This window comes from Lissotriton helveticus, chromosome 6 (assembly GCF_964261635.1).
Source record: "Lissotriton helveticus chromosome 6, aLisHel1.1, whole genome shotgun sequence".
Classification (NCBI taxonomy): Eukaryota; Metazoa; Chordata; class Amphibia; order Caudata; family Salamandridae; genus Lissotriton; species Lissotriton helveticus.
In genome coordinates this window covers 2,137,657,756-2,137,801,934 of record NC_136067.1, presented here as the reverse complement: position 1 = coordinate 2,137,801,934, position 144,179 = coordinate 2,137,657,756, and the positions used below count along the sequence as shown (strand labels likewise).

At 48.5% G+C, this 144,179-nt stretch overlaps 1 protein-coding gene across 2 annotated transcripts; it reads right to left on the bottom strand.

Moving 5' to 3' along the window:
* Nucleotides 1-55,096: 55,096 nt before the first annotated feature.
* Nucleotides 55,097-141,309, bottom strand: LOC144764113 (apoptosis-associated speck-like protein containing a CARD). 2 transcript variants are annotated; one of them, XM_078650282.1, is made up of 5 exons: nt 141,192-141,309; nt 140,916-140,992; nt 107,047-107,348; nt 73,067-73,111; nt 55,097-59,105 (listed from the first exon to the last, which is right to left on the bottom strand). In XM_078650282.1, exons 3-5 carry the CDS (start codon nt 107,327-107,329, stop codon nt 58,846-58,848), a joined length of 588 nt encoding a protein of 195 aa, XP_078506408.1. In that variant the 5' UTR covers nt 107,330-107,348; nt 140,916-140,992; nt 141,192-141,309; the 3' UTR covers nt 55,097-58,845. The 2 variants fall into 2 exon arrangements, with proteins under 2 accessions (XP_078506408.1, XP_078506409.1); XM_078650283.1 differs by having other exon boundaries at nt 58,697-59,102.
* Between the last annotated feature and the right edge of the window lie 2,870 nt (nt 141,310-144,179).

Genomic DNA, 144,179 nt, shown 5'->3' with positions numbered 1-144,179 from the left:
GAAAGGAGAAAGAAGAAGAGCCGATGGAGGTGGAATATGCTCCTCGTGCCATCCTCTATGCCCAGGAAACCGGACCGGCCTACTACGTAAGTGTTCTCCTTGATGATCGCCCTATTAGGGCCCTGTTAGATTCAGGTTGTCGCCACTCTGTAGTAAAAAATGTTCCCTGACCGGTTCTTCCTTCCTCTTGAACCGGAACGTCAGGATAAAGTGTGTACATGGTGACATGCGCACGTATCCCCTAGCCAGGGTAAACATCGTAACAGAGAGGGGCACTCACCTACAGTGTGAGGTCGGGGTTCTTCCAGAATTACCCGAAGCTTTGATCATAGGGACCGACAATACATGCTTCCCCACATTGATGGAAGAAGCCTTGTCTAAGAGTAAGTCCACCAAGGCGGTTCCCGGACTACTAACCACAGAAGCATGGGCCAATGACTCCAACTTCCGGGCTGCCCAATTGAACGATGCCTCTTTATCTTCGGCCTGGCAAAGTGCCCAAGAAGCGCTGGGGCAAGGTACTACATACCCCTGTTTTCTGAAACAGAACGGACTTTTGTACAGGGTAGGTAGCGATACAGCTGCTCCTCAGTTGCTTGTACCAGCAGAATTTCATGAGCAAGTTATGTTCTACGCTCATGCTCACCTATTAGCAGGTCACTTCGGGTCCGAAAAGACAACTGAGTCCATTGTGCAACACTTTTATTGGCCTGGGGTATACGCACAAATAAAGAAATACTGTCAGGAGTGTCAAATATGCCAGAAACGCAATCCTTACATTCCACCCAGGGTTCCGCTTGTTCCCCTCCCAATTATTGGGAAACCTTTTGAAAGAATAGGAGTAGACATCATAGGGCCCCTGCCCAAATCACATAGGGGATATCAGTACGTGATGGTAGTGGTGGATTATGCCACTCGCTATCCTGAGGCGTTTCCCTTACGCGCTGCCACCACTAGCGCCATTTCCCAGAAATTGGTAGAACTGTTCTCTAGAATGGGATTCCCTAAATACCTTATTACCGATCAGGGCACCCCTTTCGTCTCCCGACTTATGAAACAGGTCTGCGCTATATTACAGTTGAAACACCTGCGCACGTCCATTTACCACCCACAAACCGATGGGTTGGTTGAACGATATAACGGCCTGATTAAGACCACCTTAAAAAAACTTCTGCCAGGGGACGGAAAACAGTGGGATCAACTACTCCCCCTAGCCCTCTTCGTGTTACGGAGTCAACACCAGAGTAGCATGGGGGCCACCCCTTTTGAACTGTTGTTCGGGAGGAAACCCCGTACCCTACTGGAGATAACAAAAGACAGTTGGGAAAAAGAGGGAGCACAGGATGGGCAAGAGTTGATGGACTATGCCCAACAACTGAAAAACAGGCTGCACAAACTAAGGACCTTGTCCTATGACACCTTAGAAAAGGCACAGGCGAAACAGAAATTCTTCTACAATAAAGGAAAGAAATGGAGAGAACTAGATGTTGGGGATTGGGCTCTTGTTCTTCTTCCCACTTCCACCCACAAACTAAGCAAAGAGTGGCAAGGAGCTTACTCGATAGTAAGGAAGATAGGGAGAACCACATACGCACTACAGGTGACTCCATCTCGGACTCAAATCTATCATATTAACATCCTGAAGAAATGGTTAGGTCCACCTCCCAGACCCTTGGTAGCAGTGTCCCTCGCCGTGTCCGCTCCACATACCATAGACCAAGCCGTGATAAACCCTGATCTGTCGGAGGCACAAAAGAAGGAGGTTGTGGATGAGATGTCCAAACATTCTTCCATATTCTCTGATCAACCCGGCAGAACAACACTGGCAGTACATCACATACCCACCCAGGCTGGGGTCATTGTCAAACAAAGACCTTATCGGGTACCAGAGGCCCGAAGGCTCTTGCTACAATCGGAAGTAAAGAAAATGCTCGAAGCAGGGATAATAGTGCCTTCCAAAAGTAATTGGTCATCCCCAGTGGTGTTGGTGCCAAAACCCGACGAAAGCACTCGCTTTTGCTTTGACTTCCGCGGGGTCAACCGGGTGTCAAAACAAGATGGTTACCCACTGCCAAGGGTTGATGAGATGATCGAGCGCCTTGGTGAGGCCCAGTACATAACAACAATTGACCTCACCAAGGGTTACTGGCAAGTGCCTCTGTCCCCTCAAGACCAAGAAAAAACTGCTTTCATAACACCAGACGGGTGGTTCCACTTCACAGTGTTACCCTTTGGGTTACACGGAGCACCAGCACTGTTTCAACGTCTCATGGACACAGTACTGGCTCCATACACCCAGTTCGCCGCAGCATATTTGGATGACATAGTCATACACAGCCCAGACTGGGAGACCCATTTACAACACCTCAAACAGATACTAGGTGCCTTGGAGAAAGCAGGACTTCATATAAACTCAAAAAAATCAAGGTGTTAGACGGGGACCCTGAGGGTCGGCCGGATACCGAGGGAGAGATCCCCGAGGGGGACCGTCTCCGGCGATCGTACAGACAAGTTACCTCCCTCCCCACAAACAGGCACCACACCAAGTCGAGTTCAAGGCTTTATATAAGGTTCTTAAGGCAAGGATATCAGCGATACAGGAGATCTTGGACCCGGGGGTCCTCTCACTTCTAGTCTCTGTAGGGAAAGGGGGTAGCGGGACAGTCTTGGTACCGGATCGGTACAGGCAGTGGTAACAGGCGAGCTCACAATCCTCGAGCTGGAGGGTCTGTGGATCGGGCCGCGGCAGCGCCAGCAGGCCAAGGTGATAGTCTCTTAAAGCAGAGGGCCGCGGCAGCGCCAGCAGGCCAAGACGATGGTTTCACGAGGCAGGGGCCGCGGCAGCGCCAGCAGGCCAAGACGATGGTTTCACGAGGCAGGGGCCGCGGCAGCGCCAGCAGGCCAAGACGATGGTTTCACGAGGCAGAGGGCCGCGGCAGCGCCAGCAGGCCAAGACGATGGTTTCACGAGGCAGAGGGCCGCGGCAGCGCCAGCAGGCCAAGACGATGGTTTCACGAGGCAGAGGGCCGCGGCAGCGCCAGCAGGCCAAGACGATGGTTTCACGAGGCAGAGGGCCGCGGCAGCGCCAGCAGGCCAAGTCACGGATGAGTTCTTCTCGGGTCTCTCGACTCCAGGATACAACTGGTTTCCTGGTCTGGTCCTGCCCCAGTTATAGGTCTGGTCCCCTTTGATGTCCGGACCCTCGCGCCTGGGGGGCCGGGAGGTCCGGGATGAGGGAGTCCAGACACCCAGCATGGGGGTGGAGCCAGCGCCCAGGCGGCCGGGGGTGATCGACACCTGGCGGAGGAGAGCCGTTGACGATTCCTTTCTCCCATTGACTCGCCAAGTGGTCACTCTGCCTCCCGGGGGGAGGTTGGTGCCTCGATGTCGGGCCCGGCCGGGCCCAGGGTGAGGGTCGAGTTGAGGCCACGCGGCCTCGTGCTGTAGTGGCCCAAGATGGCGGCTGGGCCGAGGCCGTGGTGTGGATGGTGACCCGGGCCAGCTGGGTTCGGAGCTGGTGTCTTGTGGGTGAGGAATTGCAGTGTACTTCGGGTGGTCGTCGGGGACTCTGGCTGGGGGATGCAGGTGGAGCCAGGGTCCAGGTCCCATTGCGGGGAGGGGGCAGCCCGACCATGCGGCCTGTCCAACATGCGTCCCCCCCAGCTGAAGGCGGGGAGAGTCAGCCATCTTCCTGGGGACTCTCCTCGCTGAGGCGGAAAAAGCGTGACAGGCCGTCGGCGTTGGCGTGGTCCTGGCCTGGACGATGTTCCCCCGTGAAGTCCATCCCCTGCAGGGAGATGGACCAGCGCAGCAGCTTGGGGTTCTCCCCCCGCATTTGCATCAGCCATTGCAGGGGTCGGTGGTCTGTTTGCACCCGGAAGTGGGTGCCGAAGAGGTATGGCCGGAGCTTCTTGAGTGCCCAGACTACGGCGAAGGCTTCCCTCTCAATGGTGCTCCAGCGCTGTTCTCGGGGCAAGAGGCGTCTGCTGATGAAGACCACCGGATGGTCGACCCCTTCGGCGTTGAGTTGGGAGAGGACGGCCCCCACACCATGATCGGAGGCGTCCGTTTGCACAAGGAATTCCCGGCTGTAGTCGGGAGCCTGGAGCACGGGGGCCGTGCACATGGCGGTCTTTAGCTTCTCGAAGGCTGATTGGCAGTCCGGGGTCCAGTTGACGGTTTTGGGGCTCTTTTTGGAGGTGAGCTCTGTGAGGGGCCCCACGATGCTGCCATAGTCCTTCACGAACCGCCGGTAGTATCCGGTGAGCCCCAGGAAGGCCCGGACCTCCGTTTGGCTCGTCGGGGGTTGCCAGGCCTGGATGGCAGCAGTCTTGAGTTGGAGAGGGGCCACCAGCCCGCTTCCCACTTGGTGTCCCAGGTAGGTCACGGACCCTTGGCCAACTTGGCACTTGCTGGCCTTGATGGTGAGCCCTGCTTGCTGGAGGGCGTGTAGAACCTCCCGCAGGTGGCGGAGGTGGTCGGTCCACTGGTGGCTGTACACAGCAATGTCGTCCAGGTAGGCGGCGCTGAAGTCTTCCAGGCCCGCCAGTACCTGGTTTACCAGCCGTTGGAACGTTGCCGGGGCGTTTTTCATGCCGAAGGGCATGACTTTAAAGTGGTAGTGCCCGTCTGGGGTAGAGAAGGCGGATCGTTCTTGGGCCCTAGGGGTGAGGCCGATCTGCCAGTAGCCCGCTGTTAGGTCGAAGATGCTCAGGTAGCGGGCGGCCCCCATCCGGTCAATTAGCTCGTCTGCCCGGGGGATGGGATGAGCGTCGGTCCGGGTAACTGCATTCAGCCCTCGATAGTCCACGCAGAACCGGAGCTCAGGGGCAACGCCCGGGGCAGCTGCCTTGGGAACCAGGACGACTGGGCTCGCCCAGGGACTGTCTGAGGGTTCGATCACTCCTAGGGTCAGCATCTTGGACACCTCGGTCTGGATGCAGGCTCGTACCCGGTCTGGTACGCGGTATGCCCGGTGTCGAATAGGAGGGCTGTCCCCGGTGTCCACATCGTGGAGGCACCAGGGGGTGACTCCGGGGGTGAGGGAGAACAGGGAGGCGAACTGCCTCAGGAGCGTTTGGCAGTCTTGGCGTTGCTCCGGGGACAGGGCCTCGGAGAGCTGGACCCCTTCCACCGAGCCATCCTGCTCGAGGGCCCTCAGTAAGTCCGGAAGGGGTTCGGAGTCTTCTTCTGTCCCAGTATCGGTAGCCATCAGGAGGCTGAGTTCGGATCGCACAAAATGGGGTTTGAGCCTGTTGGCATGGATGACCCGTAGGGGGTTCCGGGCAGTCTCCATGTCGATTAAATAGGTGACGGGCCCCTTGCGTTCGATTACCTTGAAGGGCCCGGACCATCTGTCTTGGAGGGCACAGGGCTCAACCGGGGACATCACCCAGACCTGTTGTCCAGGTTCGAACTCAATGGAGGACGTGTGCTGATCGTACCACCTCTTCATGTCCTCCTGACTGGCCTCGAGGTTGGCTTTGGCGGTGTCTCGGAACCGCCGGGTCTGGTTGCGGAGAGCCAGGAGATATCGGTAGATGTCCGGGGGAGTTTTCTGGGGAGGCTGCTCCCAACCTTCCTTGACTAGGCTGAGGGGGCCCCGGACGGGGTGCCCGTACAGTAGTTCAAAGGGGCTGAAGCCGAGGGACTTCTGCGGGACCTCCCGATAGGCAAACAGGAGGCATGGAAGCAGCACGTCCCACTGGCGTCGAAGGGGTTCTCCTAGACCCATAATCATCCCCTTGAGGGTGCGGTTGAATCTCTCGACCAGTCCGTTTCCTTGCGGGTGATAGGGGGTCGTGAATTTGTAGGTGACCCCGCATTGCTGCCAGAGGGACTTCATATATCTGGAGATAAAGTTTGTGCCCCTGTCACTGACGACCTCCCGGGGGAACCCCACCCGGGAGAAGATCCCCATCAGGGCCCGGCCCACCACGGGGGCCGTCACAGTCCGAAGGGGGATGGCTTCGGGATAGCGGGTGGCGTGGTCTACCAGGACCAGGATGAACCGGTGTCCTTGGGCTGTTCGAGGGTCGAGGGGCCCCACAATGTCTATTCCCACTCGTTCAAACGGGGTGGTGACGACAGGAAAGGGTTGTAATGGTGCTTTGATTTTTCGGCCACTTTTTCCGCTGGCCTGGCAGGTGGGGCAGGCCTTGCAGTGGTTGGTGACCTCCTTCCGCATGTGGGGCCAGAAAAAATGGGTCACCAGGCGGTCGTAGGTTTTATCCTGCCCCAGGTGTCCGGCAAGGGGGACATCGTGGGCTAAGTTCAGGAGGAAGTCTCGGAAGCGAAGGGGCACCACCAGCACCCGACTGGCCCCTAGTTCTGCAACTTTCTGCTCGCTGTAGAGCAGGTCTTGGTCCCAGTAGATCCAGTGGGCCCCCGAGGTATCCCCGGCGCTCTGGGCCAGGGCTTGCTGCCGGAGTCCTTCGAGAGAGGGACAGGTTTTCTGTTCGGCCCGGAATTGTTCCTGCGTGGGGCCTCCCTCCTGCCGCCATTGTGCCAGGTCAGGGACGTCCCGAAGCTGGTCGGATCCTTCCTCGGTTTGGGTCAATGGACTGGCTTCTGGGGCGGCCTCCTCGGGGATGAGCGCGGGAGGAGGTTCTGGCCACTCGGGCTCTTCTGGGCTGGGGACCGCGCGGGCGGTCATGGACCGGGTCGTGACGCAGACCCATTCGGGGAGGCCAAGCATCCCCAGGTGCTCCCTCCGTTCGACAGCTGCCCAGGGAGAGCTTTCAAGGTCGTTTCCTAGGAGGCAGTCCACGGGGGCATCATCGCGGACAGTTACTTTTAACATCCCTGTTACTCCCCCCCACTCGAAGGGGACGCAGGCCATGTGGCATAGGCTTTCGGAATTGTCGGCTGATCGGACAGGGCAAAGAATGTTCGGCAAGATTTGGTCTGGAGTGACGAGGTGGCGTCGGACCGCCGTTACACTGGCCCCGGTGTCGCGGAGGGCTTCCGCCCGGCGGCCATTAATGTTGACCCATTGACCGTACTTCTGTGTGTTGGCGGGAAGGGGGCCCCGCGGAATCATGTCTCTCTCCCCTAAGCAGACCAGTGCCATGGCGGCGGGTGCCCATTCAGAGGGATCGGTCTCGTACTCTTCCTGGTCTTCCGGGATTAGTTCTTCCCCTAGGGCCGCCGCTGCAACTTGGCGGGGGGTAGTGTTCGGGTTCTTTGGGCAATTGGGATCACTGGCGTAGTGGCCGGGTCGCTGGCACCTGTGGCACGTAATGTTGGCCCGGAAACCGGCCCGGACGGCAGGGCTTCCTCGGCCAACCGGGGTCGAGGGGTTTCTGGGGGGTGACGAGGGGCCGGTGTCTCTCCCCCGACCCTGACTTCCTCCTCCCCCTCGGGGGCGATACGGTCTGGATAATTCGCTGGGTGCGTTCCTGCCAACTCGGGTGCTTTCCCACCGGTCGGCTTCGACGGCTAGTTGTCGAGGGTCGGTTAGCTTACTGTCCAGGAGGTGTTGCCGGAGCTCCACGAAGCAGTTGTTCGACAGGTGCTCCCATACGATAAGGTCAAAGAGTTGTTCGTAGGTGGTTACTTTGTTGCCCTTGATCCACCCCTCGAAGGCTCGGCTAAAAAAGTTCACGTACTCCACCCAAGTTGTACCCGGAATCCGTTTGCAGTCGCGGAACCGTTGGCGGTACATCTCCGGTGTGAGCCCGTATCGAGTGAGGAGGGCGGCCTTCATGTGGTCGTAGGAGGCCATCAGCTGGTCCGGGAGTTGTAGCAGGGCGTCCCGCCCTTCGTTGACAAACCTCCCCCATAAACCGGCCCCCCAATCGCTTCGGGGAATCCGGTGGGAGGTCATTGCCACCTCATAGGCTTTAAACCACTGCTGTATATCATCGTTCTTGTGGTATTCCCGGATGACATCTTTGGGGATGTGAACCTTGGGTTCGGTCGAGGCAGACGGGGTCGGTCGTTCGGGGAGCCCGAGGTCTTTATTCTGTTTCTGGACCTCCAGTGCTTTGAGATTGCGCTCATGTTCGTACTCTAGTCTCTTTTCCTCTAGCTCCCTCTGTCTTTGCTTGTCTTCCCGCTCTTCCCTGAGCCGTAAGTGTTCCAGGGTTATTTTTTGTTCTGCCAGCTTGAGTTCCCCATCCAAGCGAAGTCGGGCAAGTTCTAATTCGTGGAGTCTGGTTTTTTCTCTTTCTCGGATCTCTTCCAGGGAGAGATCCGCTCTTTCTTTAGTTGGTGCGGGGCTCGTCTCGGTTGTTTGTGTTCGGGGTACGGCCGTACCCGTTTCCGCCCAAGCTTCTAGGGCTCGTTTGAAGTCTTCCTTTGTGCTAAGACCTGTGGTTGGAAGTCCAAGTTCTATGCAATATTGCTTCAGTTCCCGGTGGTTGTAGTCTTCCAATTTTTCCATCTGAAATTTCTCCGTTGTTCCGCTCTCTATTGACATGGTTGTTGTGTGTGGTGGGGCGAGTGACTTTCTGTACGATTATGCGTAGGTTCGGATCCCGTCGCTGGCCACCAATGTTAGACGGGGACCCTGAGGGTCGGCCGGATACCGAGGGAGAGATCCCCGAGGGGGACCGTCTCCGGCGATCGTACAGACAAGTTACCTCCCTCCCCACAAACAGGCACCACACCAAGTCGAGTTCAAGGCTTTATATAAGGTTCTTAAGGCAAGGATATCAGCGATACAGGAGATCTTGGACCCGGGGGTCCTCTCACTTCTAGTCTCTGTAGGGAAAGGGGGTAGCGGGACAGTCTTGGTACCGGATCGGTACAGGCAGTGGTAACAGGCGAGCTCACAATCCTCGAGCTGGAGGGTCTGTGGATCGGGCCAAGGTGATAGTCTCTTAAAGCAGAGGGCCGCGGCAGCGCCAGCAGGCCAAGACGATGGTTTCACGAGGCAGGGGCCGCGGCAGCGCCAGCAGGCCAAGACGATGGTTTCACGAGGCAGGGGCCGCGGCAGCGCCAGCAGGCCAAGACGATGGTTTCACGAGGCAGAGGGCCGCGGCAGCGCCAGCAGGCCAAGACGATGGTTTCACGAGGCAGAGGGCCGCGGCAGCGCCAGCAGGCCAAGACGATGGTTTCACGAGGCAGAGGGCCGCGGCAGCGCCAGCAGGCCAAGTCACGGATGAGTTCTTCTCGGGTCTCTCGACTCCAGGATACAACTGGTTTCCTGGTCTGGTCCTGCCCCAGTTATAGGTCTGGTCCCCTTTGATGTCCGGACCCTCGCGCCTGGGGGGCCGGGAGGTCCGGGATGAGGGAGTCCAGACACCCAGCATGGGGGTGGAGCCAGCGCCCAGGCGGCCGGGGGTGATCGACACCTGGCGGAGGAGAGCCGTTGACGATTCCTTTCTCCCATTGACTCGCCAAGTGGTCACTCTGCCTCCCGGGGGGAGGTTGGTGCCTCGATGTCGGGCCCGGCCGGGCCCAGGGTGAGGGTCGAGTTGAGGCCACGCGGCCTCGTGCTGTAGTGGCCCAAGATGGCGGCTGGGCCGAGGCCGTGGTGTGGATGGTGACCCGGGCCAGCTGGGTTCGGAGCTGGTGTCTTGTGGGTGAGGAATTGCAGTGTACTTCGGGTGGTCGTCGGGGACTCTGGCTGGGGGATGCAGGTGGAGCCAGGGTCCAGGTCCCATTGCGGGGAGGGGGCAGCCCGACCATGCGGCCTGTCCAACACAAGGATAGCATTCACCCGTGTCAAATATCTTGGGTATGTCCTGGGAAGTGGTCAACTATACCCACAGGAAGAAAAGGTCAGAGCAATACAGGCACAAACATTTCCTACAACCCGGAGGGATCTAAGGGCATTTCTTGGATTGGTCGGTTATTACCGACGCTTCATTCCTCGCTTTGCTTCACTGTCAGACCCTCTAACGGATATGTTAAAGAAAACGGCCACTTCAGTGCAGTTCAAAAACCCCTCTCATCAAGCCACAACTGCTTTCCAACACTTAAAGGATGTTCTCTCTTCAGCCCCCGTATTGGCAACCCCAGACTTTGCCAAACCTTTCTGTTTACAAACGGACGCCTCAGGGGTTGGTTTAGGCGCTGTATTGTCCCTGCCCGATAAGGAGGGTTGGGAAAGACCCATCCTGTATCTGAGTCGGAAACTGCTCCCCCGAGAGACTGTATATCCAACGATAGAGAAGGAGTGCCTGGCCGTGAAATGGAGCATCGAGAAACTCCGTTATTATCTGGAGGGTCGTCACTTCACGTTGATCACTGACCATGCCCCCTTGACATGGCTCTACCAGAACAAAGGATGGAACGATCGTATAATGCGATGGTTCCTTTCCCTGCAGCCATACAATTTCGATGTGTGCCATAGAAAGGGTACCGAGCACTCAAATGCTGATTACTTCTCACGTTACCCTCTTTCCCCCAAACGGAAAAAGCTAGGGGGGGAGGTTTGTCAGAGGGTCGAGGACTGCAGTCCTGTAACGGACTTTTCCTCTTCCCTACAGGACTGGACTGGCCCCTTTAATTCCTGCTTTGCCTACGAGGCGGCCTGCCCCGCCTCTATGACGGGGAATCCTGTGCTCCAATCAGGGACGGCTTCAGGGAATAGAAGGGCGGATCAGGAAGACGCCGTCTCGCTGGTGTGGAGGGAGACTACCGCTACGGATGGAGGACGAAGAGCAGCAGAGGAGAACGCGGCGAAGGAGGCTTCCGTGAACGGTATCCACGGGGAGGATCTTGGAATTTCAGCGACTGCATTGAAAGAAGGTCCGGAGGTCCGGAGGAGCCACGACGAACTGGAGGAGCAGGAGGTCACCCCGAGCGAGGACAGCAGCGAGGAAGGGAGCCGGGGAAGCCAGGAGGCCAACGATATTGCCTATCGCCCAGCCACGCGCAGGAGGACGCGTGGCTACCACAGGTGCGTAACCGCTTGCGTAACCTGCTCAGCTTCAAGCGGGGAGGGACCGGGTAGGAGGGAGACGTAAGACTGTATGAGGCATCTGTCTACACGGCACTCTCTGGTCTTTTGAGCATTGGTGGTGGTGTCTATGCAATCACGAAACGTACTCCCTCACTTCCCCCCCCATATCGAGTGTTTACAAGCGCTGTGTAGTTACAGCCACGTTTGTTTTCTTTTTGTGCTTTTCGGTTGGTGAGCTGGAAAACGGAATCCCGGGAGGAGCCAAGGAGAGACCAAAGCCCCAGGACTATTCTCAGGAGAGACACTGTGTGCCCCTTCTTCTTGACTTAAATGGACTGTTGTACTGTGAATAAACAAGCATTGCCCATATAATCGTCTTGGCTCTGTCCGTCCTTGTACCAAAAGGTAACACTGAGGTGAGTAAAATTCACACTTTGCGAGATGGGAATGATGAGATTATGGGCAAACCCCGTCGACAGTCCCTTTCCAGCAAAGAGTGACCTTAAAGCAGCATATTGGAACTCGCTAGTCATAAAGCGGTTTGCTGCCTTAACTAGTCCCTCATTATCCAGAGACTTCCTTGAGATAAAGCTGAAGTGGAGAATGAAGAGTATTGGGATTTTAAAACATCCCCAAAGATAGGAAACTCTACCACCAGTTTAGGGCGTTTCTCTTCCCACCAATGTATTTACTAGTAAATGGCATACCGTGACCAGCAGTAAATGTTCATTTTGTCCCAACCACAATGAATCACTGGCACATATTTTGTTAGTTTGCCCAGCCTACAGAAATCCTAGGACCAGATGGTTGAAACCTCTATGTTCAAATGTGGACACTAGGTTGAGTAGTATAGCACTTAGAATTTTAAAAACATCTACCAAAGAGTCCATAGTGATCGCTGTCGCCAAGTACTTAGGCTGGGTGTAGGTGATTCGTTTTGAAGAGAGGAGCCTTAGTTAATTGCTTCATGCTACCTAGTTCTGGGGCAATGTACATTGCATTTTGCACATTGCAGTATTAATTTAGAACGAACCTAAACTGGTTTGTATGCAGAATAATGGAAACTTGTTCATCTCTAGGTGGCAGTTTTGCCAGAGTTTATCTTAGCAGTTTTTAGCTATTTATTATATAATTCAGAATTTTAATAATGAGGACTAACTATATTTATTGTATAAGCTTGTTTATATGTCCAAATATGTGTATATAAATATTTTTTATATATATTCTTCACGTCTATGCATTATAATATTGTCTTTTGTGATTTTAAATCGAAATAAAGACTTTGTGACTGACTAACTGAATACTTTGCTGCTCAGAGGATGACATTTGTACGTCAAAGACTGGAATACTGTGCTGCTCAGAGGATTACATTTGTACCTCAAAGACTGGGATACTGTGCTGGTCAGAGGATGTAATTTATACCTCAAAGACTGGAATACTGTGCTGGTCAGTGGATGACATTTGTACCTCAAAGACTGGAATACTGTGCTGGTCAGAGGATGACATTTGTACCTCAGAGGATGGAATACTGTGCTGCTCAGAGGATGACATTTGTACCTCAAAGACTGGAATACTGTGCTGCTCAGAGGATGACATTTGTACCTCAAAGACTGGAATACTGTGCTGCTCAGAGGATGACATTTGTACCTCAAAGACTGGAATACTGATTCTGCTCAGAGGATGACATTTGTACCTCAAAGACTGGAATACTGTGCTGCTCAGAGGATGACATTTGTACCTCAAAGACTGGAATACTGTGCTGGTCAGAGGATGACATTTGTACCTCAAAGACTGTTTAGGGATTTTAATAGATGATAAGTCCTCCTGGAAACAGTCTATCGAGGCTTGAAAATTGCTTTTTATATATATAATTCAGAATTTTAATAATGAGGACTAACTATATTTATTGTATAAGCTTGTTTATATGTCCAAATATGTGTATATAAATATTTTTTATATATATTCTTCACGTCTATGTATTATAATGCTGTCTTTTGTGATTTTAAATCGAAATAAAGACTTTGTGACTGACTAACTGAATACTTTGCTGCTCAGAGGATGACATTTGTACGTCAAAGACTGGAATACTGTGCTGCTCAGAGGATTACATTTGTACCTCAAAGACTGGAATACTGTGCTGCTCAGAGGATGACATTTGTACCTTAAAGACTGGAATACTGTGCTGCTCAGAGGATGACATTTGTACCTCCAAGACTGGAATACTGTGCTGGTCAGAGGATGACATTTGTACCTCAAAGACTGGAATACTGATGCTGCTCAGAGGATGACATTTGTACCTCAAAGACTGGAATACTGTGCTGGTCAGAGGACGACATTTGTACCTCAGAGGATGGAATACTGTGCTGCTCAGAGGATGACATTTGTACCTCAAAGACTGGAATACTGTGCTGGTCAGAGGATGACATTTGTACCTCAGAGGATGGAATACTGTGCTGCTCAGAGGATGACATTTGTACCTCAAAGACTGGAATACTGATGCTGCTCAGAGGATGACATTTGTACCTCAAAGACTGGAATACTTTGCTGGTCAGAGGATGTAATTTATACCTCAAAGACTGGAATACTGTGCTGGTCTGAGGATGACATTTGTACCTCAGAGGATGGAATACTGTGCTGCTCAGAGGATGACATTTGTACCTCAAAGACTGGAATACTGTGCTGCTCAGAGGATGACATTTGTACCTCAAAGACTGGAATACTGTGCTGGTCTGAGGATGACATTTGTACCTCAGAGGATGGAATACTGTGCTGGTCAGAGGATGTAATTTATACCTCAAAGACTGGAATACTGTGCTGGTCTGAGGATGACATTTGTACGTCAGAGGATGGAATACTGTGCGGCTCATAGGATGACATTTGTACCTCAAAGACTGGAATACTGTGCTGCTCAGAGGATGACATTTGTACCTCAAAGACTGGAATACTGTGCTGCTCAGAGGATGACATCTGTACCTCAGAGGATGGAATACTGTGCTGGTCAGAGGATGACATTTGTACGTCAAAGACTGTTTAGGGATTTTAATAGATGATAAGTCCTCCTGGAAACAGGCTATCGAGGCTTGAAAATTGCTTTTTCTGAGGGCGACTACTGCACTTGTAGCATTTGCACAGAGGCTAGGAAAAAGGCCACCAACTGAAATGATTAAAATTTATCAAGCGAAATGTATTAGCTTAGCTACTTATGGTGCTGGGGTCTGGGGACACAGAAAGGTGGACGCACATCAAAAAGTCGAGAATAGTTTTGCAAGATTTCTTCTTGCAGTTCCACAGAGTGCTTCGACTTATTCTTGCCACTTGGAATTGGGATTGGTGTATCTATCTGATATTGTTAAAACCCAACCAATTCTCTTGTGGCATCGTGTCAGGTCGTCCACAAAAACTGAACTATGTCGAAGCCTTTTGCGCGACTGCCTTTCGCTTGAAAATGGGCACAGGATTGGTTGGCTTGCTTATGTTAAAAAGTTTTTACATGACTTGGGCCTGGCAAAGTACTATCACTCCCCTTGAACAATTTCAGAATTATCGAGAAAGGAGTTGAAAAAGTTATGTTTGTCACAATTAGACCAACTACAATTAACCATTGAGGTTGGCAAACGTTCGGTTCGGCATTCGCTAACCATTCAGATTACTTTTGCTGTTCAACCTTGTCTAACATATAAACTGAGTGGTTCGGAAAGATTTTTATTGACTCGTTTTAGGTTCAATATCTTCTATCGTATGGTGACCTTTCCCCAAATAAATGATTGGTCTACAACCCTATTGCCTTGCCCCTGTGATGATGTATCTTCCCAATCCTCGATTCATACAGGCTTATTTTGTAAATTTTTTAAAGAACCCAGGAAATATTGGTTATTACGAATTTTAAAAACGTTGGGCCTTCGTAGATGTTGTCCAAGTTTTCTTGTCTTGCAATTTCTGGAGGCAGAATGTTACGCTAAAAATATTAAGCATAGATCAAACCTCGACTAAAGTTTAGCATTGTTAAAAATTGCACTAGCAAACCTTGCAAAATTTTTATACCGCACATTTTTGTTGACTGAAATTTTTTAATGTGCGTTCTTTTTAACCTTGTATTTTATCTGCTGGTTTGCTCGTCATTTCCTTTGTAAACATTTTGTAGTTTTAAATGAGACAAATTTTTATGTATTCTTTACATGTATTTTTACATGTACTTTTATGGTTTTCCACTAACTTATGAAAACCGAATAAAGGAATTTGACTTGACTTGACCTCAAAGACTGGAATACTGTGCTGCTCAGAGGATGACATTTGTACCTCAAAGACTGGAATACTGTGCTGCTCAGAGGATGACATTTGTACCTCAAAGACTGGAACACTTTGCTGCTCAGAGGATGACATTTGTACCTCAAAGACTGGAATACTGTGCTGCTGAGAGGATGACATTTGTACCTCAAAGACTGGAATACTGTGCTGCTCAGAGGATGACATTTGTACCTCAAAGACTGGAATACTGTGCTGCTCAGAGGATGACATTTGTACCTCCAAGACTGGAATACTGTGCTGGTCAGAGGATGACATTTGTACCTCAAAGACTGGAATACTGATGCTGCTCAGAGGATGACATTTGTACCTCAAAGACTGGAATACTCTGCTGGTCAGAGGACGACATTTGTACCTCAGAGGATGGAATACTGTGCTGCTCAGAGGATGACATTTGTACCTCAAAGACTGGAATACTGTGCTGGTCAGAGGATGACATTTGTACCTCAGAGGATGGAATACTGTGCTGCTCAGAGGATGACATTTGTACCTCAAAGACTGGAATACTGTGCTGCTCAGAGGATGACATTTGTACCTCAAAGACTGGAATACTGTGCTGGTCAGAGAATGTAATTTATACCTCAAAGACTGGAATACTGTGCTGGTCTGAGGATGACATTTGTACCTCAGAGGATGGAATACTGTGCTGCTCAGAGGATGACATTTGTACCTCAAAGACTGGAATACTGTGCTGCTCAGTGGATGACATTTGTACCTCAAAGACTGGAATACTGTGCTGGTCTGAGGATGACATTTGTACCTCAGAGGATGGAATACTGTGCTGGTCAGAGGATGTAATTTATACCTCAAAGACTGGAATACTGTGCTGGTCAGAGGATGACATTTGTACCTCAGAGGATGGAATATTGATGCTGCTCAGAGGATGACATTTGTACCTCAAAGACTGGAATACTGTGCTGCTCAGAGGATGACATTTGTACCTCAAAGACTGGAATACTGTGCTGCTCAGAGGATGACATTTGTACCTCAAAGACTGGAATACTGTGCTGCTCAGAGGATGACATTTGTACCTCAAAGACTGGGATACTGTACTGCTCAGAGGATGACATTTGTACCTCAAAGACTGGAATACTGTGCTGCTCAGAGGATGACATTTGTACCTCAGAGGATGGAATACTGTGCTGCTCAGAGGATGACATTTGTACCTCAGAGGATGGAATACTGTGCTGCTCAGAGGATGACTGCAATGAAGATGGGATTCAAGCAATCTAGGCTGTTTGGAGCTGAACTTGAAGATAAACCACATTAGATATTTAAGAAGAGGAAGCACTCGTGATCCTTTCAGCGTCAACCCGCAGAAGGCTGGAGACTTTGAAATCCAGATCTTCTTTGGTCGGTCTTCAGTGTGAAGCCAAGCCTTCCAAAGCTCAAGGAAGTCTTCTTTTGAGCCCCAAGAGAAGCAGAAGAGGACACTGGTCGCAAAGATCAGCGCTCCTGGCTCTGCCGAAGCAAGGGATTCTCCATTGAAGGCTGAGGTCGGATTCAGCAATTCGCTTCATAGTGGAAGGAATCACGATGGAGTGTTGGGCGGTGCAAGGGGTCATTCAACCAGGGAGGGTGGTATATTTTGAATGTTTACCTTGAAAACGCAACTCGTATGTCACACTTCATTTGTTGAAAACATGCTTTAATCACAAAGGACAAATGTCCACCTCCCACCCCAGCCTCAGGGAAGTTGTAATTTGAGGTTTATAAAATACCAGCCTCAAAGTGGTTCTAATCTGTGGTATTTAGGGCCAGATGTACCAAAGGATTGCAGTGCCCTTGGGTAACACACGGTGAAGCAAGGGCAACACGATCCACAAGCCGGATATACCGAGGCACGCAAAAACACCTTGGGGCATCTGTACAATGGAAGTGGCGGAGTGAGGTTGTCATATAGCTACTGTTATTCTGAATACTGTGTTAAGTTAGCGTAGGCTCATTAAATGTTTAAACGCCATTTTTTCCTTTTGCTGCTTCTGCACACGTTACATAATTGTTGATTTAGCTTTCAACCTAGTAGTTTACTTGAGAATAATATGTTATTGCTTTCAAATCAGCGTTGCTTAATAAATTATGTCTTTACAGTGAGTGCTGAAGCTACAAGGATAACACGACACAGATTGTTGTGAGAACTGATCTCCGCACCTCCATAGACATAACATAAGTGCAGCTCCTGCCAAATTCTGGCTTTAGGCGCGTTTTATATTGCAATGTTCAGAGCACATACACACACTTGATGCTGTTCGCATGCAGAGAGCTGGTGGAGACAGATGTGATCCCTTCATACTAGGATCTTGAGGTATGGGCCCGCCCTGCTAAAACCCAAAGAGACCTTCTTATATATTAATATAATATACCAATTAGGGAGGGTGAGAATTATGTGTGGTTAGCACTTATTAATTTCAGCATAATAGCATGCTGTCACCATTTGCTTTCGATGGACTAGTAACTATGCTGATAACTTTGCTTCTGATAATATGTTTCCTTGTATTATCTAAGATACTGCGTTTGAGACAACGGCATTAGTAAATAAATATTTCAAATGTACATGTGTCCTCATTACTCCACGTTCTGGGTTGAAAGGATTGTATAACGAAAGAGTGCTCATGTGTTCCACGTAACCTGAGGTATTGTAAGTTCATGTTCTGGTTTGTCTAAGCGTTGGGAGTTTTGTTATTACCAATGAGACACTGTAGCTAGCTCGGTAAGGGTTTTTTTGGGTACTGAGGTGAGTTTTGGGTCACCCTAATTCACCGAGGTTCCAATCCTCTGTGCACAGTTCTGTGGGAGAAAAGAAACCCTGCGACATGGCGCCCATACATTGGTGGTCTTATATCATGACACTTGAGTAGTATATCATTCAATCCTTAACCCCTTCACTGTCGTTTCCGGAAAACGGTGGTGTCGGAAAAAACCTACCTATTTTTAACATAGGTCTTTTCAAGCTTGAATCTTTCTAAAAACGGTTTCCTTGAATTACTGCCCAGTTGTGCTACAAAGCTTACTTTGTTTTTCTGTAGTTCTGGTGTAATCATGGCACAAGCTGTGGACATCCCGCAACATAGTCGCATCGTGGTGCGTAACCATTTACAGGCTTTCCAAGTCCCAGTGGATGGCTTGGCTGTGATTTTGGTGGTGTGTGCGGATCCGGCGTACCCTTTCGAACTGTTCTATTCGTGGGTAACGTTTCCGGCTATTGACGCAAATTCTGGTGTGTTCCACACTTACACCCCCTCGCCTGTACCGGCTGAATATACACAGTACAGGGCACTGGAAATACCTATTGATCATTGGCAGCATCGCGTTTGGTTTGGTGGCGCCCTGCCCCATTCTTTGTCCGCTGCGAGGTTAGGTCCATTGTCCATTCCAGGCACAAATTGGCCTGCGTTGGCTGGGTTTACTCCTCATCCTCAACACGGCAATTGTACCTTGGCGGAGATTCGTAGACTACATAGTGTTTCGATTGCCGTGATTCGTGCATTAGTGCAATACATAGGTAGTCATCTCCCGGGTGGTCCCCCGGGGGGCCCGGCTGTTCAAACGGAACATGGCGGTTTAAAGCTTAATCCGGTTATGGTCAATTCGGTTTTTGGTAAGCGCCCTGATGACAAGGATGAGTTCCCTTTCTGGCTTGCTGAAAAATTTGACCAACTGGAGGCTGTGTTTCCGAATTCTACTCCTGCTGATAAACATCGAATGTTGACGATTACTTTGCCTAAGGATTTAACTCCTGAACTCGTTGACTGTGAAAGTTGGGGGAAAACTTTTGCGGCTGTTTATGCGAGGTGTTTCGGCACCCCATCTATGTCTGTACTGCCTACGATCGTTAAACGTGTTCAAGATGATCATGGACCGGAAGCAGCGGTTGAATTGGGTATGCGCCTGTGTGGTTCTTTTGAGATTGTTAGCGATCTCATACTCTCCAATATAAAGGGGGATGCAGTGAACTTTCAGGTGTCGAATGCTTTGGCAGCTCTACCCGATGCCGAAAAACCCCGACAGTTGGCGAAGATTGTTGTGGCCGCATATAAAACTATTGGTCGCACAAGTAAGGGTCTGAAATATTTTGCAGTTAAGGAGAAGAAACAACCGCAAGGACAATCTGCTGACGCAGATGTCCAGCCCAAGTCCAAAAAACAAAATTGGCCTAAAAAACAGAAACAGGGGAAGCAACAACAGCAGACTCAGGATTCTTATCCTGCGCCACAAGTTTCTGCGCCGACAGAGAGAGTTTATGATTTGCGCGATCGCGCGATGATTAAATCACCTGATCGATTTCAGGTTTCTGATCAACGCTCTCCTCGTTCCTTTCAGGACTCATCGGCCCCGAAGACCGGTGGAGGAGGAGGCGGAAGAGGACGTGGTGGCCAACAGGGACGTGGCCAGCCCCGCCAGACAGACGGCACAGGGAAGCAGGAGGACTCTACGCCAAAAAGACCGCAGTTTGCGAAGAAGAAAGTCGCGGCTTTAACAGCGCATCGATATGCCACAGATAGTGAGAACGCGGCTTCGGAATCTGACATGGGCTCTGACCTTGCTGGACAGCGCGGCGGAGATTACCATAGTGAGAGAGGCCCTGCGTCCACTACTGAGGGTGACAGCGACTGGCGTTTATGTTGTGATAGAAACCGCTGACACGAGAGTAGCTCCCCCTCATAGACTTTTTGAAATTGTCCTGTTAATTGAAGGAGACATACAACGCACTATTAAAGGGGTGTTTTGGGAAAACCTTTCGTCTACATATGACATTTTGCTTTCGGAGGCTGACTGGCCCCCACCTTTTGTGCTCGCAGCGCCGCGAGGGGAGGAGGTGATCCTCCCCAGTTTCGCGAACACTGTGTTAAAACAAGCGATACTTACCCTTGGTAATATGCCCCAAGGTTCTTTCTTACATGGCATCGCATAATCTGCCGTCATGAAACCAGAAAGATGAACTGGCTGCCCCCGCCAGGACTCGAAGCCTCGCCTTATTAACTGCATAGGTACTGTGTGCAGTACGCATGAATTGCATGCATTTCTTTATTAATCACAGTCAAAGCACTTGCGGTGTTTGTAGTAAGCCTGTCAACTACCTTAAACAATGTTTTAATCTTTACCAGTGGCGGCTGCTACCTGGAAACAGCAGCAGGGTGGGGAGCTTAGGGGATGGAGTGGTGATGATGGGTTAAAAAAAATCGATTCGCTCCCGGCCGGCTGGCTGGCCGGCCGCCACCTATCCCAGGTCCCCTTCCTGGCTTCTTGGGAGAGATAGGAAGCAGGAAGCACTAGGGCTCCCAGGCTCCCTGCAGCCAATCACAACTCTAGAGTACAGTGTTGTGATTGGTCTGAGCGCCGTGACACGGTGCTCAGCCAGGGGCTGGATGGGTGGACATGTTCTCCATGCAGGCTGTAATGCTGCCTGCGTGGAGAACACGGTATGCTGCATGACTGTTTTGGGCGGCCCGAGAGGGTCGGCCAAGCACTCCTGCTCACATAGGGAGTGCAAAGCATTCCTCCCCCTGCTCTGAGAGCAGCTCGACCCACAAAGACGCCGCAATGGGAAAAACTAAAATGATAATAACCTCGAGTTAGCAGTGGGGCGACGCTCCTCCGCCTTAGCGAGGAGCCGCCACTGATCTTTGCATCATTCAGTTTTATTCCTATAGATGGTCGCAGCGCTCCTAGGATATCAATAAGGATCTGCTTCAAGCTTCTTCACTTCGCTTAATAAAAATCTCGAAAGGCAAAGCTAGCTTATTAGTATGATAAATCAGATGAAAAACTAATGCAGCAAAGCAACTGCATTCCCAACTCCATGCTAACTGGAAATAAACTGATTTACCATAAACATAGTACACACCTTTAATACCAGCTTCTACATCTGAAAGAGTCTTTCCTCTCACTACATAACCATGGTCACACTCACTCTCTCCACTGTCTCATTTCCCTTTGGTTGTCGCACCCTTCACAGTGCTCCTTTCTTATTAACTTCAAGTCTCAATTTAGGGGGGTCCTGGAGTGTCTCCTCATCTTTCCCAATAATATGAACAGTGTTGGAACTAGGGTCACCAGTTCCCCGAGGGTAGCATGGCACGAGCAGGCAGGCATCCGAAAGCTTACGTGTAAAGTGACCATACAGCACACGCATCCACTGAGACAGTAAAATGGGCACGCAATGACTGACACCACTCCAGTGAACTTGTATAAAAAGCAAGTAACTTTTATATAGAGCAGAATCAGGGAAATCAAGAATTCACAGTATTATTAGCTTATTCGTTTTTCTTCAAAATTCATATGTTTCAACACTTGGCAATGAAGACTAGATGAATAAATATTCAATATAAGATAAATATTAAATATTAGATAATATTAAGTAATAGATAACCCCAGGCCTGACCTCAGCCTTGCTCCTTGTCAGCACCTGTAAGGATTACATTACAAAGGCAACTAAATGACATTGCATCTCATTGGTTCTGTAGGCATTTTACCCACTTCTCACCAAGCAAGTTGAGCGTTTCACAGCAGTAAACATGTAAATAAATAACTATAGGCTTCCAATAAATGTGGCACTAAATGGGTGAAAACATGTCAGTGAGAATACACGTCCCCTTGTACAGGTACCACCATCTCCTTTATCGGGAATAACCATTTTAAGAATCACTCCCAGTAGGAATAAGCATTCCCTAGATTAAGGTTACCCATTTCATTAGGCATTCAAAAACAAGGCACCCAGCAAGGGTGAGCATCTCATTAGGGTAGTAACCACTTTTCTGAGCAGGAGTAAACATTTAATAACAGGTAAACCATACATAAGGCCTAGGCTGAACAGAACACTAGGCGAAATACGGATAATCCCTGGGTTTGGGCCTAGCACTCGCTAATACTCTTCATCATGGAACGGTAGGCTTTCCATTACAGCCCCTAATCAGGGGTTACCCTTTTAGGAATTGAGGCCTATAAACTATGGGCCTTGGGACCTCTAAAACAGCCCAATGCTAGGGTAAACATTTCCTTTAACCAGGGTAGCCTCTCTTCAGATAAAAATAAACAGTTCCTTAGGCAGAAGTTAGGACATTTCATCAAGGATCAGGCCAGCTGTATGGAAAACAGTAACAGACCCCTATGCAGGACTAAACATTTCAACAGGCAAGCCTGAGCTTAGAGGACTTGGCTTACACATGTAAAACCTTTCCTTATGTAAATAGAAACATCTCCTTTTGCAGCACGAATATCCCATTAGGCTAGAATAAAACATTCCACTGGGAATCAGGCAGGGATAAAAGCATTCCCTTACTCAGGAGCCAACAGGGCATTAAGCTGATTAATTCAGCAGAGGCAGTCATTCCCTTGACCACATTAACCATTTACCTCAGGGGATATCCGGGGGTTTTCATCAACAGGTCAGTAACTTGAATAAACATTCCCATTTCAGGTGTTAAACAAACATTCCATCAGGTAAGTACCCCATAAAAAGGCACAACCTTTCATTAGTCATAGAGTAACCAGGCAGTTAATTACCAGTTTCCCTATGGAGGAATAACCATTCCATTACCCAGCACCAAGTATTTCAATAAGCCCCAATAAGCCCTACATTAGGCTGAAAATGAACCTTTCATTAACCCCAACATTGGCCAGGCATGAGGCTATCGCGGCTGGCATTCAATTATACCCCAGGCAGGGGTCAACTTCTCATCAACGGAGGCCCCCAGAGTTGTCTTTCGGGGCTCTGGCCCAGTTTGAGGACTTGAGTGGGCCGATTGGGACCAACGGGGCCCAGCTACAGTTTTCTCCCCGGAGAGGGCGGCCACGGGGTTCCCTTCCCGCTCCTCAGGGGATTTACCATTTCAACAGTCAGGGATTCGCATATGAACACCATGCCTGGGCAGGAGTAATCCATGACATTAAAGATAAACCAATACATTGGCCAGCCCCTAACCATGTACAGGGCTCACATGAGCATTAACCTTCACCCCAAACAGGGGTTAATTCTGCTAGCCCCGGTTACAGGGGTCTACCCGAGGTTTTGCCCAGTTCTGGCCTGTGTGCGGGGCCCAACAACAACTTTCCCCGAGGGGAGGGGCGGTTCCGGGATCTCCTGCTCACTCTTGGGAGGCCCTACATCTACTTGCGCCCTCCTCTCTCCCCCGGGGCTTTACCTTGACTTTCCGGCATGTTCCTCGATGGGGGAAGGGCTCTCCAGTTCCTCCGGAGTCCTCCGAAGAGAATGTTGCCGGTTCCCAGGCCTCGCAGCGAGGTAGGGCCGACAAAAGAAGGGAGGCATGGCCGAAATCGCAGCGCCCCCATCACGTGAGGCAGGAGACAGGCTTCAGGCTCTGTCAGGCGCAGCGCGGCTCCTCCTTTCAATGCGGCGGCCCTCTTATGGCACCGGGGGCCGCCTAGAAGACTCTTCCCTCTTGCGCCAGGTTGCGACAGGGATCGTGGCCCCTGGGTGCGCCGGAGGACGACGCCTTCCACCCCCCTGGTGCGGCCCTCTCCCTTGTGCCGCGGCAGACAACAGTGCTTCGAGGGGCGTCGGTGGAGATCAGGACAGCGCCCACAGGAGCCCCGGCTGCAGCGGTGAGTAGGGGACAGGTAGCGCTTCGAGGATGCAGCACTCTCAGGTGCCCACACGGCGCGGGGTAGATGTAGCGCTTTGGGCAATTAGCAGGTTCACAGCTCCTCCGGTCCCGGACAGTTCAGTAAGGGGAAGTTGAGCAGGACAGCAGTCTCAGCAATATCACTCTCCAGGCCCAGCGCTTCTCAAGGCAGCAACCTCCTCCAGCACCTCAGCACTCCTCACAGGGACAGTCGGAGAGCGCGGGGTCAGCAGGGTAGGCCGCACAATCCGCTCAGGGAGCCAGCACTTGATAGAGATAGCGCCTGGGCGATCAACAGCTTAACAGTCTACAGCGCTTGGGAAGAGCAGCACTCTGCAGTTTCAGCGCTTGGGTAGTTTATTTAAGTTGGGGGCAGATCACAGTTTAAGCAGGACAGGCCACACGACAGTGGCAGGTTAGCGCAGGGACCCAGGTGGCGTCAGGGAGCGCAGGGAGTGTCACAGCGCCAATACCTGGTTGATCCCTCACTAGTCCTGTGGGTAGAGAAATTTCTTCTTGGTTTCTGGAAGGATTTTGCGCCCTTGTAAATACCAGTCTCTTGATTCCTTAAAAAGGGGGGGGGGGTTTGAGTTGATGGCTGGTATCAAATCCCAGCCGGTCTCCTCAGGTGGACTCCGGGTTCCCCTCCCGCCGGGCCAGATCAGTGGCTATTCCAGGATCCCTCAACACTTGGAAGGCAGCACCTAAGCCCTGTCACTCCCAGTGTCATAGGTCCCTGCCTAGGCCCCACTGTCTAAAACTCCTGCGTAGGTTCTCCCCAAGGTCTGTGCTCCCTCAATCTGACAGGAAAGTTTCCCTCCATTTCTTTATATAGTGCCAGTTGACAGTTGGCAGTGGCAGTTGGTGTCACCTAACCTGTTCCAGAAGGTTCAAGGAGGTTCTAGGAGGTTCCACCATTCTGTCAATGGGCAGGCTGGCATAGATACATTGTTTGAGGGTTCCAGCCAGCCCCTGGCTACTAGAATGCGCCTGAAAGGACCACGCTGCAGTAGCAGGGGTCAGGGGCAGCCATGTTAGGGGAAGAGGGCACCTGCACCTTAACATTAGTTTAACATTACGCAGGACATCTCCACTACACAAGGCCTATACCCTTTTGTTACAATAGGGGTCACCCTAAACTAAGGGAATAAAAAGCAAAACATTTCTGGGAAAAAGGGACAATTCCTACAAACAGCATTTGTTTTCTCTTCTCCTTTATCTTTCTCTACTCTTGTCCTTTCATTCACTTCATCTAAGAAGATTCTTTCATCTGCGTTAATTTCACATGTTACATCGTGCACGTTATGATCGGTAATGCTTTTGTTATTCAGAGGGATAAAGAATTTCATCATAAACTCACACTGATCCCTTGATTCTGACTCTTTACAGGTATGAGACGTATGTTTAGTAGCCCACAGATAAAGATGATCACCTTTATCAACAGGCACATTTTCTAAAGAATTATTAAAGTCAGCATAAAAGATTGGAATCGAGTTTTGTTGAAAATATAGATTAAGAAAATCAGAACAGTAAAACAAATAAAATAGAGGAAGGTGAAAGTAAGCTGCTCCTTCAGGTGCAGATAGGAACAGATAAACCAATTCTTGATTTGCATAACTTTCACATATTCAGACAATAGTTGATAGTGCACATTATACCCATACATGTTATCATGCTGTGGGAGGCCTGACATCTTGAACCCATGAGATGGAGGGCTGGTTACAGAGGCAGAAGCAATATATGGGACAAGGAAGTCCACCTCCCTCCAGCAAATAAACATCCAACAGCCGTTCAAGCAAAGCCATGGAAATGCAACTGCAAAACCTACAACTATCGTTTTGCAATGGGACTGCACCATGATCAACTTAGATCTACTGAAGGAAACTTCTCAAATAAACCGGAATTAGGCGCATATGATCAAGGAATGGCGTTACAATTATCGCTGCTTTAGCGGCAGAAAACTGCAGCTAAACCGGCGATAATGGGCTTGATAATCCGCCCTTGTGATTTCCAACAGAAGCCCAGGTTCTAGTGTGAACCTGGGCTTCTATTGGCATTCGCAAGGGTGTATTATCAAGCCCATTATCGCCGCTTTAGCGGCAGTTTTCTGCCGCTCAAGCAGCGATAATTTTAACTCAGTTCCTTGATAATATGCCCCCAAGTTTTCTCATATTTATTCCATTGTCTCTTCCAGATCTAAAAAGCTATTCTGATCTTGTATTCTGTCTCAGCTGGATGCCTTAAGGGACTATTGTCCTTTGACGGTTATCCTAACTCTCTAATCCGCCTTTTACTGTTTGTCAGTTGGTGATATTTAAAACCGTTTATGCCTTTTTAAATGTAAATGTGTGTATACTTGTAAAGCGCACTGCCGCCCCATCTAGGGGCATCCTGGCACTGTATACCGCTGTGGAACCCATCCTGGCTTTCCCTGTGAGATGCCCCCTCCTGGGCACCCCCAAGGTGGAGGCCAGGCATCCCAGCGCTGTTGGGGCCGTTGTGGAGATTAAGCAAGCTATTGCCCAGAGTTTCAGAGTGGGACCATGATTAGAGTAGGCACAGAGGCGAGAATTATCGAGTCCGCGGACATTGAGCCCAAGACCCTGCCGCGCATTGAACCCTGGTCCCGGCCTGACCTCTGCTTCAGGGTCTGCCGCTTCTAACCAGTGAGCCACACTTCTCCACTAAAGAGTGATTCATCTGGGTTTATCAGCCAATCGATTGAACGAAGATTCATCTGGGTATGTCAGACAATCAAGTGAACCAAATTAGATTTTTGCAAAATATGTCCAGTCTGGACCTGCGTACTTTCAATTCACTTTCCTCTTAGGAGGTTTTACAACAGTTGATTCCATGTCAAAGTCATGAGTGTCTGAGTGTTCTTGTTCTTCCATCTCAATATCTTCACTTGTCGTCTCTGGTCTTCTGTGTCAATAGTCTCTTTTCTAATAGTTGTCGTTGGTCTCTTTTCCCTTGAAGTGCTCGAGGTTCTTGAGTTAGATCTAACTTCTTCACTTACCACAGTTGTCTTTTTGTTTTGTTTGGACTCCGTCACTCTGACAGTTTGTTGTGGCAGATTCGTTTCAGCCTTCCACGGGTTCTCGCTGCCTCTGTGTCTGCGTTTTCTCAATCCAGCTGTTGGTATCACAGAAGTCATTGGATTTGCAACATCCACATCAGTCTCTAACTCAGCAGTTGATTCACTCACAGGAGATGGCGGGTCCCCACTCTGGCCTTCATCGTCCTCTTCTGTAGCCTCGGACACCTCAAACTGCGAGCATGTAGGCGATTGGCAGATGTCAACTCCTCTTCCCCTTCGTACTTTGCCCTCCTGGTGTAGGGTGCATGTATCCAGCTCAGAAGACCAGCACACTTGCCAGCAGTGTTCGTAACCAGGATCACCTAGTAGAGGCCAAGCCCCCTCTCCACCATTCAGGACTTTTGGAAGAGATTCTTGATGTGCATCCAATCAGAAGGGTTCAAGTCATGCCCTGGACCGCCGTGTACTGCTGGGGTAGCAGGGTCGCCCGGATGAGAGAGAGACTGAGCCACATCAGACAATCCTTTGCCGTGTATGAGAACCGTGTCACCTGAGATATTCAACAGGACTGCTGTCGGTACAAAGGGTGCTCTCCACATCAATATTTCCTGTGGAGACCAGTGGCGGCTGCTCTAATTTAAGTGGTGGGCAATGTGAATGGGGGGAGTGGGAAGTGGGCGGAAAGGGGAAAATAATAAATGAAATCACTTACCTGCTCCTCTCCCGATGCTGGTGCACAATGCACAGGCTCCCAGGGGCTAACACGTACGCTGCTGAGAGCAGCACCATGATTGGCTGGATCAGGCTGACTTGACGCTTGCTCAGGCACAGAGAGCCTGTGCCTGTTCTCCACCCAGCTGTGCAGCACAGCTCAGGTTAGAAAAATGTATTTGTGCGTGTCTGTTTGGCCCTCCTAAGACAGCCAGCCAAACCGACATGCGCACTTACAGTGCCCACTTCTCCTCCTCCCTGCTGCTGATGTGATGCTTTGTCAGGATGGTCCCGTCCCCGCCCTAAGATTTGGATTGCAATTGTATTTATATATTGCTTATTAGCTCAGTAAGAAAAATAAAATGATAATAAAAAGGTTTTATTATCATTTTATTTTTTCAGTGGGGCAACACTCCCCCGCCATAAAGGAGGAGCTGCCCCTGATGGAGACAATCCAGTTCTTATGCATGGGGTACTTCGAATACTCATAAGCAATAGTGGAAGAACGTTGGGCCCTATATGTGATTAACTCGGCACAAGCTTTGGCTAGGTTCGCTTTGATAGTCCCCGTCAGCCTTTCTACCATTCCAGGGGCTTCCGGTCTATAGCTGCAGTGGAATCTTTGGAGAATCCCTCAAGCTGAACAAATCAACTGCAAAATCTTACTTTTACAACGGGTCCCTTGATCAGATTCAAGATGAGCTTTCATGCTGAAACAGTATCCATTCCCGCAACAGTAGTTTGGCAACTGTTAGACTGTCACATCTGGGGGTGGGACATGTCTCAACCCGACGTGAGAATTAACAGATAATCACAAGAATATACCTCAGCTGATTGCATTGAGGCATTTCCAAGAAATCTACTTGGAGACGATTAAAAGGCCCATCAGATTTTCCAATGTGACCAGTTACTGCGACTCTCTTGCCCACATTTTGCTGTTGACAGATCTTACACCTCATGCATTATTCTTCTGCCATCATTCTAATCCGGGGATTACACCGATATGATCTGAAAGTAAATACCACCCCTACTCTTCTTGAATGAGTCGCGCCACATATGTTGTACCATAGCTGGTAAATAAGTATCTGGAAGCACCGGCTTTCCTTCATTGGACACCCAAATATAACTTGCATCTTGTATGCATCCCATTGTTTCCCGTCTGGCATTTTCTATTTCGGGGTAGCATGCTGTAGTTCTCTCAGCTCACTGAAAGTATTCATTAATATATTTGTCATTTTTCCCCCCTCTATATTACATGATTCATCTAAGTGAAGTTTACTGGACTTGCGAGCACAGTATCGGGCAACTTCATCTTTATATCGGTTGCCACTTGTGACAAAGTCGTTTCCACTCTGTTATGCGGCACATTTCACAGCAGCAATCTCCTTTGGCGATTGTAGAGCATTCAGTAAATTTGAAACACAGGGTCCATTTTTGATTGGACCGCCAGCAGAAGTTAAAAATCCTCTTTGTGACCTGAGGTACTGGGTTTTTAAGAACCGGTACAGAACCGTTAACCCAGCGGTGCCAGGGAATCAACACCCAGAGACCTCGGGTTCTTCCTGATCCAGACCTACAGAAACTTCAGAGTCTTCTAGGTGAAGTCAAAGATTAGTTTATTGGCTGCAACCAAGGTAACAGGTGTCCTAGAAGTACAATACGGGTATGTTCTCAGGAGACTGCACACTTTCATGAAGTCAGGCTTCTCTTCTTATACACAGTTTTAGGCCCTAGGCAAAACATTCTTGGTTGTAAAGTAAATAGTTAACATATTCTGGTTCAAAGAAAAAGCAGAGTCATGATGACATGTCCATATTTCACTTCGTGCTGCCGACAACAAATCATTTGGCAAGGCCCAACATTTCATCAGATAACACTGGACCCCTAATAAAAACGGGCACCTCCCCACCATAAAGTAAGTGAAGCAAAGGAGTGGAGAAAGATGTGAGCGAGATATGGCAGGTGTGCGCGCTGAAATGGTTTTATGGCTGGTTGAGCCTAGATGCAAGATATTGCACGGCCACTGGGAGGGAACTGACCTAACGAGTTCGGCCTGGGGCAATGGTTCTAACTTGTACTGAGGTCAGGGAAAAGTCGATTAAGGAGTATGTGTCCTTGTGGAATCAAATTCAACTGGATTAAGGCCTATGTAAAGGGCAACATATAAATGGGAGCCAAGGGTTCAGAATGTAAATGACGATTTTGAGGTGAAATCGTCACTCGAACACGCCGAAAATACATGCACATGATGTACTCGTCATTCTCGGTCTTTTGATACCAAATTCGTCATATTTCGACGAAGGTTTATTTCTCGAGTCCCGAACTTATTATATGTATCCAGATTTTCAGAACCACAAACCCTCCTTTTGCCCTTACATAGGCAATTAATCTATCTTCGTGTTAGTCTGAGTCCAGATCGATATTCGTAAAGTCATTGAGATGTTGCTGTAACATCATTCTAGTGCTTAGTTCATTTCTTGACACAGGCTTCCTTACACATGATGTGACGCAGAGGCCACATATTGCAGGAGCACACTGTATGCACAGACAGAACAGGAAAAGAATGGCTAAGACCATCCCAATGACCATCAGAATTTTCCATCCCCAGGCGGATATCAGTTCCCAAAACCATCCCATTAATGACCAATCTCCTTTATCCACATGAATAGATTCGGAAATCTTATGCAGTTTGGAGATGGCCCTGTACACTGTTGGAGCATTATCTGGGATGAAAATGCAACAACTAGACTGGATCAATTTGCATACTCCACCTCGGTCCGCAAGTATTACATCCAAAGCGACCCGGTTCTGAAGGATCATAAGTCGATCCGACTGGAGCTCAGCAGTCAGGTTACTAAGGGCACCAGCAGTTTCAATCATGGTGGATTCAACTACCCTTGTTAATTGCCTTATGTTTCTACTGTTAGCCATGGATCCCCAGAACGGCAGAAAACCCTTTGCAAAGTCCCCAAATTCTTGACCTGCAGTGTCTTCTTTACTCAAAACACCTCTAACTACCCTTGTCCGATGGTAATCCGCCGCTGCTGTGTAGGTGGGAGGTAACAGGAATGAAACAAAACATGAGCCCGAGAAGTCAGGGGGCAACCATGTAAATGTAAACGTAAATGTAGTATACTTGTAAAGCGCACAGCTGCCCCAGCAACGGGGCGTCCCGGCGCTGTATAACTCTGGGGAACCCGTCCTGGCTTTCCCTGTGGGATGGTCCCTTGCTGGGAGTCCCCAAGGTGGAGCCAGGCATCCCCGGAATTGGTGGGGCCGTTGTGGAGATTAGTCAAGCTAATGCCCAGAGTTGCCGAGTGGAACCCCTGATTAGAGTAAGCACCGAAGCGAGAATTATCGAGTCCGCTGACCAAGGTCCACGACCCTGCCGCGTCGGGAATTGAACCCTGGTCCCAGGCTGACTTCTGCTCTCAGGCCTGCCGCCTCTAACCAGTGAGTCACACTACTCCACTGTATAGGCTCTATCATGGCAGATGAAATAAGTACCCTTAGCGGCTAAAAACGCAGGGGAAGTCTGAGATCCAAAAACATACGTTTCTGTACAGATACTCTTCCCTAGCTGAGCTCTGGGATTCTTGCCAATACCTTGCAGACACAGGTGACCTTGATGGAGTACGATCCAGATAGGGGATGATCTTTTGGCTTGCTGTTTCTCACTCAAAGTAGTGCCATATCCGGACACGTTCCAACCTACATATGCAAGTATCTCATCATCTGGGGTATCTTCATAAGAAGTTACTTCCTTGATCATGTCAACTATACCTTTGACTAGGGCGCTAGTCTTGAGGTTGTCTTTTACAGAACGTAGGGGTTGGATTTCTCGTGCATATATGAACATTGTCCTATATGCCCATACTGAACCATTGTGACTAAATGGCAGGACCAAATAGGGGATACCTTTATCCGTTGTGTGAGGCATGAGACCACACACCCAACAGTTAGTTGTGTTCATTACAAGTTGGTGTTGGTGTAATAACTGAACGAAAGAGTTATTAATGAATTCTAACCTTCTATTGGATTCGTGGTCAGGCAGAGGGTGGAAAGAATGAGAGGAAATAGTAGGAGGAGGTATGGGTGATGTAGTAGGCGCAAATGTTACATGGAAAGAGAATAAAACATTACTTATCAAAAAGATCATTACGCTTGATAGCATAAAAATACACAATATTATAAAACTTTTCTTTGTCATCGTGTTACATAGTCTCTGCTTAAAGTTCATTTGTTTGGCAGGTCTCTCCACATCAGGATACTCCATCCTCTCTAAGGTGCTGCCCGCGACGAGGAGGTTGATTCTGCTAAGGAGTGCTTCTGTCAGTCTAGGGCAACTCCCTTGGACTGACCAGAACCACCGACCTAACGTCGTTGGCTGCACTTCCGAACACTTTAACCATTTGCGGCCCTAGCAGCGGAACCCGGATGGCGGTTCGAAAAACAAAAAATAAGCAAATTTCCTAAATGGGAGAGCTGCACTTTCAAAAATAGTACCTGGAAGAAGAAAATAAATACTTTCGCTTGCCCATAGGTCTTGGTCTCAAAATCATAAAAAGGAATCACTAGTCTGTTTTTCTCGGTCTTAGATTGTAGCGTCTTTTTCCCGGTACTGTCTGGTCCTGAAACAGCAGTTCAGGTTCCAAAAAGTTCGATTGTTCTGGTGGTGGAACAGTTCCTTGAGAAATGTTCTCACTTTCACAATCAGGGTTAGTTTCTTTTACACGGTCATCGCTGACAGGTATGGCACGTGGCACAGCGGCAAGTTCTGAGTCAGTGCCACCTTTCTGGACCCATTGGTCATAGGGCAGAGGGAAGGGTACTTTTTTACAATGGATCCCGTGGACCCAGTTGGTCCTCCCCTCCACCCGGACGGCTGACCTCGTCGACAGAAGGACGAGGTGAGGCCCGGTCCACCTGGGCTGGTCGTTTCTTGTTCTTTGAAAGTTGCGGACGAGAACCCAGGAACCGGGGTCAATGGAGTGACCCGGAGTCTCCGAGACTGGAGGCAAGGTGTTGTGGACCTGTTGATGTAAAACACGCAATTTAGCCGTCAATTCATACAAGTAATCAAGCAAAATAGGGTGTTGCAGCTCGCTGAATTTCGTGGGCCTAGGCACTCCCCATATGTTGGCTGGCCGGCCAAAGACTATTTCATAAGGGCTGAGTTTCACTCGCGAATGCACAGTCACTCTGGTGGATAGGAGTGCTAAGGGTAGAGCGTCAGGCCATTTAAGACCTGTGCTCGCTTGGATTTTGGCCAATTTAAGTTTTAGCGTGCCATTGTAACATTCTACTAATCCAGCTGATTGGGGGTGATTTGCAGCGTGGAACTTCTGCCTAATGCCTAGCCCTTCACACACTCTTTTCATCACACGACCCACAAATTCACTTCCGTTGTCAGACCAGACCATTCTCGGCATTCCGAACCTGGGGAAGTACTCTTTTACAAGGGCTTTCGCTGTGGACAAGGCAGTATTGTCTTTTAGGGGATAGGCTTCTACCCATCTTGAGAAGGCACAAACAACCACGAGCACGTATTTTAAGTTGTTGCACCTCTCCATGTGTATGAAATCTAGCTGCAAAACCTCGAACGGATACGTAGGAGGTGCAAAATGACGAGTTGGGGTTCCCCTACCAGGATTGTGCTTCAGACATATACAGTTGTGCTCTCGCTACTACAAAAAGTATCACAAGCAGTACATTCACTGATAAGTATTCAAGGAGACAGAAGCAGATTCTTTGGTGTGTTCAAAATGTAGCAAAACGTTGGTTTATTCTCTCCAGATTCAAGTAATGTGATGCAAAGCCGACACGTGTTTCGTCGTGTACAGTTGAGTCAACACGACTCTTCAGGGCTGATGGTACAAGAATAACATAGACAGGATCAGTAATGCCGTGGTCACATACTGCAAATGGTGACAAGGTGCAACCAACATGCAGTAGTAGCGTGCCACTGGGTTCGCACGTTATGATATCGTATGGTGAGGAGTTAAATAGAACTGGTACTTGTGTCACTCCAAGGCTGTGAGTGGTCGCCCTGGGTGATAGTGCACAATTGTGAGGTCTATTGGCATAATGCTTAGGTGTGTGATCATTTTTAGCAAAGAACACGGTGATCTTGCATTTCGAGGGTTCATGCAGTAGTGGAGCATTTAAAAAATCAAAATCGGTGAACTATTGTGTGGTGGTATAGGTGAGGGACTATAGCGGTAACATTAACGTGGTTTACCGACGATCTTTCTCCGTAGTGTTTGTGGGCATTCAAAAAGATCCGTTACCGCGCACGTTCTGAATTGTATGATTGGACAAAACATGCTGCTCTCTCTCGACGTAATGGGTTATTTACCTTGAAAATTAGTATATTCGTGGTGCTTATCGCTAGGTCTGGGCAACTATCCATATGTTGGCCGTTACTTGTCGGAGAGAGACTGCAGGAAGAAGAATATAAAAAAAGGAGGATCATTAGAAAAGACATACTAAAGGGGGGAAAGGCATCTAATCTGTAGGATAGATGGCGGACAAAGAATAAGGTATTCTTACCACAATTCTAATGCGGCTACCCAGAAACGGTCTGTTCCTTTACGATAGTCACGTGGAAAAAGGCTTACACAATGGTAGTCTGCCTATCGAGTGTCACACTTCTCTGTGTATGTTCACTCTGTGTGACGGGGGATCGTAGGACATAATGAAGGGAGAAAAAAGGGGTATAGTAAGAGGAAATTCAAACGAGAATGGGCGCAATTAGCGACATGTCACATAAAAGGACGAATTGCTATTTTGGAGAAATAAGGTTGATACAGCACAACCTAAAAAGAAGTATCTGACTTTAATTATTTCCGGTTTTCCCTACTTAGAGGTGCATGATAGGGCATAATTAGCCAAACATATGATATTTCCTTGTATAAAGATAGGTATCTAAGTGTCTAGGTCTATACCGAGTGCAAACTATTGGAAATACCTGACTTTTTGTGAATCGTTTTATTGTTGCTAAAAGCGCATAATAGCGCATTGTTACGAAAAAACATCTAGTTTCCTTCTAAAAGCATGATTAGTCTCTTCATGTCTGTGGCAAAAGAAATACCTTGGTCCTGGTGTGTCAGGAGGTAGCCGGGAGGGGATCCGTTTTTTTCTTTATCTAAGGACTCGCTGGAGACTGGTACGTCTCTCAACAGGCGGTGCGCTGAAAAGCAGTAAGCGAAAGCGCGTGTAAAAATACTGGAAAGCCCAATACTATGGGCTTCAGAACAAAGTCGTTATTACAGCCGAAATTTGTTGCTGGTTACCTGTTGCTCTGGATCCCTCCTCCTGTAGTTCCCGGTCGCCGTCTCTCAGTACGGACACGTGACCGGATGGGAGGGATTATTTTGTAGAAAAAGGGACGAAGGTAGACATCAAAGATGTCTACGTAGCCCGTATTTTGGGAAAACGGGTGCGCCATCTTTAAATGGTTCAAAAGTCCTAGGACATATATGTATTCAGTTCTGTAAAGAAGTCGTTCCAGTAAAGAAAATGTACGAGGCTCCCTTGAGAGGAAGGGAATTGGTAATGTGCACGCCCGCCTAAGATGGGGGGGGCTTGATAAGTAGTTGATCAGTCAAAAACATCGAGAAGGCATCCTAAGAGTAGAGCGTTGGTGACATTGATGTCACGAATTCGTGAGCGTCTAATAATGTAGGACACCTATAGCTTGCGGCTGATGGTTTAAAAGAAGCATGTGATTGATTTGAAATAAACTTTAAAATTTATTGGAAAATTCTCTTATTCGCGAATGGGGAGGTGAGAATAGGAACATGCATGGCTTGCATAGTTGTGAACACAGGCCGCGTATTGGTCGTTGATGCGCACGTAGGTGCTAGGATCATAAGACCCAAACGAAGTAAAGATCGTCATTACAGTAAACTAAGAAGTTAGGTGTCACGTGCTTAATGGCCAAATATGCCGTGCTGTAACTTTATCATAAATTGTGATGGTCTCTGAAGGACAAGTGCCCACCCGCACCTTCCATACGTGATTGTGTCATTTTTTCAACGTATACAAAACATAATACAATTTGTTTCGCAGATCAACTACTCATTTCACAGTGATAGTCATAGGTATTAGAGAAGAAGTTATGTAGACAAATAATACATGAAAATATGCATTTACATGGTACACCCGTTCATGGAATCGTGTATGGACACAGTACATTGATAGTTATTTGTATTAACCTCATGGTGCATAGTCAGAGTATCTGAAAGTGTCCACATTCTCTAAAGTGAGTCCCTCGCTGATCAAAAAATTATCTGTACAGTACAGGTAGTGAACATCTTTATTATCCTCACCGCGCGTGGTAAGCGTATCAGGGAATGCCTGTATTTCATCTTACGAATTCCACGCTGATTTGATATTAGATTTACAGTAGTATCCAGTATAAGAAGGGGTCCCCCAGACGGCTGCCTAGTCGCCCAAGAAGAATTGAAGCTCAGGGTCGTAGTTGAGCCCCCGTTCCACGCATTGTAAACGCATGATCCAGGTGGCCTCCCTACGTCTGAGCTTCAGTTCGCGGTTGCCCCCTCTGATATCGAGGGGAATCACATCTATGCCGAAAACACGTACTCTGATATCATCTCCCAATGGTTGACATTCTGCTACGTGTAACGCCACAGGGTATTTGGGGTCTCTCCTCTGTATTGCTCTGATATGCTCTGAGATTCTTTCTTTGAATGCCCTGATGGTGCTGCCTACATAAATCTTTCCACATTGGCATTCGATTATGTATACTACAAATTTGGTCAAACACGTGATGTTGTGTTTGATCTTGTAGACAACCCCATCAGGACCTTTAAAAGTCTTGGTGCCATGTTTACCCCAAATGCACATGGAGCAAAACCCACATTTGTGGAAGCCAAGACCTCGTGTAGATAACCAGTCCCGAGCCGATGCGTACTGGGGGACTGTGGGGCTTAACTTGTTTCTCAGGGTAAAGCCCTTTCTATATGTGATAGATGGTCTGTTCGGAAGAAGCTCTTTAAGAGCAGGATCATCTGTTAGGATTTTCCAGTGTTTATGGAAACTCTTTTTGACATGATAATTCAGTGCATTGAATTCAGTAATTAATCTGATTTGTTGTTTGGAGGACTCAACCTCGGTACGTGCTTTCAGACAGTCTGGTCTAGAGATGACTCTGGATTTGCGTTCTGCTTTCAGAAGGGAGGAGCTCGAGTACCCTCTCTTTTTGAATCTGTTTTTCATGTTCATGATACAGTTGTCGAGTTCCATTGCCTCACTGCAGTTACGTTTGGCCCTTAGGAATTCTCCATATGGGATAGATCTTAACTGATGCTCAGGGTGAAAGCTTGAAGCGTGAAGAATAGAGTTACAGGCAGTGGGTTTCCTGAATAGTTTGGAATGTAATTGGTTGTTCTTCACGTAAAACTCAAGATCTAAGAATTCGATGTTGGTAAGGCTGTGGTGCATAGTGAAACTGATTTCCCATAGGTTGTTGTTTAGATACTTAAAGAAGGACTGCAGAAGTTCCTCAGATCCTGACCATAAGAGAAAACAGTCGTCAATGTAACGCCCCCAGTACACTATGTAGTCAATGTAAGGTCTGCCTTTGGTGCCCCAGATTAGGTCGGTTTCCAAGGCCCCCATGAAGAGATTCGCGAAGGAGGGTGAAAATTTCGAGCCCATGGCTACTCCCTTTTTCTGTCTGTACCAATTCCGATTGAAGATGAAAAAGTTGTTGTCTAGTATAATCTTCATCATTTGTAACAGCATGTTAGTGTGTGCCCATAGTGAGGCGGGTCTGTTCGACAGAAGTTTGGTGATTGCACTGATGCCTATTTCAGGATTGATGCTGGTGTACAGCGACACCACATCTAAAGTTACCAGTCTCGTGCCTGGCTGCCACTCCAGGTCTGACATGATATTTAGTATGTGTTTTGAATCTTGTATAAAAGAAGGAAGATTTTTGACCAGAGGTCCCAAGAAGAGATCCACATATTCTGCGATTCTCTCGGTGGGGCCCCCAATCCCCGATACTATCGGTCTGCCTGGTGGAAATGGTAGATTTTTGTGAACTTTAGGTAGAGTATACAGCCAAGGATACGTGGGTCTGAAGACTTTGAGATACATGTATTCATTGTCATCAAGTAGACCAGACTGTTTCCAGTTCAGTAGGAGTCCATTTAGTAGTATTGTTAATGGACCCATAGGATTATGGTTGATAGGCTCATAGCAAGAGTTTTCACTCAGTTGGCCAAGGACCTCATTGTTGTAGTCATTGAGATCCATGACCACCACATTGCCCCCTTTGTCCGCTTCCCTGATGATGATGTCGTGGTTGTCGCTAAGAGTAGAGAGTGCTGACCGTTCCCCCTTGGTCAGGTTATCTCTATATCTAAATTTGGTGTTAAGGTTCTTAATGTTGGTATTATTAAGATCCTCAAGGACATGTCTGTGGAATCTGTCAATGTTATTACCTCCCGCCAAAGTTGGAGTCCATTTGGATCTACTTTTGAGGCCACTCGTGATGCTGTAGTCTGTCTCGACATCAAGCTCCTCAAGGAGCCTTTCCATTTCAAGTGGACTGTCTTCCCTGTCTGTCAAAGAAAGAAGCAGGTGTGTGTCTTGCACATCTTTAATGGTCAAAGGTACATTATCAAATACAGTAGGGATGATTCTAGGTTGTTTCTGTACGTCTAGTGATCCAGCAAAGTGTTTCTTGAGTTTGAGACTGCGTGTGAATTTAAAGATATCAATTTTTGTTTGACAGATGTCGCCAGTGGAATAGGGATTGAAATTCAAACCTCTGCTAAGTAAGGATATCATATCAGTTGTCAAGGGAAATGAGGAGAGGTTGATCACTTGTACTGTGTCAACTAGTGTGGTTGGTTCCTCTGTGTCCCTGACCTCAATTTCCTGCGATACTCCTCGCTTGACCCTGCGTTTCCCCCTGTGGGGCTTGGGTCTATGGCGGCCCTTAGTGGCTGGATCCTGTGGCCTCTCCTTACTCGTTGCATCTCTAAAAAAAATGTTGAGTTATGCGGTTCTGCATTGGCCAGAATTTCGTTCTCTATATCGCTTCAGACATACCATGCAATTCTTGACAACATTCTCTGCACACTTGGGAATCCCTGAATTCTTCCACACTGGGGTCAACAACTCGCAAATCCCTTTCGCGCTGATATGAGCCATTCCATGAGCCATTGTAACCACTGCAAGCACATATGCATCGGGTAACAACCATCTCTGATGCTCTGTCAGTTCAACCCAACCACCATTTACATCCATTCTTCCTGTACTCTCTCTCCACGTGCTTAACTCTTTCTCTGTGGCCTCAGCTTGGATGGACTTCACACTTTCTATCGTATTCTCACATATTCCAACCTCACCAGTCCATCTTACAGGGCCTGCAACATACATTCGGCTCATCACATTCTTTGCCGTTTCCTTAGCGGTCGCATCAGCAAATGCATTTCCACGACCAACATCATCAGTCACCTTCTTGTGAGCACTACATTTCACAATCGCCATTTGCAGGGGCAAGGTCAGTGATTCAAGAAGCTCATTCACCAACTGACCATGCTGAATCTTAGCTCCATGCGAAGTCAGGATTCCACGTTCTCTCCACAATCGTCCAAAACTGTGAGCCACTCCAAATGCATACTGACTGTCAGTGTAGACAGTCACTCTCATTCCTTTAGACAACACACATGCTCTCGTAAGTGCTACTAGTTCTGCGGCTTGAGCTGAACCATGTGGTATTCGTGCAGTTTCAACGACTGTGTGCAAAGTTGTGACAGCATATGCTGCAGTCACATTCCCATTTGGGAGCTTAAAGCATGAACCATCTACCCATAATGTACCATCACATTCAGCAAGAGGAGTGTCAAATAAATCCACTCTCCCTTTTGTCTCTTCCTCTGTGGTGAGGAAACAATCGTGCTGTTCTAAAGCATCTGATTCTTCTGCAATTGGTAACAACGTGGCTAGATTCAGGGTACTGCACCTTTTTATGTGCACATGTCTCGCTAGCAGCGTCAATTCGTAACTGGACAGTCGAGCACTAGTTAAGTGCTGTGTCTTGGTCCTATTTAGCAATGTGTCTACTGCATGCGGGACCATCACGATTAGTGTATTATTCATTACTAGACCAGCAGACTGTCGAATAGAAACAGCTGCTGCTGCTGTGGCCCTTAAACAACTCGGCAATGCTCGTGCTACCGGATCCAAAGTGGCCGAAAAATAGGCGCATGGCCGCTGTCTATCTCCGAATAACTGAGTCAGCACAGACAATGCACAGCCTTCCTTCTCATGGACATACAATGTGAAAGGCTTACTGTAGTTGGGGGTACCTAACACAGGAGCCGAACATAATGCTGTGCGTAATTCGAAAAAACTTTTCTGACACTCTTCAGACCAAGGAATGGGATTGGGTGTATTTTTACACGTTAATGCCACCAAGGGTTTGGCCAATAACGAAAAATTTGGAATCCACTGTCTACAGTACGATGTAATGCCCAAGAAAGCACGCACTTCTCTCTGTGTTCTTGGCACACTCAATTTGGCTATTGCCTGAATTCTTTCTGGGGTCAGTTTCCTCCCCTCCTTCGATAAGAGGTGGCCTAAGTAGGTCACTTCTTGTCGGCAATATTGAAGCTTGGAAAGTGACACCTTGTGATGCAGATCACACAGATGACGCAACAATGTCAATGTGGCCTTTTTACAAATTTTCTCATTATCTGCAGCAATGAGCAAATCGTCCACATACTGTACAAGAGTGGCACCTTTTGGCAAAACAATCGTGTCAAGCTGTGTTTTCAGAGCTTGACTGTATATTGAGGGGCTTTCACAGTAGCCTTGAGGAGCGCGTTTAAAGCGGAAGCTTCGACCTCCTAAACTGAAGGAAAAAATATCCCTGCTCTCCTCAGCAATCGGGATGCTGAAGAAGGCATTCTTCAGGTCAATCACCGAAAACCATGAAGCAGAAGCTGGAATCATAGTCAATAATGTGGTAATGTCGGGGACAACTGGGAATTGTGGCACAACTATCTTATTTACTTCTCGAAGATCAATCATGAATCTGTACACAGGTGGCTGAGAAGGGTCAGTTCGTTTTAAAACAGGCAGAACAGGACTATTGCAAACATTGCCTCGTGTTTCCTCAATCACATCCTTTTCAATCAATTCGTAAACGATCGCTAGCAAAGCTTTTTCACCCTCATTAGATATTCTGTATTGGGGAATTCGTGGCATTTTAACATTCGACTTCAATGTTACAACATATGGTGGAATTTCTAAAAGACCTACATCATTAGGACCAGTAGCCCAAAGAATATCTGGGAGAAGTGACAATTCCACTGGAAGTGCATCTCTCGACAAATACATGGGAGAAACCACTTTCTTACCTAAAGTGAGTTGTACTCCTGAAGGAGAACAATACAAAGTCGCATACAATCTTTTTAGCAAATCTAATCCTAGCAAATTTTCACCACAACCTGTTGTCAGAATAAGGGGTGCTTCGAATTCACAAGGACCAACAGAAAGAGATAAAGGGTCAGAAATCGGATTTCTAACTGGGGCGCCAGAAAAACCTACAGAAACGTTCATTTCGCCAGACAAAGGTGCGCCAGGGAGTTTGGAGTGCATAATAGAACTCTTTGTAGCACCAGTATCCAACAGAAAAGGTTCTGACACACCTGATGTAATCACCTCAACGTAAGGTCCACTCTGATCTACTGGAACTGAAACAACTCCCTCTCTTTGTCTATGGCTGTCCTAGCAATCATCATTCTCCCACTGCTCATTTTCTGTGTAATAATCTTCAACGTAGTATTGAGCGGTCCTGTCAGATACGTTATTTTGCTGATCAAACCTGTTCATAGAGTTTAGTGGTGGAAGGGGACGTGTGTCCTGCGGGGCGTTTCCACGCCCTCTACCTCTAGGCGCTTGCTGACTGCCACGACCTCTTACACCAGAAACTCCATTTGCACGTTGTGATAGGGCAGGACAATTATACTTGTAATGACCCTCTTGTTTGCAATATAAACACTGGTTGGGACCTACACGGGGTTGAGTGTAATCGAATCTTTGCGAGTTTCTCTGATACTGTTGAGGCTGCTGAAAAGTATTTTGGTAGTGATTCTGGCCATTATTATGTTGATTACCACCACCACGTGGCGGATAGGCTTGCTGTAGCAAAACCTTCGTTTTGAGTTCTCTAGTTTTCTTTTCTACTTTATCTTTCTCATCTTTGTCTCTATTCTCGTAGTATTGTGCAGTAGCTAATATCTGGGCTGAAGATGAGACTGCCCAAGAACTTTCTGAATCTTTTAATTTTCTACACAATTCTGGAAGCAGATTGTGCACAAATTTATCGACAAACAATCTCTGACCACCTTCTGTGGTCATATCTTGACCGCTGTGGTCAATGAATGTTTCTTCAAATCTGGTGAAGAAATCTGAAACAGTTTCTTCTTTCTTTTGCTTGCATGCAGACAACTTATCCCAATTTACGCGTATTGCAGGCATTATCGTTTTCATGTAATCTACTATTCTACCAGGGAGTTCTGCTATCAAAGGCTCAGGCTTGGCACCACCAACTTGGCGGGCATCTGCAGCAGTAATATTAGCCCACGTGTCACCTAATTCCTGGTCATGATCTACATGACGAATTTTACCCCATAAAGGCTGTGGAACAACATTCCCAAATAGCATATCGATATCGGCTAAATTCATTATACATGACCCAGCAGTTTGTGACAATTCTTTATAGTACCCTGCAGGATTTTTACGCGGATCTGGTAATGTTTGTTTGAGTGCTAAAACTCCAGCTCGCTTCCATGGGACATGTACCCATACACGCAGGAAGTGTGGCAGAACCGGTGGCACAGCAGTCGCGTCACCCTCTCTCCACTGTGGGGGAACTTCTCTCATAGGGTATTGTCGTGCCTTTTTCCTACTGGATGTATTACATTCAGATGGTGACCCAGAACTGTTTCCCTTACTCCGATATGATAATAACACTTCAACTGCCTTTTCCACATCTGAACCTACAATCATACCCTCTCCAAACCTAAACCGTACACGACACATCTCTTGTGGGATGCAGTCTTGATCATTATCTTCTAAATCCTCGCCAAGAAAAACACACATCTGTTCGAAAACATATCTCTGTGTCGCTGCTTCCCATTGATGGAAAACTTCCATGACAGACTGTACATCATATTTTGCAGTGTCCATAACCCATTTCCGAGCTAAACTATTCAGGGAATCTCTCTCTTGATAATCAGGCAGTTGACTTCGCAACTGTCTTCTTCCTATGTTAGGGGTCGTAGCAGGCGACCCGAAAAGAGGTAAAAGAAGATTAGTAACAGTGCTGGCCATTTTCTGCCGAATGGAAGGTGAAACTGAAGGACAAACAGATGGAAAAATGGGGTGAGATAAGGCGGGGGTAGAGATAGCAGAAGAGGTATCAGGGAAAATAGAGGTGGTACTAGGCAGAATCGTAGAGGGAGCATTAGGAGATGTAAAAAGTACAGTAGGCAAAATCGTAGAAAACACAGGTGAAACAGAAGTGGTCGGTGGGCCTGGAGGAGGCTGCACCGAAGAAGTAGGAGCCAGCTGAAGAACAGCTGGTGGGTGCTGTTGAGGAGCAGGAGGCGCAGCTTGTGCAACTAAAGGTTGCGGGGGTGCTGTGGCATTCTGCGCATAGGGGGGTGGTGAATTTAGCAAATGTGACATTAATGGGTCTTTTTCACGCTCTTTTGCTGCCTCTTGCTGAAGAGACGGCAAAACTGGATAACACTTATCTATTGCCATTTTACGTTGCCTGTGCAACTGCTCATTCATCTGCTCTTCTTCATTATCTTTAAACTGCACAGCAGCTTGCATTACTGAAAGTCCCCCTTCTCTCTTATTTTTCTTAGCTAATTTAATTTCTTTTTGTTTGGCTTCTTTACGCCATAAGCGGAAGGAGTCAAACACCGCCGGCCGGGCTTTCTTTTTGAAGAGTTTAACTTCAAGGTTGTCTAAGATTTCAGAATCAAAGCTACCATATTGGGGCCATTTTAAAACACCATCTTTCCTGATGTATTTAATCCATACTTCGTTGTAGGTGATGGGGCCTACCCCATGTTTTACATATAGCTCGTAAGTCGGAGTTCCAACTGGAGGAACCGGACATGAGTCCTCCAATCGGGAGTCCCTATTATTACCACCAAGACAAAATAAATTCCCAAGTCTAAGACTAGGCATCCTCGCTCTCTAGTTTAGTTCCAAACTTCAAAGGATTATCGATTACGATATTTCTCGTGAATACACGAGTCCTTCGGTTATGGTGCTTGCAAGTACCAATACAAAACCTTTTGTATCCCAAAGATACCACAAAGTAAGTCCAACTAAGGACTGGGAGACGCACCACTTATACTTAACTGAAATTATCGATGACGTCACCAGAAGACTCGTCTCAGTGTTTCACTCTACCAAAAACTTCAAGGGTCCAAATCAGGGCGATAGCCAGGGCAGCAGTCCTTGTAGCCGTCGGGAAGCGGGGAACCTCGCAGCAAAGACCTTTGGACCACGTCGACATGCAGGGGTCGATGAGGTGGTTGGCCGTCCTCCGGAATTTCCACACGAAGCTCCTCACGATCTTCTGGCTGACTGGTACCACTGGAATCGCCCCAAACGTTGGGCGCCAACTGAGGTACTGGGTTTTTAAGAACCGGTACAGAACCGGTAACCCAGCGGTGCCAGGTAATCAACACCCAGAGACCTCGGGTTCTTCCTGATACAGACCTACAGAAACTTCAGAGTCTTCTAGGTGAAGTCAAAGATTAGTTTATTGGCTGCAACCAAGGTAACAGGTGTCCTAGAAGTACAATACGGGTATGTTCTCAGGAGACTGCAGACTTTCATTAAGTCAGGCTTCTCTTCTTATACACAGTTTTAGGCCCTAGGCAAAACATTCTTGGTTGTAAAGTAAATAGTTAACATATTCTGGTTCAAAGAAAAAGCAGAGTCATGATGACATGTCCATATTTCACTTCGTGCTGCCGACAACAAATCATTTGGCAAGGCCCAACATTTCATCAGATAACACTGGACCCCTAATAAAAACGGGCACCTCCCCACCATAAAGTAAGTGAAGCAAAGGAGTGGAGAAAGATGTGAGCGAGATATGGCAGGTGTGCGCGCTGAAATGGTTTTATGGCTGGTTGAGCCTAGATGCTATCTTGCTCGGCCACTGGGAGGGAACTGACCTAACGAGTGCGGCCTGGGGCAATGGTTCTAACTTGTACTGAGGTCAGGGAAAAGTCGATTAAGGAGTATGTGTCCTTGTGGAATCAAATTCAACTGGATTAAGGCCTATGTAAAGGGCAACATATAAATGGGAGCCAAGGGTTCAGAATGTAAATGACGATTTCGAGGTGAAATCGTCACTCGAACACGCCGAAAATACATGTACATGATGTACTCGTCATTCTCGGTCTTTTGATACCAAATTCGTCATATTTCGACGAAGGTTTATTTCTCGGGTCCCGAACTTATTATATGTATCCAGATTTTCAGAACCACAGACCACAGCTGACCGGAGTCACGCACAGCTCCAGATCCATGCTGGCTGCTGGTGTGAACGGTAACTCATGAGCCTTCTGAGGTGCGGCTGGCTGAGGTGAAGGTGATTGATTCAGACACTTGGGCAGAAGTTCTCATTCGCCATCTGGACCCAAAAATGTAAAGCCTCAAACTTGTAGGAATTCTATGAATTGTACTTCCTCTGTAACTTGAACTACAATATTATGTATTCCATGGCATATTTGCACAATGATATCCAACATTAATTGTTCTTATTATATATTTTCATGTGCCATTATAACAGATTTAATTGTGCTTGGTTTCAAGATAAGTAATAATGTTTCAATACTTTTAACTGCAATAATTTTTGTTAATCAAGCAATAAAGGATTACTTACGTACGTAAAGCCCCAAATGTATATTTGTGCCATTAGGTAAGTCAGATGCGCATATATAAACCTTTCTTTGCTGGCAGGGGTACCTTCTGAAGGAAACTTATCTTCCTTATTTACGTCACTTTCTCTTTTTGACAAAGGATTCCCCATTTAAATTATGATCACAAGTAATTCTAATTCAAAACTTTCAGCTTTTTCACACTGACAATCTCTGTAACAGGTCCAGCAATTCCAGTGCGTCTCTGTCAAAGGTCACCCTATCACAGTGAGGCTTCGCTACTCATTAACCAATCACAATGCGGCACCGCAATAATGCAACAACACAATCGCTCTAATCACAGCGCAGCACAGTAAGGACGCAAAACGTCAGTCACTTCGACGTTTTCCAACTTTACTCCATTCTCCTACTCCGGCTAAATAAAGATTTCTACAAAAAAATAATTTCTACTTGCTCTAGCACTAAAGTGAGCTCTTGACTGGTGAACGTCACAAATCCGTGTCCACCCCTTGTGCACTCAGTAGCAAATCACTATAGAGCTTGGTTCATACACTTGCGCAAGAAAATTATACTTCTATCTCAGTGTAACTGATAGCGCCTCACAGTACACCTCTCTTAGAAGGCAAGAATACCACTTCATTTTTTTTTTTTATTGGATTTTTTCCCATTTTTATAACATGTACAGGGCACAGTAAATACATATATAAAGCCAATCATTACAAATAATGCAATTATCTACATTACATTACTTTCTTAAATAAACCTCTACTTTCTGGAGAACAGAATCCCCTAACTACAATGTAAGACACAGAAGAGAGACAGAAGAAAAAAGAACCAAATAGCAAAAAAGAGTACAAAAGGAGAGAACACAAAAAAGTCTATTAACTGATATTTCCTTCTTTCCAACGAGTAATCGGTTCCCAAATTTGAATGCCCAGCTTTCTTCCCTTTTTCCCCTTCCTAGCATATATCGCAGATTCTAACTTATAAATTGACAATAATTTAGCTAACCACTGATGGTACGTCGGGGGGAGGGGATCAAGCCATGCCGAAGCTATGCATAATCTCAGAACTGCCATTGCTAAGAATATAAAGCTTCCACCCCATATCTGCCCCTCCGCATCAACTCCTAGTAGTATTATTGATGGAGTTAATACAATCTCAATTCCTAATGCATTATTTAGAAAACTCTCTATATCCTTCTTAGTTGTTTCCAGGTGGAGGCATGATGCAAGAACATGTACTAAATCAGCCTCTAAGCTACCACATCTAAAGCATCTGGTAACAGATAAACCTCCCCATTGGGCAATTTTTGCTGGTGTATAATATAGATGGTACAAAACTTGATAGTGTTGGGCCTGTAATGAGGCTGAGCACAGCACTTTCTGCCCCATATCCAATGACAAAGAAAACTGATCTCGGCCTATATCTAAACCAGTTGCCCACTTATCCGCCCATTTTTCCAAGTCATCCTTCTTCGACTTTAACAATTCTAAATAGAACCTCTTAATCGTACAGTCTATGCCTGTTTGTATAACCTCCATTATTGGGTTCTTCGCAAAGCCCGAAACCCCCCCTTTTTTATACTAATAAAACTCCTTACTTGGAGATATTTAAAAAATTGTCTCGTATCTAAACCATAGCTTGTCTGTAACTCCGAGAATTGCATCATGCCTTGTGGACCTAGAATATCACCAAGCTTCCTAATTCCTTTTCTCCCCCACTCATTAAAAGCTTCACCAGAAAAAACCTTGCTAGCGAGAGTAGAATTACCATCCATTCTTGTATAGGCATTATACTTCCCTATACCTAACCTCTTAGCAAATGCTTTCCAAATATTATATGCTGCTAGCATAGTCTTAAATCTTGTCTTTTTGAAGTAACTTGCATCTGTAAATTTCAAAAATAAATTTTCCGCCTCCGCCCCTATAACCAATCCGTAAATAGCTAATGTACCAAATTCATCCTGCCCTTCTGCTTCTGCACCTCCCAACAGGCCCACCATATATTGTAATGCTGCTGCCCAATAATATAGCTTTAAATCTGGTAGCGCCCATCCTCCCCTTTCACGAGGGAGTGCCATAAATCTGAGCGCTCTCCTTGTTTTCCCCTTTGCCCAAATGAACCAATTAATAATATGCTCACATGTCTTAAACCACTTGTTTTAAAAAAATAGTGGAATCGCTCTAAATATATACAGAAATTTTGGCAAAACCATCATTTTTACAATATTAGTGCGTCCAACGATTGAAAGGTGTAAATTGTCAAATCTGTCTAATTCCTTCCTTACTTTAGTGATTATAGGGGCAATGTTCTTTTCCACTAATGTATCGAGATCAGCAGTAATGATCACTCCAAGGTACACCCCTGTTTGAACCACTCGAATGTCATTGCAATGCGCGTGAGAATTTTTAATTATCTGCGTCTTAGATGTGTTTAACGCATATCCAGAGATACGTCCAAACCTCGGTGCCTCAATCTCTATCTGCCCAATAGCCTCCGCGGGGTTTGATGTAATCACCGCCACATCATCGGCATATGCAAGAATCTTGTATTGCCCCAGATGTGTGGACAGAGAGGTGATTCTCTCACGCATCTCTATCCTGCGGATTAATGGGTCCATATACATTGCGAACAGGAGCGGGGAGCACGGGCATCCCTGCCTCGTGCCCCGCTTAATCTGAAATTCCCGAGTAGAACCTGCGTTTACTCTTATAGAAGCGACTGGATCGGTTTATAATGTCCGTAATGCTTTAACATATCCCTCTTTAACCCCTGCCCTCATTAAAACATGCCAGAAATAGTCCCAGGAGACCCGATCGAAAGCCTTTTCGGCATCTAGTAACATAACCGCCATCGGGTCTCCTGTGACCTCCATGGCGTCAAACAAAGTGATAAACTTGCGCGTATGGTGAGTAGTGCCCCTTCCAGGGATAAACCCGTGTTGATTACTGCTTACAAGGTTTCCTATTGTTCTAGCAAATCTTGTTGCCAGTGCCTTAGAATAAATTTTAGTATCAGTATTCATTAAGGTAATCGGCCTGTAAGATCCCGGCTCGGTGGCAGGCTTCCCCTTTTTTAATATTAACACAATATCCGCTCCCCCCCATGACCCTGGGATAGATTCCCCTGTTTGGGCTATCTGTATTGTTGTAACTAAATCATCTCCAAGTATTTCTCAAAACGTTTTATAAAATTCCATAGGCAGCTGGTCAGGACCAGCAGCTTTTCCTGAAGGGAGATTTGCTATAGCTGCTTTAATCTCTACTAAATCCAAAGGTTCTTCTAACCCTTCTGCCTCCTCTTCTGTAAGCCTTTCCAACGGAATGTCCTGTAAATAGTCGGTTATTTCCCCAGGGTCAATAGACTGCTGGTCATCGTACAGCACCTCATAGAATTTCCTAAATACTTCTCGTATTTCCTCCGAATCCGAATGTAATCCAGTTGTATCCCTGATTTCCCTTACCATTCCTGATGCTGCTATTTGTCTAGTGCGTATGGCTAAGGTGCGTCCCACTTTCCCACTGAATTCGTGGCATCTCTTCCTTTTAACCATAAAGTTCTTGGCTGCCTTGTTCGCAATGTCTTCCTCTGCATCACTTTTTGCTTTCATCACCTTAATAAGCGCTTGTTCCACTGATACCCCTGTTAATACGCATTGATGCAACTCCTCCTCCGCATCTAGGGCTGCCCTAACTAGTTCACTATTCCTGAGCTGCTCCTGTTTACGCTTAAATGCACTGAAGTGGAGGGTCTCTCCGCGGACACCTGCCTTAAAGGCATCCCACACCATCCCTGCAGCCGCACTTCCTCTATTGCTCTCAAAAAAGTCTTTCATCCACTCTCCCATCCCATCTTAAACCTCATCTTTTTTCTTTTAAACCCCTTTTTTTGATCCCTGACCCCCAAACCTATTGTGAAGAAAAAAAATATATAATAATATACACTATCAGATTCTGCAAGTTTTTTACATATCTTACATCCAGTATCCAGTATGTTTCCAATACATACTACTACACCTTACTACCTCTTCCGGGGTACCTCCCTCACCACAACCAGCTGCTTATTCTGCTCTCTATTCTGCTCCCTATTCTCTCTAAGAGAACTGAGATACTCTTGAGCCATAATTTCAGAGTAAAAAACTCTGAAATGCCCATTGAAACCTACTTTGAGGCGTGCTGGAAACATTAAGTAAGCCTCGCAGCCTACATTCTAAAAAGGAGTTATCAACTGCCTCATGCGCCACCTCCTCTCGACGGCGGCGTGGCAGAAGTCAGGCCGGGCAAAAAAAGATATATCCTTGTATGTACGCTTAGATTGTGGTTTCGCCTTGCTCATTATTTCCTCTCGTAACAAAAATTGCCTACATATACCAGAATTGCCCGTGATTTGCTAAGCATATTACCCCTTTTCTGCATCATTGGGAACCTATGGGCTCGCTGCACCTCACTTTCCCAGTCCCATCGGTCCATTTCCGGAAATGCCCCTTTCAGTAGTTCAACCACAAATGCCCGCACATCTTCCCCCTCCTTCCCTTCCTCCACCCCAAGTAGTCTTATGTTATTGCGTCTCTGTCTATTTTCAAATTCTTCTAGTTTCCAGAGCACGTCTGAGGATGTCTTATCTTGTTCCTGCTTAGTTTCCTGTAGCTTCACCAAATCGTCTTCGAGCTTCCCTGTCCTTTCCTCCACCTCTGAGACTCTGGCAACCACCTCTGCATACAGCTTATTCACCTTTCGGAGCGTGCCCTGTATTTTTTTGTTAGCGTGTTTTGCCCTTCGGCTTCCAGCCCTAGCTTCACCCTGGATTTGTTTTAAAGTCAAGAATAGTAAATCAAAGTTAGAGTTGCCACCTTCCCCCCTTGCCTCTGGATTAGAATGGTGTGGACCACTAGCTCCATCTTGATATAACTGTGAGGTGGCCGAATAATCCCAATCAAGCCTCTTGGCAATTAATGATTGAGGAGAGCTTCGGAAGCTCTTAGCACTGCTGCGTAAATTACTCTTATTCTTATCGGTCCTCCTTGCACGTCCTCTGTGTACAGTTTCTTGCTCTGTTTCAGAAACTTCTCGAGGTGAATCCTCATTATGGCTCTCAGGAGAGGGTGAGGTGGTGTCTGAATCTGTATCAGAGCCTTCACTGGTCACCAAACCTGTAGCTGATCCCTCCTCCTCCCCCTCCTCATCTTCTTCTTCATCGGCTTCATCATTCCCGGTATAGAAACATTCGTCACTAGGTGAGGCCATAACTAGCGTGGAAATATTTGCCTCCTGTATATTACACACCGGACGTGCGGTAGCGTTTTCAGCCTGTACTCGCCCATTGTCTATAATATCTATGTCAAGCGTTTCTGCATTTAATTCTGCCGAAAAACTGCTCCGACTGCTGCATCCACCTCCTGTGTTACAGGCATACCCTCTCCCCCAGCATAAGGAATCTTCTCACCAGACTGTGCTACATTTTCATTGCTTGCTGTGTTCTTTATATCATTATTTATATCATTATGTGTGCCGAAGCCAGCATCACAGGGACCAACACTCGGTATAGTTATTTGTTGCCCAGAACTTCGCTCATTAGTTCCTGGTACCCCACTTTCAGTCAAGGGCTGCGCCATGCCACCGCCACATACCTGTAAGCTAACAGGGAGATCCTTGCCCGTATCCTTTAATGCCTTCCTTACTGTGTCCGAACCTGCAGTTACCGTAACAGCCACACTCGTAATTATATCCACATCACTCGGCTTCACCCCTGTGTCCGTTCTCTGCATCTCTTTCTCAGAGACCGACATCGCAGGCTGCGTTACGGACGGCTGTACGTTGCTCGCAGTCCTGCCCTCACAGTGCGGCTCACTCCAAGAGGCTCCAGAATGAGCTGCCTCTGTAACTTCAGTACAGGTGGTTGCTTGAAGCGGATGCAGGTGAGTCTGCGTCTGATCCGGCGTTTTTACAGCACATAGTAGGGCCAAAGTCGGGGTCGGAATCAGAGCTGAAGCTGGGAGAGGGGAAAAAGATTCGACTATAGTGGGTTGACGAAAAACTGCCTCTCTCACCGCTGAATCCGCAAGTGCTGCTTACTCCTTGCTGCCTTTTTTAGCAGTGAATGCTTTCCTTTCTCCAGTTCTGTTTCCTTTTCTTTTAACTTTTGGGCCTTTAATTCCTTCGCCGCCTCTCTGCGCATCTGCGCTTTCGTCCTCATCTTTGCCCTTAGGTTAGTCGCCGGCGCCCCAGGATCACTGGAGGTAACGTCCTCGTCTTCATCCCGTTTATCATGCACATCCCGGTGCTGCCTGTGTTCCCTCGCCAATTCTGCAATTTGGGGGCATGACTTGCACCAACCTATTCCAACCGGAGCGGCAATACAATACTGTGCCAACAAACAGCAAAGAAGCGTTCTGGACCAAGTTTTTCTTATCTGTCTGCCTTAATTCGGTTAAGCGCAGTGAATGCTGAATCAGGCCCGTCCACTTAACCAATGCTCCCAGCATTACGCATTACGTTGCATTATTTACTCTTCTTAGTTCTCCTTTAATTCTTTTCTCTGAAAGCGGTCACTTTTCTCGGAAGCATCGAAGCAGCAGTTCCATAACTAGCTTCTTTTCCCAGGCTCACACACAGGTCAGGGTCGGGGAAACAAACACCATCTGGGAGAGAGGAAAGGCACGACTTTCCCCTACGGCCTGCTGGTGGCCATCTTGCCCAAGAATACCACTTCAAATTATGATGATTTTAGAATTTTAGAGACGAGGTACCTCAAGTTATAAGAATACCTGTTCAAATTATAACTTGAGGTACCTCGTCTCTAAAATTCTAAAATCATCATCGGAGCTCCAAAAACTCCAAGAAGACCAACCATCAAAGCCATCCGATATATACCCTCCAATATTGCCCATAGCATTCCTCTCTCTCAATGCTTGCTACAATTCCCAACATGCAATAAACTGTTTACTTCATGCAATCCCTATTGATACTTATGTCTTCGTTCTTCTTCCGTCATCCACCTCTTGTCTCTCTGAAACCAGGATCAGGGTGAAATGGTCAATTTAAATCGCAGGGCAAACCTGGACCATGACATCCAATTAATATCAAGATATAAGTTAGCTCCAATCTAGACCATTCTCTTCTACCAAGATCTGTCGGCTCTTTGAAACCTTACAAGTTTCCTGTCTTAAACCATACATTGTGTGCCAGTATTTCAGTGGGCCCGATTCACAAAAGTAATCTGAAACAAAATCCTAATTTTAACACTTTTGGTCTTCACAAAAGGCATTTAGGAGTAGTAAAGGTAGGATTTTGTCTTAAGTTTGTCTTAAGTTTTGTTCTTAAGACAAAATCCTAATTTAAATTAAACTTAAGTTAGGATTTTGTCTTGAGACCAAAACTTAAGACAAACTTAAGACAAACTTAAGACAAAATCCTAACTGTACTACTCCTAAATGCCTTTTGTGAATACCGAAAGTCATAAAGTTAGGATTTTATCTCAGATTACTTTTGTGAATCCGGCCCAATGTTCGGGGCGGTGTAATCCCTGTAGCTCAGATTTTGGTGCTCCCCAATTCAAACTTTAATCAGAAGGACCCATAAGGTTCTTCTGAAACATTCTCACAAGAATGACAGACAATAGATTTTTTTTTTTATTCTTTATTTAAGTTTTGAAGTAAAAATACAGAATTAACAGTAAATTAACAGCAAGGCATATAAATCATAAGTAAAAGAACGCAGTACAGTTCAACATGAAACCCGGCATAGATTTCCCTTCTAAGAATGGGAGTGGGGGAATGCACACTCTTATAAGGGGCTTTAGAAAATGGGGTTCAATCATATGGCAGGAATACATGATTCATTGAGTTTAAACAAACGGTAAAGAGTCTAAAGAAACATTCCTATATAGAATACATTCAGTTATTTTCCCGCCACCAATACACTATGCCTCGATCCTTCTCACAGTCTTGGTTACACAGTTTAACTGATGCAATGTTAACAGAACTAGGATGAGCAAGACTTGTCCTTGGCTTAGTACATTCAGGAAAGCGTCTTTGAGAACATTTTCTGCTGACTTGTGTGAAACTATTAAAGTTTATTTTAGAAATAAAATTGACAGTACAAGACCGATGACGCTTAAACAAGATGGAAGATAATGCAAACCAGGTTGAGCATTAGCATAAGTTCAAGTTATAGCGCATTGTTTTTGTTTAACAGAAATGTAGCACTCGCGCCACCATTCAACGTGCTCAACCAATGCCTGCTCAGTAGGATGGTGGCTTAAGGGGTGCATGGCCAGCGTGCAGAGTCCAGTGAAGGGGACAAGAGTCACACGAGTACACTAGGCCAAAGGTCTGGCTTTTGGAGGACTCAGGCCTGTGTTTCTGACTGTGTACAGGAATCCATGCACAGGACTGAAGATATATACAACGCCCAAAGCTTATAACCCCCAGTCACGGTGTCATTTGCACAGTGGAGGGGGTGCCCAGGGGACCGTGGGCCTGGCAGCAAAGACAGAGTTGGAGAACACGTACTGGGGGTTCAAGCATTGCTATCTTGGCAGCGGATGTATGACGTTACAACGCATACTTTTACATCGCATGCCTTTACAACGCGGTTTTTACATCGCATACCATTACAACGCATAGCGCTTTTGGGTGTTGGATAGTGAATAGTTTAACCTCTCTGCTGCTGAGGATATTCCCCTGCTGTGCTGGTAAATCGTGAATCCCATTGTTTCATGACGAGCTGGGCTCGTCATGAGCGTAGCAGGAGGCTACACCATGACGAGCCCAGCTCGTCATGAGCGTCGAAGGGGTTAATTTACTATTCCAACTCCAGTCCCCGTGGACACTAGGGAAGGTTATTGGATAGTAAATTAACCTATTCCCTATCCTAGAGCGCCCCCCAGCGCAATGCGTTGTAATAGTTTGCGTTGTAATGACCGCGTTGTAATGGTAGTGTGTTGTAAAAGTTTCGTTGTAAGTGATGTTTCCCCTTGGCAGCCAACGATCGCTATTGAGTACTTCCTCGCTTTGCTCACCCAGACAACTTCTGCTGCCAGGGGATGGAACCGAAAGGGACAGCAAGGTTCCTGGAGTCAACGGGGGTCAAGCACCGATGTCCCTGCAGCACTGGCAGGGTCAGGGCTATAACAGGGTCACTAACCAACGACATAGGTGACATTTTCCCTCTGGGCCCTGAGTGGTGCTTTCGGATGACGTGCACTTCTCATGAGAAGCAGCGAGGCGTCCTCATATCCTGAGCGCTGCAGACCTTGCAAGCACTACCCGAGGTCCTCAGACGCAGCTGGGCTCTTGGGTTGTTTCCAAGCAGACTCTCCTCTGCAGGGCACAGCTCAATGGACTCTTCCACAGCAGCCAGGATGTTTCTCCCTGCATGGCAAGTCAGGAATCTGTACCCAGGTTGGTCCTAGTTGGCCAAGAGGTACAGTATAAAGACTTACAGCCTGATTCATGAAAAACGGGATTTGCGAGTCTCAAATAGCGATAAAATGCGAGCCGCTATTGAGAACTCGCAAATCTGAATTCATGAAGATTACCGGTAAAAAATAGCGATTCGCACGCGGGCGCTAATTCCGTTAGCGATTAACTATAATCGCAGAATAATCGCTATTTCCGGCTACCTGCGTCGGGATTGCGTCCTGATTTAGAGTTCGGCTGATGGGTTTCCTGTCCGTCATATTACAAGTGCCCTTGTATACAATGTACTTATGATATGGTGCATGGGGAATCATCCTGTCTGTATCAAAGTAGGTGAATTCTAAATCAGACCCTTAATCTGTCCCCGGACCTCTGTCCTCCTCAGGTGTACTGCTGCACACATTCTGGGACAATTTAATGATCGTAGTACTTATGGGGAGAGTTGACCGATCACCTCCACTACAATGTTCACATTCTGGTGAACTCCTTCAGTCACATGATTTGATTTGATTTATAATTTTATAGAGCGCGCGAATGCCCGTGGGAGTCTTGGCGCTGTGACAAATCAGAGAACAACGGGTCGACACAGACCACTGTATGACGAGCTCTTGCAGGACCATAGAAACCAGCAGCATCTGTTGGGATGGTTACAATCTGCTCAAGATGATGTTCAGGCAGGAATGATTTAAGGGCCAGTCCCCAGTAACTTGGGCAGCCTCTACCATTTCAGGTTGGATTCCACCTTGTACTCTGACACACACGCAGGAGCAGATATCCTAACATTTGATGCTGTTCAACGCAGCAAGAACACTTGCTCTGCCGCGCTGCATCAAATGAGAGGGAAGGAAAATGCCATATCTATCAACATACGGCATATTCCAGCTCTCTCTCTCTCTGCTGTTGCACTAGTGGCTGCTAAGAGCCAACGCCGGCACCCTTGACCATGGTGCAAGGGTGCCTGCCGTGCAAGCGGGATTGTATTTTGTGCAGGGATGGACACACTCCGGCACAAATACTGTTCTTTTTCTACATGTGCTGAAGAATGCATCACACATAGAAAGAGGGAAAAACAAGGTGAAATAAACATCTCCTCATTGCGCCTCTCATGGGATTTCATCAACTTTGATGGAGGTTACTCGGAAACACTCGGGGGCTTATTAATGAGCCCTTGCGTCACTTTTGCTCCGCCGGTGAGTGACTTTGTAGAGAAATGTAAGGCAACAGAGCTGATGACTGTGCATTGCATTATTTTTTGTTGCGGCAGCATTCCATGGGTGAAGCATGGATGTGCCCGTGCACCCTTCCCCCCCATGGAAATTGATGCAATCCCAGATGTACTAGCGGTAGTAAACCGGAGATTGCGTCAAAATTGTGTACCTACCACAGAGAGGTGTAACAAGGAGAAATATCTCATTTAGGAGAAGTGTGGCTCACCGATTAGAGTGGCAGACCCTGATGCAGAGGTCTAGCCCGGGACCAGGGTTCAATTCCAGATGCGGCGGGTCTTGGGCTCAATGTTTACGGACTCGATAATTCTCGCCTCGGTGCCTACTCTAATCATGGGTCCCACTCTGCAACTCTGGGCAATAGCTTGCTTAATCTCCACAACGGCCCCGAAAGCGCTTGGATGCCTGGCTTCACCTTGGAGGTGCCCAGTAAGGAGCATCTCACAGGGAAAGCCAGGAAGGGTTCCACAGCGGTATACAGCGCCAGGATGCCTGAAAGGTGATAGTGCGCTTTACAAGTATACACACACATTTACATTCCTCCTTGTTATTTCCTCTTTCTGTGCAGACACTTTTGCACAATCGCGGTAGTATGCCTGCATTGGATCTAGACAGCACATAGTGTGCTGGCCCTACGAGAAAGCAGAAGTTAGCGATATCTTAGTAAATATGGCACATTTCTCTTAATTTCACTCAATTGAACGCAGCAGCTTTGCTTGCACCCCTGCGTTGCATTAAACGTTACTAAATCTGTGCCAATGTGTGCGCTTATCTTTCACACGCAGCCCATGCTCATGGATGCCAGAGATCCAGAGAAGAGAGGCTGCAGAACCGTTTATCGAGAGGAAACTGGGAATCTTTTCCAAAAAATTTTGCCCCTGAACCTCAGCGGCTTGCTCTGGGGTCTGAATCAATTTAACAAGGTGAGCTTGTAGGATTGTTGGGCTCAATGAGGGGATGCTAAAAGCACAGAAACAGTATATGGAAAATAACGCTGAACAGAAGACTGTCTGCCTCACCCTCCTATGATGAGACCCCCTCTCACAATCTCTTACTGAGATCTGAGGCCTACCCTCTGTTTTTGGAGACTACAAATGTGATCACTGTGCAGTTTGTGCATTCACAATAAAGCACTAAAATAGTTGGTATTAATAACTTTCAATGAAATTTAAAAACACACACTAAATGTAGCTCAACAATTTTATGACAGGTTGTATTAGTTTTTTGTAAACTGGAATTTAAAAGAAAGACATTTTGATGTCTTCTCAGTGCCGCCCAAATAAGAAATACTCCATGTTTTCAATGTGACGGCTCCAGGTTACTGAATTAAGAAAATATCAATATTTCCTTATTTCCTCTAAGCAATATTGCCCCCATTTTCTGGATAACTAAGTCTATGTGTGATTGCCCAAGTCCACTGATAACAAAGGGTCTGCCGTGACTGTCCCAGGTCATTGTTTAAAAGGGAGTCCACCTTTTCTAATATCGTCTCAATCTGATTGCTCCAGGTCATTGGACAAGATAGGCTTAAACTTTCCCGATTTCCTGTCAGTGTGATTGCTATGGTCTTGGTATTACAAAGGGTCTACCTCTGACTGTCCCAGGTCATTAGATAACAAAAGGTCTACCTGTGACTGTCCCAGGTAATTGGATAACAAAGGGTCTACCTGTGACTGTCCCAGGTCATTGGATAACAAAGGGTTCATCTGTGACTGTCCCAGGTCATTGTATAAGAGTGAGTCCACCTTTTCTAATATCGTCCTAATTTGATCGCTCTAGGTCATTAGACAAGATAGGCTTAAACTTTCCCGATGTCCTGTCCGTGTGATTGCTCTGGTCTTGGTATTACAAAGGGTTTATCTGTGACTGCTGCCGGTCACTGGATTGATAACAAATTATCATTCTTTCTGGATTTCTTCTTAGTGAGTTTTTTCTAGGTTACTGTATAAAAAAGGGGTGTTGATCTATGTTGTTCCTCTCAGTGAGTTTAACTAGGGGTCTATCTGTACAATTGTCTCAGGTCACTGGATAAGAAAGGGTCTACCTTCGATTGCTCCCTGTCAATGGATAAGTATGGATTAATATTTCCTGATTTCCTCTCAGTAAGCTTTTGGTGATTGTATAACAAAGGGTCTATCTGATAAGATAGGCTCAAACGTTCCCGATTTTATGTCAGTGTGATTGCTCTGGTCATCAATCTTTCCTGATTTCTTTTTAGTGAGATTTTATTAGGACACTGTATAAAAAGGGTGTTGATCTATGTTGCTCCAGGTCACTGGATAAGAAAGGATCAAACTTGTCTGAGTTCCTCTCACTGAGTATAACTAGGAGTCTATCTGTACAATTGGCCCAGGTCACTGGATAACAAAGGGTCTAACTTCGATTACTCCCGGTCAAAGGATACGTTCGGGTTGATCTTTCCTGATTTCCTCAGTGTGATTGTTTTTGGTCATTGTATAACAACAGGTCTATCTGTGATTGCTCCAAGTCATTGGACTGTTAACAAAGGGTCATTTTTTTCTGATTTCCTCTCAGTGACATTGCACCAGTTCACTGTATAACCAAGGCCGTGCCTGTGATTGCCTCACAACACTGGATAAACAAGGCGTATCTGGGATTGCTCCAGATCATCGCATCAGAAAGGATCCTGATTACCTATTGGTGAGATTGCACTGGGTGATTGTATAACAAAGGCTATCTGTCATTGGATAAAATACGATCGATCTTTCCTTATTTTCTAATCAGTTATGATTCCTGCAGGTCATTGTATAAATAAGGGTCTGTCTCTTGCAGGGCGCGCAGGAACTCTTCTTGAGACTTAGTCCCTTTCTTCACCACCATCCGAATCAGCGTTGAGTTCTTTGAGCTGCTGGTCTTTTCTGCAAGAACTTCTTCGACCTCGTCATCCTGGAGTATCCCTTTGTCCTGTAGAATCTCCATTATGAGTTTAATATTTCCCATTCTTTTACTGAGGTTGAGTCTGTGTTCCTTAATGAAAGTTTCTGCTGCAGGAAAAGAAACAAAGAAAACTGTTGTGAATTGTAGTGACCCTACTCTTATTCTTCTGACAAAGACAAATACAAAGATTTAAACAAAATCCAGAACCTCTGACTCTTAATGAGCCCCGGGAGACTCTCAAAGGCATTAATGGAGAGGTAAACAATAAATATAAACAAAGGAGATCAGGTACCAAGTGTTTATTGTTACTCTAACCTACCTATAGTAAATGTAGATATACAGATACACAGAATAAAAAATAAGCATAAATATGGTTAATTCATATGACTGCTGTGTAATTCTATCCATTAAATGCTGTTTGTTCTTTACTTTAATAATGTACAAGCCTGTCTACAAAAATATAAGTAAAATTAATTTTGCTTAAAATGTAAGAGAAAAGGAAGCGCCAGGAAGTGGAAGCTTCTTTCTGAAACTCAAGGAGTCTTGTTCTGCTGACAGACGTACTTGTTCTGTGAGAGTGAAGAACTTATACTGTGGCCACTTGTCCTGCAACAGTTCTACGTTTTAGGGAAAATTGTGCTGCTGCTGTCCCCTGTCATATAATAGTGTTAGTATTGATATCAATATATGCAAATATACGTGTGTGTTCAAAAACCAGATCGAATCACTGTTGTCAATCTGCCGAGATGGCCTCTCCATCGACCCAGAGTAAGAAATACGTGGTCAGGTTGGCCCTGCGGACTGGGCCTGAGGCTACTGATTGACAGATCACAGGTGGGGCGGCACGTAACTAGCCGGACAAACATGCAAACAGGAAAAACCCAGTTGAGTCCCACAGATAGGCAGCAACACCATAACCGTCCCAGGAGATTGGCCCCAATAAAGCACTGTTGGAAAGGCGATCCCAGGGGAGTCAGAAGATGTCTGACTGTCCGCCCGAGACTCACCTCTCTCTATGGAATAGGCCGAGCGCCGTAGGGAGGCCTCCTTGGCGAGGCTCCTCTCCTACAATCGTACCAGCTGAGCAATCACACTACTACAGACGGACACCACACAACGGAATATTTACAAGTATCTTTATATAAGAGTTGACGTTAGGTACTTAGCAGGTTAGCAGGCAGGGATCGAGGGATCCATAAAGTCATGGTTCCGGGAATAAGGGGGTAGCGGGACAGTCTTGGCACCAACTAGTGCGTGGATAGTTCAAGGGGGCAGGCCGCGACAGCGTCAGCAGGGCCTCGAAGGTGGTTCAGCTTGGTCGGGCCGCGACAGCGTCAGCAGGGCCTCGAAGATAGTACAGTTCGGTCAGGCCGCGACAGCGTCAGCAGGGCCTCGAAGGTGGTTCAGCTTGGTCAGGCCGCGACAGCGTCAGCAGGGCCTCGAAGGTGGTTCAGCTTGGTCAGGCCGCGACAGCGTCAGCAGGGCCTCGAAGGTGGTTCAGCTTGGTCAGGCCGCGACAACGTCAGCAGGGCCTCGAAGGTGGTTCAGCTTGGTCAGGCCGCGACAGCGTCAGCAGGGTCTCGAAGGTGGATCAGCTTGGTCAGGCCGCGACAGCGTCAGCAGGGCCTCGAAGGTGGATCAGCTTGGTCAGGCCGCGACAGCGTCAGCAGGGCCTCGAAGATAGTTCAGCTCGGTCAGGCCGCGACAACGTCAGCAGGGCCTCGAAGATAGTTCAGGTGCAAGAGTTCGGATCAGAATCAGCCGCGACAAGGTCAGCAGGGCTTCGACTCCAAGATACAACTGACGTCCTAATCCAGGGCTGGCCCAGATATAGGACTGGAGTCCTTTGATGTCCGGACCCTCGCGCCTGGGGGTCCGAGGGGCCGGGATGAAGGTGTCCAGACACCCAGCAGGGGGGTGGAGCCAGGGCCCAGGGAGGCTGGAGGGCGATCGACACCAGGCGTCCGGGGATGGCTGGAGGCCCATCGAAACTCCCCTCCTCCGGGATCCGCCAAGTGGCCACTCTACCACCTGGGAGGATCTTGGTGCCTCGATGTCGGGGCTTCGCTGGGGCCGGGGCCAGGGATGGCTGCTGCCACGTGCTCGGGACGTGATGTGCCCAAGATGGAGTCGGGCCGGAAAGGGTGGCCTGGCATGGTCGCCAGACCGGCAGTGTTGGCGAGCAGGGTCCGCTGGGGTCCCAGGGGGGGAGAGCCATGGGTTGCCAGGGGGGCTGCTCTCGTCGATGGTTCGTGTCCAGGGGGGTCGACGGCGGGTCGACGGAGGCCGATGTCGTCCTGGGCCCGCTATGCGGGAGGGGTAGGACCACGCCACGAGGCCGGGTCCAACACACGTCCCCTCCAGCTGAAGGCGGGGAGAGTCACCCATCTTCCTGGGTATTCTCCTCGTCGAGGTGGAAGAAGCGGGACAGGCCGTCAGCGTTGGCGTGGTCGTTGCCAGGGCGATGCTCCACAGTGAAGTCCATCCCTTGGAGGGAGATGGACCATCGCAGCAGCTTTGGGTTTTCGCCACGCATCTGCATCAGCCACCGCAGGGGCCGGTGGTCAGTCTGGACCCGGAAGTGGGTACCGAAGAGGTAGGGCCTGAGTTTCTTGAGGGCCCACACGACGGCGAAGGCCTCTCTCTCAATGGTACTCCATCGCTGTTCTCTGGCCAGCAGCTGCCGGCTGATGAAGGCCACAGGATGGTCAATCCCCTCGGGGTCAATCTGAGATAGGACCGCCCCAATGCCGCGCTCTGAGGCGTCGGTCTGGACTACGAACTCCCGGCTGTAGTCAGGGGCTTGGAGCACAGGGGCGGTGCACATGGCTGTTTTCAAAGTCTGTAAGGCCACCTGACACGCGGGTGTCCATGGTACTTTCTGGGGCCGGTTCTTCGAGGTCAGCTCAGTGAGGGGACCCACAATGCTCCCATAGTTCTTTATGAAGCGCCGATAATATCCAGTGAGCCCCAGGAAGGCTCGGACGGCTGTCTGGCTGACCGGGGGCTCCCAGGCCAGGATGGCGTCAATCTTGGGTTGGAGGGGAGCCACGTGGCCGCTCCCCACTTGGTGTCCCAGGTAGGTCACGGACCCTTGACCTATTTGGCACTTGCTGGCCTTTATTGTTAGTCCGGCCCGTCGGAGGGCCGTCAGGACCTCCCAGAGGTGCTTCAGGTGCTCGGCCCAGTGGAGGCTGTACACTGCAATGTCGTCTAGATAGGCGGCGCTGAATTCTTCTAGCCCCGCCAGCACTTTGTTCACTAGTCTCTGGAAAGTTGCCGGGGCGTTTTTCATGCCGAAGGGCATCACCTTGAATTGGAAGTGGCCATCGGGTGTGGAGAAGGCCGATCGCTCCTGGGCGCCAGGGGTGAGGCCGATCTGCCAGTACCCTGCGGTGAGGTCGAAAGTACTGAGGTACTTGGCGGCTCCCAGGAGGTTGATTAGTTCATCTGCCCAGGGGATGGGATGTGCGTCGGTTCTGGTAACAGCATTTAGTCCCCGGTAGTCGACACAAAACCTGAGTTCTGGAGGGGTGCCAGGTGCGACGGCTTTGGGGACCAGGACAACTGGGCTGGCCCAGGGACTGTCGGAGGGTTCGACCACCCCCAGGGCCAGCATTTTGGTCACTTCTGTCTGGATGCAGGCCCGAATTCGGTCGGGAACTCGGTAGGCCCGGTGTCGCACTGGCTGGCTGTCCCCGGTGTCGACATCGTGGACACACCACTGGGTAACCCCGGGGGTGAGGGAGAACAGGTCTGTAAATTGCTCCAACAGCTCTTGGCAGTCTCGGCGCTGTGCGGGGGTCAGGTCGGAGGAGAGAGAGATTCCCTCGACGGAGCCGTCTTTCTCAGCGCCCCTTAGGAGGTCGGGCAGGGGCTAGGAGTCGTCTTCGGCCCCATCATCGGTAGCTAGCAGCAGGCTCAGTTCGGTGCGGGCAAAATGAGGTTTGAGCCGATTGGCGTGCAGAACCCGGAGGGGGTTTCGGGGTGACTCCATGTCCACGAGATAGGTGACGGGGCTCTTGCGCTCGATCACTTTGAAGGGGCCCGACCATTTGTCCTGGAGGGCACAAGGTTCGACCGGGGTCATGACCCAGACCTGCTGGCCGGGCTCGAACTCGATGGATGAAGCGTTCTGGTCATACCAGCGTTTCATGTCTTCCTGACTGGCCTCAAGGTTGGCCTCGGCAAGGGCCCGGAACTTCCTAGTCTGGCTTCGGAGGGTCAAGAGGTACTGGTAGACATCCGACGGGGCGTCTTGGACTGTAGTTTCCCAGCCTTCTTTGACCAGGCTGAGGGGGCCTCGGACAGGGTGCCTGTACAAGAGTTCGAAGGGGCTGAACCCCAGGGATTTCTGTGGTACCTCCCGATAGGCGAACAGGAGGCAGGGCAGCAGGATGTACCATTTGCGGCGGAGGGGTTCTTCTAGGCCCTGGATCATCCCCTTGAGAGTTCGGTTAAACCGCTCCACAAGTCCATTCCCTTGGGGGTGATACGGGGTGGTGAACTTATATGTGACCCCGCACTGTTGCCACAGGGACCGCATATACTTCGATATAAAGTTTGTGCCCCGATCGCTCACGACTTCTCGGGGGAACCCCACTTTGGAGAAGATCCCCATCCGCGCTCGGTCCACCACGGGAGCCGTTATGGATCGTAGGGGGATGACTTCGGGATAGCGGGTGGCATGGTCCACCAGGACGAGGATGAAGCGATGCCCTTGAGAGGTTCGGGGGTCCAGGGGCCCCACGATGTCGATCCCCACTCGCTCGAAGGTAGTGGTCGCCACTGGAAAGGGTTGGATCGGGGCCTTCATCTTCCCCCCGCTCTTTCCGCTGGCTTGGCATCTCGGGCAGGTGCGGCAGTGGTTATGCACGTCGTTGCGCATTTTCGGCCAGTAGAAATGGGTCACCAGGCGGCTGTAAGTTTTGTCCTGCCCCAGGTGCCCGGCGAGGGGCACATCGTGTGCCAGGTTCAAGAGAAAGTCTCTGAATCGTAGGGGGACCACCAACACTCGGCTGGCCCCCAGCTCGGCAATTTTCTGTTCACTGTATAGGAGGCCGTGGTCCCAGTATATCCAGTGGGACCCCGAGGTGTCCCCGGCAGCTTGGGCTGCGGCTTGCTGCCGGGTCCCCTCGAGGGAGGGGCAGGCCTTCTGTTCCTGCCGGAATTGTTCTCGGGTGGGACCACCCTCCTGGCGCCATTGGGCTAGTTCGGGTATGTCGCTGAGTTCGGCGCTGCCTTCTCGGTCATGCTCTGATGGCTCGGGCTCGGATCCTTCATTGACTGCGGGCGGTGGTGGCGCGGGCCACTCCGGCTCTTCAGTTGGGGTGGCCTCGGTTGCCGCCGGGGCCCGGGCAGTCATAGATCGGGTTGTAGCGCAGACCCACTCTGGTAGTCCCATCATTCCTAGATGTTCTCTCCGCTCGACTTGGGCCCAGGGAGAGCTCTCGAGGTCGTTTCCGAGGAGGCAGTCCACGGGGGCGTCGTCCCGGACGGTCACCTTGAGGGTGCCTGACACCCCCCCACTCGAAGGGGATTCGGGCCATCTGACACAGAGTCTCGGAGTTGTCGGCGGCCCTCACGGGGCATCGCACGTTGGGTATGATCTGTTCAGGGGTCACCAAGTGGCAGCGGACGGCCGTCACACTGGCTCCCGTGTCTCGGAGGGCTTCGGTCCGTCGTCCATTGATGTGGACCCACTGACGGTATTTTTGAGTGTTGCTCGGTAGAGGGGCTTGGGGGACCATGCCTCTTTCGCCCAGGCAGGCTAGGGCCATGGCGGCCGGTTCATACTCGGTCTGATCTTCATTGTAGACCTCTTTGCATTCTTCTTCCCCTTCCCCCAGGGATGCAGCAGCGAACTGCCGGGTCGGAGGCCCGGTGGTGCCGGGGCGCTGGTTCATGGGGCAGAGGGGGTCACTGGCATAATGACCGGGCCGCTGGCATCTGTGGCAAGTAATGTTCGGGCGGGGCCCCGGCCGTGCTGGAGGGGGTCCTCTTCTGGTCAGGGTTGGCGAATGTTTTTATTCTGGGGGGACCCCCGAGGTGGGCTCCGTCCCGGAGCCGGGAAGTCTCGGCTCTTGTTCTGACCTCCTCCGCCGCCACGCTGGCGGGGATGCCCCTGGCCGTTCCGTCCCGTTTCTCCTATCGGGGCCCGGGGGACCCGGGTGCTCACCCATCAATCAGCCTCGAGGGCGAGTTTTCGGGGCTCGGTCAGCTTGCTGTCGAGGAGATGCTGTCTGAGCTCGACAAAGCAGTTGTTGGAGAGGTGCTCCCAAACGATGAGGTTGAACAGCTGCTCGTAGGTGGACACTTTGCTGCCCTTTATCCATCCTTCCAGGCACCGGCTATAAAAGTTTACGTATTCCACCCACGTGGTACCGGGGATCTTTTTGCAGTCTCTGAACCTCTGTCGGTACATCTCGGGGGTGAGGCCATACCGGGTGAGCAGTGCGTCCTTCATGTGGTCACAGGAGGACATCACTTCCTCGGCCAGCTCAATCAGGGTGTCTCTCCCTTCGCTGACAAATCTCCCCCATAAGCCGGCACCCCAATCTTTTCGCGGGATGCGGTGCGCGGTCATGGCAACTTCATACGCCTTGAACCATTGCTGGATATCGTCATTCTTGTAGTATTCCTTGACGATTTCTTTGGGAATGTGGACCTTCGGGTCGGCAGGAGGTGGAGGGTCCCGGGTTATCGCGGCGCCAGCCTCTTCGGACTTGGACTTGATCTCTAGTTCTTTGAGGCCACGCTCGTGTTCGTACGTGAGCTTTTTTTCTTCCAACTCCCTTTGCCTCCGCCTCTCTTCCAGATCTCCTTCTAATCGTAGTTGCTCAATGGCCATTTTCTTTTCTGCTAATTGAAGTTCTCCATCCAGCCGGAGTCGGGCGAGCTCTAGTTCATGGAGCCGACTCCTCTCTCGCTCCCGGGCGTCTTCGTGGGAGAGGCCCGGTTCTCTGTTGGCTGTTCTTTCTTCCACTGGGGCTATGACCGTACTCAGGGGTACTTCTCTGATAATGTCAGCGTTAGCCTGGTGTGGGGTCGCTCCGGTCTCCACCCATGTTTGCAGAGCGTCTTTGAAATCGTCTTTTGTGCTTAGTCCGGTGGTAGCGATACCCAGGGCTTTGCAGAATTGTTTGAGTTCTTTATGGGTGTACTCCTCCTATCGTTCCTTCTGGAATTCTGTGGTCGTTCCGGTTTCCTTAGTAGTCATCGTGGTTGTGGGTCTCTGTTAGTAGTGGCGAATCACTCGCTGTACGATTTGCGCGGGCTCGGATCCCGTCGCTTGCCACCAATGTTGGAAAGGCGATCCCAGGGGAGACAGAAGATGTCTAACTGCCCGCCCCGAGACTCACCTCTCTCTATGGAATAGGCCGAGCGCCGTAGGGAGGCCTCCTTGGCGAGGCTCCTCTCCTACAATCGTACCAGCTGAGCAATCACACTACTACAGACGGACACCACACGACGGAATATTTACAAGTATCTTTATATAAGAGTTGACGGTAGGTACTTAGCAGGTTAGCAGGCAGGGATCGAGGGATCCATAAAGTCGTGGTTCCGGGAATAAGGGGGTAGCGGGACAGTCTTGGCACCAACTAGTGCGTGGATAGTTCAAGGGGGCAGGCCGCGACAGCGTCAGCAGGGCCTCGAAGGTGGTTCAGCTTGGTCGGGCCGCGACAGCGTCAGCAGGGCCTCGAAGATAGTACAGTTTGGTCAGGCCGCGACAGCGTCAGCAGGGCCTCGAAGGTGGTTTAGCTTGGTCAGGCCGCGACAGCGTCAGCAGGGCCTCGAAGGTGGTTCAGCTTGGTCAGGCCGCGACAGCGTCAGCAGGGCCTCGAAGGTGGTTCAGCTTGGTCAGGCCGCGACAACGTCAGCAGGGCCTCGAAGGTGGTTCAGCTTGGTCAGGCCGCGACAGCGTCAGCAGGGCCTCGAAGGTGGATCAGCTTGGTCAGGCCGCGACAGCGTCAGCAGGGCCTCGAAGGTGGATCAGCTTGGTCAGGCCGCGACAGCGTCAGCAGGGCCTCGAAGATAGTTCAGCTCGGTCAGGCCGCGACAACGTCAGCAGGGCCTCGAAGATAGTTCAGGTGCAAGAGTTCGGATCAGAATCAGCCGCGACAAGGTCAGCAGGGCTTCGACTCCAAGATACAACTGACGTCCTAATCCAGGGCTGGCCCAGATATAGGACTGGAGTCCTTTGATGTCCGGACCCTCGCGCCTGGGGGTCCGAGGGGCCGGGATGAAGGTGTCCAGACACCCACCAGGGGGGTGGAGCCAGGGCCCAGGGAGGCTGGAGGGCGATCGACACCAGGCGTCCGGGGATGGCTGGAGGCCCATCGAAACTCCCCTCCGGGATCCGCCAAGTGGCCACTCTACCACCTGGGAGGATCTTGGTGCCTCGATGTCGGGGCTTCGCTGGGGCCGGGGCCAGGGATGGCTGCAGCCACGTGCTCGGGACGTGATGTGCCCAAGATGGAGTCGGGCCGGAAAGGGTGGCCTGGCATGGTCGCCAGACCGGCAGTGTTGGCGAGCAGGGTCCGCTGGGGTCCCAGGGGGGGGAGAGCCGTGGGTTGCCAGGGGGGCTGCTCTCGTCGATGGTTCGTGTCCAGGGGGGTCGACGGCGGGTCGACGGAGGCCGATGTCGTCCTGGGGCCGCCATGCGGGAGGGGTAGGACCACGCCACGAGGCCGGGTCCAACAAGCACACATGGAAAGAGGGGTACACGCGTTCCCAAAACACCACAAATTTTGCTGCCCCATGAAATTAGGAACACTCAGCCAATCAGAACACAGTCCACGCAGTGATCATGCGCTCCTCATGCCGAACATCTAGACACTTCACCCACCGGTTAACAGTGTGTCCATGCAAGGTCGAGACCCACCTGCATTCGCTATCAAGTGGCTTGATTTGACTAGGCCCTCATTCCATTATCTAAAACAAGATCTCAATTGTTTTTATGGTGCTCCAAAGACTGTATATAAAGGCACTCAGAACAAATGTATGTTGAAACAGTCCTCAGACCCGTTTCTGTAACTGTTTCCCGGCCGCAGAGTTATATTAAAACAACTATTCCTGTTTCGCCATTTCCCTCCTGTCTTTTATTTTTTCAAGTTCACATTCCAGCAGCAATAGTTCTTTGCCTTAGAGAAGCTTGCACTACCGCCGCCTGTTCTTTGTGTTAGAGAAGCTTGCGCTTCTGCTGTCCCTTGTCATGTAATATTTTTTTGACTGGGTATGTGAGTGGGTGCATGAGTGTATAAGTGGGACTGTCAGTGGGTGCATGATAAAAAATGTAGGGGACACTGTAGGAGCAGGTCCTCGTGCCGGTACACAGACATAATATCGACTCCAAAATATCGTTTGGACATAATATCGACTCCAAAATATCGTTTAGAGAAAATATCGACAGGACAGAATATCGACAGCCAAAATATCGTTTTTAAGGTAAGTGAAGTAATATCGTTTTTAAGGTAAGTGAAGTAATATCGTTTTTATTTTTAGGGTTCAGGGTCAGTTTTGGGTTTTTGGGTAAAGGGGTATTTTTAGGGTTCAGGGTCAGTTTTGGGTTTTTGGGTAAAGGGGTATTTTTAGGGTTCAGGGACAGTTTTGGGTTTTTGGGTAAAGGGGTATTTTTAGGGTTCAGGGTCAGTTTTCAGTTTTTGGGCAAAGGTGGAGTAGTGTGGCTCACTGGTTAGAGGCGGCAGACCCGAGAGCAGAGGACGGCCCGGGACCAGGGTTCGATTCCCGACGCGGCAGGTTTCTGGACCAGGGTCAGCGGACTCGATAATTCTCTCGCCTCGGTGCCCACTCTGATCAGCGATCACACTCGGCAACTCTGGGCACTAGCTTGCCTCATCTTCACTAACGGCCCCACCAGACCGCCGGGGATTCCTGGTCTCACCCTGGAGATACCCATTAAGGGACCATCTCTCAGGGAAGCCAGGAAGGGTTTCGCAGCGGTCGAAGCGCGGAGGTACCCCTTCGGGAGTGATTCCAGCGCTATATAAGCACATAATTAATTAATTAAAAAGGGGTATTTTTAGGGTTCAGGGTCAGTTTTCAGTTTTTGGGTAAAGGGGTATTTTTAGGGTTCAGGGTCAGTTTTCAGTTTTTGGGTAAAGGGGTATTTTTAGGGTTCAGGGTCAGTTTTCAGTTTTTGGGTAAAGGGGTATTTTTAGGGTTCAGGGTCAGTTTTGGGTTTTTGGGTAAAGGGGTATTTTTAGGGTTCAGGGTCAGTTTTCAGTTTTTGGGTATTATTTTATTATATTTTATTACTATATATATATGTTTAATAAATATGAAATAAAAAAATATTTATTTAACTTTCATTAATTATTCAATTATTATAAGTTAATTTAAGTAATTTTAAGTATATTTTAGTAATTAATTATTAATATTAATTTAATTTAACACTGTTTTTAGTAAATACGATATTTTTTACAACTATATTTTTGTAAACGATATTTTTAACTCGATATTTTTGTACTTACCTGTTTGTAGATAGAAACTCGATATTTTGACTGTCGATATTTTCTCAACGATATTTTTGATGGTCGATATTCTGTCCGTCGATATTCTTTCAGTGATCCCCTCGTGCCATCTCCCCTTGCGAAGACCCAACTTTCTAGCTTGCCCGCAGTCCGCTACCCTCTACTGCCTTCTATTTTGTACAGCCACTACTCGTTTTTCGATAGGTCTTCTGCTTCTTCTCTGATCACTCCTGCCATCTATTTTGCCTCTTTCTGGTTGCTCCTGACTTTTGTTCTGCTTCTTGCTGCTCGTTTCTGACCTCTATTTTGCCTCTTTCCGCTAGTTTCTGACCTTTATTCTACCGCTTCCTGCTCGTTTCATACCTTTATTCTGCCTCTCTCTGCTCATTTCTGAGCTTTATATTGCTTCTTCCAGCTCTTTTCTGACCTTTATTCTGCCTCTTTCTGCTCTTTTCTGACTTTTTATTCTGCCTCTTTCTGCTCATTGCTGGCCTTTACTTAGCCTGTTTCTGCTTGCTTTTCATCTTTATTTTGTTTCTTTCCTGCTAGTTTCTGCAATTTCTTTTGCCTCTTTCTGCTTGTTGCTGAAATTTATTCTGCCTTTTCTGCTCGTTTCTGTCCTTTATTCTGCTTCTGCCGACCCCAGCCAGCTCCCAACCTCCTGCGGGAGCAGGCATTGCTCTTGCGCAAAGTGAGCTTCTGGAAATACAGCTCCCTGCGTGCAAAAGCAATGGTTTTATCTCTTTCCATGCCCGCATGTCTGCGGACAGAGAAAGAGATGAAACCTCCTCTTCCAGAGGGCGGGAGCACTTTGACAGCACCCGTTTTCTGGAAGCTGAGTGTTTGTTTGGCGGGAAGCAAAAGCAAACAGCAAAAGCCCGGGAGTGGGTACCTCAGGACATAGCAAGAGATGAGGTGGTGGGGTCTGCCAAGGGTTTTTTTTAGGAGAGGGTTGACCTCAGCGTGTTTCCAGTCCTCAGGGAATGAGGCCGCCACGAATGATCTGTTGATGATTCTTTGTAGCTCAGGGACGATGATGTCCGCGGCTCTGTGGTAGATGTGGTGGGGGTAGGGGTCCATAGGGGCCCCAGCGTGTGTGGTCCTCATGGTCTTTAGGGTGTCTTCAATGCTAAGGGTTGTCCAGCTGTCCAGTGTTGGTTGTGTGGAGCAGAGGATGTGGGTTCCTCCTGGTGGGTGTTGTTGTCGAAGTTTTCACAGATGGTCTTGATTTTGTGGTGAAAGAAGGCACTGAGTTTGTCACAGAGGTCCTGGGAAGGTGGGAAGTGGGTGGACTTGCTGTTGGGTTGGGCAAATTCTTTGATGATCCCGAATAGTTCCTTGCTGTTGTGTGCGTGGGCATAGATTCTGTCCTGGAGTGCTTTTTACTTCGAGTGTCTGATGAGTCTGTGGTGGGCGGTAGTAACTGTTTTGTAGTTGTCAAGGTTCGCTGGGGTTTGGGGGTTCCTCCATCATTTCTCGAGACATATGCAGGTTCGTCTGGATTCCTGGATTTCGGTGGGGAGCCATCTGGCCTTCTTGGTGCGATGGTTTGAGGATTTCTTGAGGGAGGCGATGGTGTCGGCACAGTCAGTGATCCATTTGTGTAGGGCACGGGCGGCGGTGGGCGGGTCGTTGTCTTAGGCAGTGTGAGCGGAGCCACTGAGGGTAACAGTGAGCTGTTCGCCAGAGATCCTGTTCTAGTTCCTGTGTTGGAGCTGGGGTGGGCATCTGCGGGGCAATTTGTGCCTTAGGTGAAGTGGACGCAGCGGGGGTCCATCCATGGGAGTTCGGAGGTTTGGCTGAAGGAGATGGAGTTACCTGCTGTGAAGATGGGTTTGAGGGTGTGTCCTGCTGAGTGAGTTGGTCCTGGTATGATCTGATTTACGTGGAGAATTTCCAGGAGGGAGATGGAGTTGGGGTCTTGGCGGTCATTGAGGTGGAAGTTGAGGTCGCCCAACAGAATGTAGTCGGGGGAGGTGATGGGATGTGGGATGATTATGTTGGTGATGGAGAGGGAGAAAGGTGCGCAGGGTCCGGAGGTTGGTAGATGAGGATGTCACGTAGGTTGGTGGTCAGGTTGACCTGTATCTTGATTTGGAGGTGTTCCATGAGGTCCATAGGCCCGTCGGTGTAGGTGCTCAGGCGGAGGTTGGCCTTGTGGGCGACAGCGATGCCGCCTCTGGGGCGGTTTGGGTGGTCGTAATGGGCGATTTTGTATCCTTCAGGGATGGCGATCGCAATGCCAGGTCCCGAGGAGGCACTTGTCCAGGTTTCAGTCAGGAAGGCAACATCGGGAGAGGTGCTATTGAGGAGCTCGCAGATTTCCGTGGTGTGTCTGTGGAGGGAGCGGACATTGAGGAAAAGGCATTGCAGGGTTTGGGCTGCACTGGGGGTGTTGGTGGTTGGCTGGGATGGGTTCTGGGTTCTGGTGGTGTTGAAGGAGTAGCAGAAATTTCAGCAGGTGAAAGGACCGTGGGTGTGGAGAGGTGAGGAGAGCTTGCAGTAGTTGTTCTTGCCGTGGTTGAGTGCGTGGAGAGCCGTTGAGCTGTAGCATTGGTAGGTCAGATGACAAGGGATCCTGGGTCTGGTGACGCGGTCGGGTCGCGGACGGCTGCAGACAGGCTTTCCTTTGGCGCGCCTCTGGTGCGCCAGAGGCTGGGCCGCCCTGCGGCTTCTATTAGGTAGAGGTCGGGGCAGGACAGCTGGAAGGCGGGAATGGATAAAAAATGTGGGAGGGGCTGAGGGGGCAGCAGCGGAGCGAAGCGGCCGAGGGGGCAGGCCGTCAGTAAAAGACTGACTAGAGCCTCAAGGACTGTCTGAAAACAAAGTAATTCAGACAAATCCTGAAAAATAAAATTAAAGTAAACTAAGGCAGCAGCTGGCAAGGACTGAGGCCAGGGCAGTTCAGTGCAGTCCAGGGTGCGAACCAGTGGTCTTTGTCGGGCAGAGCACTGCCTGCGTGCTGGGAGAGTAGGCACCCAAGGGACTTTGCTCAACTCAGCATGCAGCAGCCTCCATTAAGTAGAGGTCGGGGACAGGTAAGAGACGGGAGGCGGGAATGGGGAAAAAACGTAGGGGCGGGAGCGGCCGCGGGGGCAGCAGCGGCAGGAAGCGGCAGAGGGGGCAGTAAGTCAGTAAAAGTCTGGGCAGTTCAGTCCAGTACGGGCCGCGAACCACGGTCTATGTCAGGCAGAGGCACGGGCAGAGCGCTGCCTGAGCTACGGAGCCGAGGCACCCACTAGAATTTTTAACATCCCTAAAGAGGTATTTTCATAACAAGGCCATTTTAATGACCTGCGTACTCAGACCTTGAGGATTCAGTCGTTGAATAGAATCCATCATCTCAAACCCAGCCTCCACATCTGTCAGCATCATCGACATGAACAAACCCAGCCTCCACATCCTTCAGCATCATCAATATGCACAAATAAATCCTCCTATCCACAGTAGGTGCTCACAACATAGGTCACTGCAGCATTTTATGTTGCACAGAGAAGTTCCAGTCCCATCGCAACTAGAACTCTTTTCCCAGGGATCAAAACCATATTCATCACCTGCGTGGAAGCTTCACGTACCTGAAGTAGTTTCTGGGTCCTCCCGGGCCTCTTGAGGATCCAACACTGAAAATGAAATGACACTTATTAATGTCAAGACTATCACAGGCAAAAACAGCGTCCACCTTAATGTGATTTCATGAATATTTCTTTGGTCGTCGTAATGTGGGACGTTAATTAGCTACCAAACTCCTAGTCAGAATGTGGAGGAACGATTAATTTAATGTGGTGGGCTTTATTACGGAGCTATTGATTATGATGGGCTCAGGGCTTTGTCAATTACTTGATCATGGTAGGGGGTGGGGTTGGGCTCTTGAGGAGCCAGAATTGATGTTGACTTTTCCTGACTGACACATAAACCCAGGCAGTGAAGCGTGGAGACGATTATTAGGAAGCACCGATGTGCCCCTGACAGCAGGCATCCTTGAGACCACTCATGAAGATGAGGGTCCATGAAGGCCACGGTCCTTCTGAGATCCTTCCACCCACTGCCATGCGCTCTGTGAATGTTCTTGGTGGGACTGACCCGCAGCATCTTGTATTGTTAGGGGTTGTTACCTAGTAAGAAAGTCCAGAATCTTTGATGCCCCTCTTTTAAAAACTTGTGTGCATTAGCATTTTCAGTAGTAAACACACAAAAGTCAAAGCAGTGCACCTTCAGATCCAACCTAGTAATATTTTTCGGGCAAGTACATCCCAACAATGTTTGGGCAGATTGTTAATTACAGTATGTATAATTGCAGGGCTTCCGCAAGGGGGTATGCGAAGGGGACCCTGACTATCTCATTGCCTCGTGTGCACAAGACCACGGGGTTCCTCCATGCATATACAGTCTAGTCCCCAATCCTAGTTCCCCCTCCGTAGGAGCTCCTCTTGCATTGCGCTAATCAACCGAATGAGTATATGGTATCGCATTGCTGAGCACCTGTAAGACCCCATGCAATAACTGAGACTTGGACTCAAAGGGAGGAAAGGGAAGAATAAGTAAACAAACTCTGAAAAAGACTGTCTCTGTAACCCGGCAGCTCACTTGAATGGGAAAGTGTAGTAGTGTATTCCACCCTGTATGATGAGGTTCAAGTAGGTTTATTTCCTAGGGAGAGGTGTGGCGCCGCGGCCAGGGCGACTGACGCTGGAATCTGGGGATCACGGTTCGATCACCGGCCACAGGTTAGCCCAGCACCATGTGACTCTGGGCAATAGCTCGCTTAATCTTCCCGACGGCCCCCAGCGCCTTGAGACCCCTACGGGTGATTGTGCACTTTACAAATGTGGATTATTATTTATTCAAGTTGACAAACAGGTAACATAAATCCAGATATAAGCCCTCGATCAGCAGTTATAACAGTCAGGAAGTCCTCATCAGCAGCCCCACCAGGAGCAGCCTGCCCGCTGCTCAGCCCCATCCACCAACTGTCCTCACTCACACCAGACACCCAACCACTCCACTCATGGCCCACACACCGACATCCCACACAGAGCACACACACACAGGCTGAGCAGCTAGGAACAATACAACACAGTACATTAAAATACAACATGAGAATGCTACAAAGAGTATCAGTGGGAGTGAGCGTGGGCAGCAGTCCCCTAGGGTCCAGGAGCACTGTAGTATACAAGGCCTATTTAAATTGTTCCGGGGGAGGGATGTGAGATCTCGGGTCATCTTGGCCATAGGGGCGACCTACAGTGGGAGTGTATGGTCGGTTTCCACTAGTCCACACCTGTTCTGTCTCTGTCCTCTAAGTCTTCTCGGCCTGCTCCGGCTGGTTCACTCTGTCTGTCGGGCTCCACCTCAGTGTCTTCTGGGCTCTCCCATGCCTCCACTGAGAGGTGTGGTGCAGCGGCCAGGGCAGCTGACTTCGGAGCACAGGGTTCACGGTTCGATCCCGTCTCCGGCGGCAGCTCAGCTCAGCACATGTGACTCTGGGAATAGCTCACTTAATATCCAGGACGGCCCCTAGCGCCTTGAGATCCCTAAGGGTGAGTAGTTTGGCTTTACAAATAAGGATTTTAGATTTTCCAGTACCTCTGGCCATAGCCCAGCTATTGGGCGCGGCCGCACTCCCTAGCGCCCTTCCTTATTAATACCCTTTCCTCTGCTCCGGCCCATATGCTGGCATCTTTCTCCCAGGTCTCCAGGCCTGTTCTCGACCTCCAGTCCATCTCTATCCACCTCTTGGACAGAATGAAAGCTAAGTCTAGGAACCAAGGGGCATACTTACAAGGGCTTTATCTCCTCTTTGTTGGCTTTTAAAGTAAAAAAAGCGGAGATAAAACTTTCGCCCTACAAGAGTGTGCTAACATGCATTAGCGCATGTTAGCACCCTTTTACTCGACGCCTCCCTTTGCATCTCATTAGAGATGGAAAGTGAGTGTGACTGGGCAGAACAACCTTGCAAATATTGCTAATGTGCACATCGCGATATTTACAAGGCTGCAAACGCATTTTAGCAGACGTTAATTTTTGCAGAAAACTTACGTCTGCTAAAATGCAGACTTAGGCATACCTAATATGGGGGGTGGATCGTGGTAATACGACCACAGGGTCGTATCAGCAAGGTTATCACTGTTTTGCAGGAAACATCGCTGGAAAACCAGCGATGTTCCCTGCAAAAGGGCGATTTCCCCACTATAGCTGGAAATTATATCGCCCTGGGAAACACATTCTAAATAATGCGCTAACAGGGCGATATAATATAGCGACAGACGGCGATAAATAGAAAAGTGCTAAGCACGCTTTGCGTTTATTTATCGCCGTCCTTGTAAATAAGCCTCCTAGTGCCCACCCTTCGGGTTTGGGTCTGGGGAACATCCCCAGTAAGCACATGTCTATCATCTGTCTGAGGTCTCGAATCAGCGGGCATTCAGCCTGTACAATACCTTTCCCCAGAAGGGCTGCAATGTGGGGCCGCCCCTCGTCATGTGGGAGAAATCTGCATCTAATTACTCACATCCTGGAATCCACGTGGGACCCCCCATACATGATCAGAACTCTGGGAGGAGTTAAATAGGTCATAGGCGTGTAAATAAATTGTATACATTTCATCTGTGTATTCCTAAAGACCTTCTTGGGATCCAGCCGCACCCTGTGCCACTCCGGGTCTGTGATTCTATCCCTCAGCACTCCTTCTCATTCAGTGCCTTGTAAAACCACGTCACTAGGTGTCGGGCCGAGGCCATGGACACCAACAATTGGACCCCTGCATGAGTTCTGGGTCCCTCTGCCCTTATCCCAGAGGTCTTCAAAGGCTCTCTCCGGGGCTTCGTATGTCTGAACCCCTTGGGTCATCATCTCCTCCAGGGGGGGTGAGGTGCCTTAGTGATAGCAGGCTCCTACTGTCACACGTCCGGCATCCGTCCAGTTGGATCATTGCGTGACACTGAAAAAGGAGAAGCTGTTGCGGTGAGGCATTCCCACCAATGGCAAAGCAGGGGCATAAAGGGGTGTTGCTCTTTTGTTCCCTTCGCACCGCTGCCTGCATTTCAGGGCCACCACCAATAGGGTTGTGAGGGGGGAATTTGCCACGGCTGGTAGGAGCAATTTTGCCAGCAATGCTCCTTGATTGGGTTCCAGCCCAATGAGGGCAAGATCCTGATGGTTTGCACTATTGAGCCGTCAAGTGACCCATTGGAGCAAAGCCTCTAGGGAATATAATTCAAAGTCAGGAGCCCCCAGATGCCCCTCATTCGACGGTCGCAGGAGAATTTCAAGGGACACTCCATGGCGGCCCCCATTCCATATCAGTTACTTGAGCAGGGCATCCAGTTGTTTGAACCAGGAGACTGGTAACCCGACATGTGATTGATGAAAAAATAGAGCAAACGCTGAAGCATCACCATTTTGGTCATGCTAGCTTGAATCCACTCGCCCCCAGTCACAGATCTGGGTTGAATCCATCATTGTTATTTAGCCCACTTTGCCACCCCAGTTCACAACCACCCAAATGCAAATCACTCTTGACCCTGCTTCTCACAGGAACAGTACAACCCGAACTGCCAAGCAAGGTCTTACCTGGACCAGAAACAAGCATCCTGGGACTTGTTTTAGGGTAACACCCCTCATCAGTAAGGCTAGCTTGATTTCAGTGGCAAAGTGAGCAAGGGACCAAGTCTGGGCATACCCTGCCAACTTAGGGTGAAAGCAAACACAAGGTGATGATGGACAGAGCGCAGAAACTTTTCAGACACTCACTCGAGTCACAAATCTGGGTTAAATCCATCAATGTTTGATACCTCACTTTACCACCCCAGTTCAGAACCAGCCATATGCAAATCAGTCTTGACCTTGTTCCTCCTGGGAACAGTCCATCCCGAACATCCAAGCCTTACCTAGACCACAAATAAGCATTATGGGACCGGTGGCAAGGTAAGAAAGGGACCCACGTCTGGGCATACCCTGCCAACTTAGGGTGAACAAACCACACACAAGGAGCTGATGGACAGAGCGCTGAAACTTTTCAGACACTCACCCCCAGTCACAGATCTTGGTTGAACTCATCATCATTCTTTAGCTCACTTCGCCACCCAGCCATATGCAAATCAGTCTTGACCCAGTTCCTCATGGGAGCAGTCTAGATCGAACTGCCAAGCCATGTCTTCCCTGGACCGGAAACAAGCATCCTGGGACCGGTTTCGGGGTAACACCCCTCATCAGCCAGGCTAGCTTGACTCCAGTAGCACAGTGAGCAAGTGACCCACGTATGGGCATACCCTGTCAACTCAGGGCAAACAAAGCAAACACAAGGAGATGATGGACGGAGAACTGGTTAATACATGGGACACTCTCCCTGCCTAGCACGACCTTGCACTATTATGAGAATTAACGACTCGCTCACTGGATGGTATGGGCCTTTCCATAACACACCACCTTTACACTGATGGCACATATCCTTCCAAGTACACTGATAGCTCATTGAGGCCCCTACCCTTATAAGCAGCACATCTTCATGCACAAACCCTTTGAGACATTCCTTGTGTCACGACTTGATCATTATGAGTAGACCCTGTGACTTCGCCAAACCTGCTTCGGTTTGCCAGTTATTGGCTGCACCCATGTAGTATCTTGTATTTTCCTTTAATTGTCTCGAGCTTGCATGCCTTCATCCTTTGTGTATCCTTTTAAATGCTGGTGTTCTGTGTTCTAAAGAGCACTGTTAGAGTTCTGTAAAGTACCATGATGTCATTCTACAAGCTGACACCGAGGTACATGGATGTGCTTTTCTTCATGGATTAAAGCTACCAATTAATCATTCTTCTAGCGGTATTATTGAATGACAGAGAATACAACAACCCACTACTCTAATGCCATCCTTGACAACAATAGCCACACTTTCACAACTAACTCTTCACACAGTGGGTTGAGTCAAAGTTGTGCTTCTCTTCTTTCTGTGCCAATAACTGAGTCATTTTGCATTCTAAAAAAGTTTCCACCTCCTTTGGGGCTGCTGATATCCCATTTTGGCTGAACATCACTCTTAACCCGGCACTTTGATAAACTGAGCAAAGAAGTTTCTATTCTGATACAGAAATAACTGGCTCTAACTTCATCAACGCAATCCTTTTACCTCAAACAGCATACTCTGCAGTGGACATAGCACATTCTCTAAAGACGCAACACCCTACTCACTTAGCCAACCTCCCAACCTCCTCAGTGCTGTGTTTAATGCCTCACCCACTACTGAAGTTTCTGCCACCAAGTCAGAATGTTTTGGTGCTATTCAGAACCTTTTAGACTCCCAGGGTGGCAGAGAGGGGTAGGTTGCCGCTAATTGAGTGTGCTGGACGCCTTTTATTCTGCAGCTAGTGAAATCTCTGCCATAGCCTAAAGCTTACCAAGTTTAGGTCAGTTCTTAGCTATCCCCAGGCATTTGTGAGGGCATTTGCGCCGCATGATTGAGTCCCTTTGTTTAAACATCACTCTCATACTTCCCCACTCACCAGTAGATTAGGTTTTCGGTCCTGATGAAATGTCCTAATCAGTAACAACAACGTTTGGGAAGAAACATGTCGACCTTTATGTACACTACCTTATGAGCTGCATTTGACCATTATCTCCACATTTATCCACCCACTCCTTTTAATCATAACAAGAGTCTCACATATTAAATGTGTTAGGGTACCCCCTAGCTGTTTGTAATTCACACTACACCAATCTGCAGCCAGAGCACCTCCACAGCTTCTTTTTCTAAAAAGACCTCCCACAAAAAGCCACCTCGAGGGGCCTGTTGGGAACTGCAGCGCCGGCTCAATCAGGAGCCCCCCATGATGAAGCCTGACACCCACACAGGTGTGTGAGGGCTATTGCTTTTGAGCAAGCAGATCCCCTGACCTGGTTTCACAGCTTCCCACCAACCGTTCTCCACTTTCACCCTTGACCTTAGAGGAACTGCATACTCTATTGGACTAAGTGGTCAGCAGACCACAATGACTATGACTGCTTTTCAATAAAGCAATCTTTTTTAAAAAAATTGCCCGGTTTTTCCTAACCCCTTCACTGCTAGGCCATTCCCCCGTACCCCCCCCCCCCCCATGCTAAGACTTTTTTGGCTATTTGGGGTAGTTTGCGGTTAGGCCCCTGTAACATTTTGTTCACATGAGGTATCCACACCAAATTTGCATCCTTTTCTTTCAACATCTTAAGGATTCTAAAGGTATGCGAGTTTGTTGATTCACCTAGAGGGGACCGAGACATTGGACAAAATACAGCAAATGGTTTTTTTTATTTTTAGGAAAAATGGGAAAAATGTGCTACAGAAGAAAGCATCTGGTTTTAACCCTGCGAAAGGTATCAACAAGGGGTTTGGAATGCTAAAATCACCATCTTCCCAGCTTTCAGGAACAGGAAGACTTTAGTCAGAAAACCAACATTTCTACACAGTTTTGGCATTTCACTGGGACATAGCCTATTTTTCCTATTTGTTTTTGCTTTCAACCTCCTTCCAGTTAGTGGTAGAAATGGGTGTGAAAGCAATAATTGATCCTGGAGAACTATGCATTTCTGAAAGGTAGACAAAATTCTGAATTCAGCAAGGGGTCATTTGTGTATATCTTTTAAGATTTTTTCATAGAAACTAACAATTAAAATAAAAATATATTGAAATTGACTTGGAAAACAAGCCATTTGTGGCAACGTGTTCAACTGTAACTTCTTCTAAGTACGGCAAATGTGTTACATCGATACAACTTAATGTCTGCTATACCCTTCTGGTTGTGGGGATATATAGGACTTGTAAGTTCACCAAGAACCCGAGCTACCCAGAGCCAATAACTGAGCTGCGTCTTGCAATGGTTTTTCAGTATGTACCTGGGATATAGCAAATCATTTGGCAAAATATAAAGAGTGAAAATTAGGTGTCAAGGACACTTATGTAATTCAAAAATGGGAACAAAATATAGAGAAGCAGGTTTACAAGTCCCTTGCGCCTCTTTTACGCCACCGTTGCGTCAGCGGCTGCGCAAAAGAGGCACCACAGTGCGGGGTATTTAGGTTAGGTTAGGTTAGGTTATGTACTTATTAAGCGCTCAAATAACCCTGGGGCATCTCGGGCTGACTAGAGATTAGACTTCTGCTAGAGAGGAGCCGGACCAGACAATTAGTTAAAATAGGAAAGCTTTCAGGTGTTTCCTAAAAGTGCCATGACTCGGGATGGCTCGGAGAGCCTGTGGGAGCTGGTTCCAATATCTTGGAGCCAGATAGGAAAAGGCTCTACCTCCTGTCCGAGTGAGGCGGATTCAAGGGACTTGTAACAGTCCCTGTGTACTGGATCCAAGCCTCCTACTAGGGCTGTATTTAATCAGTTTACGTTGTAAGTAGCGGGGCCTTTATCGTTCAGAGCGTTGTGGGTTAGGCAACAGATTTTAAAGAAGGATCTTTTTTTTCACGTTGAGCCAGTGCAGTTCTCTAAGCAACGGAGTTGACGAAGAGCCTGCTGGGCGATTTAAGATCATCCTTGCAGCCGTGGTCTGAACAATCTGTAATTTGGCCAGGAAAGTCTCACCCACTTCTGCCAGCAGGGCATTGCCATAGTCTAAGCGACTAGTTACCATTGCGTGAACTAAAGTCTTATGATGGGAGGTTGGTATGGACTGAAGTATTTTCCGAAGGAGTCGGAGACCATAAAAGCATGTGCTGGTCATGGTCGCAATATGGTATTTCAAGGACAAGGAATGGTCGATTTCTATTCCTAGGTTCCTTACGGAAAATTTGGGGGAGGGCCCAATTGGTCTGGCCACCAGTCATCTGACCAGATGTCCGGAGCTTTCCCCATTAACATAATCTCCGTCTGCCTGGATTCAATTGAAGATAGTTCCCAGTCATCCTGTCTGAGATCAACTTCATACCATTGGTGAAGCGTATTTTTCTAACTATGGACATTTCCTGATAGTGAACATGAGCTGAGTATCATCTGCATATGAGATGATTTAAAAAAACAGCTGTTCCACAATCTGAGCCAATGGGGTCATGTCTCTCCGCTGGCTTAGTATGAGAGATGGTATCAAAAGCTGCGGAGAGATCTAAAAGTATTAGGATCGCGAACTGCCCGAGTCTATAGTCTGTCTTAATGAGTCGGTAACCGCCAGAACGGCGGTTTCCGTACTAAAACCAGGACGAAAGCCCGACTGTGAGGGATCCAGGATTTCATTCTGTTCCAAATAGGAGCTAAGTTGTTGGTTTATGATATTTTCAAGCAGTTTCCCCAAAAGGGGCAAAAGGGAAATAGGCCGATAATTGCTAAGGGTTGCGGGGTCCGCTGTAGGTTTCATAAGAATAGGGCGGACCACTGCTTCTTTCCAGGGGGATGGAAAAATACCTGCATATATAGAGCAATTAAAGATATCACAGATTGCTGGGCACAGCTATTGGCTAGGAGAGCCATGATTTTGGGGCACATAAATCATTGGGAGACCCTGATTTTCCCAAGGCTAGGCCATTTTGGACCTCCTCTATGGTGACTAACTTAAAGCTCTCCAGAGAGCAATTTGGAATCTTCCGCTTCTCCTCCAGTTCGGCCAAAGTTTAAAAAACTGAGGGGGCTATCTGAGGAAAATGATGGTATATCTGGGAGATGCGTCACGTTGTAAAGCCCTGCGCTAGAATTAGGCGTTCCGGCGCAAGGGGGGGGGGGGCGTTCCGGCGCAGGAACGCCTCCTAAAAGTGGCTGAGTGAAATCTACAAGATTTCACTCAGTCACTTTTGAGCCCATGCTGCGTCAAAACCCTGCGGCTGCTTGAAGCAGGCGTAAGGATTGACGCAGCATTGCAAAGATAGGGTCCCCCAGAGCATTGCTGGAGCTGCATCTTGCTTGCGATGCAACTCCAGCAATGCGCCGCCTTTACGACACAGATGCGTCACGCATCTGTGCCGTTTTTGCCCCATGGTGCGCCGCATTGTAAATGTGGCGCATCCATGGTGGCGGAGGCATGGTGCACAATGACTGGCGCATCCCTGCTGATATGCAGGGATGCGCCAGTTATTGTAAATCTGCCCCTATAGAGTTTAGAAGCAGTAGCTATTTGCACTTCTCCAAAATTGTGGGTACTCATACTAGCATGTGAATTAGAGGACATTTTCCAAGATTACTACTATTTACACATTGTCTTACATTTGGAAGGGAAAAATGCATCGAAAGTCAATTGGTAATAACACTTGTTCTGCTAATCTGATTCCCCTAAGTCTCCCAATAAAAATGGTACCTCACTTGTGTCGGATGTCTAGTGCCTACGACAGGAAACAGCTCAACACGGAGCATGTACACATCACATTATTCCAGTGAAAACTGACACTTTTTTCGCATTGTGCCTAGCTGTGGATTTTGAACCCTAGATCAGCCGGCACCTAGGGATCCCTAGCAAACCTATACATGTTTGAAAACTATATATCTAGGGGAGTCCAGGATGGGGTGTCTTGTCTGGCTCTCACTAGATTCTTTTTCCCAGAATACCTTGTAAACCTCAAACTTTGTCAAAAGAAACACATTTTACTCACATTTCTGTGATGTAATGTTCTGGAATCTGTGGAGAGCCACAAACGATCAGTCACCCAGCATTCTTCAAAGTATCCCGATAAAAATGGCATCTCACTTGTGTGGGTCGGCCTAGTACCCGTGACACGAAATGGCGCAAAAAGCAACATGGATACATCACATTTTTTCAGTGAAATCTGACCCTTTTTAGGTCTTGCCTAATCAGTGCGCATGCGCTGCATAGGAGGAGACCTTAAGCCATCGGTCCCCTTTTTAAGCCACAACAGTGCATGCGTTCCATTGCCTTCATTGGCAATGCGTGTACGTGTGGCTATTCCCTTGCGTGCCCGAGCGCTGACACCATTTGTTTGTAATTAAATTGCAAACATATGGTGTCAGCGCTCGTTCCCGTAAGGGAAGCAGGCACAGGCCCCCTCCTCTCTCCCTCCCCCCTGCTGCCAGTGCGAGGCGCAGCACGCTTGTTTATAATTCCCACGATTAATGAGCAGCAGGTGTGGGGATCCTGCTTGAAGATAGGCTGCACATGCGCTGGTAAACGAAACTCACTCGAAGGGTAACTAAGCATGCGCTGGTGAAGGAATACTGCTACACAACGCATGCGCTAACAAATCAGGGGAAATCGATGTTGAAACAAAATAAATATCCAAAAACATCGCTGTTGTGAAGTAGCAACAAATCTCACGCGGAGTATTACAAACATTCACAAGCATAACTGCAACAATGCGCATTCGTCTGGCTAGGCATGCCGGGATGTGTAGTACTGCTTGGATGGCCGATGCGACATACACATTGTTTTGTAAATACCGGACCTAAGATAGGACATCCCCCTATCTAGCCTAATCTCTGTCAAGCGTACACACGCTTCTCCTGTGTGCCAGATAATTTGGGACCACAATTCAATACAGGCGTCATGGTACCGACTACATCAGGTAAAATCACAGTCCGTACAAAGTACACTTTACATTCAAACAAACATTCTCACATGGTTTCAGCAAAATGAAAGCACTGCCACGCGTTACACATATCTGTTACATCTCTGTCATATCACACAAACAGACACGCACATGCAATCTCATACACATGCTCACAGTTCCACACTCATAAACACTCCCCCTCTGTATCACAAGCATTCTGTCACGTCATTGCTCTCAAATCCGACACACTCATTTGGCAACACTCATTTGGCATACACCACCATAAAGTTCCTTTTGTATCTTTCCTACAAACAGACATTCACACATATACCACTGCTTACGTTCTTGCACGATTTAATTTTCTCAATTACACATACCCATACTCACAGCCCACTATCAGACACCAAACGCACACAAACACCCAAAAGGCATACAGAGTTGCAAAAACCCGATAGCAGTCACCCATAAACTCACTAAAATAATGCACACACGCACCAGTACCTTTTAGACAACACACATTCATACATCACAAAATCAGGCATGCAAGCAGTCACCGCCTCTCCCTCCCACTCCCACTCACACACTTAGGGCCATATGTACCAACACATTTCCCCATGGACACAGACAGGGCAAAACCCTTTGATACATCTGGCCCTTAGTCACATTTTAGTTATTGGCTCTATCATACATACACTCACAATTTCTCTCATGCATACATATTCTCCCCATCACTGTCAAGTGAGTTTTTGTTATGTGTGACAACTTTTAGCAGACTTGACTTTTTTATCAAATAGCACGTTTTTTACTGGAATTTTGGAGCCTATAATTACAATGATAACAAGCATTTGCAATGCAACAGGTCTCACATTTACGCGAGTTTGAGCTATTGGCATTGTAAATGACAATGCCTTTTATTTATGTTTACGTTTTTGAAGCATAAATAAAATGCATTGTCATTTACAATGCCAATAGCTTAAACTCATGTAAATGCGAGACCTATTGCATTGCAAATGCTTGTTTTGCAATGTGCCTAGCTTTGGATTTTCGACAGTAGCTCTGCCTGCACCTAAGGAAATCTACATTTGGGCTGTTTCCTGCCACGGGCTCTATGCCTAACCACACAAGTTAGGTACCAATTTTATCGGAAGACATGGGGTAATGCTCGGTGGGTGGAATTTTGTGGATTCACGCAGATTCCAGAACTTTCCATCATAAAAATGTGAGGAAACTGTGTTTCTTTTTACAAAGTTTGAGGTTTGCAAGGGATTCTGGGTAACAGAACCTGGTGAGAGCTGCACAGATTACCCCATCCTGACTTTCCCTGGGTGTCTAGTTTGCAAAAATGTACAGCTTTACTAGGTTTCCCTAGGTGCCAGCTGAGTTAAAATCCATAGCTATTTTATATATAAAAAAGGGACCCCAATATTCAGACCAGGGTTAATCTATATGGTAGAGAAGAACAAAGGTACTATAGAGGACACTTACGTCCTCGGGTAGCCTAGGCTAACATTACTTGAATACGCATAGGTCATAGGAAAGAAGCATACAGCAAAAATAATAAATAAGTCCTTGCTGCGCAGTATATGAAGGAACACACGGTTGAAATGAAGTGTCACTTATTTACAGAGTGTTGTTCAGGTGCTAACACATATTGGTGCAGGTGCGTGAAGTGAGGGGTTGGTGACATTTAAAAATTCATCACATTGACAACAATAAAACTCCAAATTCATTCAAATAAATGAAGGAGTTTTGGTTGTAGAAAGAAGTTGACAGCGTTTCGATCTCATTTGTTAGAGATCATCATCAGGACAACAAGAGCGTGAGCAAGTTCCTGAAGTGTTCAGACTTACCCAGCGCCTCCGACTGAAGAGGACGTATCCCGACTTATGGAACGTGCCTCCTTAAGCAAATTAACATGGATCCCAATTTTTCCAGATTCCTGGATCCCACTTTGAGGAAGATCTCTGGTTCCTCCCATGCTCCTCCAACCATTCAGACGTGCCCCTTATTCAACTTGCACACACTCTTGGGTATTCAAATAATGTTAGCCTAGGCTACTCGAGGACCTAACTGGCCTCTCTAGTACCATTGTCCATCTCCTTAGCTAGGCACATTGCAAGAATAGGGTAGTTTTCATTGAAAAGAATGTGATGTGTCCACGTTGCATTTTTGGACGTTTCCTGTCGCAGGCACTAGGACAATCCACACAAGTGGGCTACCATTTTTAACGGGCCACTTTCGGAAATGCCGGGTGCGTGGAAGTTTGTGGCTCCCCACAGATTCCTGAACTTTCCATCATGGAAATGTGAGGTGAATGTGTTTTGGTTTACAAAGTTTGAGGCTTGCAAGGGATTCTTTGTAACAGAACCTGGTGAGATGCAATCAAGTCACCCCCTACTGGAGTCCCCTGGGTGTCTAGTTTAAAAAAAATTACACGTTTGCTATGTTTTTCTAGGTCCCAGCTGCACTAGGACCCAAATGCCACAGCTAGGCACATTGCAAAAATAAAGACAAATGCCTAGTGGGCTTTCTGCCATCTTGGGGGGAGGGCAGATCGGAGGCTATTGCCCCAATATGCCCTCAAGAGGGCTCGGGGGGCGGAAAGACTGTGGGTATTTTTTTAGGGGGCATTGGAATGCCGATCCTGTGCAGCCTCCACACCTACCCTTACGTATGAAAAGAACAGCATAATCCCTGGCGCTTAGTTGGCCGTATTCCTCCTCCGGGAAGGGGACAGATCAGGGCATCTGGGCAGCCCCTACGTATAAAAAAATATATAATCCCTGGTGCATAGTGGGCTTTCTGCCGCCCCCGGGTGGTCAGGACAAGGGCTATTGCCACCATCTGCCTCCGGGGGATTGTGCCAATTATTTTTGGGGTTGGGCGCATTGGCATGCCCATTCTGGGCAGCCCCACCTCTATGTATGAAAAAAACTAATGCCTGGTGCTTAGTGGGCTTTCTGCACCACCCTCCCCGGGGGGGGCAGATCTGGGGCTATTGCCCCCATATGCAGCCCCCACCCCTAACCTATTTAAAAATAATCCCTGGTGTCTAAGGTGCTTTTTGCCATTCCCGGAGAGCAGACAGACTGATTTAGCAATTTTTTATGTGGTGAGCAAAGGCCCTTGCCCAAGGGGCCGCTCCTCCCTTCCTTGTTCCTAGTTGGTGGATCCCTGCTTGGGGATCCCCCTCCTGGGGTCATCCTCATGCAGGGATCCACTAGGGACAGGTACCATTGGAAAGGGGAGATTCTCTCCTTTCCAACGATACCTCTCCTTTGTGATTCGGTTCTCTGGGGCTGAGATAGCCCCATGAGCACCGAAAAAGTGAAACTGAAACTAAATTTAAGTTTAATTTCCAATGTAATGACGTCAATGCACCATGTGTGCAATCATCATTACATTGGAAAAAAAAAAAAACTCTGGAGGTTGAGGAAGCTCTTCCCCACATCCTGAGGCAAAAATAAAAAAAGGAAATCCCTTTGCTGTGTGCAGCAGAGGGATTTTGTGCTCGTGTGTGCATGACTGAATGGTTCCAACATGCGCACTCAAGCAGTGGCGCTCATGACAGAACTATTCCGTCATGAGCACTGATAGGGTGCAAGGAAAATGAGATGTGTTTAAAAAGGAAAAAATGAAACCTTAAAGTTTCATTTTTTTAAGCATAGGCAGTGTTCGGTGGGACAACTCCCTTCTCCTATAGAATATTGGGACATATTTACAAGCCCATTTTCGCCGTTTTAGCGGCCAATTTCGGCCGAAAAGCGGTAAACTAAACATCTATCTATTTTCAAGGACACACTAACGCGTGTTTCCTTGATGCAGTAGCCGTTTTCTCTCCATTTTCCATGTAAGAGATTATTATAGCTAATGACATGCAAAATGGGCGTTCCTCACAATGTCTGCATTATTTAGGTGGCAGACAGACCATCGCATTATTAACAATGCAGCCTCAGCGATGTAAAAAAACGCTCTAACCGCGGTTATCGCATGAATTTTACGTCTGCTTTTACTTCGACTTAGCTATGCTGATAATGGGAGGTGGATCGCCATGGTACGACCACACTCCCCTATCAGCAAGCATCTCCATTATCATCGCTGGATTTCAGGCGATGTTTCTGTTTCTCGCAGTCTATTGCTGGAATTACATCGCCAGTTCGCAAAGCCTTGATAATATGCTGCTAACTAGGCGATGTAATTCAGCGTTAGACGGCGATATACAGAATCACGCTAAGTGCCCTTAGCGATGTTTACCACTCTTCCTCGATGATATGCCCCATTATTATTTACATTCTCAAAGGGTAAGTGGTGCCTTGGGGACCTCTTCCCCTCTGAGAATGGGTTACTTCCAGTTTTAAATTGATGGTAAAGCATTACGGTTTTGCAACCAGAATTCCGCTGCTAAACAGTAATACATACCATACCGCTTCCAAATACTTAATCGCATTTTGTATATTGTACATTTGAATAAGCATTTTTGCGGTCACAAATGTCCTGATTCTGCTTCATACTTCTAGCCTTTAGTCACTGCAATGTCATCCATCTAGCCATTAGTCTTATTTGCAGATCAATTTGCCATATCCACCTGAAAAGCTTTTACCCCCGTACAATGGCCCTTTCCTGCCTGCGTGAACCCTAGACTCTTATTCTTTCATACACTTCGGCCACCGGTGGCAGGACCCATATTTGAAGGCTATACTCAATGCTCATTGTTCTACTAAAACATTAACTATTGGTCTCTGCGGGTCCTTCTCATCTTGTTTTGAGACATACAATGCTCTTTATCTGGGTGAACGACCTTTGCCAGATCTGTTTCGAAGCGAGCTCCAATGAACCCCAGGTCTATGGAAGGGATGTTCGCACTTCAGAATATTGAGAAGAAGATCCAGACTGGTGGTGGTAATACGTGACTGATTCCAAATCTGAACTGCTCCTTCCACTGACGGAGCACAAAGCAAACAAATGTGAAGATATGTAAATACTGGAACTCCATGCAATGAAGATCAGCCAATACAGGACCCGATATAAAGAAGGAGAACCAGAAGCGATAACGGTTCAGCACACGTGCTTCTTGCAGTAATCAAAATATAAATGGATGTGCAGTTCCTCGTGGAAGAAGACGAAGGTCGATGGTTCCAGGGAAAGGAATATGCTCTGCTCCCTGGAATAATTGGCCTTAGTCTTCCTTCACGAGGGACTGCACACCTCATTTATATTTTGACCAATACTGGACCCATCATTATTATAAACACCCTCAAAGGTAACTTGAGGCCAAAGGGAAGGGCTTTTCATTGCCGTTGCTGATTTCCTACTGCAAAGCTCTGGAATCTGTGGTGGCCTCTGCAGTAGCATCTAAGAGGTCCAACTTTATTAGACGGCGATTGAGAGGAATATAAAAAATGATCCACTGCAAGGTTTCCATCTTGAATTGGATACAGTGAATAAAAGTGTTGAGGTTCTTTGGGTTGATTTCCAGGTGATAATTTCCGGATGTTTTCAGTTCTAGAAACCTATGGAGTACATTCCTAATCCCCGCTAGTCGTTGGGTACGGAATCGATTGATCCTTTCATCCAAAAAGTAGACACTCTGTCAAGGAGTTTGAAGGTGATCCTCTTGTTCACGGAGAGCCAGGGCAGGCCTCTCAGGTGGGGTGTGATGTGGCTGCGTCGGGGGATGTCGAGGATCAGACGTGCTGAGGCATTCTGGATTTGTTGTCGTCGTCTCAGGAGCCTGGTTGTTGTTCCTGAGTAGAGGGTATTCCTGTAGTCTAGTCTGCTGGTGATGAGGGCCTGGGTGACGGTTTTTCTCGTGTCTGGAGGGATCCACTCGAAGATCCTGCGGAGCATTCGGAGGGTGTAGAAGCAGGATGCAGAGACGGTGTTGACTTGCCTGGTCATGGAGAGGGTGGAGTCGAGGATGACCCCAGGTTGCGTGCGTGGTCTGTGGGTTCTGGGGCTGTCGGCCGCCAAGAGTCGTCTCAGGCTGATGGGGTGGGTCCGAGAATGAGGACCTCCGTCTTGTCTGAATTCAGCTTCAGTCTGCTGTCTTTCATCCAGTCGGCTACGGCCTTCATTCCTCTGTGGAGGTTGGCGGTGTGGGGGTCTTCGGTGAGGGATATGATCAGCTGGGTGTCGTCGGCATAGGAGATGATGTTGAGGTTATGTTGGCATGCGACGTGGGCGAGCGTTGCCATGTCGATATTGAACAGCGTCGGGCTGAGGGAGGATCCCTGTGGGACGTCACAGATGATCTCGGTGGCTTTGGAGCGGAATTGTGGTAGGCGGACGCTCTGGGTTCTGCCGGAGAGGAAGGAAGTGGTCCAGGCTAGGGCCTTCTCTTGGATTCCGGCGTCATGGAGGCATGCTGATAGGGTGCGGTGGCAGACTGTATCAAAGGCAGCTGATAGGTCCAGGAGGATGAGGGCGGCTGTTTCTCCTTTGCCCATCAGGATCCTGATGTCGTCAGTGGCGGCGATGAGGGTGGTCTCGGTGCTGTGGTTGCTGCGGAAACCGGATTGGGAAGGGTCCAGGATGTTGTTGACTTCGAGGTAGCGGGTTAGCTGTTTGTTGACAATCTTCTCTGTCACTTTTGCTGGGAACGGGAGCAGGGAGATTGGCCGGAAGTTCTTGCGGTCCTTGGGGTCCGCCTTGGGCTTCTTCAGAAGGGCGTTGATCTCGGCGTGCTTCCAGCTTTCCGGGAAGGTTGCTGCCTCGAAGGAACTGTTGATTGTTTTCCGGAGGTGGGGCGCGATGGTTGTGCTGGCTTTGTTGAAGACGTGGAGAGAGCAGGGGTCGGATGGGGATCCGGAGTGGATGGAGTTCATGGTTTTGATGGTGTCTTCGTCGCTGACGTTGGTCCAGACAGTCAGATGGCTGGTGCGGGTAGTGGTCGCGGGGGTGGTGGACTCGGTGGTGGGTGCGGGGGTCTCGGAGTTGAAGCTGTTGTGGATGTCGGTGATCTTGCGGTGAAAGAAGGTGGCCAGGGAGTCGCACAGGTCTTGTGAAGGTGGCATGTCGTTGGTGTTGGAGCTGGGGTTGGAGAGTTCTTTCACGATGCTGAAGAGCTCTTTGGTGTTGTGTGCGTTGTTGTCTAGGCTGTCCTTGAAGGCGGTCCTCTTGGCGGTCCTGATGAGTTGGTGGTGTCTGCGGGTGGCGCTCTTGTGGGCTGTGTGGCTGTCTGGTGTTCGGTCGTGGAGCCATTTCTTCTTCAGCTTCCGACAGGTGCGCTTGGAGATCTGGAGGTCTTCAGTGAACCAGGCGGCTTTCTTGTTGGTGTGGTTGGTTGTGGAGGTCTTGAGAGGGGCGAGGGTATTGGCACAGTCATTGATCCACTGTTTGAGGTTGGTCGCGGCGGTGTCGGGGTCGGTGGGGTCCGCGGATGGTCTCATGGCGAGGGTGGTAGTCAGTTGGTAGTCAGTTGGTCTTTGGTGACCTTGCCCCAGCAGCGGCGTGGCAGCTGTTGGGTGCAGTGGTGTGTGGTGGGTTTCCTGAAGGTGAAGTGGACGCATCTGTGGTCAGTCCAGTGGGGTTCGGTGGTGTAATTGAAGGAGACGTGGGGGCTTGTGGAGAAGATGGGGTCCAGCGTGTGTCCGGCAGCGTGGGTGGGTGTCGTCACAAGCTGTTTGAGTCCGAGGTTAGCGAGGTTGTCGATCAGGGCGGTGGAGTTGGCGTCATTGTTGTTCTCGAGGTGGAAGTTCAGGTCCCTGAGGAGGATGTAGTCCGTGGAAGTGAGGGCATCGGTGCTGATGAGGTCTGCGATGGTGTCGCTGAACTGTGGTCTTGGTCCAGGTGGTCTTGACTTTGCTACCCTCTTAATGGCTGACACAAAGAATACCTGGATTTTGAAGAACTCGATTCTCTTGCAGGTTTGCAGTGGAAAGAAAAAGAATGCTTCCTGGCCTTAAAAATGTGATGTACTTTGTCCTCTAGTATAGAGCCTCAAATGACATCTTCAAGGATATCGCCCTATGAGCAGATTCAATATTCCAGTCATTGACATACAAATTACTTTCTTCCACAATAGATGTCCCACTTGCTGGAGCTGCTGACCTGATCACAGCAAATGAAACACCTGAAAGGAACTCTGTCTGGTGCTCCATATCATAAAGCAAGGGTAAACAACTAGAACCTCTTGAAATGATGTGGAGTAGTATTTAAACTCTGACTGCTCCAAATTTGCAACATAAATCCAACGTCTCATGGCCCAATGAGAGCCGAAGAAGTTGGCTTCTTCCATGGAAGACTGACCCACCGCACTAGGCATCAAGGACCGGTTCTCCTGGTACCTCTCCAAACAGCATCAATGGGACACCTCCATGTCCCGAAAGATCCCTTTAACTTGAGGAGTCTCCGAGGGTTCCATACTCTCCTCAGTCATCTTCACCCTCTACATGGAGCTGCTCGGTGCTCACCCTCATACAGCATCGAGATTCGCCTGTATGCCGAGGATACCCAATGCCACACCGTCAACCTCTCCATGGAACCCCTGGGTGCTCTACTCACTGATAACAGCAACAGGAGTCACTAATATGCCAATGATGTACAACTCTAGTACAACTCTAGTTTACGGAAAACGAGATTGCCAAAGCAGTGGGGGAAGTCAAATCAGGATCCTTTCTCGACCCATGTCCACACTTTATTTTTTCACAACTTACACCTATTCTGTGCCCTTACATCACAGAGCTGTTTAACCAATCACTGGAGACAGCAGCCTTTCTAGAGGTTTGGAAACAAGCCTTAGTAACCCCCTTACTGAAAAAGATAGGAACTGATGTAAACAATCCAGCCAACTACAGGCCAATCTCCCAGCTCCCCTACCTTTCCATGGTTCTGGAGAAACTTGTCAATAGACAGCTAATTAACTACCAAGAATCAAATGAGTTGTTGGATCCCACACAAACAGGTTTCAGGGCTACCAACAGCACGGAGGCAGCTCTTCTTGCTGTCTTAGACAATATAGGATCATTGCTGGACCAGGGAAAGGTCATAGCCCGGATCCTGTTAGACCTGTCGGCAGCTTTTGACACGGTCCCTAACCAACTTTTGCTGGGACATTTGCATGAAAAAGGGATACATGCTAAGGCCCTTCAATGACTGACTAATTTTTATGTAATAGAACTCAAACTGTACAGTTGGGTACCTTTTCTTCCACCCCAAAAAACCTCAATTGTGGACTTCCGGCAAAGATTGGCATGAAATGGGGCTTCGGAATTTTCTCCTATGCGGACGACACCCAACTGACAATAGCCATCGGAAACAAGATGTGTTTAAAAAGGAAAAAATGAAACCTTAAAGTTTCATTTTTTTAAGCATAGGCAGTGTTCGGTGGGACAACTCCCTTCTCCTATAGAATATTGGGGCATATTTACAAGCCCATTTTCGCCATTTTAGCGGCCAATTTCGGCCGAAAAGCGGTAAACTAAACATCTATCTATTTTCAAGGACACGCTAACGCGTGTTTCCTTGATGCAGTAGCCGTTTTCTCTCCATTTTCCATGTAAGAGATTATTATAGCTAATGACATGCAAAATGGGCGTTCCTCACAATGTCTGCATTATTTAGGTGGCAGACAGACCATCGCATTATTAACAATGCAGCCTCAGCGATGTAAAAAAATGCTCTAACCGCGGTTATCGCATGAATTTTACGTCTGCTTTTACTTCGACTTAGCTATGCTGATAATGGGAGGTGGATCGCCATGGTACGACCACACTCCCCTATCAGCAAGCATCTCCATTATCATCGCTGGATTTCAGGCGATGTTTCTGTTTCTCGCAGTCTATTGCTGGAATTACATCGCCAGTTCGCAAAGCCTTGATAATATGCTGCTAACTAGGCGATGTAATTCAGCGTTAGACGGCGATATACAGAATCACGCTAAGTGCCCTTAGCGATGTTTACCACTCTTCCTCGATGATATGCCCCATTATTATTTACATTCTCAAAGGGTAAGTGGTGCCTTGGGGACCTCTTCCCCTCTGAGAATGGGTTCCTACCAGTTTAAAACTGATGGTAAAGCATTACGGTTTTGCAACCAGAATTCCGCTGCTAAACAGTAATACATACCATACCGCTTCCAAATACTTAATCGCATTTTGTATATTGTACATTTGAATAAGCATTTTTGCGGTCACAAATGTCCTGATTCTGCTTCATACTTCTAGCCTTTAGTCACTGCAATGTCATCCATCTAGCCATTAGTCTTATTTGCAGATCAATTTGCCATATCCACCTGAAAAGCTTTGCCCCCGTACAATGGCCCTTTCCTGCCTGCGTGAACCCTAGACTCTTATTCTTTCATACACTTCGGCCACCGGTGGCAGGACCCATATTTGAAGGCTATACTCAATGCTCATTGTTCTACTAAAACATTAACTATTAGTCTCTGCGGATCCTTCTTATCTTGTTTTGAGACATACAATGCTCTTTTTCTGGGCAAACGACCTTTGCCAGATCTGTTTCGAAGCGAGCTCCAATGAACCCCAGGTCTATGGAAGGGATGTTCGCACTTCAGAATATTGAGAAGAAGATCCAGACTGGTGGTGGTAATACGTGACTGATTCCAAATCTGAACTGCTCCTTCCACTGACGGAGCACAAAGCAAACAAATGTGAAGATATGTAAATACTGGAACTCCATGCAATGAAGATCAGCCAATACAGGACCCGATATAAAGAAGGAGAACCAGAAGCGATAACGGTTCAGCACACGTGCTTCTTGCAGTAATCAAAATATAAATGGATGTGCAGTTCCTCGTGGAAGAAGACGAAGGTCGATGGTTCCAGGGAAAGGAATATGCTCTGCTCCCTGGAATAATTGGCCATAGTCTTCCTTCACGAGGGACTGCACACCTCATTTATATTTTGACCAATACTGGACCCATCATTATTATAAACACCCTCAAAGGTAACTTGAGGCCAAAGGGAAGGGCTTTTCATTGCCGTTGCTGATTTCCTACTGCAAAGCTCTGGAATCTGTGGTGGCCTCTGCAGTAGCATCTAAGAGGTCCAACTTTATTAGACGGCGATTGAGAGGAATATAAAAAATGATCCACTGCAAGGTTTCCATCTTGAATTGGATACAGTGAATAAAAGTGTTGAGGTTCTTTGGGTTGATTTCCAGGTGATAATTTCCGGATGTTTTCAGTTCTAGAAACCTATGGAGTACATTCCTAATCCCCGCTAGTCGTTGGGTACGGAATCGATTGATCCTTTCATCCAAAAAGTAGACACTCTGTCAAGGAGTTTGAAGGTGATCCTCTTGTTCACGGAGAGCCAGGGCAGGCCTCTCAGGTGGGGTGTGATGTGGCTGCGTCGGGGGATGTCGAGGATCAGACGTGCTGAGGCATTCTGGATTTGTTGTCGTCATCTCAGGAGCCTGGTTGTTGTTCCTGAGTAGAGGGCGTTCCCGTAGTCTAGTCTGCTGGTGATGAGGGCCTGGGTGACGGTTTTTCTCGTGTCGGGAGGGATCCACTCGAAGATCCTGCGGAGCATTCGGACGGTGTAGAAGCAGGATGCAGAGACGGTTTTGACTTGCCTGGTCATGGAGAGGGTGGAGTCGAGGATGACCCCAGGTTGCGTGCGTGGTCTGTGGGTTCTGGGGCTGTGCCTAGCAATGTCGGCCGCCAAGAGTCGTTTCAGGCTGATGGGGTGGGTCCGAGAATGAGGACCTCCGTCTTGTCTGAATTCAGCTTCAGTCTGCTGTCTTTCATCCAGTCGTCTACGGCCTTCATTCCTCTGTGGAGGTTGGCGGTGTGGGGGTCTACGGTGAGGGAAATGATCAGCGGGGTGTCGTCGGCGTAGGAGATGATGTTGAGGTTATGTTGGCATGCGACGTGGGCGAGCGGTGCCATGTCGATATTGAACAGCGTCGGGCTGAGGGAGGATCCCTGTGGGACGTCACAGATGATCTCGGTGGCTTTGGAGCGGAATTGTGGTAGGCGGACACTCTGGGTTCTGCCGGAGAGGAAGGAAGTGGTCCAGGCTAGGGCCTTCTCTTGGATTCCGGCGTCATGGAGGCGTGCTGATAGGGTGCGGTGGCAGACTGTATCAAAGGCAGCTGATAGGTCCAGGAGGATGAGGGCGGCTGTTTCTCCTTTGCCCATCAGGATCCTGATGTCGTCAGTGGCGGCGATGAGGGCGGTCTCGGTGCTGTGGTTGCTGCGGAAACCGGATTGGGAAGGGTCCAGGATGTTGTTGACTTCGAGGTAGCGGGTTAGCTGTTTGTTGACAATCTTCTCTGTCACTTTTGCTGGGAACGGGAGCAGGGAGATTGGCCGGAAGTTCTTGCGGTCCTTGGGGTCCGCCTTGGGCTTCTTCAGAAGGGCGTTGATCTCGGCGTGCTTCCAGCTTTCCGGGAAGGTTGCTGCCTCGAAGGAACTGTTGATTGTTTTCCGGAGGTGGGGCGCGATGGTCGTGCTGGCTTTGTTGAAGACGTGGAGAGAGCAGGGGTCGGATGGGGATCCGGAGTGGATGGAGTTCATGGTTTTGATGGTGTCTTCGTCGCTGACGTTGGTCCAGACGGTCAGATGGCTGGTGCGGGTAGTGGTCGCGGGGGTGGTGGACTCGGTGGTGGGTGCGGGGGTCTCGGAGTTGAAGCTGTTGTGGATGTCGGTGATCTTGCGGTGAAAGAAGGTGGCCAGGGAGTCGCACAGGTCTTGTGAAGGTGGCATGTCGTTGGTGTTGGAGCTGGGGTTGGAGAGTTCTTTCACGATTCTGAAGAGCTCTTTGGTGTTGTGTGCGTTGTTGTCTAGGCTGTCCTTGAAGGCGGTCCTCTTGGCGGTCCTGATGAGTTGGTGGTGTCTGCGGGTGGCGCTCTTGTGGGCTGTGTGGCTGTCTGGTGTTCGGTCGTGGAGCCATTTCTTCTTCAGCTTCCGACAGGTGCGCTTGGAGATCTGGAGGTCTTCGGTGAACCAGGCGGCTTTCTTGTTGGTGTGGTTGGTTGTGGAGGTCTTGAGAGGGGCGAGGGTATTGGCACAGTCATTGATCCACTGTTTGAGGTTGGTCGCGGCGGTGTCGGGGTCGGTGGGGTCCGCGGATGGTCTCATGGCGAGGGTGGTAGTCAGTTGGTAGTCAGTTGGTCTTTGGTGACCTTGTCCCAGCAGCGGCGTGGCAGCTGTTGGGTGCAGTGGTGTGTGGTGGGTTTCCTGAAGGTGAAGTGGACGCATCCTTGGTCAGTCCAGTGGGGTTCGGTGGTGTGGTTGAAGGAGACGTGGGGGCTTGTGGAGAAGATGGGGTCCAGCGTGTGTCCGCCAGCGTGGGTGGGTGTTGTCACAAGCTGTTTGAGTCCGAGGTTGGCGAGGTTGTCGATCAGGGCGGTGGAGTTGGCGTCATTGTTGTTCTCGAGGTGGAAGTTCAGGTCCCCGAGGAGGATGTAGTCCATGGAAGCGAGGGCATGGGTGCTGATGAGGTCTGCGATGGTGTCGCTGAACTGTGGTCTTGGTCCAGTTGGTCTTGACTTTGCTACCCTCTTAATGGCTGACACAAAGAATACCTGGATTTTGAAGAACTCGATTCTCTTGCAGGTTTGCACTGGAAAGAAAAAGAATGCTTCCTGGCCTTAAAAATGTGATGTACTTTGTTCTCTAGTATAGAGCCTCAAATGACATCTTCAAGGATATCGCCCTATGAGCAGATTCAATATTCCAGTCATTGACATACAAATTACTTTCTTCCACAATAGATGTCCCACTTGCTGGAGCTGCTGACCTGATCACAGCAAATGAAACACCTGAAAGGAACTCTGTCTGGTGCTCCATATCATAAAGCAAGGGTAAACAACTAGAACCTCTTGAAATGATGTGGAGTAGTATTTAAACTCTGACTGCTCCAAATTTGCAACATAAATCCAACGTCTCATGGCCCAATGAGAGCCGAAGAAGTTGGCTTCTTCCATGGAAGACTGACCCACCGCACTAGGCATCAAGGACCGGTTCTCCTGGTACCTCTCCAAACAGCATCAATGGGACACCTCCATGTCCCGAAAGATCCCTTTAACTTGAGGAGTCTCCGAGGGTTCCATACTCTCCTCAGTCATCTTCACCCTCTACGTGGAGCTGCTCGGTGCTCACCCTCAGACAGCATCGAGATTCGCCTGTATGCCGAGGATACCCAATGCCACACCGTCAACCTCTCCATGGAACCCCTGGGTGCTCTACTCACTGATAACAGCAACAGGAGTCACTAATATGCCAATGATGTACAACTCTCGTACAACTCTAGTTTACGGAAAACGAGATTGCCAAAGCAATGGGGAAAGTCAAATCAGGATCCTTTCTTGACCCATGTCCACACTTTATTTTTTCACAACTTACACCTATTCTGTGCCCTTACATCACAGAGCTGTTTAACCAATCACTGGAGACAGCAGCCTTTCTAGAGGTTTGGAAACAAGCCTTAGTAACCCCCTTACTGAAAAAGATAGGAACTGATGTAAACAATCCAGCCAACTACAGGCCAATCTCCCAGCTCCCCTATCTTTCCATGGTTCTGGAGAAACTTGTCAATAGACAGCTAATTAACTACCAAGAATCAAATGAGTTGTTGGATCCCACACAAACAGGTTTCAGGGCTACCAACAGCACGGAGGCAGCTCTTCTTGCTGTCTTAGACAATATAGGATCATTGCTGGACCAGGGAAAGGTCATAGCCCTGATCCTGTTAGACCTGTCGACAGATTTCGACACGGTCTCTCACCAACTTTTACTGGAAGATTTGCATGAAAAAGGGATACATGCTAAGGCCCTTCAATGACTAAGCTAATTTTTATGTAATAGAACTCAAACTGTACAGTTGGGTACCTTTTCTTCCACCCCAAAAAACCTCAATTGTGGAGTTCCGCAGGGAGCATACCTGAGCCTGTGTTTCGCCTGTGTTTCATCTTTGGCAAAGATTGGCATGAAACGGGGCTTCGGAATTTGCTCCTATGCGGAGGACACCCAACTGACAATAGCCATCGGAATCAAGCACGATGACACCAGAGCCAAACTCAACAACTGCCTTAATGAGATGACAAACTGGATGTCAGAACACTGTCTAAATCCTGCTTCTCAGCATTGCCAATCACATTTGGGATACATCCTGGCGGCCCCTCACTTTTGGGATGGCGCCAGCTCCAAAGAAGTGTGTCAAAAACCTGGGCATCACCATTGACAATACCTTATCGATGAAAGACCACGTGCGGATCCTGTGTGGCAGAAGTTTCACTACCCTGAAGCTCCTAAAAATACTATTTCTGTGGATCCCTCTGGAAAGCAGGAGGACCATTACGCAGGCACTGCTTGTCAGCAGGCTGGATTATGGAAATGCACTCTTTGTCAGCATGCCAGGTTATCTTTTTAAACGTTTGCAGGTAATAAAGAATGCAGTGGCTAGACTAGTGTCCAATGGGAGCAGATTTTTAGACATCATGCCTCCTGCATAGTTCCTTGGAGTCATGGAGAGGGCTGAGTGCTGGCTTTGTAGTGAATACACACTTTAGAGCAGATCCCTTACCGCTCTAAAGGAGGTGAAGTTTGTAGACACTCCCTTCCTTAAAATACCTTGATTCGCCAAGGAGTCGTTGCTTGGCTTTCGGTTTCCTGAACCTGACTCCACGCCCCTTCTTTCCTTACTCAGCGTTGTTCTCTCTCTCTGTTCCTAAGACCTGTATTCATGGGCGTCCGCAGGGGAGGGCAAGGGGGTGCGCTTGCCCCCCCCCTGGATCGCCGGTCCCATTCCTTTTGGTCCGTAATGTTCAAGATTACAGCAGGCTGTTCCCCTGCGAGAAGCCCCAGGAGTTTAAATGATTTCTCACTTGGGGCCTCTTGCACTTGTCTCTGAACTCTAGAAGCTGCAGCAGCCCCTCCCTGACCTCGAACAGACAGTGGACAGGCCCATTGGCATTCTGTCTGCTGCTAATCATCACACAAAGAATGACAATGGGCCGTCTGCATTAAACGTGCTTTGAAGGCGAGTGATGAAGTTAACATTTCGCCCCCCCCCCCCTGGAAGGCGAGGTTAAAATGTTGCCCCCCCCTGGAAACATTTCTGCGGACGCCCATGCCTGTATTCCCCGCTTCCACATCGGAAATCCAATAATAGGTATCTCGTTTTGCAGTCTGTGCCTATTTTTGCCTGCACGCACATTCCATAACTTGAGTCCGCAGGCATTGTGTGATTCATCCGGCGGTCGCAGACTGTCTTCCTCGCTGGAGTTGCCTTTCCCGAGTTCACGGCCGCGCCCTGTTTGCTGACTCAGAAGCGGCCGCGTTTACCTGTCATGAGCGGTATTTTGTTGGATACATTGTATCCCTTCTAACGCAGAGCACGTTTTGATGACAGTTTTTGTACACCCGCGGTGCGCGTTTCTCTTTCCTTTACTTGACCGGCAAAAAACCATGAATACATGTACCGCGCTGTGTGAGCTTGACTGAATATCGTTGTTCATACGCCGGTGAGGCGTTTACAGACTACCTGTGTTTGGTAGTGTGCTTGTCCTCCAAACTTTTTTTTCCTTACTGGTGTGAGGTAAAGCACTTTATTTGGTACTCTGTTAAGAGAGTTTAACAGAACATTCTGAAGCTGTTATTTTTTGTTGTTAGCTGGAGATAGCCTGTGAAGTCTACCTTAGTTGTGAATAGTTCTTCTGCCTGGCCTGGAAGTGAGAAGACGTTTTTCCTGCACTATTGGTTTCAAGAAAAATTTCCTTTTGACATCAGGAGATGTCCAGCTGGTAAGGGACGGTGTGATTTCTATAAGGCCAGCACTAAGACGATATATGACCTATATTGTTACAAGGGTGGGGAGGTATTGTCCTAATGTTATTTTTATTGTTTCCCCTGTAGGTTCACCTCTCCTCTTCTCTGGTCATTCTAAGGGAATCAGCGAGGGGATTTGAAGTACATTGTCCTATCTTCTGTTCCCCGCATCTCCGAGAGTCAGTCTGGGGGTGCGACTCTTCTCACCCATAGACAGACTTTAGGAGTGTGGGGAAATTCTCGTCTCTCCTGTGGATTGAGCTTGGAGATATACCACAGGTTAGTGCATCAGCAACACAGATACAGCTCTGCGACAAAATGCCTGAAACAGCTTCACTGCCGGCCTATACGCATAAGAGTGCATGTCAAACTCCTTGGACATGCCCATAGGGCACTCCATCACACAGGCCCCACGATTCTCCAGAACAGAATAAAATGTTATGTTCCACCCAGATGCCTAAGGTCACGCTCCTTAGCATTAGCTGAAACCAAAAGAATCAGTAGGAGGACAGGTGGACGCACTTTTTCACACCTCGCAGCACTTCATTGGAATGAGCTTCCACTGGAGTTGCGACTAACTGATGAACACATGGCGTTCAGGAAGAGACTCAAAACATATCTATTTCCCTAGCACTGCCGTTGCCGTTTGTCCCCAATTAATCATAACCTGCTTCATCACTTCTCTGCCACAGCTAGCGCCATGATATCCCAGTGGGATGAATGTCGCTCTTTATAAATAAATAAATAAAATTCTCCTCCTCTGGTTCAATGACACAAACTCTGACGGCCTTGAACTTCAACTTTCACTGAATGCCAAGTCACTTACATTCACCCTCAATAAACACACTGCCAAAAAATAAATGTGGCCTGGTGTTAGAAATGGGATTTCTGGTTGCCCAAGGCTTGCGCCAAGGCCAGGCAGAAAACACCATTCCTAAGTCAGGGCAAGGAAGTTACCCGCCAAGATAACCCCTGCTCACCCTCTTGGTAGCTTGGCACGAGCAGTCAGGCTTATCCCAGAGGCGATGTGTAAAGCATTTGCGCACGCACCCCCAGCAACAACATCCCAGGCCCCCCACAAAAGGAACTCCACACAAGGTTATATGAAAATAGCCTTTGTATTAAAAACACATCAGAATCATAATCACAGGATATACAGAGTGCCAACGGGCATGGGCAAGATTTACAAGGGATTATATGTACACAGGACAGGGCCACATGGGCCACTGTCAGGAATAAGCACTTGGTAAAGAAAGAGCACTTTTAGAACTTAGAATACAATACTTGTAGGCCTAGAACTTGGAACATAGAGGCTATCGGACAGTACCTTCCGTCCTGGTTGCGCGGGATAATGCGAGTGATCTCCTCAGTAGGCTTGAGCGGGCGTTTGGCTGGCTACAAGCGTTTGTCTGGTGCGATCAATGTGTGGGGCTTAGAGGAGGAGGGGGGCAGGGTGCGGGCGGCTCAGCGAAGTGGCGCGGCTCGAGGCTTGAGCGGGCGGCCGGGCACGAGCTGCCGAGGGGAGTGAGCGAGGCACACTTCAGGCGAGGCCCCAGTGGCCCAAGGAGATCAGACAAGTCCCAGCAATTTGTCAGGGAAGGCACAATAGAGTCCACTGGTCCTGGGACTCTGGTCAGGGGGCGAGCTCAGAATCAAGCCCTTGGAGATAGTTTTAAGCACCAAATAGCAAGTGTAGCACACAACCAGTAATCACTGGTAACCAGTAGTACCACCTACGCAACCCTAACCACCTTAGGAAAATGTTACGCAGGGAACCAGGACCTCACTAGCACCACCTGTACTAGCAAGAACAACCACCTAAGTATCACAATACCTGTAGGGGTATAAGCACATAACACATGATGCATAACATACATTCACAGGTGTAGGGGAGGAAAACACATAATGCATAAACATACATTCAGAGGTGTAAGAACAAGGCACATGACACATTTAGAACACATTCAGAGGTGCAGCACAGGAGAACACATGATGCATAAACAACACATTCAGAGGTGTAAGAACAATTGCGCAAAATCACATAAGCCACCACCTGTGGCAGTCCCTAGACCAACTGGCCTCTCTAGGGCTAGGACGCCCTGTGTCCCAAATGTCAGGCAGGCTGCGCAGGCAGCCAAGAACACAAGCCTAAACGTGGCACCTGCCCACAAAGTGCTGGGCAGTTGAAAACACTGATGATGCCAACGTTGGAGCCTCGTGGGCTCAAGAACACAATGGGGCCAAACCACAGCATGGGAGCCTCGGGGCTCTAATGAAACAAGGTGGGCTGTGAGCCTCTCTGGGCTCTAGAACAAAGAACTGGCACTCAAGCCTCTCTGGGCTCGTAAATAGGAATGTGCGCGCTGGGCCTCTCTGGCCCTAAATACACAAGATGCGGGCGTGGAGCCTCGTGGGCTTGAAAACAGGAATGCCCCTGAACCTCTCGGGGCTCGTCGCAGATGTGCCCCGGACATCGGAGTCCCCCCTCTGGGGACTCGGATAGGCACAAAGGGGAAAACTGCCCAGGAGCCTCTCAGGGCTCAATTACAAATGTGCCCGTGAAGTTGGAGTCCCACTCGGGGACTCGAGAAGAACCAACTGCCCCCCGGAGCCTCAACAGGCTCTACACACTGGAGGGGAGGGGTGGGAACCGTCAATGTGCCCCGACGCCCTCCTCCCCGACACTGAACTTCGGGCCTCACTCAACGGGTCTCCGTGCAGCGGCGGCTTCGCTGGGGTCGCGGGTGGGGCTCCTCTCCCTCGGGGGAGCCTCGCTAGGCTCCGCACAGCTGCTGCAGACTCCTTCTCACCCCGAGGCTGCGGGGCGGGACTTCCGGCCTGGCCATGCTACCATTGGCCAGCCGGCCAACCACTTCCGGGTCGTCGCAGGCAGAGGTGCGTCCCGGCGGTGGACACAGCAGCAAATGCCGGGTGGGCACCGGCTTTCCTTGTAAATAAATAAATCGAGGTGGGCACTCAATCGGACCACCAAAAATAGCGGCAAGGTCCCTGGCGGGGTGGGCACCTGCCAGGGGACTTTAAAATCAGCAAAACGGGTCCAATGCCGGGTGGGCACCGGCTTTTACAAATAAAGCGCTCTCAAGCGCCATGAACAAAATAAGGCGCCCCAGGCGCTAGGGGTGAAAGAAAAGCGCTCTCAGCGCTAGTGGCAAGATAAAGCGCTCCCAAGCGCTAGGGCAAAGAACAAGCGCTCCCAGGCGCTTAGAGAAGGAATCCAGGGCCCCCAGGCGCTAGAGGAGCCAACAGTCCAGCAAAGTCCTTCAGGGGTCCAGGGGCTGCAGTAGTCCAGGGGCTGGGCAGGGCCCAGGGTGGCACGCCTTCCCACGGGCCCCAGCAGCAGCATGCCCCTGGTCAGATTCAAGTTGGGAACAAGAACATTTGACAAGAGGTCACAGCCTCCTTTTATACAGAGAAATCCTTTGTCTAAAGGTGCAGGGTGGGGGAAGAACCAGTCGCAGCTGGTCTGGGAGCACCCTTGATGTGCTCAGCCCCTCACTCCATTCACTGGCAGGGCTAGGGTCGTTAGACGCACCACAGGGGGCGGAGCCAGCATTGTGTGGGGAAAGCCCAGCCCTATTCAGGACCCAGGTGCAGCCCCTCCCTCACATCAGCATGCTAATCTCTCCATTCACCACCAGGGCAGACCCACACAGACTCTTGGAGCCAGGCTCCCCAGCCAGCTTCCGCCAATCACGCGTCAGCATACTTACTGCACACGCACACCACTGTCTAGAAGTGGCACTTCCACACTAGACACATACACGCCGCATACATCATCTCGCATCATTCAATCACACGAGTCCGCACATACCAGACTTGAGCCTGCACACCCCATGCATCAGGAACTCCCAGGGACACACACATTCCCCATGCATTACTATGGGAGGGCAGTCCAATCTCACACACGCACTCAGGGAGCGCACGCACTTTACACTGCGCCAGTGTCAAAGTGCGCAAAGACCAGCAATCACCATAACCAGGTCACCAATAAAAGCAAAAAAGTTCAGGAGTGAACCTGCCAGAAGGGCCAAGTCCAACACCTGGTACCAGCTCTCTCTTGTGAAGGAATTGAAACATTTCTTGCAGAACGCACTACTGTCCAAGCCTTGTACTCTCTACCTGGATCGCCATAAACCCTGCTCCAGGGCTTTCCAGGCTCCATACTTGCAGCCCTTTAGGGCATCCTACACACTGCAACATGTCTCAACCAGGCCCTGAAGAAGTAAGAGTGCATCCCCCCATCCTGATGGGACTCCATTGGCCCCCCTAAACATCCTGCACAAATCAAAATCTAATCAGGTGTTTGTTAAGTGTGACTACTCACCCGTAAGGGTCTCAAGGTGCTGACGGGTTGGGGGGTTGCATGTTCCAGTCCATCAAGAAGGGGGTCTGTCGAAGAGCCAGGTCTTGAGGTTTCTTGAGAAGATAGGAAGGGCCCATGATGAGTACTTCTGTTTTGTTTGTGTTTAGTTGTAGGCAGCTGTTTTTCATCCATTTGGCGACGGCTTCCGTGCCTTCTCGAAAGTTGTGTCTGGCGGTGTTGGGTTCATTGGATAGGGAGAGGATGAGCTGGGTGTCGTTTGCGTATGACACAATGCTGAGTCCGTAGGTTCTGATGAAGGTGGAGAGCGGAGCCATGTAGACGTTGAAGAGCGTAGGGCTGAGGGAGGACCCCTGGGGGACTCCGCAGGTAGTTGGTGTAGGGTCTGAGAGGAAAGGGGGGAGTCTGACTTGCTGCGTTCTGCCGGAGAGGAAGGAGCGGATCCAGTCGAGTGCCTTTTCTTGGATCCCTGCGTCGTGGAGTCTGCGTATTAGGGTGCGGTTAGAGACTGTGTCGAACGCCGCTGAGAGGTCAAGGAGGATGAGGGCTGCTGTTTCTCCTTTGTCCAGTAAGGTACGGATTTTGTCTGTTGTGGCAAGGAGGGCGGTTTCGGTACTGTACGGTGCCGAGTAGTCCGTCCCCTGCACCATCTTCAGAACCAGCTGCATCATTTAGAAATCCACAGGTATCACTGTTTATGCTGCAAACAAGCTCCCCCATCTCTGATGGTTCTCGGCACGTCCGCAGCCAGGAACCATCAATCTAGAGACCAAGGAGTGAACACAGGAAAAACAAGGCAGCAGGACTTATCCATCTATACACCCAGTATCTGGAATAACATCCCCTTATCTATGAGGACTGCCCCAAAGCTGCAGCAATTTGGAAAAGAGTAGAAGACGCCTCTTTAATGAACACTGCATCACAACGTATTAACCAGCCCACAAACCATCCACCTCTCCTATCTCTCTCGTTGTCTGTACACTTGTCTTTGACCCTGTACAGCGCTCCGCTGCCGTTTCTCTAGAGTTGTGCTATGAAAAAAACGTGTACGTACAAACATTCATGAAATCTCTCACCTGTGTCTGTGAGAATCTAAATGAGCATTTACTACAGAATGTAGTCAATCCTATCTATATTTCAAGAAACTAACCTTGTGTGTGAATAGGCAGCGATGCTGTATTGGGGACCTTTACCACAAGGTCACTAGTACGCACATGGTGTGAGGCAGAAGCCATGAATGTTCCCAGGCTTCAAGGCCCATGGAGATTGGCGGGAGAAATGAGGCGCGTATATTAAAGCGAAGTCCTTTAACATCAGATATTCCACGTGTTCCCTCAGTCGTGATGGCGATAATTGCTGGAAGATGCTGGGACTATTTACTTGTAGTACACTTAGGACTGCAAAGTATCCGCACTCGGGCGGAGTCTCCATACGGAGAACTACAGTGTGGCGATTCCACCCGAGTGCAGAGATCCCTCAGTCGTAACTTTACTACATGTAAATACCTTTGTGACATCACCTCCTCCCAGTCAATCCTTGGAATGTCATCCAAGATGCGCAAGAGAGTCAGAGAGACTTTTAGGAATAACTTCCAACTTGGAATGAATACCCAGAGCTCTGGGCAGTGAGGAGCCGCGGTCTCATCGCTGACGGTGCCGGGTGGTCCATCCCACGTCATGGTTGGGGGGAAAGGACTGAGAGGGCCGGGGGTCCCCTTTTACAGCTGTCCACGCTGGATTGCATGCGCGTACTCCTCGCTTCTCACCTACCTACAAGGAGTTCATTCATTGACGCCCCAGCACAGTGGAGTCAGTGATGGTGCAGAGCGGCAGCTGCAGCGCACAAGCCTCAACAAACAACAACATGCAGCTCCAAGGAAGAGTCTCTGAGGCGCTTACAGCTGACCTCAGAGCAAATATATGTTGAAGGAACTTCTTTGTTGAGTTGTCCAATAATGTTAGCTTTGAAAACTCTTTTGTATCATTCTCAATATCAGAAAACTTGTGAAAATGATTCCTTCTTACCTCGCGGTCGCTCCTCTCGGAGCCTGGCTGCCGCCTCCATCAGACAGACCTTGGAGAAGACTTCGATGGTCACATCAATGGCCGAGTCCGGGCCGTAGAACCTTACCAGAAGGTTCTTGGTGTCAATCCGGTCTGCGTCCTCCAGGCTTCCTCGTGGGATGTTTTGCTGCCCTTTGAAGTTGATTTCTGATAATTTATCTTTAAACCTTTTGAGGTCAGCTTTGGTGAGATCCTCCAGGGCGCGGAGCAGGACGTCCCCAGATGTGCCCCCTCCGTCCGCCATGGCTCACGTGAGGCTGCGTCTGAAAAACATGTTGGGTCAAAAGAAAGAGGGTTGGTCACAAACTCAGGAGTCCCAGAAGTGAGATACATGATACCAAACTCCTCGCCCCTGCGCAATGTGCTTCAATTAATGGCTGAAATACATTTAATATAGCGCTACTAGTGGTCCAGGAGGGCGCCTGGCGCTATAGTAGTTGCACTGATCTTTGAAATACCAATGTACACTGTAGTATAGAGCAGGGGAGGACAATGAAACTGCTGAAGGACTGGAGCAGGGCTAGATCTTTAGGACATCCAGATAAGAGAAATAATTACAAGGACATTATTTACTGAGTAGCTATTGTAAAAATATGTCTTGATGCGCCCTGTTGACCTGCATTGGACACCCCTAGTTTCCATTACAGTAACTTAAAAACTCTGCAACAAACTTACAGACATTGGGCCCGATTCACAGAACTAACTTAAGACAAAATCCTAAATTTACTACCAATTTGGCACTCGCAAAAGGCACTTACTCATTTTAGTATTCACAAAAGGCACTTACTCATTTTAGTATTCACAAAAGGCATTTACTCATTTCGGTATTCGCAGAAGTTAGGAGTCCTAACTTAATACTCCTAAACTGAGAAAAATCCTAACTTTAAGACTTTAGGTATTCACAGAAGGCATTTAGGAGTCCTAAAGTTAGGACTCCTAACGTCTGTGAATACCGAAATGAGTAAGTGCCTTCTGTGAATACCAAAATGAGTAAGTGCCTTCTGTGAATACCAAAATGGTAGTAGGTTTAGGATGTTGTCTTAAGTTAGTTCTGTGAATCAGGCCCTCTCTATTTAAAGGCTGAAACTTCCATGTAAAGGTTGGGGCATGAAATGTGGCTTTTATCGTAACACGGTGTCTCGATGCCTCACCCGTAGTCAGGTCAGGAGTCTGACACCACTACAGAAGACAGACATCTAAGAGTGTTCAAGTTTAGAACAGGGACAGAGGAGAGAGACAAACAGGCCTCTCCCTGAGATGGCTGAATGACAAATACAAAGAAATGTGAGCCTGACTTTAACAATCATCAGCCATCGTGTGCGGTAGCTGCTGAGACAAGAGTCCGTTGTCAAGGCCAGACCCTCACCAGCAGCTGTTCACAGTGAGCTTCAGTGGTATATTTCATCAGGACAGCAGCAGAGCCCACAACCCCTCGTGCAGCTCAGGTCACAAGGAAGAGGCTGATCATGGCTCTGAGCCTCATTATGGCTCTGAGTCGAGATTCTGAGGCTGAAGGCTCAGATTACTGCTTCCTGCTTTAAACGTCCAGCCACAGACACTGAGTACAACAGCTGCAGACTGACCACTCCTCCCCCAGTCACTGGACATTGTCGCCTGTCACATCATCCTGTTCTGCAGCTCTGCAGTCATTCAAAGCACTCTGGCGGCCAACTCTGTACTGCTGATAGTAGCAGTGTGCCTGTCATTAGGCCTGTGTCAGCCAAAAACTTAACTGAAGAAGTGTGGTGTAGCGGCCAGAGCGGCTGACTCCGGAGCTTGGGACTCTTGGTTCAATCGCCTGTGGCAGCTGAGCCCAGCACCATGTTACTCTGAGGCTGCCCGCAGCCCACGCAGGTGGCCCCCATAGGAGGGCAGCCTCCTTAGTGTCACATGATGGCACAAACACAACAGGGCTAGTGTTTGGATAGCCCGAATGTCCAAGCACTATTCTGTCAATTCGAGCACGCCAGTGGATGAGAAAGCAGGTATATCTGCCTCCCTCGCCCAGCTGGCGATCCTTTTTCGTGCTGAGGATCACACTGTCTGGCTGGGTCCTTTGGTCGGGTCTGGGAGCTGCGAGCTATAGTGCGGTGAATTTGCCCCTCCCCCCGCCCCTCTGTGCGGGACACCATGTTGACCTCGCCCGGCAGAGGGGCAGCTTTCCCCAGACCTGTGTGCGGCCTGTTATCATATCCCCAGCGGCATTGTACTTTCCAGCCGGTGGCACAAAGGCACGGGGAGGGCCGCAAGAGTCGTCCTGCAGGGCACAGAAAGGCCGCTTCTGACTGGTGATCCGGCATGTGGGGGTGGCATATGAAACTGTGCGGACGCTGAGGGGGCTGCATGAGTGCGTGGGGCCCCCACACTCGGCCTCTGAGAGAGGCCACCTTCCACCTAGCGATTATGAATGATCAGGTGGCACATTTCATCGATTTGTTGCGGCCGCTGGGGGGCTGGAAGAGGGCGCGGGTTAAAATGCAGGGCAGCCGTGGGTCAGCTGGTGCCCTGGGAGGAACGTTGCAGCGTGTTTTGTTTGCCTTAGCGATGCATCCGAAGGGAGGGGGCTTGGGATTTTGTTGGACTTGGCCCTTTTGCATGGTCATCCCTAAACTTTTTGCCTTTCTCCTAGCCTTTTCTCTGACATGGTGTTGGTGGTTTTAGGCCTCTGGGCACTTTAGCACTACTGTCCAGTGTAAATTGCGCACTGTACATTTGGTAAGATTAGCCTGCCCTCCCATAGGAATGCATTGGCGATTCCCTGATAAGTGTTTCAGCGGTAATTCCTGATATGGGAGGAGCAGCGTGGTCAAGTTTAGTATATTTGGAATTGTCATAATAAATGGTGTGCAATGGTGTGTGTGGATTTATTATAACTATTTTAGAAATGCCACTTTTAGAAGTGGGCATTTCTGTGTGCTATGTGTCTGCCTGCCTGATGTGAATTACATGTCTGTCTTTTGAGTGACAGGGGCTGGGAGGTGTGTGTGGCTCCGGGAGGGGCAGGGCGAGTCAGCCCTAGGGTGAATGGGACACCTGCATTGGGAGTAGTGGAAGGAGTAATCCCCTGAACCTGAATAGGTCTGTGTCTATCCTGTTCAATGCTGGCTCCGCCCCCTGTGGTGTGTCTGATTACTGAGCCCCCACCCGAGAAAGTGGAAGAGGAGCTTGGCAAACAAAGTGCTCCAATTCTCCCCTGAACCAGTTTTTGCTGGTTCCCCTTAACCCTGTGCCAGGGCAGACAAAGAGCATATGTGTATAAATACTGGGGCTGTGACCCCATGAAAGTGTGCTTGTGCTTGTTCCCGAACTTCCTGGGGGATGCTGCTGCTGGGGCGTGCTGCTGCTGGGGCCCAGGAGAAACCGCCGTGAGGGCTTGCCTCCCTGGGCCCAGCCTTACCCCTTATTCTCCAAGGACTTCTTGCTGTTGGAGCTGTGGCTCCTAGCACATCAAGAGCATTATATTTTATTTCCCCAAAGAGAGGAGAGCTTGAGCTTCGCAGCGCGGAGCGGCAGCCGTTTCCGAGGTAATGCCTACGTGGGGATTCCCCAGCATTTTGCGGATCAAAGCTGGAGCCCACCCCGCTTTAGGCATTTCTGGAGCCCACCCCGCATTTTGAGTTGTTGACGGGTGCCTACCCCGCTTATGTGCTTTATTTAAAGCGGGTGCCCACCCCGCATTGCCCTGCCAAGAGAAGTCACCGCCGCGGCCCGATCCTACAAACAGGAAGTCAGGAGGCCTTGCCTGACTGTGGGCGGGGCTTAGAGCGCGTCCAGCGAATGGGGAGAGGAAGTCCCACGTGCCGAAGATGCTGCGAGGAGACCCGTCCGGAGCATCGCAGGCTCCACGTTAAAGTCCTTGTCCCAGGAAGGGGGACCAGGCGAAGAGAGGAGACGGATCCTCCAAGCTACTCGGTGAGTGAGGCTGAGGGGGGAAAGAGCCCCTAGGGGAGGGGCTCGGCTGGAGCCTTGCAGGGCTCCATGCCCGACTTCCCCAGCCCCTGAGAGGTCTCAAGAGAGGGGCTAAGTTTGAGGCACATTGTCAGTGCCTGAGCGGACCCGCCAGAGAGCGGGCCACTCCATCAATGGGGGCATATTCGTTTCTAGAGCCCGGTGGAGGTCCAGAGGGCACAGTGGTGCCGGGCCTCTTTTTTTTATATATATTTTCACAGCTACCGCCCCTGACAGTGGGTAGCTGCAAAATGGGCATATTTGCTGATAGAGCCCCAGGGGGGACCCAAAGGGCACAGTGGTGCCCGTGCCTCTTGGTTTCTTGACATGCCATTTTCGACAAGAGGAGTCCGTTGATATTGAGTGAACTTTTTTGTTGAACACAATCTGGAATTTTGGTTCAGAACTTTGTAGAACCGATTGTGTTGGTACACAACTTCCTCTTAGTGGACCCCCTGATTGAATAGGGGGGCACTCTCTTTGATTTAATAATTCTTCTTTGGGTGAAAAAAAGAATTGCTTTCTTGTGACAGAGTGTGTTTTTTGTATTTAAAAATGTGTATATAGATATCTTGTTGAAACAGAGATGTATGTATATATGTGCGTTTGATATGACAAATAATAGTCTGTAAAAAATATAAAAAGATTGACTGCTTTGAAGTACGGATTACTATAAATAAAATTAGTAATTATGATGATGACTAGGCATGTGATCTCTTGTACATAAATTAGTTCTAATATAATATGGAGAATTGTGTTCCCCCAGTTAGGGAACTTATAATCCCTGACTTGTATAGGACTTTGGTATTGATCCCTCCCGACCATTGTTGCGCTTTGAAGCTCTTGGTTTACTCCCAGCTGCGCCACACCAGAGCGGGCAGCTGCAACGTTTGGCGGCACTTTGGTGATAAAAGTCCCTGATTGGGACAGGAGAGGCACAGTGGTGCCAGTTCTGCTGTATCTACCTCAGTTGCGCCACCATAGCAGGCAACTGCAACGTGGGGGCACATTTGTTGAGAGAGCCCCAGTGGGGCCCCAGAGGGCACAGTGAGTGCCAGGGCCTACAGTGATCTTCACAGCTGAACAGCAATTAGTGGCAGATGCAACGTTTAGGCCAGGCAATGGCGCACTTTTGGATTTTGCTGAATTGGCAGCACGCCCTGACACTATGGACAGAGGGCATTTGAGCCCTCTGAGAAGGCCAATTGGCCAGGAGAACAGTGTGAGGTTTGTAGGACGCAAGGCCCTAATGTGGTTTATGGCACATAAACCACATGATCAGAGGCAGTTTGGACCTACACTGAGAGGAAGGGTGGAGAATGGCTATTATGTGCCAGGGGTCACTGCCCCCCACTCTGTGGGTTGGCAAGGACCAGTTACAGCTGGGTGGCCTAGGGCCTTGTCCTGGCCCTAGACAACTATGGAGTACCAGTGGGGTAGCCTAGTTGGGCCTGAGAGTTTTTTTTACAGAGGGAACTACTCATATTACCTCCTGTCGCAATCAAATCTAACACAAACACTCTTAACTCTAGTTTACCCCCTCTTACACACAACATACACTCTACTCACTAACTCAGCTCCGTTTGCTGAGTTTTCTGCATTCATGCTCCGCAGAGCTTGTGGACTGCAGCAGTGGCGGCTGGTGGATTTTGAAAGTGGTGAGGCAAAAAAGTAGCAATCACTGAAGTTCTAAGAGACCATTTTTTAAAGAATGACAATGAAGGGCCTCAATGAAGGATGGTAGGAGCACTGTATGCTACGTAAGCCAACACACTACACATATAAAACCTAAAATAAGAAAATAGGCCATATTGAAAACAGTAAAAGCATAATAGCCATATTATTGATCCTAGACAGATGAACGCTGAAAGCCACCCATCCTCATCACCACTCCCAGAATTGGGTTGCATAATGTTGTAAATCTGATTCCTACTGTACCTTTAAAAAATCTGATTGCTTTGTCTTTACCTATGCCTCATTTCTATTAAAGTAACTATTTTCCGTGTAAAGCCGTCTATTACTGAGCGATGGGTTTCAATGGTGCTATATAAAAACCACTACAATGATTGCCAAACAACTGAGTTGGAAAAATAAATAAGTAAACGTGAATTTTTTTTTCAATCCTGCATGCGATTCGATGAGCTTTACCTCAAAGACTTGTATTTTAATGTGCTGTGACTTATTTGTGGTTTTCTATTTCTAAGAAACACTAAATAAAAAAGTGTTTTGTTTAGTTGTGTCGAACGGCTGCTGCACATTTCAAACCAGCGCCTATGGGGCCTAAAAACGCAAAACCACAGTTAATTGCACAGATCCAAGGGGACTTTAACCCAGGCTGGATATTTGTACAGTACAGGGCAAGTACACATGGAATGTGCGGATAACAAGGCATCAGACCTATTATTTAGGTTTTGGCCTATTGTAGCTTGATTTAAGTCTTCACCCCTAACCCCGTGTGCTCCTTTGTGTGCTTATGCAATAAAAATGCCTCAACATGGCAAAGATTCTCCGGCCAGTAAAGGCAAGCAACTATTACTTGTTGCTTTACAGGTTTTTTTTGTTTTTTTTGCAGTTTTATATGGCGTGATATCAACCTGAGAGTATTGTCGCTTTACATGAACACCAGCTATTACAGAACAACACATTCATTTTTGTAGCCACAGGGAGATTAAGTAATGTGCCCAGACTCACACGATCTTGATATGGCGCCTAAAATAAGCGTGTGAATAGCAGGTCTACTGTATGGGAGTACAACTCCAAATGTGTGAAAAGTACCCCCGTTGAAGCCGAATCAGATATGACCTGCAGATGAAACTCCGTTCTGAAAATCAAACAGGCATGGGTCATTATGACAGGTCCTGAGCCCTTGCCAACCCTACAACAACTCGGGCAATGTCTGAACCCCAAACCTGATCCCACGCACCAGAGTTAATGAAAACCGATTCCTTGAGCATTGTTGTGAAGGGCAGCCCCCACGCTGTAAGTGACTTAGCAACAGGCCCTGAAACAAGTGAAAGTGAAAGAGAGCAAGAAGGGTGTGTTGATGAAAGAACACACATCGAGGCACACCGGAGGAGAGGATCAAACGAAGGTTTATGCTGATGTTCCGAGGTGTAGGAGGAGTGACCCGATTACATATGCCTATCATTAAGGCAGGTTTGTGCAGGCTTAAGTTAACCCCTGTAGTCTGCCTACCTATTGTTTCTGCAGCCCAACTGTAAGGGGTGACCGGGGCTCGGAGGAAGGCATGTGGCCCGAGGCCCGAGCGAATGGAGGGGCATGTTACCAAGGGCCCTTATCGCCGCTTTAGCTGGACTTTTTCCCGCTAAAGCAGCGATAATTTTATCGCCCTATTACCAAGGTGTCGCTAACACCAGTTAGCGACAGCTTGTAGGCGATAGCGGGCATTTTGGGGCCCGCTTTGCATGTCTCCGATATTTATCGCTAATGACATGCAAAGTGGGCGTGCCAAGATGTTAGCGACTGAAAACAGTCGCTAACATCGCTATCGCCTATGATCAACACAGGCGTAGTTTTGGAAATATTCGCGATAAGCGTGAATATCTCCAAAAGCCAACGCTTGCCCTGACCAGTTCTTAGCCATGTTATCCAATGGGAGGTGGATAACATGGCTAAGAGCATTGTCACGGTAATGCCTGAATATCGCTGTATTGACAACGATATTCACGCATTTCGCCTGTTTTTTATCGCTTCTGAGATAAACCTTGCTAATACCAAGGTATCTCAGCGATAAAAAAGGGTGAAGGGTTGCGATAGAAATATTCCTGCTAAGCTAACTTAGCGATAATTATCGCTAGTTGTTGGTAATATGCCCCGGAGTTTTTGAACATGAACGCTGCCGCTCTGACAGGAATATGCATCCAGACATCACGTGCGTACTGGGCATTGTAACGAACTGGTTCTATTGTGCAGAGCTCTGACACCTTCAGGTAATGTCCGCGCTTTAAAATGCACTAAATAAATAAATATTGTGGGGAACGAGGCTTTGATGTTTTACTCCACGCCAAAGGCACGCAGCTGATTTGAGCCGAACAAGCTGCTAATGAGCAACCTACTGCAGAGTCTTGCTTTTCACTCGTAACCTGCCCTCGACCAGCAGAATTCTTTCTCACAACCCTCATTATTTGCGTGTTCTAGTTTTGTAAACTGGGAGAGGTTCGTCTTGTGAGCATGGAAGCCATGCTCACAAGACGAACCTCTCCAGCCCGGGTGAGGTGGTTGCTCCCAGACCTGGAAGCCCCCCCAGCGCCATGGCAGTAAGCCTGTCATGGGCTGCTGCATTCCTTCAGTGCACCCCTAATTTACTTCAATCTCTTCACTGCAAAAGGGATAAACCCACTCACCACAAAGAAGCTCTCGTAGCGTCTAATGGTGGGAAGGAGCTCCAGTGTCGGGAATACGTCCCCTCACCGTCCCACAAGTACATGACAAGGAGAGACACGGCAGATCTCTCTGGCGCCGTTCTTTGTCCTCCTCAGCAGCGGCAGTAGCCGCAGTAATTCCTCCAATGCACCACCACCTGTGAGCCTGGGTGGTTGGTGTTTGGTGTACATTACAACGGACACAAAATCTGCATGGCGGCACTTTGAGGTGCAGGCACCATCACAGCACAACTTTCACAGTGCACAGCCAGCAGCAATAACTTCAAATGCGCCCTGGCCCGCGCTCCCACAGGCAGTAGGAGGGAACTGACAGACACCGTAATTTGATTGGTCACAGGGTGGGGTTAACACTACAGTGAGGCTTGCTCAGCTATGATTGATGTGTAGCCCTGGCTCTGCGGAGCTGAAGCCCACAGCGCCCAGGGCTAGCTTTATTGGCGGGGGAGGTCCTTCAGCAAAGACTTCAATGGCTTTGCCGAGCTGGTGACGTCACAACCCTCAGTGCTGTGAGCTCCTCAGCCGGCAAATCTGTGTTGCTGGCGCATGCTCAGAGAGCATGATTTGTGCCTGCCATAAACCTGACTTGAGAACGAATGCTGCCTGAAGTCATCACAGCCTGAGTCAGTTTACTGACACTTTGGCACAAAGTTGTTTTCACTCGTAGACGTAGTCACAATTGTACAATAAAATGAAAGCACAAATTAGGGGGCAGAAAAAGGACGAGGGCGTAGACCCTCCGCCCATATAAAAGAACCGCCACTGGTGTGCAGAAAACTCCGCTCCACATAGCACAGCAAAGTTTTTTCCTTGCTTACGTTTGCCAACGGAAAGTTGGCAAGTGCGAGATGCCGCTCGGGTAGAATTTCTACTCGAGCAGCCGAAAGATCATTCCGAACTGCACTTCGTGTCTCACTTCACTGCTTGCGGAACTCCGCAGAGTTTTTTTGTTACTTTGCGATAGCAGAACTCTGCGAACTGTGCCCATACCTAATCACCACGCCTTTTACCTTACAACTTCCATTCACAAAAAATACACTACTAACAAATCCTTCTCAGAAAACAAATACATCAGCACCTCCTTTCACTACTCCTCAAAAACAAAACATAACATAACCATAACCACAACAAAATCTTTCACGCACAACACCTCATAATACTTTCAGTCACAAACTACAAACATACGCCCACCTTCCAGACTACACAAATGATACACACTATGAACACACTCCAATGCCAAGCTGTCTTTCTTCCCCCACACCTAACACATATACAGCAAAAGAGCAACTCTCTTTTAACCACCTTTCATCCATTGGACAATTTAGAACCTTACCACATATCCTACATGCTGCACCACCACCCCTAACTCGTACACCTTCCACCCTAAACAGACGCAAACGCAATAAGTAACATGCCACTCTTCACAACCTCGCTTCTCCATGTCTTTTGCACAACAAGGTTACACTACAAAAACAGCACAGCACACCAACTCACTCTCAAACACCGTCTCCACCACCTACGCACGCAGACCCATCAAAATGCCTTCTTATCCTGCTGGATGAGGAACACGATACAGAACAGCTACACGTTTGTAATCCTCATATACCTGATACCAACACTAAGGACACACCAGCTGCAAGCCCACAAAATACTGCTCACTCCTCTACAAAACAAAGTCACACTATCTCCAAAGCACATTTCCTAAACTGTCTACTAATAAATGCTCGATTGCTCTCTAAAAACAGACATCACATCTGCGACCTTCTCAATGATGTAAAACCTGACATACTATTCATACCTGAATTATGGATGGGATATTATATGGCCTCTTCCTCTAGGTTATGAAACTATCACCAAACGTCGTGTAGGCGAAAGGGGAGGTGGCCTAGCTGTTGTGTTCAGTTAACATTACATATCACTAAAGCTGATGACATCTCCATACAAGGTTGTGAGACCCTTTTCACCAGATGCAATCCTACGCCATCTTTCTCCTGTAACTTCCTGCTCCTTTAGCGACCTCCACCTAGCAATGCAACTTTCCCAGACACACTTCTAGACACAGTTTCAAACCTGATAACACTACACTCCAACCTATGCATTCTGGGTGATCTCAACATTTGGTTTGACAAACCCAATATGATCCATCTGAAAATAATCATTGATGGCCTAGATGCAGTGAACCTGCATCAAATCATCCGCAAATCCACACACATCACTAGACACATCATAGATGTCATTTTTGCAAATACAGAACAAGTTTCTTTTCAAACAATGACTCCAGTCACATGGTCAGACCACCATTAGCTTGCTTTCCCACATAATACAACACAAAGCAACGCACATAAAAAAACACCTTATGTGCATCCACCTATCGACTATCGAACAAACTCTATTTGGAACACTTAAAAACACAACTAACATCTTGCACAGATCTAGACACAGTACATTTTGTTAAAAAACGATATGAGTGGCTACAGGAAGCTTTTGATATCCTAATACCGCTAAAACCTACACAACAAAACAAAAGAAAACAGGCACCTTGGAGAAATACAGATATAAAAGAAATAAAACAAACACCAAAAAAGACAAACTTCACCTATAGAAACTTATCAGATTATACAAGTCAGCTATCAAAAAAGCTAAGAAAAATAACTCAGAAAGTCAGACATACGCCCATTACTGAAGAAAACAAACATGGAACGGGTCAACCCCGACAAATACAGACTGATTACAAATGGACCTTTCCTGGACAAACTGATAGAAACAGCAGCATTCACCCGGATGTCACAATTAATTGAAGATAATGCCATACTCTCAGACTTCCAAACGGGATTCCGTCCAGGAAGAGGCGCCGAATCTGCCCTCCTTGACATCTGCAATGACCTGAAGAGCACAGTTGACCGCAGCGTGGGTTGATGCGCTGCTCCTCTTGGACCGCTCGGCTGCCTTTGACACGGTTGACCATGACACTCTGAAACAAAGACTCTATGAAGTCCGAGGGGACTGCTCTAGACTGGATCACATCCCATCTTCGCACAGAACTAATGTCATCCATACCCCCCTTCTTGTCCAAACAGAACTTCACAGAAGCAGGGGTCCCTCAAGGCTCTATCCTCTCGCCCACGCTTTTCAACATCAACATGAAGTCATCACAGGCACTCATCGATCAATGTCACCTCACGTGCTATCACTATGCAGATAACACACAAATACTTCTTCAACTGGAATGCCCCAAAGACTTTGGAAACTCAACAGTTTCTGGTTGTCTCAGAGCCATGGATCAATGGATGACTTGGTGTCATCTCAAATCGAATGCTTCCAAAACAGAAATACTCATGAGTGGCAATTGAAAAAATTATGGCTCGCTCGCCTCCTGGCCTGATGATCTTGGAACACACCCTAAAGTATCGAAAGAAGTAGGAAGCCTTGGAATGAACCTGGACTCCAAACTATCAATAAATGCCCAAGTGGACAGACAAGCAAGATCAACCTTTGTTACTATAAAAACTCTGTGACAAATCTTCCCCCATCTGGTATTTCCACACAAGGTCCAGGCTACCATCTCCCTTGTTCTGTCCAAACTTGATTACGCCAATAGTCTCTACCACAGATTACCTTTAACGACTATGAAAAGACTACAATTGATTCAGAACTTGGCTGCAAGACTACTCTTAAATATAAGACCCCAAGCCCACATCTGCCCTGCCTTGAAAGCCCTGCATTGGTTACCGGCTGCCAGAAGATCCACGTTCAAGCTGCTTTGCATCACCCACACAGCAATAAATAGAACACAGATGCTCTTCATCAGGAATAAAATCACCAAACACATTCAGCAAAGGAAACTCCGCTCTAGATTGGCTCCTCACCTCAAAATCCCAATGTACAAGAAAAAAACCAGGGGCAGCGCATCCTTCTCTGTTCAAGCAGCCAAACTATGGAACTCTCCAGCCCTCAACATGAGACCTGATCCACGGATAACAACCTTATCTTCAGAAAACTACTGAAGAATTGGCTCTTCCCCACATAGCCACCGTACGAAAACAAATACACAGCATATCCCTGTGTATATAAGTGTAGGAAGGTTGTATCTGCCTGGTACTACGCTGTTTTTTTACTAGTCTGACTGGGATCCTGCTAATCAGGACCCCAGTCTATCTGTCTTCTCCCTAAACAGTTATAGTATGTACTTTGGTACACTCCAGATTGGATACAAGGGTACTCTTATACGTCTCTAGTACATAAGACCCATCTTCCCAGGGCATAGGTACCCCAGTAGTCCCCCATGGGCGAAAGCATGTACTATGCCACCCATGGGAGACCATTCAAAATGGAACTACAGGCCTGCCATTGTAAGTTGGTGCCAGCATCACTTACTAAAGATATAGGTTTACTATATCTAAGGGTCACTGCACTTATGACCTATAAGCCACCCCTACAGCAGGCCTTCACAATCCTGAGGGCAGAGTGTTGGTTCTAAGGGAGAGGGCGCCCCTGCATGAGCAGGACACCCCTGCAGCCCACGGAGCCCATTCTCCCGGGTTGTTAGTACGACAGCCATATGCTAGTATAGAAGAGCATTATGTGACCACGTGATGACCATCTCGAAATGACTGCAACTAACCCTATCGTGTTTGGTGTCAAACATGTTAGAATCATATCTCCCACACCGGTAACTGGCGTCAGAGGTATGATTCCACCCTCGGGAAAGCCCTCCGTGGGGCTCTCACTGTTCCCGCTGCCAGCCTTCTCGACCCGGACAGCACAAAATGGTTGCTGCAGACCAGAGACACATTTCTGCCCTCCTGCTGCTGAGCCAAGCTCGAGCAGAGGAAGGTGGACAATAGGCATCCTGTCACAGGGAGGTGTGACCACCTCCCAGACTGGATTTAGTGTATTGGGGCTGGGTGGGTGCGCTTGCCAGTGCCTGAAAGTCTGCATGAGGGGCACATTTGGTGTCCCTGTGCAAAGTAAAAGTCCAGCTCAAACCAGTCCTGGGAGCTGTTGGCTCCCGTTCTGGTGCAAAACTTGACAAAGGACAAGGGAGTAACCTCCCCCGTGTCCAGACCCTCCCCTGGGAGGGTCCCCTGAATCTTCCCAACCCTTTCCTTAGGGTACTTAAGGGCTTACCTGACTCTAGGTCCTTAGATTCGTCATGGAAGAAGATTCAATTCCAAACCACTTCCCTTCAACCGTCTGGTCACTCTGGACTTCATTGGACTTTGTAAAGAGACCAACTTTGTCTCCCTGCTCAACTGCTGCAAACAACGTCTGTGGCTGTGCCTCATACAGAAACCCTCCAAGGCCTGCGGAGCATCAAAGACACTTGAAGGAATCTCCCTTGAAGTGAAGGAGACACTTCCCAGCACTCTCAGGCACCTCAACACAACTGACCTATCTGCTGATCCCGAGCTCCTGCGGACTCCGAAGGGTTCAACAACACAGGCTGTGGTTTTCTACATCCCTCAAGGTTGACATGTCCTCTCACCAAGTTTGAGGCTGGCATCCCTTGAGACCCTACGGGTAAGTAGTGCGCTCTATAAATGTCTTTGATTGATTGATTGATCCCTTGTGGAGGCTGCAATAACCAAACCCCTGTGCACAGCCTTCATTTGCAAGTACCAGTGCTTGTTGGCAGCTTTGCAGCAAGTGCATTGGGCTCCAAGTAGCCCCAACCTCTTGCAACATCTACCACCAAGATCTTCAGCCACATCGCCTCGTGGCAGCGTGGCCTGCTTCTTTTGGTGAGCTGCCCGAGGTCCTCCTGCCACTCCAGTACCTTTGGCCTGTGGGTCCTCCAGAGGGTCAACATTTGATTTTTTGGGCTCCCTGATTGCTCAGGGCCTGCCCTGACTCCCCTGCTTTTGGTGAGTCTAATGGACCATAATGGTCCCAACGTTGTGCTTGCTTGACCTCCTGCGTGGGTTGCATTTGCCAAGGCTTATTGGTGCTTCCGCCGGACATCGACCTTTAAGGTTCACTGGGAGGTGTCCTTAATGTCTACAAATCCAACTATGACTTAAATGTAGATTGTATGGAGAATGCGGTTGTGTTCCCACACTACACGTGTCCTCTGTGGGGTCTCTACTTACTTACCTTGGGGGCTTCCATGGGTCTCCAGCAATTCTACAACCTCTTGACATTGTCCTGACTCGAGTCATGGTTCTAATACCACTTTCTTAGTATATGGTTTGGGCCCCCCCCCTGGGGCCCACTGTGTATTAGTGCTATTTACTGTGATTTCTGTGCTACTGTATTGTGTGTTTTCTGTATATCTCCATGTAGGAGATACTGTAAATATATATTTTTTATAAATACTTGGTGTGGTTATATTTTCATTTAATCTATATTATAAGATTGCATTCTGGTAAAACAAGCTGCTTTACACTCCTTCAAGACTAAGCCTGAAGGCTGCTCCCCACAGCTACCACTTAGAGGGATTTCTAAGGTTATCTTTGACCTCTTAAATCACCATAAGGGTTGTCTGGACCGGTGCAAGGTGCCCACTTTAATTAGTGAACAGCACATACCAGGCCAGCCTCTCACAATTAGCGTTTATTTGGACTATAGAAATGTACCTACTGTGAGAAGTTAGCCTGGCATATACTGTCCACTATTCTAGTGGGCACCTTGCACCAGTCCAAACAACCCTTATTGATGGTAGGTTTAAAGACAACATTAAGAGAAAGCTATCCTAGTGGTAGCTGTGGAGAGCAGCGTTCAGGTTAAGTCTTGAAGGAGTGTAACAGCAAAAACACACAAGATGATGGCCGGAATGTTCACAATGGCAAAACATTCACCCCCAGTCACAGATCTGGGTTTAATCCATCGTTATTTTGCTCACCAAGCCACCCCAGTTCAGACATGGCCATATGCAAATCAGTCTTGACCCTGTGCCTCATGGGAACAGTCCAGATCGAACTGCCAAGCCATGTCTTCCCTGGACCGGAATCAAGCATCCTAGGACCGGTTTCTGGCTATCAACCTTCATCAGCCCAGGTAGCTTGACTCCAGTGGCCTAGTGAGCACGGAACCCACGTCTGGGCATAACCTTCCCACATAGGATGAACAGCAAAACACACAAGAGGATGGACAGAATGTTGCACAATGGCAAAACATTCACCCCAGTCACAGATCTGGGTTTAATCCATCGTTATTTTGCTCACCAAGCCACCCCAGTTCAGATGGCCATATGCAAATCAGTTTTTACCCTGTGCCTGATGACGGCTGATAGCCAGATACCGGTCTAAGGATGCTTGATTCCGGCCCAGGGAAGACATGGCTTGGCAGTTCGGGCTGGACTGTTCCCATGAGGCACAGGGTCAAGGCTGATTTGCATATGGCCATGTCTGAACTGGGGTGGCTTGGTGAGCAAAAAAACGATGGATTTAGGACCAGATCTCTGTACTGGGGTGAATGTATGACCTTGTTCTGCATTCTGTCCATCAACTGTTGTTTTTGCATTTGTCACCCAGAGTGGGACGGGTATGCTCAGACGTGAGTCCCGTGCTCTCCACACCACTGGAGTCAAGCTATCCTGGCTGATGACGGCTGATAGCCAGAAACCGGTCCTAGGATGCTTGATTCTGGTCCAGGGAAGACATGGCTTAGTAGTTCGGGCTGGACTGTTCCCATGAGGCACAGGGTCAAGGCTGATTTGAATATGGCCATGTCTGAACTGGGGTGGCTTGGTGAGCAAAGAAAGGATGAATTTAGGCCCAGATCTCTGTACTGGGGTGAATGTAGGACATTGTTCTGCATTCTGTCCATCAATTGTTGTTTTTGCATTTGAAGTAATGTAAAGCAGCTTGTTTTACCAGTCTATAATCTCGTGAATGACCAAATGAAAGGAGAACCACACGAGGTATATATATATAATATATGTATTTATTACATCCCTCTAGTCTCTTTATGAGGCTAGAGGTCAAAGCACATATGTTACACTTAATATATCACAGTAAATTAGCACAACATACGTTAGGCCCTAGGGGCAAACCAAACCATATATTAAGAAAGTGGTATAAGAACCACAACTTGACTAGACACTAGGCCTAGAGCTTGTAGAATCGTCGGGACCACAAGGAACCACCCAAGGTAGCGACACAGTGGTCCCACGGGGGACGCGTGCAGTGTGAGAACACAGCCGCGAAACGCCGTTATCTTCAATGAGGAAAGTCGTGGTTGAAAATTTAAAGATTCAGGACACTTAGGAGAGGACTTTGAGCAAACCCCTTTAGACTTAAGGGGTTCTAGGGTCAACAACGACGGGAGCACCGGAGTACTGGAGTTACCTCACCAAGGGAAGTCGGGTGCATAGGAGTCTTTTGGTGTTGGGAATCGTTGTTGATTTCAATGGCGATCTGCTGCAAAGTGCTGCTGCCGTTGAAGAGAAAAGTGTTCACAGGGATCCAAGCCTGGATCGAAGATGTGAAGAAACTGAAAGCAGAGGAGACAGAGTCCGGGTCATTTGCCAGTGGCCAGGGGCAAGATAGACGGATGCCCACCGATATCGGGTGCTTCAGGTGCGAGGAGGGGAAGCTTGACTCTTCAGCCACGAGGACCAGGAAGCGTTGACGACAACCAGGAGCTGAATTCGAGTTGCCCCATGAAGGATGTTGAGTGCTGCATTGCTGGTGCCCGGATTGGACACAACAAGCCTTGGCAACAGCAGCCCATGCAGGAAGAGGAAAGATGCTTCGGTGCGGACCAGCAAGATCCGGGGGACTCACCAAGTGGTGGAGAATCAGGGCACATCTGGAGCAACCAGGGAAGCCCATGGAAAGTCAAAGTTGCCTTCTCAGGGGCCCACCAGTCAACGGACCAGGGATCGCGAAGGTACCTCGAGCCAGAACACAAAGGGCTGGCTCACGGAACACTTGTGGAGTGTAAGCCAGCAATCTTAGGTGGAAAAGGTGCTCGGGGTCTGGGCTACAAGTAACCCAATGCACAGACTCTAGGAATGTCGAGAAGCTAATCCACTTGCAAAAGTGCACGTGTCCAGGGGTTCCGGTTCGACGGTACTCACGAGGGCTGCAGGTCTCAGGTTTGCTGGGGACTCAGGTCAGCCTTGGAGAAGTCTGGAAATCCACCTCCTGGGCTGCAAATACTTCGGAGTCAGGCATGAGCTTCGGAGATGCAAACCGGGCAGATGCATCTTTGGTGCCTGCCAAGCAGGGGAGTAACTCCTTTACTGCAAGGGAGATTCTTAAATCATCTAGGGGCAGATTACCAAGGCGGCGCTATGAAATTATCACCACTTTTGCAGCCGTTTTCGGCCGAAAAGCGGCGATAATTGCGTGTTTTGCTGATTTAGCGCTCCTTACAACAATGCCCAACTTTGCATCTCTAATGAGATGCAAAGTGGGCGTTTCGTGCCAAAATACCTGGAGAAATGTTGCTAACCAACATTTCTCCAATTATCAAGCTGCACGCAAACAAGCAGACTGTTAAGAAATGTAACCACAGTTAACACTACTTTCCTAACGCCTGCTTGTAACCTGACTTAGCCATGTAATCCAATGGGAGGTGGATTACATGGCTAAGATCACCCTGCCCTATGAGCAAGGTTTCGCTGGTAGCAGTGTGATTATCGATGGATTTCCAGCGATAATCACACAGTTTTCCAGTTAACGCATGGATTCCTATCGCTTGGGAGATAAGCGTTGCTGATAGCACGCTATCTCCGCGATAGAACCCAGCGTTAGCCTGCGATAATTATCCTTGTGCTAAAAGCGCTGAGCGATAATTATCGCAGGACCTTGCTAATATGCCCCCTAGTCTTGTAGATTTTCAAAGTTCCAGGATTTCTGTAGCAGAGTTTCGTCCAGGTGTAATCTAAAGTCCTGCAGTTAGGGGTTCCTTTTTTATACCCAAGGAAGGGGTTGGACATACTCTGTGGACCCACCAATGGGAGGGTTTGGAAAGAGGGGTGGCTACACCCATTTCCTTTGTCCAGTTTCGTGCCAGAGCAGAGGCTGGTAGTGCACCCACCCAGCCCAAATACCCTAAAGCCTGTGTGGGAGATGATGATACCTCCGTGTGACAGGAAACCTATTGTCCAGCCTCCCTTCCCAGAGTTTTGTCCAGCAGCAGGAGTCCAGACTCGTGTCTGTGGCATCCATTTTGTGATGCCAGGGCTCTTTTAAACTGATACTGGGTGTACCGGTGGGTACCTGGCTCTCCCTCTAGAAGGGTCGAATCATATCCCTGCTGCCAGGACTGGCGGGGTGTGGGTATCATTCTAAAGTGTTTGACACCAAACACAACATGTTTCCTTGCAGCCATCCCAAAGTTAGCATTTACCACGAGGTTATAATGCACTTAAGAGTATATAGTCAGGCTGCATCACAGAACAACCCCGGAGAATAGATTCCGGAGGCTGCAGAGGAGCCCTGCTCATGCATGGGCACCCTCTCACACAAAACCCAGCACCCTGCCTTCAGGATTGATTAGGCCTGCCATAGGAGTGACTTATAGGTTTATATGTGCAGTGATTTAAGGTAGATATAGGTAACCTATATCTAAGTACGGGGTGCATGCACTACCTTACCCAGGCTGCAGTAGCAGTCCTGTGGTGTCATTTTGGAAGGCTTCCCAGGGGTGCCATAACACATGCCTCAGCATCTGGTAGGTCTCTGGGGTACCTATGCCCTTAGTACCTAGTGTACCATATACGAGGGACTCATATGGGTACCCCAGTAACCAAAGACGAATGTACCTAAAGTACATGGAATCAATTTAGAGAGAAAGCAGCTAGGCTGGGGTCCTGAATAGCAGGGCTCCAGCAAGACTAAAGTCGAAAAACAGTGAAACACCAGCAAAAAATGGGGGCAACTATAAGAAGCAGATCCTACTCTCCTACACCTACATATATGTATTGCTTTGTATAAATGTGCATAAGAATTATGTTTTTAAAAATATAGATATTTGTTAGTTCTGCTTAACAAATGTACATATTACTTATAGTTACATTATTCGATGTTTTTAACAAGTTTATACCTGACAGCATTAATAAGTAAATCTATCATCATAACTATTTATCTACAATTGCTTCCCTACTGAATTAAAAAAATAAAATCAAAGAAATTAATTTAAAGTACAACAACACTTGAAAGCCGGTGTTTTTTAAATGCATCTTTAATCTACATATACTACCTTCCTTATATATAAAAATGTCTGTTGAACCGTCTCATGTGATCAAGGCTCACCTCGAGCCGAAACGCGTCAGGACCGAGCAGGCGAATAAACTTGCTTTTTTGGCACAATTCAAGTGGTCTATGCGTGCATGCTGAGGAGTGACAGAGTGCTGCGAGATATATATATATATATGACATTAATTTGAAGTACAACAACACTTGAAAGCAGGAGTTTAGTTAATGCATCTTCAATCTACATATACTCACTTCCTTTATGCATCCATAGACCTTCCATGTAATTATGGATCTATATATTTATTACTTTTCTTCTAATTTACAATATCCAATTCACTGCCCTATTTCCAACCTATACCGCTCTCAATATATCCTCTACCTCAATTTTCTGACTCATCCCAAACCTCATTCTGCTACCCTTTCCAATGCACTATACCGCCATCAATATATCCTCTACATCCACTCTCTCATTCATCTCAAACCCCATATCACTACTGTGATCCCCAAAATAACCCTATCTAGACTCTGCCCCCTCTCCCCCTCCTTGCATAATCTCAGATCTCTTTTACTATTCAGATCTCCCAAACAAGCCTTTCTAAACCCTTCCCTCTGACTGCTCCCCTCCACCTCCGCTTTACTCGTCCCAAACCCCTCCTACTGCTTGAACTTCAATATATAAAAATAATCTAGACCCTTCCCTCACCTATCCCTCCTTCCCTCTTCTATCTCTCCACTATTCTTTTTCAATCCAAATAACAGACTAACATGTCCACCTCTCAAATTAATTGCATATTCCCTATACTAATTCCCACTAATCCTGTTTGGGTTGCGGAGTAGTGTGCTACTAACCGAAAAGCACTTCATATCTCATCAGGGGTAGCAAGCGCTATATAAATGCAAACCTTTTACCCTCTTCTATGCCTCCACTATCCTTCGCAATCCAAATAACAGACTAACATGTCCACCGCTCAAATTACTTTCAAATTTCACTATATTAATTCACCTCTAATCCTTTGTGGGTTCCGGAGTAGCATACTACACATTGAAAAAGGGCTTCGAGGCCTCATGAGGGGTAGTAAGCGTCATATAAATTGCAGTTACAATGACAGACCAGATAACAACACAGATATGGTATTGTAGAGTCAAACAGCTGATGCCCAAAAGCACAGAAGACCAGATTTTCCTTGGACTAACACCATGCCTGTAATATGTAACCGCCATTTACCACCCATAATCCTGCATGCAAAGATCAGTGATTCTCAATTTGCCGCAAGGGAATGTTAGAACATAGCAGCAAATGTATTCTGGGCTTTTAAAGCCTGTTAGATTTGGGGGTCTCTAGTTGGCACAGGTAGGTACTTGTGACAAATAGGGACCCTCGCCTCTAGTCAGAGTAAGGGGGATTACACTCCTAAAATAACCCCTGCCCACCCTCTAGGTTGCGTGGCCCGAGCAGCAAGGCTTTACTTCAGAGGCGTTGTGAATAAAGCAGTTGTGACCACATACAGTAACCCAGTGACAACACTATTTATTTATTTTATTTGGGCATTTATTAAGCGCCTGGTTACGCCACTGGCGTGTCCCCGCGCTGTGATAAGTGAAATAGCTGTCCCCCCTCCTCCCGCAAAAGGCTATCTGCTAAACAGAAGTGTTTTCAGTTTTTTCCTGAAGAGGACTTCAGAGGGTTCAAGTCGCAGTTCCAGCGGGAGAGCATTCCAACGCTTGGGAGCAAGGTATCTAAAAGACCTGCCCCCCATGCGTGCTCTTGATACTCTGGGGACTTTTAACAGCCCAGTCTGAGAAGACCGTAGACTGTGAGTTGGCTCGCAGTGGGTTATTAGGCTCTGGAGCGGTCTAGGCGCTTTGCCGCTCAGGATGCGATGACAAGTGGCGAGAGCCTTGAACTCCACTCTCCTCTCAATGGGAAGCCAATGGAGGGCCCGCAGAGCTGGTTTAGCGGAAGACCTCCTGGGGAGCCTAAGTACCAGCCGCGCTGCCGCATTTTGAAGGACCTGCAGACGGCCCATGACCCTACCTGTGGCCCCCAGAAAAAGCAGGTTCCCATAATCAAGTCGGGAGGTGACGAGGGCGTGCACCAGCGTCTTTCGAGCAGAGATGGGAAGCAGATCTAACACTTTCCTAAGAGCTCTCAGGACACCGAAGCACACCCCCGCCACCCGGCCGACCTGTGGGCCGAAGGTAAGGTCCCTGTCCAGCCACACACCAAGGTTCCTAGCCTCACGGCAGGGGACTGGAACTTCACCCAGGCAGGGCGGCCACCACGCCGATGACCACGCAGACGGCCCACTCCCCACCACGAGCACCTCAGTCTTGTTGCCATTCAGTTTTAGGCAATTTGCGGACATCCAGGCAGCAAGATCTTGCATGCAATTCCTGAAGATGTCCGCTGCAAGATTGGGCGCACGCGATAGGGAGATGACCAGCTGCGTGTCATCGGCGTAGGACACCAGACGAAGACCGTATCCTTCCACGATGGCCGCCAGGGGGGAGACGTAGATATTAAATAGGGTTGGGCTCAGGGACGAGCCCTGAGGCACGCCCTGGCCCAACTCAATCTCCCTGGAGTAACATTCCCCTAGCCTGACTTGAAAACGCCTGTCCGACAGGAAGGACGTGATCCAGCCAAGCGCAGCTCCTGTCACCCCTCCTCCAATCAGACACTGTAGCAAGGTGGAATGAGCTACAGTGTCGAACGCTGCGCTAAGGTCTAAAAGGATCAATGCCATAGTTTGGCCCTCGTCCGCACCGTCTTAGTGTTTCCACCGCCACGAGAAGAGCGGACTCCGTCGAATGACGGGGGCGGAAGCCAAATTGCGAGTCGTGGAGTAGCGAGGCCATCTCCACGTGCTGCATAAGCTGTGTATTGGCAATTTTTTCCGCCACTTTAGCCATATAGGGCAGGAGGGAGATGGGACGGAGGTTGTCCAGTTTTTCGAAACTGACATTGGCCTTCTTCTGCAGAGGAAGTACCACTGCCTGCTTCCAGGCGTTCGGGACCACCTGGGACTCAAAGGAGGTATCCAGTAGATGACGCACATAAGGCTCAAGTACTGGCAAGCTACCATTTAACCGACTAGGAGTGGTCGGATCTCTAGGGGAACCGGATTTTATTGATCCACAAACACGGAGGAGTTCCGCAGTAGGGGGAGTAACAAACGTGGATAACCGTTGTTCCCCATTCACTCTAGTGGGTTCCGGGTAAGTAGGGCCGCTATCTGTTCTCTGAGGGAAGGAATTATAGATATTGGTAACATTTGTTGCAAAGAACTCAGCAATCCGGTTGCAGCCCTCCGTCGTGCATAATTTCTTAGGCACCACGGCTGGTTTCCTTATTGCAATACAAATGGACACCACACAGGTTTTTTATCAAAAATAAGTAGACTTTATAAAGAGTTACCACAAGACCATAAACGACAAAAATACACACTATGTTTACTTTCAGATGGTAGATTAAGCTTAGTTCAGATCTTATATGCGACACTCTGCGTCAATGTACCTTAGGTTGCATTACGCTTCCACGACAAGCAATGTCGCAGCGAGGGAAATGCGGCAAAGTTCAGATACAAAGAAATAAAGACGTGAAGATCTTCCAGATGCGGCACACTTCCCTGGGATGCGAGAAGTTCTCGGTCTGATGCGTGGACTACAGCAGCAACATCCAAGATGCGACGGCAGCAGCTCCAGCGGTGACGCTCTTCTCCCACGATGTGTGAAGCTTCCGCTCGATGCGACAACTACAGCGGCGACATCCAAGATGCGACGGCAGCAGCTCCGACGGCGGCGCGCTTCTCAGGGATGCGAGATGCTCTTGGTCGATGCGGTGCAATGCGACAGTTCCAGCGGCGACACCCTCCTTCGGAGTTCCGATGGCAGGCACAGCGACACGCTCTGACCTCGCTGCAAGATTATTCTGACATTGGCCTTCTTCTGCAGAGGAAGTACCACTGCCTGCTTCTGACCTCGCCGCGAGATTCTTCTCCTGATGCGGTGCAGTGCGACAGCTCCAGCGGCGACACCCTCCTTCTTCGGAGTTGCGACAGCAGCAGCAGTGACGGCAATACGCTTCCTCATCATTGCGGCACGCTTCTCTCTGATGCGGAGCAGTAAGACAGTTCCAGCGGTGACACCCTCCTTCGGAGTTGCGACGGCAGGCACAGCGACGGCGAAACGCTTCTTCTTGTTGAGTCGTGCTTCCAGCTCCTTGCGACACGCAGTTCCTCAGAAGGCCCAAAACAACAGCAGACACTTCCACAAGAACTCTGGGGAGCTGGGGGTGAAGTCTGTTGTCCCTGAGACTTCAGCAGGAGGCAAGCTCTTTTCCAAGCCCGGAGATCCTTCACAAGTTGAAAGCAAAGTACGCAAAGTTCCTTTCTCCTTCCTTTGGCAGTAAGGCAACCACTGCAGGCCACTCCCCCAAGCAGCACTTCAGCTTGGGAATAGTCTCTCCTCAGTTTCTTCAGGTTCCTCTCCTCAGTAAAGGTTTCTTCTTGTAGTCCAAAAGTGATCTAATTTCATGGGATCAGAGTCCCAATATTTATACCCCAAAATCCTTTGTTCCCTGAGGGGAGAGGGGCCTTTGCCCAGTCCAAACCAGTTCTGAAGCACTCTGTTTACCTGACCTCTCCTTTCCTTTCACAGTGCAGAGCAGAAACATCTGACGCCCCACAGGAGATGGAGCCAGCATTGTGGAAGGCAAGTACAATCCTGGAGCACTTTGTTGGCAGGACTCCTTCTCTTCTTTCAGTGTGCAGGGCAGAGACATCAGCCGCTCCCCAGGGGGTGGAGCCAGCATTGTGGAAGGCAGGCACAGCCTATTCAAGGTTCAGGTGCTATCCCTCCCTCCCATCTAGATGCAGATCTCTCTATTCACCACTGGGTGACTCAGCCTGTCTCTTGGAATCCCCCAGCCCTGTCACTTCATGAAACAGACGTAGGAATACACATCCTATCAGAGGCAGGTTTGAATGGTAAGACAAGCAAATACCTACTTTCTAAAAGTGGTATTTGCAAACACAGAATATTAAAATTAACTTTACTAAAAGATGTATTTTATTATTCTGAGTTCAGGTATACTAAACTCGAATTTCTACCATGTTCTCTGGGACAGTTAGGATTATAAAGTGTAATAATTCTAACAGCCCATTCTGGCCTATGGAGAACAGGTAGCCTTGCAATAGTGAAAAACGAAAATGGCTGTAATTCACTATTAGGATATGCCACACATCAGGGCTTGTTCTACCTTATACTTACAATGCACCCTGCCCTTGGGTCTACTATAGGGGTGACTGATATGAAGAAAAGGGAAGGTTTAGGGACTGGCAAGTGGGTGCACTTGCCCAGTCAGCATGACAGTACCAGACTGCACGCAGGTTCTGCATGGCAGACCATAGACACATTTTACAAGGCTGCTTCTGTGGGTGGCACAACCAGTGCTGCAGGCCCACCAGCAGCATTTGGGTTACACGCCCTGGCACACTCAGTGCACTAGGCTAGGGTCTGACAAGTAAACCAAATAGCCAAACATGGAACCACTGATTAATACATCAATTTACAATAGGGAGCACTTGCACTGTGGCACTAGACAGAAGTGGCACAGTGCCCAAAGTATCTAACACCAGCAAAAACACTTGAGGCAACAGCAAAAGAAAATGGAAGGGAGAACTACGCAAATGTGCCAGGAATAACAAAGCCCATATTCCCATATGCGTAAAATTGCTAATTACTGTATCTGTAAGGAATCATGAATATACAGTGCCACGTATATATAACAGCCATTTTAAACCCAGCATCCCCACGTAGAAGATTATCCCTAGAGAAATAAGTAAAGCACCATGCCCTGGAAATTTAACAGCCTGTGGTAAATGAAGATGCAGGGTCGGCAGTAGATAGGTTTATTCTTTAGGATAAGCGTCGTAGGATGCAGGAAAGGATGGTATGAGAGAAGCAGGAAGGCCCACAGACTCCGGCTGGCATTCACTCCAGCAGGCAGACATCAGCATTCTAATCACATCAGAGTCACTCTGACTGAGCAGCAGCGGACATAATACTAAAGGGATACTGCACAGCCATTCACCACGGGAAACAGCGTTTACAACTCTGACACCACAACACGGTCCCAAAACAACGAGGTCGTTACAAGGACTGCGTTGTTAAGACGCATACAATTATATCGCAAGTCGTTTCAACGACCTGCTGTAGGGGGCGCACTTGTATTGGATTTTAAATCCAACACCTTCCCTGCTGTTGCGCAAACTGGAGTAGGAATAGTAAAAAATACTATTACTAAGTCCAACGCGCCCCCTACAGCAAGTCTTTGTAATAACTTGTGATTTAATGGTATGCTTTCGAACAACGCGGTCATTGTAACAACCGTGTTGTAATGGCATGCGATGTGTTCACATGCATTGTAAACAGCCATATTCATTCACCAGCCATAATCCACCATGTAAAAATGAGCTATTTCTATTTTGATAACAGGAAGCATTAGTTACAGTGGCATATGTATTCATCCGCCTCTTAATGTCCATAATCCCCTGTGCACAGAATGGCTCTTACTGTTACCCGACAGGAGTCACACAAACACATCACCAGGAATATGTTACACCCATTTAACACCCATCATTCCAGAGGTGGAAAAGAGGTCTCCGCATTGTCCTAATAGAAGCTGGCAGAGTAGGTATCAGATATATTGAAAATCCATTTAAAATGATATCACCCCTTGTTATAAACAGCCCCTGTGACCTGCAGAAGCAGACACCAAACGGTGCCAGAGATATGACAGAGTCATGTAGACTCAGAATTTTACATGAAGAAAACCTCTAAACTAATTTTTATAACAGAAATACCCAATCTACATTGCCAGATATGTGTTTCAGAAATTTAACACCAATATTAGTTCATTGTAAAAGTGTAAGTGAATTGTCCGTCATGTAAATTCATGCATTATGCAAATGTAACTGTTGATAATATCCGATCAAAAAAAGTAACATTCAGTTTTAATTGTTATAGTCCTATGTCAACAAATAAGTCCTCTTACATAAAGTATGTTATGTGTCTACTACTTCTGAGAACAATGGAAAAAACATCATATCATATAACGTAAACATTACATTGCATATATGGGTGACAAAATCCCGAAAGGCGCAGGATGTGACTGCCTACCAGGCAGGCAATGATTAATAAAAGTGCGTGTTATGAGAAATGGAGCATTGGGGTGCCATGTAAGCACACAAATAACACATGTCCTACGTGTTTTCATTCATATATTGGTAAACCGGGAGCGTCCCTTCATTGTGTAACTTTGTGGTCAGATGTACCACGGTTATAAAGTGTGCCCTTGTCAGACAGAGGTAGTAAAGCCATAAACACACCCTGTTACATAAACAATGCTTGCAGGCCAGGTCGCTCCACACACCGCACAGCTCCACCAGTTGTGCCCGTGCCTTCCCCCTGCTGCCTCCTGCCTCGTGAGTGTGCCGCTGCTCTGCTGCGCTGAGCAACTCTGCTGGCTCTGCCACTCTTGTAATTTTGTGATACTGTTTTGTTTGTACTGTGTTTCGGGTTCATTGCCCTTTGTCTGTCCCTCTGTCACCCTGTTTTCCAGCCGCACCCCCCTTCGCTTTTAGACCATTCGTCTTTGCCCCCGCTCCCGCTGCTGCTCCCCTGTGGCCACGCCCACTTTTCTTTCTGCATCCAGCCCCACTCCCGCCTCCCAGCTGCTCCTCCCTCCCACCTCGCCTTAAATGGCGGCCGCTGTGCGGTCGCGCCCCTGGCGCACCAGAGGCGAGCCAGAGGCAAGCCCGTCTGCGCCTGTCCGCACCTGGACCGTGCCAGAACCCCTGGACCCTGCAACCGCCACGCCACCAGACTCCGCTACAATGCCAGCACCCTCCATGCCCTCAACACCGGCCGAAACCACCACTGCTTCCAGGCCGCCCCGAATCGCACCCACGAACCGTTCTCCTGACGCACCTGCAGTTTCACCTGCGACAGAGCCACCAATACTCCTAGGACCAGACCCAACCACCTTCGCTGCATACTCCTCAACACCCGCTCCGCAAGCAAACACGCCTTCGAGCTCTGGGACCTGCTCAACACCACCACCCCAGACGTCGCCTTCCTGACCGAGACCGGGTGGAACAACTCCTCGGCGCCCGACATCGCCATAACCATCCCGGATCGCTACAAGCTCACCCGCAGGGATCGCGCCAACGGAACCGGAGGAGGAAAAGCAATCGTCCACAAGTCCACCCTCAAGGTCTCCACCCACGCGTACGACACCCTCAACACCGCCAAACACCTGCACTACCGGATCCACACCGACCCCAACACCCCACTTAGAGGAGCACTCAGATACAGGCCCCCCGGGCACAGTTCAGCGACTCCATTGCCGACCTCGCCAGCACCCACGCACTCGCCTCCACGGACTACATACTCTTCGGAGACCTGAACTTCCACCTCGAGAGCAACAATGACACCAACTCCACCACCCTGATCAACAACCTCGCCAACCTCGGCCTCAAACAACTCATCACTGCACCCACCCACGCCGCCAGACACACACTGGACCCCATCTTCTCCACTAGCACCCACGTCATGTACCACAATACCACTGAGCTCCATTGGACCGACCACCGCTGCATCCACTTCTCCTTCAAGAAACAAACCACGCACCATGCACCACAGCACCCAACTGCTGCCCCACCGCCGCTGGAGCAAAGTCACCAAAGACCAGCTGACCTCCACCCTCGCCCAGAACCCACCCACAGACCCAGATGCCGCCACCCGCAACCTCAGACAGTGGATCAATCATTGCGCCAACACCCTCGCACCACTCAAGAAACCCTCCAACAGTCACACCAGCAAGAAAGCCACCTGCTTCACCGACGAGCTCTAGACCTCCAAGCGCGCATGCCGAACACTGGAGAAGAAATGGCTCCATGAACGCACACCGGACAACCATGCAGCCCACAAGGACGCCACCCGCAGTCATCACCACCTCATTAGACTAGCCAAGAGATCCTCCTTCAAAGACCGCCTGGAGAACAACACACACAACAGCAAAGAGCTCTTCAGCATCATGAAGGAACTCTCCAACCCCAGCGCCAACACAAATGACATCCCGCCCTCTCAACAACTGTGCGACTCACTGGCCACCTCTTCCACCGCAAGATCGCTGACATCCATGACAGCTTCATCACCATGACCGCCCCGACTACGCCAGACTCCACCCCCCCTGCGAACACCACCCACACCAGCCGTCTGACCTCCTGGGCCAAAGTCAGCGACGACGAGACATCATCCACTCAGGATCCCCGTCAGACCCGTGCCCTCACCACGTGTTCAACAAAGCAGACGCTGGCTCAGTGGTCCACCGATCCGCTGTCATTCGAAGCTGACGAATGACAGCGGATCGGTGGACCACTGAGCCAGCGAATTCCTCACGTATAGGACCGAGAAGCGGATCTCTTGGCCTTGCGCCAACACCTCTACAGGCGATTCAATACGACCTGTGGACTGTTGTGCAGTACACCTTGTCTTGAGAAAGACCCGCCACGACCTTACACCTAGGCGCAGAAGGGTCGAAACGTCAAAATCCTGTAACTGGCCGTTGATCTCTAGGATTCCAAAACTGAAAGAAATATCTAGAATCTCTAGACATCTAATTATCACGGCCTACAGAAAAACAACTGTGTATATATCTATATATTGATTGTATAGATTTCTAATTTCACTTGTATATATTTGTCACTATTTGATCACTATTCACTATTGTCACTATTTTGCACAAAATTCTATCTGGACAGTCTTTTCTTAAAAATTTCTTTTGTATTGAATAAAAAGTCAAGTAAAAGACTTTAAAGTAATAAATAAGACCTCGAGTCATTAGTTGGGAGGTTTTGAACTGTTGTCAATGGAGGGGGTTCCTCAACCACAATAGTATTGTTTGAATTACTCATGCTTCGTACCCAACAGAACCACTTGTTTTATTAACCATTAACTACCCAGGTTCTGAGGGACCCAGGGTTACCCCGTTTTGTTTAAATCTTCGAGCAGTAGCAGCACCAACCCCCAGCGCCTTGAGACCCTCACGGGTAAGTAATGCGCTTTACAAGTACTCTGATTGATCGATTGATTGATTGATTGATAGGCAGAAGAGTAGTGAACTTCCACAGTAAATAGGTGAACATGACCCCGCTCTGCCCCCAGTGGACACTTGAGGGAGTGCAGCCCATCAGCCCATCCTTCCATCAGCCCAGTGATCTTTTAGTTTGCCAATTTAATTACTGAAGCTGTGATTTATCCAGGTTTTCTGATTTCAATATTTACAAATCAGCCAGTAAATGGGCATCTATTCCTGTTTCCTTATGTTAAGACTTTGTTTTGACCTTTTAGTGCATTCTTCTATCGTTTTTATAATACCGCGTGAACTCGAGGTATTGCAGCGTCAGGTCACAAGCATTTATTTTATTTAATGCAATTTTATATATAGTTCGGACATTACCCGTAGGTGTCAGAGCGCTTTACAAAAGAGCCAGTTGCGTTCCATGAGGATATTGGGTTACATAAGAGATGCAAACAGATTTTTATTCTTCGCGTCACTGTGAGATGAAGGGATTTGTCCAGAATCAGAAGATGTTGAGCGGACGCCGAGAGGCGAACCAGGCTCTAGAGTTTCAATGACGCAGCTCTGGCCCTGACACTACATTTATTTATTTGTGCGTTTTTATATAGCGCGGACTTTACCCGAAGGTGCCAGAGCGCTTCACAATAGGATCAGAACTGAAACATGAGAACATTACAAGTGAGAAAAATACAAAAGCAAACGTTACATTAAATGACGCAAAAATGACAATCGTGAGCCAACAAAATACAAGAGGAGCAAACGGTGCATTACAAAAGTGACAATCGTGAGCCAACAAATCCCGTTTAGAAGGAGGGAGGGGGGCAGAAGCCACATGATGGGCTCGGGGCTCCAAGGGGCCTCGAGCTAAGACAGAGCCAAGGTCAGGCTCGAGCCCGCCTCGATTAGACACAACTATCAGCAGTGCTTTAAATGGGCCGGTACTCACCGGTACTGAGTACCGGCACTTCTTAAATGTATCGCTCTGAGTACCGGCACTTCTCTACTGCCCGAGGAGAGTACCGGTACTCATGAAAAGGTCGGCTTAGTGGCTGTGAGTGCCGCGCAGTGGCGAGCAGGAGGGGGACGTGTCTCTGGGAGCAAAGGCGCCGCTTCTGTCTCCTGATCTGAGCCCCTGCTGAGCTATTCAGCAGGGCTCATCTGAATAATGTCCGGTGCTCGCCGTCACGCTCTGCTGGACAGAGCTGGGTCGAGATTCGTTTTACAGTGTGTGTGTGATTTTCAAAGCGCAGCACTTCAGGTAGGGAAAATTCCGTGCAGGGTAACACTTTATAGATAGATAGACATATTATCAGGAGCGGATTCTCACACTTCCCGTACTGTCTCTGGATCAGAGGGTTAATGCCCAGACGATGCGATCGAAGTGGCCCCTGGAGCGCTAATCTAACTGCTTTCTGCACTGATGCACCTACCTTCCTAACGCCACATGCCTCAGTTACCGGTCTGTGCATAGAAGGCTTTCTTATATGCTCAAAACTAGCGCCGCCAGCCCGTTGTTGCCCCATATTCCCAGCACTCTCCTTTGGATGCGCCGGGCTCCCATCTTGCTCTGTCACACAGTGGTCGCCCATGCTGTGCAGGGTGTTTCATTTCCTGCCTGCCAGCCGGGCCCCAGGGCACCCAGGAACTCTCCTGCTACATGGACTTGAAGGAGGAAGCCGGTGTTCGAGACTCGATCCCCTGCCCACCTCCTCCTGCCCTCCACATGAGGGGCTATTGCAGTGCCCAGCCCCGATCCCCTGCCCACCTCCTCCTGCCCTCCACATGAGGGGCTATTGCTGTGCCCCGCCCCGATCCCCTGCCCACCTCCTCCTGCCCTCCACATGATGGGCTATTGCCGTGCCCAGCCCCGAGTCTAACTTCTGCCCACACTCACCGCCAGCCCAGTGCTACCTTTTCTCTAAACTAGCAGCTTTGCTGATTTATTAGTAGTGCCAAGCGTTTAATATCCCTGCTTGACAGTGACACTACGAAGCAGCACCCTTTATTTTCTCAGCACAGTTAGACTTGCTAAGTCAGGTCATTATTGTTCCTGCTGGAGAGAGGTCAGAGTTTTCTCCACTGGCACTTTTCACTCTGACCTTTAAGTAGCGTAGAGGGTTAATATGCCTCCTTCAAAAAAAGCATATTGTATTGTACTTGATTGTATGTGGATAGCTCAGTGGGTTGCTGCTTTTGTCACAGAGATTCCTTTGTTTCATGTGGTTTGGCCGCACCTGAAGCTGAGGTTGGGGTGGAGGGTGCTGATTTTTTTTAGAATTTGAATAGCTTCAAAAGCACCTATTGCAGAGTTTGACTTCCTTGTTCCTTACATGAGTGTGATTTCTGATATTTGTCTATTTCTATTGACTTCATACCATGGTTATGCTCGCATGAAAGTGCCACTCTAAATGTTGCACATCTTGTTGTTGCCTGACTCTCGTAAATCCACTGAATCTATGAAAATGTCACACAAAAGCAATCTGAAACATTAGCAGCTATACTCAAATGGATGTTTTTTTCTGATATTTATAGGATTCCCTCGTCTTACTTGCTTAATTTTGCTAGCGAGAAAGAAAGTGTCACTCATAGTCGTTGAAATGGCACTCACAATTACCATGAAAATTTGAAAATGTCACACATAGCAATCTGAAACCTTGCCAGCTACGGGGTCCATTCAGGCCCTGTGCTGTCAACCACATTCACACTATCCTCTGCATTTGCACAAACATAGGAATCATGGCAGTCCCCTGGTAGTGGCAATTAAAAAAGCCATGATGAAGAGTATGACATGGCTTTTAACATACCGGAGTCTTTAGTGTGTCTGCTTTTTTTGTGTATTTGCCTGCATTTGTATGCTGGTTTTTGTAAGAAAAATGGGTGGCACTTTGTGTGTACATGTCTGCTCCATGACAAAGGTTCACAAATATAGTAGTAGGGAGGGCTGGTGGGTGAGGGAGTGAGTGAGTGGACAGATGAGTAAGCAAGGGTGGATGGATGAGTGAATGGATGGGTGAAAGAGGGTGGATGATTGGATAAAAGGGTGGATATAGGTGGATAAGTCAAAGATTGGATGGCTGAATGAAAGTGAGGGGGGATGGATGAAAAGGTGAATGATGGATGAATGAAAGGAGGGATTGAGTGAAAGGGTGGATGGAATGAAAGGGTGGATGGAATGAAAGGGTGGATGGAATGAAAGGGTGGATGGATAGATGAGAGAAAGGATTGATGGATGAGTGAAAGGGTGGATAAAGAGATGGGTAAGTTGAAGGATAAGGATGAATGGATAGGTTTAAAGATGGATGGATAGGTTTGGATATGAAGGGTGGACAGACTGAATGGTGAAAAACTGAATGATGGATGAAAAACTGAATAGACGACAGAATGTAAAGGGTAAATGGTGGACATCAGCAGGTAAATGGTAGGATGAATGGATAGATCGATGGAAGAGACAAGAAATATCTTCCGGGGAGGGTCATGATGATTTGCTTCATTTGCTTGGTGCCATAAGAGCTTTGGTTCGTAGTGGAGGTATTTTCAGTTTCTTCCTACTCACATGCTCAAAAAATATATAGTATTGTGCCAAACAACAGCATTTAACAGTATGGCATTAAGAAGGTGTAACTATTGCAAAAAAAGGAAATGTTTATTATCGGATTTCTCTTTCATTTTGTGTAATATTAACCTGCTTTGTTTATATACACACATTTATCATGTGTTTTGTTGTGTGGTGCAACTGTTATAGAAGTCGTTAAGTATCATCATGTCTTGCCCTTAGCCCCGCCCCTGGCCCCGCCCACTTACTACAACGCTAACTCATGTTAATGAGTACCTGCACTTATTTTTTCCCATTTAAAGCACTGACTATCAGTGAACCCCCCACTTGTAGGCACCCAGGTGCGGGGTCAGATTCTGAGGCTGGGGGGGGGGGGGGGGGGTCGCTGTGCGCTGAGTGTGCGCTCAACCCTCTGCCTCCCTGCGGACAACATCTGGGCCCCGCACAGGAATCCTGTCCCATCTGAGGGACATTCACTCCCAGAGGGGCCCCCTCCCGCCCCCCTCCCGCCTCGGAGCACCGACGGCCGAAGCCCCCGAGGGGGGAGCACAAGCGCTCCTCGGACACATCAGTGGCGACGAAGAAACGCAGGATGGACAGAGGGGACGGAACAAAAGACAGACACACTCACTCACCTGTGGCTCTGACACCGACTCAAGAAGACGACCCCGACGACCACAGACCCTGCAGTGCCTCGACGACCCCCAAATTTCTGAGGAAAGAAAAAGGTCAATTAACACGGAGGAAGGAGGAAGAAAAGGAAAAGGAGTAAAAAACACCGAGCAGAAAAGACCTCCGTATTTACCCCTGCAGGACTTGGAGGCGGGAGAGGAAGGAGAGGTGGAAGAGGGAGTAAAGACCAGTGATTGAAGGAGGGAGGAAGCCCCAGAGAGGGCCCGTGCACCACAGACCTGCAGGAGAGGAGGGACAGCCCTCAGTGGGTACCAGCCTCGGGCCCAGGACCAGCCGCAGCCCCCCTCGATGCCAGGGGCCTGGAGAGGTGACCAGAGGGCGAGGTGGACTCGGATGCGGCCGCTTATGAAAGTGAAAGTGAAAGGCGGCGGCAGGAAAAACCGGAATGCGCTCACCTGAGAGCCAGAAAAACAGCATTTGTCTTCGCGAGGTTGGCTGCTCTTTGTTCTTAAAGGCGGTGCTTGACTGTTCGCCCCCTCTCGCCCCACAGAACAACACGAGCGCCTCACGTCAATCACTGTCTGGGATCCGAGAGGCCGGGCTCGCACGCAACGCTTTTCTGCAAGAATTGCTCCTCAGTGGCCACAGTGAGGACAGAGAATAAAGCCAGACTCTCTCCATAAGAAGCAGGAAGGGGCCAGAATCCCCCCCTCCAGGGGCGCACAGTGTCAGCATCGGGGGTTCAAGCAGAGAATCCTCCCAGCTGGAGCATGTGCCCGATGCTCGAAATGTGAACTTACCTTGAAAAAACGAAAGACAAGGCCTTTGGCAAAACAGGATCAGTTGGTTTAATGAAACGCTAAGGGTCTCATTTATGAGACATGAGGCATCGCTGCGTGAAAGCAGCGATGCGTCACTTCTCATTGCGCCCTCCTTGCGACATACCTGATGCGTCATATTTAATGTATGACGCATCATGTCGCAAGGAGTTACAGATACGTCAGTATTTCTGACGTATCTGTAAGCGCAAAAGTCACGCATTGCTGGAATGTGTCCCAAAAGAGACGCAACTCCAGCAATGCGTCCTTTCACATGGGGCAAGCCCCATGTGAAAGGGCTTGCGTCAGTCTTACGCCTGCTGTGAGGCATGCGCAAGATTTTGACGCAACAGCGTCCTAAAAGTGACGCAGTGAAATCTCATAGATTTCACTGCGTCACTATTACGAGGCTTTTTGCGGGGGAACGCCCCCTCTGCATACATTATACCTGACGCAGGTATAATGTAGCGCAGGGGTTTACAAAGTGACGCATCTGCTTAGATGCGTCACTTTGTAAATAGTGCGCAACAGGAGGCATGTTTTACGCCACCGATGCATCACAAAAAGTGACGCATCGGAATCGCAAAACTGACGCAAGGCCTCATAAATGAGGCCCTAAGGGCGGGAGCGCGGGCACAGAGCCGGGGTCTGAGGACTGTTCCGAGCGCCATTTACGCACTTCACGGAGCGCCATAAAGCGATTTGTAGATTCTTTTTAGGAAGAGGAAATCTGGCCTAGTCTTGGAGCTGTAAATCTGACCCCCTGATAACAATTGCAGGATCCCGACCTTTCAGGGACACAACGTGGGCCAGTGGGTACCGTGTCCAGATGTCCGGCACGAGGAGCACCTGATCGCTATTCGTACTGTGCGTGCTGCGTTCTGATTGGCTGAGTGTTCCTACCTTCATGTAGTATCTGACTTTGTGATATTTTGGGAAAAAGCACACCACTCCACACCCCTCCGGCCATATGTGTTTTATTGGGGCCAATCTCCCTGGGCCACTGTGCTATCGCTGCCTGGGATCGATCTGGGTTTTTCCTGTTCATGCATTTGCCTACCGGTTACGTGTCACCCCAATTGTGATCTATCAATAAGCGGCCTCAGGCCTAGGTCGAAAGGACTGCCTGACTGCATATTTCTGACATAGGGATGATGGGAAGGTCATATCAGGTTAATTCGACAACAGCAAAGGTGAGATCGTTTTTATATACACATGTATCACTGCGTACATCGACATTGACTTTTTAAATATTAACACCCCAGGCCTCTCCCTCGGATACAGGATGTTTAGTCCTGCTGCCCGCGGCTCTGACCACGGACTGTTAACCGACGACACACTACTCTCGTTGTCTTGGAAAAGCATGACCTGGCGAGCAAGCTTCTCATGTTTGGAAAAAGTTTTAGGAACTAACCGCTATATGTATCAAGCTATTTAGCATTCGCAAAGGCCGAAATTCTGCGAATTTCGGCCTTTGCGAATGCTAATTAGACAAATGGAATGTATCAAACTAGTTTGATGCAAAATAAGGAATAGCAAAATTTGCTAATCCTTATTTTGCGATTGCACTTAAGGAATTGCAAATTTTGCGATTCCTTAAATGCAATGTATCAAACAAATAAAATGCAATAAATGCCATTAAGGATTAGCAAATTACCACCAACTTCTAGTTGGTGGTAATTTGCGAATTCTTATCAAAAATCTTTTTTGATAAAAACCAAAGGTGCCATATGACGCCCATACATGCCCTTAGGGCATGTATGTGCGCCATATGCCCCCAAATGTCTTTTTCAGGGGTGCAGCAGGGTGTTCTTGAGACACCCCTGCACCCTTGGAAACATCCCTAATTTGCGATCAGCAAATTGCTAATTGCAAATTGCACTTTCATTCCTATGGGCCTCCTGGCCCATGGAAATGAAGGGGTAATTTGCGATTGACAATTTGCTAATCTCAAATTAAGGAATGCTAAGGAATCGCTATTGGAAAGCGATTTTGTACATACATACCGTTTTGCATTTCCTAAATAGCGATTCCTTAAAATTCGCTATTTAGGAAATGCAAAATGGTTTGTTGATACATATAGCGGTAAGGGGGCCAAATATTTGCTGTGATGAGAGTCTGGTGCTAGGCCAGAACCCTGTTGAAATTTACCCGACATGAGTAATGAATTGAGATGGCTGATTATTCTGGTGAATTTCCCTACTTACTTGAGGTCATATCAACAAGGCGCCGTGATAAAATTATCGCCGCTTTAGCGTCCGTTTTCGGGCGTAAAACGGTGATAATTTTATTGCTTTATCAGCAAGGCCACACTGTCGCTTGAATCCTTGCCTTAGCGCCCTTTCCCTCAACGCCCAGCTTTGCATCTCTAAAGAGATGCAAAGTGGGCGTTCCGCACAAAAATAACGTGACAAACCTCCCGCTAACTTGCATGGCGATAAGAAAAGT

Excerpts from the sequence above, each read along its gene's own strand:
- LOC144764113 (XM_078650282.1), bottom strand. The coding sequence starts at position 107,329 with ATGGCGGACGGAGGGGGCACATCTGGGGACGTCCTGCTCCGCGCCCTG. Across the intron at positions 73,112-107,046 it reads CCGAGAGGAGCGACCGCGAG|TGTTGGATCCTCAAGAGGCC; the intron begins GTAAGAAGGAAT and ends TTTCATTTTCAG. Across the intron at positions 59,106-73,066 it reads GGACCCAGAAACTACTTCAG|CAGAAACTTTCATTAAGGAA; the intron begins GTACGTGAAGCT and ends CTTTTCCTGCAG.